Here is a 144,179-nt window from a genome sequence, read left to right as displayed (position 1 = left end):
AATTGACATCATGATCGCAGAAAACTGGCATTGTTACAACGGGCACTCCATGAAAAACAGTTTCGAACATGCTAAGCAGGCCTCCATGAGTGACAAATGCACGGAGCTTTGGGTGGCCAAGAATATCCTGCTGTGGTAGCCATCTTGAAAGCTTTACATTTGAAGTAAGATCCTGCATATCTGCGGCGCTGCCCTCATACTTCCATAATATATGGTACGGCAACCTCGCAAAAGTTTTAATTAACATTTGACGAAGGGACACCGGCATGTTCGCCGCTTTTACCGAGGATCCCATAGATACATAAATAAATCCAGAGGCACCAGAGGCTCCAATAAATTCCTCCAAGTCCCAGGGAAGATTCTTAGGTGGTTTACAATGAATACATGCAACTTCAGCCACATTCGGATTGAAAGCTCTTGGATAGGATACCACAGCGTGTCCATTTTGAAGAATAAAGCTAACATTTCGGGAAATTTCATAAGGATGTGGTATATGGGAGCCGAGGTGGTGCCGCAATACCAGATGTGTTCGTCGCATAACGTACTGGGAACAAAAATATATTTGAACTTTTGGTAGTCCACACGCTAAAAACATTTCTTACCATGTGCATTAGACTTTGTCCGATCTGCATCCCAGTATTTATAGCCCGCTCGTATAGGCTCATAGTATCCGTAAACCGGGAATAAAAGTTTGGGGTTATGGCATAACTTCCAGGGTTTCCTGCAACCGAGAGACTGCCCGTGTAAAAACCTACGGTGTTTATGTACATGAATGGAATCTTGTATTGGTGCACTAAACCTAAAAGGCATTCTGGAAAGGCTCCATCTAATATGACCAGATCAAAACTACGGTTCATTAGCTCTTTAGTCTCTGCATCTCCAAGCATAGCATCACACGACTGTAAATAAAAAGGAAATTTTTTGTTTCAGAAGTTACCACATATGTACGTATATTTTTCCTGAAATTCTACATACTACCGTTATCATATGCAAAAACATTTATTCAATCAAGGGTGCCACACAAACACATTCACTCAAAATTTAGCTTCAATTTCACTTTAGAGTGCACAAGAGTGTGTCAATTTTAAATAGATAAATCCAGTTATGATTTATTAAGAAATGAAGTTCCTCTAATTAGTTCCTCTAATCATAATTTCCACTTCTCAATAACCTTTAGGCTACACTGAACCGAAGTCCAGAAAAACATAGGTTCCATCACACACAGTTTCCACGGTACACCTAGTAGAATAAATGAACCAAATTTTTAAAATGTATGTATGCCACCTCAAATGCTTTATGCTTTTATGATTTGTCTTTCTACGGAAGAATTTTTCTTATTGAAATCAGGGTGTCGTACATGTTTTATTTTTGGATTTAAGGAAAAGCTCGAAATAATTTTATTGAATATATTATAGTTAGTTAAACAACATTTTCTTCGATTAAATTGGAGTTCTAAATATATATATATTTTTTTAATATCATGGCTACCTTAAGGGGGGACATCTGAGTAGAGTTTTGAAAAAATCGAAATTTTTCCATTCTGCGGCGGTGCCTCACAGGTATATCCCAAAGTACTTAAAACTTTAAACGCGTTTATCTCGAAACCACTTTTTTTGAGACGGCCGGAAACATAACTTGAACACATCTTAACCGATCTATTTTGAATATGCAGAATTTGAATTTGAATTTGACAGTATATTTAAAATACATTTATCTATCGGTACACGTAGGATTTTTTTTTATACTGCTTACTTTTTTTTATCAACAATTTTGTAACTTTTTTTTTTGTGAAAATCTTAATTTTTTTTTTAATTTCTTACCATTTTGCAAAAAATCAATAAATTGCAAAAATCCTTCGTGTGTCGGTGTTGATGTATAGAAACTAACAAAAGTTGATTTTTTGTTCTACATCAAAAATTAAGGACGTTAGCTTTCCGGCCATGTACCCCCTTTAAAATAATAGGGCTTACAAAGAAATGCTGAAGAATTGGCCGAAAAAAATTCCAGAAAATCCGGTTTTTTCCCCAGTTACTCAGATGTCCCCCCTTAAGCCCTGAGCTAAGATAAAGCTAATAAAGCTACTAAGCTTTGTTTATATTTTATTCCAAAGTTGTGGACGGATTTTAGGTAGCCATGACCTACTTATTGTCTGGACTTTGGTTCAGGGGAGCGTAAAGGTTATGGATCAGATGAAATTATGCGTGGAGATTTTTTGCTGTGTTATTAGTTTTGACATTACAATGATGGGTAATTAAACGTACAGTCATTGTTGAGAAGATTTTCGAAAATAAAAAAAAAGATTCAAATAAAAAAAAGAACTTCGGGTGGAGCCGAAGTTGATATAGTTGTCCAATCTTTATGAGAATTTCATAATATGACCAATTTATTCCAATAAAAAACAAAAATAAGGTCCCAAGCTTTTATCTTCGAAAAACCAAAGTTCGTATTTTTACCAAATGTTATTTCCGATTGTTCAGTTATATGTCAGCTATACGATATAGACAGCCGATCCTTATGACTCTAAAACAGAGGTCGGCACGGCCCTATCTCGGGGGCATAGGAAATTTCTCTGCCCGAGCTCTGACACACACACACAGTATAAATGTGTGAAACGTCATGCTCACAGCCTACTTTCTGCTATTCGGTACTAACACTAATACGGTTAAATCATATCAATGTATTGGGGTGCCGACCACTGCTCTAAAAACACCAAAGTTATACCATTTCCGATCAATTAGTTATATGGCAGCTATAGGATATAGTCGGCCTATCCCGGCCGTTCCGACTTATATACTGCGTACAAAGGAAAGGGTTTGTGAAGAAAAAGGAAACAAGACAACTTAGAAGGTGATCCTGATCAAGAATATATATACTTTTTAGGTTCGGAGATGTCTCCTTCACTGCGTTGCACACTTTTGGACAAAATTATAATACCCTCTGCAAGGGTATAAAAAGTCTATAACTCCTCTAAAAATGATCCGATTTGGCTGCTTTTGTGCTTGATTTGTAGGTGTAGATTATCCATTTAAACAGTTTGGTATCAAAACATTTTCCAACTACATTAACCAACTGTCGCTACAAGTAGATTTCTGTTTTGGGGGAAGGAGTGGGTGTGGCAAAAATTTGACATAAACTAGAAATTTGTTTTTCAGGACGTTCATACGGACAGACAGACAAAAGGACATGCTTATATCAACTCAGAAGGTGATCCTGGTCAAGAATATATATAATTTATAGGAGATGTCTTATCGGATAGGAGATTTATCGGAGATGTCTCCTTCAATGCGTTCAACACTTTTGACCAAATTTATAATACCTTCAGCAAGGGTATAAATATGTAAGCAATCTAAAGAGGCACTTATTGGATTGCCATACAGAGCAGTATGAATCGGAACCACAAAACACCGAGCCTTATAAGGTTATATGCAGTTGCGAGTCTATAAAAAATCTGCATCTTTAAAAATTTCCAATGAGAACTTGAGCTGGTTCTTTCAAAGAATAAACAAATGCAGGTAATGAAGGAAGACTTTTAAAATATTCCTTTTTTTTGACAAAATGGCTGAACTTTAAAAAAAAAAATTTTTGGTAAACATTTGTTCATTAAACTGTAAAAAAAAAAAAATATTTTAAATTTTGAAAAAAATTTCTTTACCCGTTATCTGGTGTATATATCCAAGGTTTACAATTTTCGGACCGATAAGCTTATCCATTTTTGAGAAATCGAGATCACCGACTTTAAAAACGTTTTTTTTAAGAAAACGCGTGCATTGTTATCGGGCTCCCTTTAAGATACTCTGACATGCCCACAAAAATTAATGTTTAGCTCGGAAAACATTTATCGTATTTAGTTTAAACTTTAAATGTATGTAAATGTAAATTAGAAAAAAATGAAAAAAAAATTTTTGGATTTTTTGAAAATTTTAACTGTGTAAAACACTTAAAGACCCATTAACCCTCTAAAGTAAGCAAAGCGTCTGCTTAATTTGTGACGCATGAAAGAGTGCCGTTCCAGGTTTTGATTCGGCCCCACTTAAAAAGCTTACCGAGCCAATTATTTACGGGGTAGAGACAAGTCCCATAACATTAAGGACTGTAATGCACCACGTCGGGAAGGCTGAAGGATAAGATGATTTCTATCAAAGTGGACAGAGCTTTTATGTTTACTACTGATTAGTTACTGATTTCTGCAGACAACTTAAAAATAAATTTTAGAAATCTTTTTTTTGTAAAATTAAAAAATCAACTAATTATATATGTATGTATGTATGTGTATTTATTATTGTCAGCATCTTCAACTATCGAGCTTTACTCTCACATTTTATCTCATCGCATACGCCTTCGTACTTGCTGTTATTTTACGAATTATTAACTGTTATTGTACGAATTAGTTCGAGAATAATTGCAAGTAACGAACTGGAATCCTTAGTATGCGCAAGTTGATATGAGCATGTCCGTCTATCTGTTTCTACGCAAACAAGTCTCTTAGTTTTAAAGCAAAATAAAATTACGTACTTTTTATACTTTTTATCTAAAATTGTTTTCTAAAAATTGTTTATCTAAAAAAAATTTCTTTTTATCTAAAACTCTCTACGGAGAAGCGAATATCAATAGCAATCTGTTTTTGTGTGCTTGTGACCAGCAGAATTTGGTGAGCTTCACAAGAAAACGGTAATTATAGAAAAATGACAAAAAAAAAAATTTGAAAATTTTTCCTAAGTCTTCACCAACACCTCAATCTAAGGAAAGGAGAGCAAAATAAAACACCATAAACGTTGGGTGAGGCATAGTGGGCTGAACTTGTGGTCACCACTGTATACTTTATAGGGAAGGAGATGTCTCATTCACTGCGTTGCACACTTTTGACAAAAATTATAATACCCTCTGCAAGGGTATAACAAGAAAGGAAAGCTTACTTCGGGCGGAACCGAAGTTGATATACCCTTGCATTTTAGATCGGATATGTATCGCAAATATCGGTTATAGTTGCCCGATTCTTATGGCCCAACCTCCTATTTCAAAAATACCAAAATTTAATCATTTCCGATCTAGGATATAGTGTATAGGATGATTATAGTCGGCCGATCCTTAGGAACTTCCGTAGGTCAGAGCAATTGCCCAATAGAATCTGTAAGAAATTCCAACTTATCATGTCTAAAAACACGAAAGTTGTGTGGTTTCCGATCTTTTAGTTATATGTATGTAAAAGTCAGATGGAAAGTCAGATGTTTTAGCTAAAGATAGAACTCTTAAAACACCAAAGTTATGGCATTTCCGATCTATTATTTATTTGGCAGCTAAAGGATATAGTCGGACGTCCCGACTTATAGACTGCTTACAAGGAAAGAGGGGTTTGTTGAAAGTTTCAATTCTATAGCTTCAAAATAGAGAGACTAGTTTGCGTAGAAAGAGATAGACATACAGTCATGCAGACGGCCAGACGAACTTGCTTAAATAGACTTAAGAGGTGATCCCGATCAAGAATATGAATAGTTAATATGGTCGGAGATGTTTCCTCCACTGCGTTGTACACTTTTGACCAAAATTATAATACCCTCTGCAGCGGTATAATAATGGTATTTACAAACATATTTATAAACATATAGTTACCATGAAAATAAACTTACTTCAAAGGCATATCGCAGTCCATCCCAAGGTTTAATGGGCATCTCTCCAGCCATTCGTGAGCCCAATAAGTCCCAATTCGTATAATTTTGAATATATTCAACGAGGCCGGCAGGTGTTACCTCGTGAAGGCCTTCAACATGAAAATCTGCCGGAAATCCATTTAGAAAAGTAATATTGTGACCTCTGCAATGTCGAAAAAATTTAATTTATTCATTTAAATTTCTTAATTATAAAGTAGTGAATATTTTTGAGCATAGCCTCTTAACTTTTTTTTTTTGGAATAATACATTATATTTATTATATAATAATATATATTATATAATATATTTACTGCCTACCTGCTTAAAGCTAACATAAAAATAAAATTGCACCGGTTGACAAAATAAAATTAACATTTTTTAAACGCTTCGAATAATTTGTAAATAATTGTTTCATAACCACTAGCATCTACCGAACAAAGAAATGTAATTATGTAAATGCTACTTTTCAACGCGTCACACATAAGACCCGAGCACAGCATGAAACATCAACAAATCACCAAATCTATACAAAACAAGAAAGGAAAGCTAACTTCGGGCGGAACCGAAGTTTATATACCCTTGCAGTTAAAACCGGATATATATCGCAAACATCGGATATAGTTGGCCGATCCTTATGGGAATATGAATATATAATCCAATTTATTACAATACAAAATCTAAAAAAAGTCTCAAGCTTCTATCTTCAAAAATACCAAAGTTGGTATTTCAACCAAAAACCATTTCCGATCGTTCAGTTATATGGCAGCTATAAGATATAGTCGGCCGATCGGTATGAAATTTGGTAGGTCGGATTAACTGACCAAGAATATAATGGAACTGGAACTGTACCAAGTTCCAGCTTTCTATCTTCAAAAACACGAAAGTTGGGTCATTTCCGATCGTTCCGTTATATGGCAGCTATAGGATATAGGCGGCCGATCCTTACGAAATTTGGCATGTCGTATTATTTTGCCAAAAATTGCGCTCGTGTAACTCTCTAACTCTAAAAACACCAAAGTTATACCATTTCCGATCAATCAGTTATATGGCAGCTATAGGATATAGTCGGCCGATTCCGGTCGTTCCGACTTATATATTGCGTGCAGAGGAAAGAAGGGTGTGTGCAAAGTTTCAAGTCGATAGCTTTAAAACTGAGAGACTAGTTCGCGTAGAAACAGACAGACAGACGGACCGACGGACAGACAGACAGACGGACAGACGGACAGACGGACATGCTCATATCAACTCAGGAGGTGATCCTGATCAAGAATATATATACTTTATAGGGTCGGAGATGTCTCCTTCACTGCGTTGCACACTTTTGACCAAAATTATAATACCCTCTGCAAGGGTATAAAAATGTTTTGGTGCGTTTTGAACTGATTCTATTCTCTGATTATGATAGAATAGAGTCTGAGCAGACTCTATTTGTTTCTAGATTATACCATTTAAGTTCTCGTTCACATAGTGAAATTGTACAATATTGTATATCTACTTGTATAATATTTTGTCATACGAACCTAGATATAAGTCCTTTAGCCAGCTCCCAAAATGGTATTTTGTGTGACTTTGTTCCACCTGAAAACATAGTTGCTTAAATTTTCTCGCTTGTTATTTTTTTAAATTCACTTACCTTGAGTAGCCATTAATATGTCAGCTGCTAGCGCATAGCAGGTACAGATAATTAGTACAAATACTACTATTTGACGCATGATGCTGCAAAAACGTTTTAAATACAATTCAGTGCATTGTCTTCGTTAACCAACAAATATAGCTGTATACAATTTCTAAACCTCTTTCTTCTACTTCAGATCAGTAATTGAAACATATCTACGTAGCCACACGAATTTATTTATTTTTTTTTATTTTTAAACTCCATGCGCGAGGTATTTAAGCCGTTTAATGGACCGTTTAGTTTGTGACCCGAAATGAAATAATGTATTTATAATTATTTTGTTTGTCACTACCTAAAGAATTTTAAATGTACGCACAGTGTCAGGGAAAAGTCAGTGGGCAGTAAAGTTAAAGTGACCTTGCCTTTTAGCGTAGGTCCGTGAGCGACTTACAAAATAAATGCCCTTTATATACCTACAAAGCTTTACTAATACAATTAGTTTTACTTGACGTTTTCGAAGAACTTGCCGCTAGTTATATGTTTAGAAATTTAAACTAGCTAATTTGAAAAATATAGTGACGTATCCGTAACCTAAGTGAATAGTCCAGTGAGGTATCAAAAACACTTTATTTTTATACCCTTGCAGAGGGTATTATAATTTTGGTCAAAAGTGTGCAACGCAGTGAAGGAGACATCTCCGACCCTATAAAGTATATATATTCTTGATCAGGATCACCTCCTGAGTTGATATGAGCATGTCCGTCTGTCCGTCTGTCTGTCCGTCTGTCTGTTTCTACGCGAACTAGTCTCTCAGTTTTAAAGCTATCGTCTTGAAACTTTGCACACACCCTTCTTTCCTTTGCACGCAGTATATAAGTCGGAACGGCCCGGATCGGCCGACTATATCCTATAGCTGCCATATAACTGATTGATCGGAAATGGTATAACTTTGGTGTTTTTAGAGCTAGAGAGTTCAAATTTGACATGAGAGTTATTTTCGGCCGACTATATCCTATAGCTGCCATATAACTGAACGATCGGAAATGACCCAACTTTCGTGTTTTTGAAGATAGAAAGCTGGAACTTAGTACAGATTTAATTCTTGGTCAGTTGATCCAACCTACCAAATTTCATTAGGATCGGCCGAATATATCCCATAGCTGCCATATAACTGAACGATCGGAAATGGTATTTGGTAGAAATATCAACTTTCGTATTTTTGAAGATAGAAGTTTGGGACTGTTTTTAGATTTTGTATTGTAATAAATTGGATTATATATTCCTATTCCCATAAGGATCGGCCAACTATATCCGATGTTTGCGATACATATCCGGTTTTAACTGCAAGGGTATATAAACTTCGGGTCCGCCCGAAGTTAGCTTTCCTTTCTTGTTTTTTAATCAAAATAAAAAAAGAACGCTTTAATCGATTTTCCCGACTATATGATACCCATTTCAACCTTTAACACCCACACTTTAACTAGCCCATAGAAAAAGAAATAAATTTGTAAATTTATTATACCCTTGCAGAGGGTATTATAATTTTGTCCAAAAGTGTGCAACGCAGTGAAGGAGACATCTCCGACCCTATAAAGTATATATATTCTTGATCACCTATATATATTCTTGATTATTCAGGATCACCTCCTGAGTTGATATGAACATGTCCGTCTGTCCGTCTGTCTGTCCGTTTCTACGCGAACTAGTCTCTCAGTTTTGAAGCTATCGTCTTGAAACTTTGCACACACCCTTCTTTCCTTTGCACGCAGTATATAAGTCGCAACGGCCCGGATCGGCCAACTATATCCTATAGCTGCCATATAACTGATTGATCGGAAATGGTATAACTTTGGTGTTTTTAGAGTTAGAGAGTTCAAATTTGACACGAGAGCTATTTTTGGCAAATTATCACGACATGCCAAATTTCATAAGGATCGGCCGACTATATCTTATAGCTGCCATATAACTGAACGATCGGAAATGACCTTACTTTCGTGTTTTTGAAGATAGAAAGCTGAAACTTAATACAGATTCTATTATTGGCCAGTTGATCCGACCTACCAAATTTAATTAGGATCGGCCGACTATATCCTATAGCTGCCATATAACTGAACGATCGGAAATGGTACTTGGTAGAAATATCAACTTTCGTATTTTTGAAGATAGAAGTTTGCGACTTTTTTTAGATTTTGTATTTTAGTAAATTGGTTTTATTATAATGTAATCATAAGGATCGACCAACTATATCCGATGTTTGCGATATATATCCGGTTTTAACTGCAAGGGTATATAAACTTCGGCTCCGCCCGAAGTTAGCTTTCCTTTCTTGTTTAATTTTATTTAAGATGTATTAAGTATTATCTAAATCTATAAATTTAGAAATATGTTTTGTAAATAACAACTCAAACAAACCCGTAAGATAGAAAGCTAAGACTTAGAAAAAGATTATATTTTTGGTCAGTTGATCCAACCTACCAAATTTCATAAGGAACTGCCAGATAACTGAACGATCGGAAATGGTATTTGGTAAAAATACCAACTTTTGTATTTTTGAAGATAGTACTTTACTTTACTTTGGTACTTTGTTTTAGCTTTATTTTTTATAAATTGGTTATATTATGATCGGAAGGATCGTACAAATATATCCGATGTTTGCGATATATATATGGTTTTAACTGCAAGGGTATATCAACTTCGGCTCCGCCCGAAGTTAGCTTTCCTTTCTTGTTTTTACATCATCTATACAAAGTTTTAAAATAGTTTTTTAATAGTGATTTAAATAAATCACGCTTAATAAAAAATATATCACTATCAAAAAATATCATATCGTGTTAAAAAAAAAACCAAATTATTAACCACAAAGTTTCCTCTAGTCAAAACGAATGTTTTGGGAATCGTTACGTTATCACAGATATTAATTCTTACCCTATTCCGCGACGCTTTTGGTTAAAGTAACGTTTTCTCATTTCTATATATATAATATGTTATTCAAAAGAAAAAAAATAAGCCTATATGCCCATATCCATATATACAGTTATTTTCTATCTTCTCTATTCAATACGGACTTTCCCGACAGAACCCAAGCTGTATGCAGAGATAAAGTGCAGAGGTCATGGACACAGCTTGGAGTTGACAGAGCGTAAACGAGAGTCAAGAATAGTCAAGAATAAATGTACCGTACACATATACTTTATAGTGTCGAAGATATCTCTCACATATGGACATTTTTACGTTCTATCGCCTACTTTCAGGCTTCTTTAATAATAAGTTATCTATTTAAAGAGAATGTAATGAATATTATTGTATTACTTAAATTATTCAAATTTTGGAATCTATCGGAAAAGAAAACTATTCAAATAGGGGATTAATATACGGGGTCCAAATATATAATATGATATTTTTGCTGTAACTCTTTTAATCTCGGAAAACTTGGGCCTGTTTATTGGCCCATAGGATACTTTAGTATCAAATAAATAACCTGTCAAAATTTCAAATAATAAACAGTCGACTACTAGGGCAATAGGGCATGTAGAAAACCGTACTTTGATCGCGGGTTTCTCGAAACCAAATTTTTTAAAGTTGACAGATAAGACTATTTTGTTGAGAGAATCCAATTTCCCCACGAGCCCCCATTCAGTGAATTTCATATTTTCATTCGATTTTTCAAAGATTTGACCAAAAGTGTGCAACTCAGTGAAGGAGACATCTCCGACCCGACCCTGTATATATATTCTTGATCAGGATCGCCTCCTGAGTTGATATAAGCATGTCCGTCTGTCTGTTTCTACGCAAGCTAGTCTCTCAAATTTAAAGCTATCGACTTGAAACTTTGCGCACACCCTTCTTTCTTTTGCATGCAGTATATAAGTCGGAACGGGATAGGCGATCCTATAGCTGCTATATACATATCTGATTGATCGGAAATGCTATAACTTCAGTGTTTTTAGAGTTAGTGAATTCGTATAAATGAATTTTGTATAAATGCTGTTTTTGGCAAAATAATACGACATGCCAAATTTCTTAAGGATCGACCGGCTTTATCCTATAACTGCCATATAACTGAACTATCGGAAATGACCCGCCTTTCGTGTTTTTGAAGATAGAAAATTATATCTTCGTATAGATTATATTTTTGGTCAGTTGATTCAACCTATCTAAATAGTATTTGGTGTTTAGTAAAAATACCAACTTTGGTTTTTTTGAAGATAGAAGTTTGGGATTTTTTTTTTAATTTTTGGTTTTTGTAATAAATTGGTTGTTTTATGATATTCTCATAATGATCGGCCAACTATATCCGATTTTCGCCAATTACAATTGATATAAACAATTGTCGATCGTTTTTATCGTTTTTTTCCATAATGATGCCATTTTTTTAAAATTGAAAACTTAAATTGAAAACAAAATCGAACCTCCGTAGCTAATATTATACTAAATCGAAAATGTTTTAATTCATGACCCAAACTTTCGAATTGGAGGTGAAACCTTACTGGCCATTGGGGGCTATTAGAAAAAGACGTCAATGAAAAAAATTAAGGATAAATTAATTAAGATAATTAATTAATTGTTTTGAAAAAATTAAGGGATAATTTAAATTTCTTAAAGTTTACACGATTATCTACTTTTACTTTTTATGATACTGATTACTTTAAACGGCAGTACACAAAGGGGCGAACCACAAGCCTAGCGTGCGCGTCAACAACACTATAGTTGCAGAATTAAACATTTTTTGTGTGCGTCTGAATGAACCATATACCAATCGGAGGGTGTTCTAATTAGTCTATCAGTTTGGAAGAAATTTGCGAAAATGTAAAATTCACTGAATTGGGACTAGATGGAAAATTGGTGTCTCTCGACAAAATAATTTTATTGAACTACAATCTAATTTTGAACAAGCGTCGATTGACACCTCAACCGACTTGTTTAGAAGTTAATCAAGACAACTCAATTGTTCTTTTACTTCCGAAATTAAATCTAGTGTGTCTCCTCTTTGTCTGTTTGCTCAATCCATAAAAAGTTTGATATATTAAGTTTTAAAATATGACCAACACTTGTTCTACAATTTTATTAAATACTTTTAAATACTTATTATACCCTTGCAGAGGGTATTATAATTTTATCCAAAAGTGTGCAAAGCTGTGAAAAAGACATTTCCGACCCTATAAAGTTTATATATTCTTGATCAGAAATACCTGCTGAGTTAATATGAGCATATCCGTCTGTGTTTCTACGCAAACTAGTCTATCGGTTTTAAAGCTATCGACTTGAAACTTTATAAGTCGGAAAGGCAATATTTAATAGCTGCCATACAACTGCTGGATCAGAAATGCTAAAACTTTGGTGTTTTTAGAGTTAGAGAGTTCGGATTTTGTACGAATTCTATTTTTGGATAGAAAGTTGGAACTTCGCAAAGATTCTATTTTTGGTCAGTTGATCCGAACCAAATTTCATAACAATCGGCCGACTATGTCATACAGCTGCCATATAACTGAACGATCGGAAATGGTATTTGGTAAAAAGTCCAACTTTAGTGTCCTTGAAGATAGAAGTTTGGTACATTTTTTTAGATTTTGTATTGTAATAAATTGGTTATACTATGATATTGTCATAAGGATCTATGATTTGTCAACTATATCAACTTCGGCTCCGCCCGAAGTTAGCTTTCCTGTCTTGTTATACCCTTGCCTAAGGAGACATCTCCGACCCTATAAAATATATATATTCTTGATCAGGATCATCTCCTGAGTTGATATGAGCATGTCCGTCTGTCCGTCTGTCCGTCTGTCTGTTTCTACGCAAACTAGTCTCTCAGTTTTAAAGCTATCGACTTTAAACTTTGCAGTGAAGGAGAAATCTCCTTCTCCTTATAGGAGAATAAATTATTTTGCTAAAAACGAAGTGATTGCTAAATTTGAACTCTCTAGTTTTAAAAACACCAAAGTTATACCATTTCCGATCAATCAGTCATATAGCAGCTATAGGATATACTCGGCCGATCCCGGCCGTTCCGACTTACATATATACTGCATGCAAAGGAAAGAAGGGTGTGGGCAAAGTTTCAAGTCTATAGCTTTAAAACTGAGAGACTATTTTGCGTAGAAACAGACAGGCGGCCAGACGGACATGATCATATCAACTCAGGAGGTGATCCTGATTAAGTATGTATGTATATATGTATATACATTATAGGGTCGGAGATTTCTCCTTCACTGCTTTGCATAATTTTGACCAAATTTATAATACCCTCTGCAAAGGTATAAAAACCTGTGGACGAGGTAAACTAACGGTGACAAAACCGCAAGGCACACCCAAAATAACTAAAATTCTATTGTGTGACGAAAAAATTTAATAAAGGTAATACATATATGTAACTACTTATTAAAAACTATTCTTATCCGGCCGTGTAAGAATAGCTTTTTTTGTGTAATTTTATATAAATAGCTTCAATTAACGAATTTTCTTTAAATTAATTCCACTATCATCTCGTAGATCATGGTAATAATGCTTGCGCATTAGAAAAAGCTGGTTTAGTAACTTTAATATTATGACTGCTGCTACCGCAAGCAGCATTATTATTACGATAACACGTGTGTATGTAACAGTGTATGTAAGTTTAATGCGTCCGAAATGAAAATGAAAGTGCATGCTTTATACAGCTTTCAAAAAAGCTACATATGTACATACATACATATATCACACTAAAAGCATCGACGCAACAACTCGCTTAGCCAAAAACTGTAAGGAGGGCAAGCATTGGACAAAGCCGACGTTAACATACTCTTGGGAATTATTCTCAACTATCGTTTTAAATTCCCAGCTTTTCCAAAGTGAAATAACCCCACATAAAATGCGTTATCATTTGAAACTAACTTAAACAATTTTACTTTTACACGCTAACATAGACATAATTCATTACAGATAGATTGACATGCTAACTTATCGAAAAGAGAAGACAACAGTGTTCCGCAAACTATCCTACAGCACAAATTTGTCTGAAGAACAGTTGACCCTGTGTACATACACACATACATACATAAATGTAAGTGAAAGCAGGCTTTAAGCATCAAAGGTGTGAGTCAACCGAACCCATCTATTTCGTGTAAAACCATTTTTTTTATTTTTAAATCCCCCAAAAAAGGGTTGGAAGTTTATGTTTACATGACAACATATGTTTAAGTATTAAATATTTGGGTATCTCGTTTAACTTAACTTTTGGGTTTCTCATTTAAATCATTTAATCTTATTAAACTATTTTACAGTTTCTTAAGATTTAGAGCTGCGAAATTGTTGATTTTCCTGTTCGCCTGCTGGTAAGAGCAGTACCCAGCCTCACATTTTTTGGAAGGCCCTTATATTAAAAGAAGGCAACGAAAATTTTTTCATTAAATTTTTAAAGTATCTTAAATATTTTTCATTAAACACCTGATGTATGCACATATTATACATACGTATTTATAAATTTATACTTATTTAAAATTTACTTAAATTGGCGAAGCCGCCGAAATCTTTATTGTGGCGAAACCCGCAAGATTTTCCGGTATTAAACGAACACTAAAGTAAGAAACATATAAACATGCATGTGTATGACTATGCATAATCGCATAGTTTACGATACTATTATTGGTATAATCAAAAAACCAAGATTCATTAAGCTGTCAATCAAAAATTAGGTACTATATATAGTAATATATATTACTATATACCATATATTAGGTACTTTATACATATTTTTAGTAAAAAAAATACTTTTTAATTTTTTAAGTAAAAACTTTTAACATATTGGAATACATATATAAATTACACAAAATCTGTTTGAGCTCACATATTGTCAATAGAAAACCGCACTTGAAAAATTTTAGATGAAAATTACTGAATAGAATACATCTTATGTTGAGTCATTTTTAAAATTAAATTATCTTATAGTATTTTTACGGCGCGAACGCGTACGTACCTTAAGTCTTTTGTTCAAGCTTCCTTTCAAGCTTTTTTGTTTACTTTGTAGTAATTGTATTTTTGTTGATTTGACCTTGCTGCAAGTTGGGCGTTTCTGTTTTCAATTTACAATCATATTACCCACAAGGTAAAATTAAAAGCCGCATACATTTCTTCGATTGTTAGCTTATTATCTATGGTTTGAAAAAATTTTTTTTAGTGGACATCTCCGACCCTATAAAGTATATATGTATGTTCATGATTTGGATCATCGCCTGAGTTGACAAGAGCATGTCCTCAGTTTTAAGCTCTATATCTCAGTTTTAAAGCTATCCACTTGAAACTTTGCACACACCCTTCTTTCCTTTTCACGCAATATATACATACATAAGTCGAAACGGCCGGGATCCTATAGCTGCGTTCGTGTGTAACTTTGGTTTTTTTAGAGTTAAAGAATGTTATTTTGTACGAATGATATGAAATAATAGGACGTAGCAAATTTCATAAGGATCCGCTATATCCTATTGCTTCCATATAACTCAAAAATGGGAAATGACCCAACTTTCGTAAAGATTTTTGGTCAGTTGATCCGATCAACCAAATTTTATAACGATCGGCCGAATATATCTTATAGCTGCCATATGACTGAACGATCGGGAATGGTATTTTTTATTTGGTAAAAATATTATTGGTATTTTTGAAAATAGAAACTTGGGACGTTTTTTTTTAGATTTGCTATTGTAATAAATTGGTTTTATTATGATGCGATTTTTTTACCTATACCTCAAGCGACAAATCTATAGGCAAACGATTATTATTATATTTACAAGTTATTCAAATTTAAAGATCTACCCAAAGTTTTTCATTATTTTTTTGTACCTATAGTACTGAACTTAAAGGCCTCTATGCATATGCATAGAATTTAACTTGCTTTACAGGCAAGCACTTTATAGTAAAGTTGTTGAGGTGATATTTTCAACTTGCTCGTTGGGCATATGTATGCAAAGATGTTAACACACTTTCACCAATGCAGACGTATTATTTAATATCAAATTTCGGTGTGGTGATATAAAATCCGAGACATTTTTAATCGAAACACGTTATATTCGCTGATCAGCACGCTTTGTAGGTAAAATTTTAAACTTTATATGACAATTACTTGTCCTTTTTTTAATTTTGAAAAGTATGTGATAAGAAAATGTGGTCCTATGAAACTGTTTCAACTATCCGCGAGAGTCAAAAACCTGCCAAAAAAACACGACTTTTCACTTTTCTTTGCAGCTTTAACGATGCATAGACGAAGTTTCTCCACGGTTTAACGTTTGGCTCGCTTGGCGTTGCTTAACGGAGTGTGTGTTGTATGCACCTCGCTTTCGATTGGTTTCGGTTACGTTTAAGTTTCGGTTACGCGATCTAAACACTATCTCGGTAATAATTGTCCGGACGTCCAACACTAATGTAAATAAAGAACAAATACTTACAAATCACCAAAATATTTTACATAGTATACTTATAATTATACTTATACATTTTATAATATTCTCTGCGTTTCCCCACGACTCAAAACGGCGACTACAGTTACAACCAGTGATGCCAACTTGTCCTCTTTCCATGAAGATTTTTTTCGATTCTGAATTTATCCAGTTTTCTTTAAAATTACTTATTAAAATAATATTAAAATATTGTTTTAAATAAGAGTGTTTTCCACTTATTTTATTTATTTATTTATTAAAATTTTTCGTTCTCTTATCTTAAAAAATGTGTGGCATCACTCTGTTGTGCATTATCAATAATTTTGACAAAACGTGTTGCCAGAAATATATCGGGTTCTTATCGAAAAGCTTAGTACTGAGATCGAAAAACATGTTTGACGAGTAAAAACGTTTATTGAATAAACTTTATTCTTTCCAGTGTGAACGCGCATTTTTAAATTACGCTAACTTCGGATTTCTCCAAGTTTTCCCGAAGAATTTTCGGATCCCTTCGAAAATTAATTTGAATTTAAACATTTTTGAACCTATAGAACATTCAAAGAACCTACACAAAAGGTTCTTTAAGCCTTTTTAAGCCTCTTTAAAGGTTCTTTTGTTCTCAGATCGCCAAAAACTTTTTTCCAGCTATACTCCCATTGTTCCAAGAAGAATTGAGCGAGAAGCAAATAGGTGGAAAACTGTTTTTGACAGGGTTTTTACATCACCCCGTACTCAGATCGAAAAAAAATACCAGAAATTTACATGGGCATGCCAAACCGCACCAAAAAACGTTTTACAGGTCGCGAGTACTAAGCTTTAAAATTTAAATAAATTATCCTGTTTGACAGAGTCAGTGATACTTGCAAGAAATTTTTCGGCAAAAACTGTTTGTTCGAAAAATAGAAACACATCAAAACATTATAATATTGACTGTACAACATAAATTCGAATAAAACAAAAATAATCAATAATATTCAAAATAAAATAATTTTTAGAAATTATCCACCAAAAAAGTATTTGATAAAATAAAAAATACCTCTTGACCTGTCTTGAAAAACACGGAGGAAAAATACCTGTGACAAGCCAAAAATAAGTAGTATGAATGTTGATGTTAAAAAATGTTATACATGTTATAAATGTTATACATGTTATAAATGTTATACATTATAATTACATTCTGCATTAAAATGATTCTTACACAATAAAGCCTAGTACTCTGACGACGAAAATCCACGTGTGTCACACGTGTGACAGCGGCCAAACTCCAAATAAAAAATACGGTGTGAAAAAAGGAAGAAGAAGAAATTTTTGGCTCCTAGATTTTGCCGGTACTCTGACGACGAAAATTACACAGTGCGACAGTGATTTGGAACTTTTGAAGAGACCTAGTAGGAATGGTTCATTAGGTCGAGTATAGTATAAAACCGTGTTTGAAATTTTTCTAACACCCTCAAAATCTTGATTTATTTAGAAAAAACGGGTTTTCGGGACTTTTTTGCTCATAAAAATTCCTAAGCGCATAATTTTAAACCGATTTTAAAATTTTAGACGTTTTTTAATAGTTAAATGTTGTAGCTTTTAAAAAAAATAGATCTTTAATTTATTTCAACAAAAAGGATAAAATATGTACGCAGGAAACTGACATTTTTGAATTTTTGTTGTGTTTTTCAGATTTTGACGCCATTTTTTCGGTACATCTTCCAAGAAAAGGTATCATTATTATACATATCAATATTGTCTCGTTAATTCTGAATAATACGACACCAATTTCATTACAAAATTGAGAAAACTATTGAAGTTATAACGCTTTTCCCAAAACAAGTCAGTCCAATCTTGCTAGCGTTTCGGAGTAATAGTGTGCCGTTCCATTTCGCTTATTCCTTTCTTTTATACACTTTTACTCCGGAGCGCTAGTAAAATTGCACTGACTTGTTTTGGAAAAGCGTTATAACTTCAACAATATAATTCATAATTTCCTAATGAAATTGGTCTTGTTCAAATCAGAATTAACGAGAAAATATTGATTTGTGTCAAAAATGATATCATTTCTTAAAAATGGTACCGAGAAAATGGCGTCAAAGTCTGAAAAACACAACAAAAATTCAAAAATTTTAGTTTCTTGCGTAAAAATTGTATCCTTTTTGTTGAAATAAATTAAAGATATATTTTTTTTTCAAAAGCTACAACATTTAACTATTGAAAAACGTCTAAAATTTTAGAATCGGTTTAAAATTACGCGCTTAGGAATTTTTAGGAGCAAAAAAGTCCCGAAAAACCTTTTTTTCTAAATAAATCAAGATTTTGAGGGTGAGGGTGTTTGATTCAATCGTTTTGAATTCATTTTTGCCTATTTTTTTTTGTTTACAAACAAAAGTTGTTCAGTATTACCCTTTTCCTTAATTTTTTTGGTCACACTAGCTCGGTAGCCAAATAAAGAGCGATTTTACTAGCAAACGTGTGACACCGGATTTTCGTCGTCAGAGTACTAGGCTTTAAGTGTTAAGCCTAGTACTGAGTTGACGAAAATCCGCTGTCGAAAATCCGCTAGAGAAATCGCACTTTATTCAGCTACCGAGCTAGTGTTACCAAAAAAATTAAGAAAAAGGGTAATACTGAAAAGCTGTTGTTTGTAAACAAATAAGCAAAAATGAATTCAAAACGATTGGATGTTGGTGTTTTGCTTATGTATTTCGCCGCTAAGGAGCTGATTAAGAAAAAGAAAACTGGGTCAAAATCAAAATCAATCAAAAATCAATTCCTTGCCATTTTATGGCATTTAAATGCCCCTTGTGGGTCAAATCCCATATAATGGGCTGCGCCTTGACCGCACTAATTAATTTCAATTTATCCTCGCGCGCCGAAAATTTTTCGGGCCGACTATTTTTTTCTTTCATCAATTTTCCCTCCATGTTTCAGCTATCAAAATAAATAAAATTAATTCTTTCAACACCCCAAAATCAGCTGTTTATCTTTTTTGATCCGGCAACGCCATTCAATTCGATAACAAAAATTTTCGTCAACTCAGTACCCGCAAAATCTAGGAGGCAAAAATTTCTTCTTCTTCATTTTTTTACACCGTTTTTTTTTATATTGAGTTTGACAGCTGTCACTCGTCGACAGCGGATTTTCGTCAACTCAGTACTAGGCTTTAAATTGAAAAGAAAATATGTATAAAAATATATGAATTAAAATTATAAATTTGTCAAAAAAGTTAAAAGCAAAATAATTAAAAGTGAGTGAGAGTAAAATAAGGGGGGAAGTGAAAACGTAAAACAAAAAAATGTTATTATAATTCAGATCCGCGGAAAGATAAATTTAGGGAAGGTCATCCGGTATTGATCCGAAGATAAGTTTGGCCCAAGAAAGGGTGGGCCTCAACTGGACCCGATACCACGGTGTCCAATCGTCTGTGTGCTGTGTTGTGTTTTGTGAATTATTATTTTGTGATTAGAAAGATACGCAGACCCTTAAAAATACCTTTTAAGATCGAAGGATTCTCGGAAGCTGGACCCGTGGCATCCGACGAAAATCTGCGAAGATAAGGCTTTTAATTACATTCTTGTTTAGTAAAGTAAAGTAAAATACGCATCTGAGTAGAGTGGGAATCCTTTTGAGTGTGTTTTTTATAGTCCATCAGCTCGAGGATGTGGTCTGAGTATGATAAATGTGATGAAGTATATTCGGCAAGGAATCAAGCCCAATCGGTGGAGCAATCTCGGGGGTCAAGCTAGGACCTCCAGAAGCATGGCAGTCTCCGAGTTTGTGCTCCGACCAAAGAAGTGACAGAGGTCTTATCGCATGCCGCGAAGCGAGGTGCTGAGGGAATTCCATGGGTTAGTGGAGAATGGTATCGGATTTATATACGTTCCAACTAGAGGACGGACTGGCCATATCTGCGGTACGCGCTCTAACAGCAATTTGTAGAGCGTAGAAAATTATATCCAGATTATGTTAACGTTGCATGAAAGATATATTTCATTACCAAGCTTAGAGGCCCAGACGACCGAAGCGCGCTCGTGAAACGAGTTATGAACTTAACAGAAAAGAGTAGATAACTACTTAGAAAATTTAAAACACATGTTTTTAAGTTTGATGGACATAAAAGTAGGATGATAGCGTAGAGACCATTGTAGTGCGAACATGAGACGCAAAGAGGGTCGTGTTGTACATATGTGGAACTACAATGGCTAGGGAATAGAGGACTTAAGTTTCTAGTCCTTCTATTAGGAGGAATATAGAAATTTAAGCGTGATAGTAAATACTACCTATCTACCACCCTGCATTGTTAGCCACCCAGCATTGTTAGCTAACCACCATTGTTCTACGATTAGTTAGGGTTGGTAAGTATATTAGTCAGAGTCTTCTACGATACGAAAGAAGCTGAAGATTTGCATCCCAGTTAAGACCTCTAAACGCAAATGTTAAGAAATTCCTTTGTACGGATTCTATGCGGTCTTTCTGTACTCCATATTGGGGACTCCAGACACATGAACCGTACTCCAGTGTTGGACGGACCAAAGAAATAAATAAACTTTCAGTATTATAGGGGTCATTTAATTCTTTTGACCACCTTTTCATAAAACCAATGACACCATTAGCCTTATACATTATTGTGGAAATATGGACGGAAAAATTTAAGATTAGATTTTAGATTAGAAAGATTAGATTAGAAATTTAGATGTTTAAGTCTAATAGGACACCTAGCTCATTAACATAAGTTAATTTTTTAAAGGCAATCCCATAGAGAAATTACGTAGCCTGGAGAGGAAGAGAACGACAAAAAGAAATAAGTTTGCATTTTGATCCATTAAGTGTTAAATCATTCGCTAAATACCCATTTTGAAAATTTTTGGAAAAAATCGGACTGAAGTTTGCTTTGGGCAGAAGCTGATTTGTATTTAAGACAAAGCTTAACATTGTCTGCATACATAATTACTCGTTATGGGCACTCGGGGCAAGTCGTTTATAAAAAGAGTAAACAGTAGAGGGCTTTTTGCGAACTCCAGATGTAGCACGAAGCAAGAGGGAATGAACATTTTTAAATAGGGCTCCATGTGTTCATCTATGCCATAGAATGTAGAACAAAGGACAATAAATTATTGGTGGTGGAGCGACGCTAATGAAGCCATACTGACATACCATAATTGGCGGCATCGGACTTTTTCCTTTTTTTATGTAAGGGAATTATAAAAGATTACTTTCACTTAGGGGGAAACATCGAGGTTTCCTAAGATAAGTTGAAAAGTCTATGTAGAGGTTGTCACAGAGAACTGGCTGAGTATTTTAGCACGCAGACTGGTACTCCATCCGGGCCTGGCGAATAAACGGGTTTAGCCCTTAGAAGATCTGAAAATTAGCTATTTTCGGAGAAAGACGGACAGAAAATAAGATTTGCTGATTGAGTGTTATATGCGTCAGACAGATCTGTCACTGTAGGCGGAAAGTAAGTCGTTTGAAAAAATTTTGCGAATAGATCGGCAAATTCCTATAACATTCAGCGTTATGCACGGTAAAATTCGTTCGAGCTAGTAGATATCTCGAAAATCTATACTACTGCAGGTTTTTTTTTATTTAAAAAAGAGACTGTTTGTAGTATTTTTTAAGGTCGTAAGGCACCTTGTAAACCAAGGAGGATTTATTGAAGTGGACGGATATTTTCAAGGCAAACATAACTCAAAAAACGTTTTTAATGTATGGTACAATTTTTCTAAAGAGGCATTTATATCGGTGCATTACAGAATATCGGACCAATCTTATTTCCCACCAATTGTGAATCTTATTTCCCACGAAAGGAAACGTCTGCTCCATACCAGAAATGGTTTCATTTGAAACCTCAAGCGTGTGGTGAAATGGATCCTCTGGGATTGAAAGGGGCAAAGCTCTGGAAAGCGTGGTACCATCAGGAACATATACAAGATATAAGTCTAATAGCCGACCTAGGCACATGTCTAAAGTGTAAAGGCACATGTCAAACATGCCCGCGGTGGTGCGTGATAAGTGGTAAAAATGGTGAGTTGTTGACATTAGACCACTTTAGTTCTGGGATATTAAAGTCTTGTGATTTTACCATTTCAGAAGCTAGATGGGAGTCTACCGAAATGAGGACTCCTCCCCCTTCACTGAGGTCGATCACGTCTAAATAAAGTGTACTGATTTAAAAAATCTTCGGAGCTAAAAATCTCCGGCTTTAGCCACGTTTCTGTAAAGCAATGGCGAGCAAACTCTCATTTTACATAGCACTGACAGTATGAACACTCTCAAATTTTTTTAGAAGCTCTCTCATTTGCTCTCATTTGATAGCCCAAACTAAAAATCAAAATGTTTCACCGAGAAAAATTTTCTTAGAAATTGGCTTGGAAAAAGTTTTCTCCATAGAAAATATAGATAGAGAAGCGTAGCTTTTTATTTTTTTAAGAACTCTTGCTAGCAAAGCTTTCTTTAAAATAAAATACACTACACTAGTTGAGAGTCCAACAGCTTTTTTTTTGGAAATATCTTAATAATACTATTTGGAATATGTTTTGTTTGTTCTTTTGTGAGTACCCCCTTCTTATTTTTGTTGTTTCAGAATATTACTAATTTTTTTTTATATTATTAATTTTATTTATGGACGCTTGGACGCTTCTTGGGGCATGAATTCTGGTGGGCAAGCGGTGGCCTCTCTGACGCCGGGCATATCCATGATCCCATCGCCCACGGCTCCTGCTCCTTGCGTTCTATCCTTGGGCGTGGGGTTGGCGGTACCACGGGCCACGGTGTTACCCGCCGCACTCTTCCTCCGTCGTCCGCCTTCTTCTTGGCCGCCGCTGCTCCAACCTCCATCTTTATCGCCCGTTCGCTGACCTTCCTACTTCTCTCCCAACTTTGTGTGGCATTCTGCCCTGGCCAGGTCCACGGCTGCCTTCATCAACAATCTTAACAATCTTAAGGATACCTCCTCCATCAACTATACCAGTCGCGACACGGGAGTAGCCGTCACCCAGAGTCTCATTACTAACAAGAAAGGAAATTTAGTGCCCATTCCAACTTTTGATTTAATGAAAAATTAAATAAAAAACTACGTTTTTTCGCTCAGTGAATGCTTTGCTCTCATTGTTTTTCTCTGCTACGCATACACTCAAATTTTAAACATGTGTGCGTGTTGTACTGCTGTAAAGGCTATAATATGGGATGCAAAGAGAGAACTATCAGAATATAAATGAGGGAGATTGCTACGTAGACCTTGCTTGCTATTACTTCATTTTGAATTTGCGGACGAAGAAGCGGTGGAAGGATGGTAAGTGGTTCTAACATGTGGAAATTTCACACCTAATGGTTTTAAAACCTTTTTTCTTTACGGTACCCGGATGACATTCTTGGACGAAAATGTTCTCTGGTGAAAAATTGGGTAAACAAATCGTCTTGATCATCAGCTCAGGTACAAGGACAAACACACCGCATGCCGATCCTGCTTTAATCCGGCCTCCTGCCTGCCCCCCTGCTTGAAGCAGAAACTACAGGGTGGGCCATTTAAAGTTGACCCACTTGACTCTTAAAACAAAAACAAAAAAAGTGGATAATTTTTTTTTATTCCAAAAATCATTTATTTTGGTCCAAGGAGATTTTTTACAAATTATTATTAAAAATTATGTCACGTAAATGGGCACCTTTAGCTCTGACAGCCGAATCCAGCCTCGGCTGGTATTTTGGTCCAAGGAGATTTTTTACAAATTATTATTAAAAATTATGTCACGTAAATGGGCACCTTTAGCTCTGACAGCCGCTTTCTAACTTTTACTAATAGTAGGACAATGCGGGGTGTAGTTTTTCCACATAACCTCATCAACGGTGAAGTAGACAGCCAGCATTTACTAACACGCTTAAGGGACATCTGAGTAACAGGCCAACAAAATGCGGATTTTCTGGAATTTTTTTTGGCCAAATCAAAACAGCTAATCGAAAATTTGTAAATGAGGTTTTATTATATTATATTTAAAGTACACAATAAAATTTTTTTTTAATAAATCGAAAACAAAATGGCGGCCTTGCAGCCCTTATTCGTAGGCCCTATTTTTTTAAAGGGGGTCCATGGCTGAACACCTAACGTCCTTAATTTTTGAACAAAATCTAGAACAAAAATCAAGTTTGGTTAGTTTCTGTATCTCAACGGCTATCGACACACGTAGGATTTTTTCGATGTATTAATTTTTTGCAAAATAGTCAGTGATTGAACAAAATTTTCAATTTTCACGAACAAAAAACGTCACAAAATTGTTGATAAAAAAAAAAGTAAGCAAAATACAAAAAAAAAATCATTTATATAGATGAAAATCAGTTTACATATATGGAAGTTTTTTTTATGCGGTCCTGGGGCTTTAATTCAAAGTTTTAAAAATTGACCAACAAAAGTGGTGAAGTAGATGATCTGAATTCATTCGTTACTACTTTTAGGCCCTTAAGATTTATGACCCAAAAAATATTATATTGTGGAACAACGAATCACTATTAAATTAATGTATTAAATAAAAGTAATTATTGGATTATAATGGGAATAAAATCGATGCAAGCGTGTCCGCACAATGCCATGTAACACCAAATACATTTAATGAATTGTTAAATAAACAAAAAGGCATTTTTTTTACCTAAGATGAACATTTAATACGGACTCAGTCCCGTACATGATAAGCCTTGATAAGAATGTTTGAATTATGTTTACATATTGTTTCCCGTGGCACATCCTGAGTGCTTAAAAAAGCCAGCTAATCCTAATCATTAATTTTAAATAATATAAAATACGTAAAAATTTCTCAGAAACATATATGTATTAATGAGATTTTATCATTTTGAAAAACAATCACAACTTTAACCATTCCAAATTTTTTAAATCTAACTTCAGTTTCTCGTAATCAGCGACCCCAAAAACAGTACGATGCCTACTTAAAGTTTTAAAAATAATTTTAATTTGTTTTCGAGATATTAGTTTTTAGATACTATTCTATTCCTGTCCTAATCGGGACATTTCGTTCGTTTATAGTGAGTGTGTGCGGCAGAGCTGGGGCAGAGAAATTTCCTATGCCCCTGGAATGGTGCCCTGCCGACCATTGCGCCTTATTTTATGAACAATATTATTTTATACTGTTTATGTTATGCAAATTATGTTCTTTTACATGCCAATGGCAGCCAAATGGCGAAGCCGATGCACAGTGGTTAATTCCATAGGCCAAAAATAAAAAAGGTCATAGCAAAAAAAATTTACGAAAAGTAAAAAAATCGTTACTAAAATGTCCAAGCTTCTTCATTGTATACCAGATTTTTCTGGAAATCTAACGGTTCTTTCTAAAAATAGAATTAAAGCTGTGAACACGTGTCCTTTTGTAAAGCGCAGCTGCACGCATCACGAATATTTCACAACAAAAGTATACTTCAAAGTGTTCAGTTAACTAATTACGCTGCTCAATTTATATTATATAAAATGGATTTTGAAGTTAAAGATATTATTTTTCAGTTTCAATATTTATAAACGCTAACTTGTGTTGTAGTTAATAAATTAATTATTCACTTTGTTATATTTTTAGTATCTTTTGTATTCGTCTTTTTTATGTTTACGTAAAGTTTTCATTGTGATCCCCCGAAATCCCCCGATTCATTTTTTATTCAGTGTATTTGTTAATATATTAAGGTATAAAAAAAAGGTAAAGCTAGCTGCCGATATTTGCGGATGTGTGCGTAATCAACAATATTCTAACATCATCTCTTATTTTCTTCAAGGTCGATGCAGCTGTTTTGCATTGTAGTTGTGCTGTCTTTGTGTTCGTCTTTCGCGTTTTATGTTCTTATTAGCCTTAAATTTTAATTTTAATTTCGTTTTTTTTTATTAATTTAATTTTGGTAGCTGACTCTTCTCAATGTGTCCTCACTCGGTTGTACATATTCAATTATTGGTGTACAGCAATCGGCATCAATGCAGAAAAATTACGGAAGGTCATCGATCACGTAAACAGCAGTATTGAAGACATTGGCTACGTGTCCGAGATGGGCGTGCTAACGAAATGTAGTGGATACATTTGCAAAAAAATTGATTTTTTTTTGGAAACAATATAACAATATAAATATATAACAAAAAGGAACCAGTTCTTAAGTTCCAATCTAATTGGCTTAACGAAAAGGAAACAATTTTAATGAATCGCCCTTCTAGTAAGCCTCAAGAAATGATCAAAACTACTCAACGTGGACGTCCAAAATTAAGTCTAGCAGTGTGCTCAGAAAGAACGAAGCGGCGACGGATAGCAGATATATCAGAGGTCAATCAGTCCGCTGCGGATGACATACGTTGGGTTTGCAGGCAACCGAATCCTTCGACTTTTCCAGCAAAGGAATGTGAAGTAGTAGCTCTTATAACTGAAGCTAATTTGACAAAACGAATTGTTTTTGCTTTTGTTTAATAATGTTCTTTAGATGCAATAAAAATCTAAAACAAAGTCTCAAGCCTCTATCTTCAAAAACACCAAAGTTTGTATTTATACCAAATACCATTTTCGATCGTTCAGTTATATGGCAGCTATAAGATATAGTCGTCCGATCCTTATGAAATTTGGAAGGTTCGATCAACTGACCATAATTAGAATCTGCTCGAAGTTTTAACTTTTTATCTAAAAAAGCACGAAAGTTGGGTCATTTCCGATCATTTTCAGTTATATGGCAGCTATAGGATTTAGTCGGCCTTATAAAATTGGATATGTCGTATAACTTTGCCAAGAATAGCATATACACAAAATTGGAACTCTCTAACTCTAGTAACACCCAAGTTATAGCATTTCCGATCAATCAGTTATATGGCAGCTATAGAATATAGTCGGCTGATCCTTATGAAATTTTTGTCAAATATAGCATTCGTACAAAAACTGAACTCTCAAACTGTAAAAACACCAAAGTTAGAGCTATCCCGATCAATCAGTTTAATGGCAGCTATATGATATAGTGTCCCGATCTGGCTGATTTTAACATATTATCTTAGAATAAAAATAAAAATATTTTGTGCCAAGTTTCAAGTCCCTCTTTTGACTAGAAGTGTTTTTTGCCGCTCTTTTCATACCAGCCGGACCACTGTGCGATTGTGCATTAAATTCGCCGTGTTTATGTTAAATTAGCCTAAGTCGAAACGGTCATATTGCGTTGTAAATAGTGCGTCGTAAATTGGTTATTAATAGAGATGGCAACAAACGATTGATTTTATCGATGTTTTTGCGGAAAAAACCTCCATACTATCGATTTTTCATTCAAAAATTACATTTTGTTTCATTATCTTAATATTTATTATTATTTTAAATGTAAAAAATCTTATTTATCTGTATTGTATGTAACTAAAGGTTTTTATTAAAGAAATTACATATCAGTTCAGTACATATCATATCAGAAAACACTATTTTTAATATGTAATAAATAATTCAATATTATAAAATAATCAAATGTTTGTAACAAAAAATCACATTTCTCTTTGTAATACTCTATCATATGAGATCAAATTTATATATGTATATTTGTAACAAATGTTATTTTTATTAATTGTCGAGAAGCCAATTATTCCTGCTTATGAAAATGATTTCAGCTGCAGTCGGCGGTTTAAGTCATGATACAATTATACAAAACATATATTATACAATCATGTATAATTGTATCATGGTTTAAGTGACGACCTTTTGTGACTGATTTTTCAGAAAGATGGAAAAATGCTTCAAAACATTGATAGTGCAAAAAATTGATGCTTTGAAAAATGGTTCCCACAATTAATAGTATCGATAGTGCCAGCTAAAGTTACTGTTAACCTTAAATATTTCTCGAATGAAATTCTCAAAAGAATTGGCCAACTATATACATACGTTATTTGCGATATATATCCAATCATAGCTGCAAGAGTACATCAACTATGGCTCTTCTCCAAGTAAGGATTCTTTCTTCGGGAATGTGGTTCTTTCTGCAGAAAATTCAAAGCAAATGTTGGTCAAAAATTGGATTTAGAAACAAGGTCCAGTCCATAAATTTATGGGATTATGTAAACTCGAAGTTGACAAAATGTGCAGTTCCTTCAATGAAATGATGGAGCTATTCCCTCTGAATTAGTGAAACGTTATACCCGCAGAAGATAGAGCGTTGAATTCGTGTTACAGCTTTTCGTGTTTCATACTAAAGTATTAAAGCTAATGTACTAAAGTAAAGTATTATAAAGTAAATAGTGCCTTTAGTAAAGTAAACTAAAGTGATTATTATGCTAAAGTACAATCAACAATCAACTTAAAGTAAATAAGAAAGGAAATCCAAATATTTTCCGGTACCCGCCTTGTAATACAAAAAGAGAGCGAAAGATTGGAGTGAACCCAACACTTTCTTTTCATCATCTTTATTGACTCTAACACTCGTCTTCGAAGACTCTAAATGAAACAAATTTATATATATTAATCCTTGGCTTAACTAATAGTTTTATTTTTCTTTTAAAAATCTGGAGTAAAATGGATGAAAATAAATTCGACTCTAGGAGATGCTCAATTATTCCGTCGTGATTGTCGCAAGCTCTTCTCGATTTCAAACTGACGCAAATCTGTTCTCTGCAAAAAGTCTTGGCGTTCCAAATATCTAAATCAAAAGTTTAATTACTTATCTTAATTGGTAATATTTAAAGAGTTTAAATCAACTTACCCTTCCTTGCCCTTATTGTGAGTACGTAATTCTTCATCTATACCTTCGTCGCTTTTAAAGGTATTCCAATCCATTTGCGATTTTTCCAAAACAGACATTTTCTTTTTTTTACCCAATGTATTTATGAGAGAACTGACACCTACTACACGTGACGGTCGCTTAATAGCACCTTTAGAATGAATTCCATTTTTTTCAAGGTTTGTACCTCCTTTCTCTATCTTCCTTTGACAAGACAGTCCCTTTGCTGCAATGTCTACATTTTTCGGCGATCCGCACGACATTGTTTCCACAGGTATTTTTTTCTCATGATTTTCACTTGAAGACCCAACGTCACTAAGAAAGTCGGCCCAAAGAGCATCAGATCGGGATTTATCGGCCTCTTCGTCTGATGGCAGCTCATCTTTCTCAATTTTGAATTTATTTTTCGAGCTGTTTGACTGTCTGGTCTTCAGAAAGGTCAGGCAGGAAACATTTTTGTTTTTGTGGTTCATGTCGGATCCATTGGACGATTCGTCGGAGCTGGTGTCACTATCTTCGCTACTTTTGATATCGCCCTCAACACAATAATCTTCATCGCTGTCCACTGCTTTTGTGTCGTTACCACTCATACTCCTTTAGTCTTATATATATAAAAGCTACTTTAATTATTTTTCGATTTGAAGTAAATATCCCTAACTCAACAACGCAGTGTAACCAAGTGTTTAAAATACCATCTGATCAAACGTCACTTTTGTGAATGAATGTATTGAAATACACTACTTGACTACACCAATGTATTGAAAATACTAAAAAATACTAAATACAGAAACACAAAAATTTGTTCCCAGTATCGTTACATGTTTGCGTGACGCAAATGACTTGAAGCTCCTTCAACGTAACCAGTAACTAATGTGGAGTGATTAATATATATAAAATGAGAGATTTGCAAAATCTTTTGCTATTAACGTTGTCTACTCTTCAAGCTTTTGAACCCTTTTAAATAAAATAAGCATATATATACTTGTAGCGGGTAAAATGTCTATGGAAATGTTTTTTATTGTTACAAAATTTAGCTCCTTTTTTTTTAAAACACACGTTTTAAAGTTATTTTTTTAATAAGGATCTACATTTTGTAACAATAATTAACATATTGTTTATTATTATATTAACAAATATAACATATAAGAGTATATTATATTACATATGTATAGATTCATAATTTTTTTTAAATATTAAAAGTTACTAAATACTAAAGTTTCAGAATTAGGGGGTTAGGATTACAAAAATAAAATAAAACATTCATTAAACTATATAAACTAATAAAATACACTGAAGTATAGCTTTAGATTCTAAATTTCATAAGGATTGCTTTAAATTTTAGATTTTAAAAGCGAAATATTGCTGTTTGAGATGTGATAGTATAAGAATACAGAACAAAGTCCTGGAGCATGCGCGCAATAAAACAGAATATCTTCTCTTTGAAACAAAATTTTAATATTCCCGTCTCAATACATTTGTTAACAAATATTACATAAAATGATTTATTCATTTTTTGCTTCTAAAGTATATGATTTTCAGATATAAAAATAAAAAAATGAAACATAAAACAATATTCGTAATAAAAGATAACTTTTATTGTATATGTATGTACATACATGTTATTTTTTGTTAATAAACTGCATTGCCCGCCACAAAAATTTATAAACAATAAATGAACAAAATAATAACCCACAAATCAATAAAAGTGTTAAAGATCAGATTTTAAATCACAAATATGTATTTGGAATACTCTTTAATATTTACATACAAAAATGAATTACGTAGATAATCTGAGAAAAATTGAATCGGATTTAAACGGTAAGCATTACCTATTAGCTATTTTTCGATAAGAAACTTTTTTAAGATAAAAAACTAGTTACGCTCAATGGATTAGAGTAAATAATTTATTATATTATTAGTAAATAAAATTTATTAAACCATTGATTGTATTTTATGGTTTTACCCGACACCTGCAAAGTGCAAAGCAATATTGTATTCATGCAAATGTACATATGTACATATGTATGTACGTATATATGAATGCAAAAGATAAAAGATTGTCCCTCCCTTCAGTACTTAACTTCTTGGCGGGAATCCTTCCCAAAGCAAAAACAATTAAATGGAATCCAACGAATTCTGCCGACCCTCTGCTGCTGTGAATGTTTGAAAGTATGTACATATTTGATTTTGCTTTCGACTTAGTTCGGTGACGAACGCGTAAAATGATAAAAACATCGGAGATCAGAAAGAGAGGGAAATGTTTGGGACGAGCCTGATAAATACTCTTTTAATATTGTGGTTGGTATCACTGTGGACTGCAGTGTGGATGGTGACGAACCGCATGCCTTAGCTTAAAAATTTTCTGTGTGCGTGCAATCTAAATAAATGATATACATATATACTTACAAGTTAAAAATTATTGGTTTAATTCAGTGCACCATAGGAATTTTTTTGAAAGTTACAAAATTTAAATTTTAACTGCATATCATACTGCACTGCCCAATAGTGCGAAGAAATCAAATGTAAAAAACATCTGTTGATGGTAATGCTTACATGAGCAAATTTGCAAATTTATATTTTTAGTGCTATGAAATGTCCAAAAAACTTGCGTTGTCCTATTAATAGAGTGAAAGTGTAAGTGTAAGCTCTGCTGCCTACACACAGTATAAAATGTATGAAACGTCATGCTCTCAGCCTATTTCCTGCTATTCGTTACTCATACTAATCATTAAAATTAATACTAATCATCATTAAAGTCATTGTCATCATTGGGCATAGTAAATTTCTCTGCCCGAGCTCTGTCGGACACACAGTATAAACGTATGAAACGTCATGCTCCCAGCCTACTTTCTACTATTCGTTACTAATACTAATGCATTAAATTCATATCATTGTATTGAGTCCCAACCACAAGACAGGAAATGTGACCACTTTTTCTGGCCAAAATTAATATCTCAAGAACGCAACAAGATATTTTAGTTCTGATTTTTGTTTTGAGTTCACATGGTCAATAGATAAACATTGTGGGCGTGACAGCGCCCATTATTTAAGAGACACATTCTAACTCAAAAACTTTTTTTTTTTTTTTTTTTTTATTATCAATCAATCAATAGTTATATTTAAAATCTGTCCGGAGATATGGACAATAATTAAATTTTATAATGGGACCTTAACTTAATGAAATATTGAGTAGTACAATGTTTGCTTATCCTAGGAAACTAATTTTAACAGTAAACCTTAGCGATAGAATTCAAGTTATTTCGCCCGAGTGGCAGAGGTCCAATGGGTGGGTCCGTTTCAGCCTCCTTGTGGTGTAGCTGTTGTCCAAAAGATTGATGGCCTCAGGATTAGGATGTCGGTCCAGCCTTTCCACGTACCTATTGGCGAATCGCTGAACTTCTTCGCTCACATATGGGACTCTCAGTTGGGCGTGGATTATCGCATTGTCGTGGAACGGATGAGCTCCAGTTAAAGTTCTTAGGGCCTTGTTTTGGGCGATCTGGATGATCCTTCGGTTGCTTAGACACGCCGTCCCCCATAGCTGGATACCATAGGTCCAGACTGGCTTTACAATGGCCTTATATATAAGGAGCTTGACTCTTTGCTTCAGTCTGGACCTCCTTCCAATGAGCCAGTTGAGCTGACGTAGCTTGATCCGGATTTGCGTCCGTTTGCGCTGCAAGTGAGTTTTCCAGGTGAGCCTTCTATCCAGGGTCATACCCAGATATTTGGGTGTAGGGCTGGCTGGAATTGGGGTGCCTCCGAGACTGATTCCAGGACAGTCGCCTCTCCTCATTGTAAACGTCGTTTGGCCTGACTTCTCATGGTTGACGGCGATGTTCCACCTTCGAAGCCACGGGTCGAGGATGTCCAGCTGGCGTTGGAGTCTTGCAGAAGCCTCCTCTGGCAAGATTGAAGAGGCCAAAAATGCCGTGTCGTCGGCATAAGTAGCCACTAGAAGGCCCTCCTCTTCAGCGACAGGCATGTCGGCTGTGTACATGGTGTACAGGATGGGACCAAGTACACTGCCCTGCGGAACTCCAGCTTCAATGGGCCTGTACTCCGATGTCGCATTTCCGCTTCTGACCCTAAACTTCCTGTCGGTCAAGTACGAGTTAAGGAAATCGTAATACTGTTGTGGCAGGTTCCTCTTGAGCTTCGCTTTTAGACCAGGGTGCCAGACCCTGTCAAACGCCTGCTTGACATCCAGGAAAACAGCACAGCAGTAATGTTTTCTTTCGAGGCTGTCCAGGATTTTTGCCACGATCCTGTGACATTGCTCGGGGGTGGAGTGGGAGCGCCTGAAACCAAACTGGTGATCTGGGATCAAACCAGCATCGTCCAGTACTGTCTGCAATCTGCGCAAAAATACTCTGTTCTGTTTCCAGCAAGTGGGGAAGTGTCCACTTTCTAGGCACGCATTATAGATCCTTGTGAGCCTCCTTATTCCTGAAGGTGGGAGAAGCTTGACCGCGAGTGCCTCTATCCCATCTGCACCCGGAGATTTTTTGGCGTTGAGGCCTGACACCTCCTCCTTGACCTCTTCCTCCGATACGGGCTCCATCTGGCTAAGGTTCGTGGGTGGTAGGGCCAGTACAAACTCCGTTTCTGCTCTGTCCTCTTCCGTGCACATGTTGAATGGCTTGAAGGCTGCTTCGAGGTGAGCAGCAAAAGCATCGGCCCTTTCCTGATCCGAACGACACCATCCACCGTCGGATTTTCGTATTTGGGCGACCCTTTGCTTGGGACGCTTTAAATGGCGGGTTAAGTTCCACAAATTATGTTGGGGGTCCCCAGGCTCGACCTGGCGCAGGTACCCTTCGAATGCGCAAGTCCGCAACCTCTGCAGCAACTTCTTGAGTTTTTTGGTTGCACGATTGAAAGCTGTTTTATCGCTGGGGTACCTGGTTTGGAACCAAATCCTTCTCCGTCGTCTCTTCTCATTGAGGAGTGCAGCCACTTCAGGAGACCACAGGTGTAAATGCCTTTGCAACTTCCTATTGTTGCATGGAGCCCTAGGAGTTGCAATTAAGGCAGCGTTGTGCATCTCTTGAGTGAGATTCTCAACAGCCTGATCGATACCAGCACCCGTGCTAAGGTCTGGCTGCGCACTCTCTAGGGCGTTCTCCATCCACTCAGAGTAGCTCTCTATGCTGGTGCGAGGTCTGATCATTCTGAGTCGGGCGACTTTCTTCTCTACAGGGGTGTTAATGTAGAGTTCCACCGCACTGTGATCAGAGAAGAGATCTTTATTTGCCGAGCAGGCTATGGAGTCCGGATGGATTCCATGGGAGATGGCGAAGTCGAGAAGGTCCGGCAGTCGTTGGGGGTCTGTGGGCCAATATATCGAAATATTACCACTGAAGGAGGTATCCAAATCTAATTTCTTGCCTCTGAAAATGAATTTCGACACTACCCAGATTTGACTTGACATCGAACGCTGAAGGAAGTAAACTACGTCACAAATGAGAGGGAGCCTATGGCATGAGAAAAAAGAGACTATCAGTCGCTCACATTTGCTAAACGCTGAAACGTGCGCATACGGAGCAACAGGGCTCACAAAACAGCCCAGGAAAATGTAAAGCAGGTTTTGCTCGACTATTACTTTCCAAAAATGGGCAAGATACTATCCGAAATGCCAAGCGGGTAGGTGAGATGTTTCACAGCGATATATTCTCAACGGCCGAGAATTTTTTTTTTAAATTCTCATTGGTACAGCCTGTAGCCTCGCGCACTATTAAAACTCCCACGTTTCATATGGACAATGTTTTTTCCAGCTGTTACGTCGAATGCTTTTAAGTTTTTGTTGTTCTGCAAGAGGCGTTTTAAGTGACTCCGACTGAAATATACTCTGACACTTTCTCAGTATATTGATTTTTAATGATTCGTAAAAATATATATACAGAAAACATTTTACTACTAACACTTAATCTTATTCCTAAATAAATTAAAAACGTATGCTGAAATAATAAAAAAAATAATATAATTTCTTTCGTCATTTCATCAAATACGAATACCCGAATTTTGTTAGGGTAGCAAGCCTGAAAAGTAAGAAAAATCCAAATTTTGTGCGCTGGCTTCGAAACGAAATCGCACGCACACATACACCCATGTATGTGAATGTGTGACACGCATACATACGAAGATCAACCGAAGCGCAGGCCAACCTTCTTCATCGCGCTCCGTTTAGAGACTGAGAAACAGAAAACATTTAATGCGAGAATGAGCGTAAGATGAACGAACGATGAGCGTAAGAGAGCGTAAGAAATCCGCTCTGGGGCCTGCTGGGGCCTGTCGCAAGAAATTTTCGCGTCCATTTTCGTTGTATGAAATGGGTTGTCTATATGCTGTATGGTTAGTGACATTGGGCAGTGGTCGGCACCCCAATACATTGATTTAATTTTAACGCATTAGTATTAGTAACGAATCTAACGAATGTTCATTTCCCAAATTTTAGCCGTTGGACAAGTATCGGCCAAATTTTACTGGATTAATCGAAAAAACCAGTTTTAGAATTAGAGAGGTGGGATTTTATGGATTTTTTTTTGCCATATAATTTGTTTCTTAACTTTTGTTCGACTTTACCCTATAGCTGCCATATAACTGATGTTCTTTTAGAGTTGCGTGTTTTTAGAGATAGAGAGTAGGGATTCATACTTGATTTTATATTTGGCAAAATGATACGACGTACCCAATTTCATAAGGCTCGGTCGGCATTATCCTATAGCTGCCATATAAATGAACGATCGGAATTGGTATTTGGTACACATATTTACCATAAATTTTTACGATCGGCCAACTATAACCGATATTTGTAATTTTTATCCGATCATATATGCAACGGTACATCAACTTTGGCTCCGTTATATCAAGTTAGCCTACCATTCTTGTTTTAAATCAAATTACTTAATCAACACAAAAAAATACTGAAGCCTTGCTTTTATTAATTATATTTGATTTTGTTCAAACGAATCGTATTAATTATTATGAATTGGTTAACAACGTCACAAAAAATGTTTTCATAAATGGCACAATAGATGTTTACATTTAAATTTTTACATTTTTTTTACCACAAGAAAGGTTTAAATTTTTTGAGTTATTAAATATGTTTTTTTATATATATTATTCCTTTATTTATATATATAGCCATATCACATATGGCAAATTCGAATTAAAAATTGAGCAACGGTGGCCCGATTTCGAAAAATGACATAATAATAATACTGAATGATTTAGCTTAAGATTTTTAGCCAAAATGCAATATGTCACCACTGAGTAAAATTTAGAATTTTTCCAGCGGAAGTGATTTCACGGAATAAATTGAAGTTAATAAAATGTGAATATACATATTTATCAGATACGGAAGCCAAAGGAAACCAATTGCTAACTGATCAAAAAACAGCTGAAATAAATGTGATAAAATACCAAAAAAAAAAATGTATTTTCGATATATATGAAAAATGCATATGATTAAATATCAATTATCTTATTACAACTCTACTTATAAAGTAAAGAAGGCATAACATTAAAAAATTAAAAAATCACAGATGTAGGAGTATAAGAAATTTACATTATTCATAAATAAGCAGTCTGTAAAAATTTGTATATATCTAGTAAAAAACAAAGAAAAGTTTTAACAATGAGGTTACTCATTTCAGGTACGGACGTAAAGTCATTCGGCGAATCCCAAATAAAATTCTGTCGGGCGATTCTGGACGATTCTTCAGTTTTAGAAAGCAGCGACACTCCCATTCAGGATACTTTTATTGTATCCTCTTTAAATTCACCATCACATTATGTCTCAATTAATTTAAAACCCAATTTAGAAAATGCATTAGCAATCAATGCCAATGATCAACTACCAACAGAAGCATTCAAAAATCTTACAGCAATTATTACTCCCACATCTGCAATGAGCGGCGATGGTGTATTAAATATATCGGATGTTGCTGACTTATTGCATTCACAGTATGTTATTATAACTGGTGGGCGATCGATCGATGGCTGCCCTTTGATTGTATTCCCGGATAACAACAATTTTAATTTATTGGAAGAAGAAGATTATCAAAAGTTGATTTTGTATATAACATCAGTTCCATCGTAAGTAAAAATTTAATCAAATGTTTAATTATTTATTCGCACTAACTTAAATATACATATAGGTTACAGGATGCTGATCTGGGGTTCCATTTGATTGTGGATCGGCGAAAAGACAGATGGACTTCCGTAAAGACAGTTTTGCAGAGAATATCGGTAGTATTATGGATTTTTATTGTTGACTTAATTGATTTTTTTTTTATTATTGTTCCGTATTACATAGTGCCACTAACCATACAGCTTTTTTCAAAAGCTACAACATTTAACATTTAACTATTCTCTAAAATTACGCGTTAACGAATTTTTAAGAGCAAAAAAGTCCCGAAAAACGGTTTTTCTATATAAATCAGTGGTCGGCACCCCAATACATTAATATGATTTTACCGCATTAGTGTTAGTAACGAAAAGCAGAAAGTAGGCTGTGAGAATGACGTTTCACACATGTATACTGTGTGTGTGTGGCAGAGCTCGGGCAGAGAAATTTCCTATGCACCCGAGATAGGGCAGTGCCGACCTCTGATATAAATCAAGATTTTGAGGGTGTTGGAAATATTCCAAACACTGTCTTGTACTATGTATATTCGACCTAATAAACAATTCCTACTAGGTCTCTTCAAGAGTTCTGAATCACTGTCGCACTGTGTTATTGATTTAATCATAGATACTCTCATTTAAAATGTTTAATATGCACAGGATTCCAAGCTAATGATTTCTATACAATTTCTTGCGTAAGAGAAATCCAGCAGCAACCAAAAAGCAAGAAAATACAAAACAAAATTGTAGAGAAAAACTTTTACCCAGTAGCAAGCGAGGCTTAAGTTTATGAGCCAACGTTGTTAAATTTGCCAACTACAACTACACTTTTGTAGCTAAAATGACCAATGAAACATTTTTAACCGCCGTACGACGATGCAAGAAATTGGTATATTGCGTGAATGCGTTTCTTATTTCGAGAAAGTCGTTTAATGAAAAGTTAAAAAAAGGATAAAAATATTGATTATAATAGTTGAAAGGGAAGGGAACTTCCCTTCTTCGTTTGCACAAATATTATATGAAGTGTATATAAAGTAATTATAATGGCTGCCAATTAACGAGGTACAAACCGCTAGCTTATGAGTGCGCGCGTCGAATATATAGTCGAATAATTAAAAATTGATCTGGTGTCTTTATTAAGTTGATTTAGTGTCTGATCTGAACCAATGCACAAATATTATTGATTTTTGTCAGATAATTTTCTAGATATAATATAATTTAAGAAGATAAGAAGATAGAAAAGATAATTTTTGTCAAAACATTGCCATGTAGGTAAATTGACATCTCCAGCCAAATGTCTATTCTAAATGTCTTTTAAAGACTTTTAAAATTAAATTTTTAAAATTTCTTTAACAGTTCTTAAACAAATAAAAAACTACGCCTCTCTTTTTATATTTACTGAAAAGTTAGGGTTGTCAAGAGAGTCAAATTGAGAGCAAAGGAGAGAGCTTCTAAACAAATAAAATAAAACATAAATATAAAATATAATCAATTTTAAAAGTTCTTAAAAAGTTATTTCTATACCTAAAAAAAATAAAATTTTTTTTTTAAATAATAAATAATTTTATAATTTTTTAAAAACAAAAATTATTTATTTAAGATTTTAGTAAAATAATGACCGCAATATAAAATATAAATATAATATGAAAATATGATTCTCGCAATATGAAAATGAGACATGAAATTTATCTCGTTTGATATGAGAATTGGTCGGTTATACTTTTTTCAACATAATTACACAGTGCGACAAAAATAAAAAAATTGGAGGAACTTTTTAAGAGACCTAGTAGGAATTGTTCATTAGGTCGAATATAGTATAAAACCGTGTATGAAATTTTTCTAACACCCTCTAAATCTTGATTTATTTAGAAAAAACGGTTTTTCGGGACTTTTTTGCTCTTAAAAATTCCTAAGCGCGTAATTTTAACCCGATTTTAAAATTGTTGACGTTTTTTAATAGTTAAATGTTGTAGCTTTTGAAAAAAATAGATCTTTAATTTATTTCAACAAAAAGGATAAAATATGTACGCAGGAAACTGACATTTTTGAATTTTTGTCGTGTTTTTCGGACTTTGACGCCATTTTTTCGGTGCAACTTTCAAAAAATGGTATCATTTTTGACACATATCAATATTGTCTCGTTAATTCTGAATAAAACAAGACCAATTTCATTTGGAAATTATGAAAATTGGTGAAGTTATAACGATTTTCCCAAAACAAGTCAGTCCAATCTTGCTAGCGTTCTAAATAAATCAAGATTTTGAGGGTGTTAGAAAAATTTCAAACACGGTTTTATACTATATTCGACCTAACGAACAATTCCTACTAGGTCTCTTCAAAAGTTCCAAATCACTGTCGCACTGTGTTATTTGTAAAACCTTAATTTGTTTTTTGAAGGTTCCCTATTCCACAGAATGGTAGAAAAATTACACTCTGACAATCACGATTCAAAAAACTATTATTTTACATATTACAGTAAGCTTTTAAAATTTTAAACATTGAACAATGCTCACCCTTTTGCACAATATGTAACAACAGTGGCGCCTCTATAAAAATTTATGTTTATGATTCTCGCATCAATTTCTCGTATCAATTTATTTCCAATTTCCAAGGTTAAACAAATTTCTTTTGCCAAAAAATTTATTGTCTGAGCAAAGATTATACAGTACATAGATGGGACATCTCATACAAAGAAAAATTTTCTATGGCGGGTTCCAGCAGTGGAACCCGCTGGAACGAGCGGGTTCCATTGCGCGACAAGTTAAGTTTGAGAAATTTTTCGCGCGACAAAGAATGAGGAATAGCCCAGTGGTAGAGTGCTTGGCTGGTGTACAAAGTAAAACGAGTTCAAACCTGGCTCGGGAAGTCAATTTTTTTTTTAATTTTAAATCTATTTATATTATTGTTTTATTATTTTAATGTGTTTTCCTAAATTTATAATCCAATAAAAAAAAATACAAAATTATAAAATCATTTTAACATTGCCTCAGTTCGTAGTGGAACCCGCTGTAAAAATGTCTATAAGTGCGGGTTCTACGGCATTTTGGCAGGCCGCGTCGTGGAACCCGCTCTCAAATGTTTTCATTTTTTCCGTCGTGGAACCCGCTGTAATAATGAAAACATTTGAGAGCGGGTTCCACGACAAACGGCTGGCAGATGAGATAGGGAGAGAGAGAATTCTATTTTTAGATCGTAACATCTTTGGAACGATGAAAGTTTGAAACGTTGTAATGGAACCAATGTAAGAGTAAAGAGATCAGAAATATCTTTTACTATCCTTACTCGTCAGCTCTGTTTTTGCTATAGATTCTAGCGCCTCCTTTAACACCAATTTTAAGTATCACAAAATCAACTTCGAGGGTAGCCTTGATGGATAATGCGTGGTCCTTATTCATGGGGTCCTGGGTTCGATTTCATTAGCGGGCGGTTGTTTCAATTTTGATCAAGTTTTAGTTTTATGATTATTTTTAGATTTACTTTTTTTTATTATTTTTTTTTTATTAATTGCATTCTACTACAGTTGTAAAAATAAGTGACGGACGTGTCGGATGACGAAATACCGGAAGGACTCCCTTGAAATTTTATTAGCATTTTATTAGCGGGACATAATGAAGAATTAAACAATTTTACAATTGTAAAATTAAAGAAAAATATAACAATTAAAAAAAAAATAATAATAATAATTATAAAAGAAAGAAAATGTTCAAAGTCCTAACGAGGATTTGAACACAGAAAAATTACACATAGAGTAACTACTCTATGCATTACGCTACCATCCTGTCTTGAACTGCATTGATCAAAAATACAATTTTTTCCACCAACTACCACATCGGCGAATCGAAAACAGAAACGCGAAATTGAAATTGAAGTTTGGAAGCCAAAACATTTTTACTCCGTCGTGCGAGCATTCACACATACACACATAGGTTCACATTTTTGTTGACGGATACATGTAAAGAGTTCTAAAAATAGAATCGTATGCATGTGCGTTCCCCCCTCACCAACAAGCTCGACGCAAAAAGTTGACCCTTTTGGGCCCTGATGTCCCATCTATGTACTTTATAATCTTTGGTCTGAGGCATAATGCACTGACACTGTGCCTTCAGCGCTGCTGCAGAATTTCTTAACACTGAAAATGAGAGCTTGCCCACCCCTGGTCTAAATTTTTTTCATTTATTAATTTTTATACCCTTGCAGAGGGTATTATAATTTTGTCCAAAAGTGTGCAACGCAGTGAAGGCCCTATAAAGTATATATATTCTTGATCAGGATCACCTCCTGAGTTGATATGAGCATGTCCGTCTGTCTGTCTGTCTGTTTCTACGCGAACTAGTCTCTCAGTTTTAAAGCTATCGACTTGAAACTTTGCACACACCCTTCTTTCCTTTGCACGCAGTATATAAGTCGGAACGGCCGGGATCGGCCGACTATATCCTATAGCTGCCATATAACTGATTGATCGGAAATGGTTGTTAGGAAAAACACAGGAAATGGGGTTTTTTGAGTTAGGAAGTTCAAATTTTACATGAGAGCTATTTTTGGCAAAATAATACGACATGCCAAATTTCATAAGGATCAGCCGACTATGTCCTCTAGCTGCGATATAACTGAACAATCGAAAATAACCCACATTTGAAGATAGAAAGCTGGAACTTGGTACAGATTATATTTTTGGTCAGTTAATCCGATCTACCAAACTTCATAAGGATCGGCCAACTATATCCTATAGCTGCCACATAGCTGAACGATCGGAAATGACCCAACTTTCGTGTTTTTGAAGATAGAAAGCTGGAACTTGGTACAGATTATATTTTTGGTCAGTTAATCCGACCTATAAAAATATTATAACGATCGTCTGACAATATCTTAAAGCTGCGATATAACTGAACGATCGGAAATGGTTTTGGTAGAAATACCAACATTGGTATTTTTGAAGATAGAAGGTTGGGACCTTTTTAAGATTTTATATTATAATAAATTGGGTTATATTATCATCATATCATAAGGATCGACCAACTATATCCGATGATTGCGATATATATCCGGGTTTAACTGCAAGGGTATTTCAACTTCGGCTCCGCCCGAAGTTAGCTTTCCTTTCTTGTTTTTTTATAACTTTGTTTTTATTTATTGAATCTTTTTTTTATTTTGAGAATCTTTATTTTTTTACGAATCTTGACATTAAAATTTAACTAACAGTATAGTAAGATTGCAATCTGGTTGCGCGTCCCTGAAGTCGGTCGCTGGGTGGATAAGTCCTTACGATAAAGACGTGATTGGTTGCTCAACCTTGTCAACCTCCCGCCAGGTGGTTAGGGTGCAACAGTAGCCTGGTAAAGCACTTTTCCTGCGATAATTTCTTTGACTTGTAGAATGTTTAAGTCTCGATGTTGCCCCGGTGCCCTGGAGATTGTTCTCAAGATCTTCGACTGATGCTAAGGCGTGGCCGATTGTTGATATGCTAATGAAGGCTTCTGGCTTTTAGCTTTGGGTGTGTTCTTTTGGCTTCAATTTTCCTAACTCGTTCCGAATTTCTGATGTTATCCGGTTGATGTGACGGGATTCCTTCCTGGATTCTTAGGTGTGTGTTTATCCGAGTCAATACGCATTTTTTTCAGAGTTTAGTTAAGTATGAAAGTAGGCTTAAAGGTCTATACGACGTATGGATTGTGTGGTCCTTTTCTGGCTTTACTATCATTAGTATAATTGACGTTTTCCATCTCACTGGAATGTGCTTAAGTTTTGCGATTGCATTGAAAATGCATTGGGTTATAGAGCAGACTGCGCAATATGGAAGCTCAATGATCCTTTTGGGATTTAAAAGGTCGCAGACCGGGGCTTTTTTTGGACTCAATTGATTTTTGATTATGTTAACAATTTCGTTTGGGCAAAACTCAATTGGTTGAAGCTATGGTAAAGTCGCCAAATTAAACGCACTAGTGGCAGAATTTGGTTGGTAGACATTTTTAAGGTGGTGGGCAAACTGGCTGGCTCTGTCTGCATCGCTGCGCACCCAGCGGTCAGTGGGATTTCTTATAGGCATCACTGTTTCTTTCGGGGAGTTCCGCGTTGGGTAAGCTCTCCATAGTGAGGGTTTTGTACTAGAAGTTGACAATTGCTCTAAGCTTTGCTTATTGCTAATTGCCACTCTCGACGTAAGCGTCGCTATTCGAGGACGAGCTGATTTGTAGATTTGTCTTCTATTGGTTGTCATTGTGTATTTATATTGAGAGGTGTTGAAGATTAAGCTGCAGAGACGAGTACAGACTCCAGTGATTAAACAAAGCGGTTCACATTGGGTTTATAGTTGAGATGAAGACTTAGCTCATGGTGTACGAGAAAATAATTTCTGTACTTAACCGAATTGGTTTTCTGTGAAGTTAATTTAAATGGTTCCAATTTTCCTGGATATCGGAGTAGAATATACAGGACAGGCGAGTGATCAGATGAAAATTTCAAAAGGTATTCGGCGCTTATCAAATTTTTAGGAATGTTTTTGTTAATCGAAAAGTCTATTAAATCGGTAAGTTTTTTTGGGTCTACCGGCCAGAAGAAACATAGTCAAGCTTGTTCTTGGCTTTAATAATTCCATTATATAGCTCCTTTCCTTTTTACGAAAGGAGGAGTCACGAGACGAGATCCCCTGTGTATGTGTTTGGCATTGTAGTTTTTTGCAAATTTGTTATGATAGTGGTGCTTATACGGATTCTGATTAAAATTCCACCATGCCCCACCATGTGCTTAACAATCTGGATGATTTGTTCCGTAGAATGAACATCCTTGTACTTGAAAATTTTATTTGTTTGTAAGATGTGTTTCGGAAAGCAGCATTACGTCGATATGACTGACGAGTAGGAATTGAGCTAACTCATGTTTATGCTGTGAAACCCCGTTTCACGTAGATAGCCTGAACGATAGAAAAGTCATTATTTGGATTATTGCGAATCCAGCATTTGAATCAATAGATTTTAGTTACGCATTAAATCTTGCACTCATGCGCATAAACGAAATAAATTCCGTAAGGCTTTGTTTAAGGCTGCATATTATAGCTCCAAAGTTGATTTTTGGTTGCTTTGGCTATTTATGCTAGAGATGATTGCAGAAATAAACTTTTTGAAGCAGGGGTGGATCGTCCTGATTTTAAAGCGCTTCCGTAAGTCACATTTTTGTCAGAGTTTATGGGTCCTAGTGAGGACCTGGCTGCAGTCGAGAAGAAGGCTTCAGGGTTTGGGTGTCAACTGTTTATTTTGGGTGCGGGCAGTAATTTCTCTCTGGTGGATGGGACTTTTAAGATTCTTCAAACTGCACACAACGGGCGCAGTTTAAGGTATGACCTTGTATGGCCTTATTCCTGGTAGTTCGCACATAACTGTAATTCTGCGGTTCAGAATCAGAAGGTTGAATATAGGATACATTTCGTAATTTTTTCAGGGGCTTATTTTCGAAAGCTTAACTCGAGCTTAACTCGAGTTCGAGCTTAACTTTAAAAAGTGGCTCCGGCTTTCCCTGTTATCCCGCCTTATGCCCTTATGTACGCAGCTTTTTAGCTGATATTTCGATAATACTCTGTAGTTATCTTCAGACTTCACTTAAACGTTTGTTTCCTGAATGTGGCCCTTTAAAAGGGACTTTATATGAAAGTTATTGGAACTTTTTTCTCGTATATAAATAGGCGAAGGCTTTGGCTTTCTCGCCTTTCTCGACTTCAGTTGTCTCAACCTCATAGGCGTCTTCCAAGATTTTAAATCGGTTTGAGTTCATGGGCTTTTCTATTGAAGCAAGCATCGCATTGCCATTGGCGTTAAGAATTTAGGGGAGTCAGCTTCCTTTTGATTTGAATGCGATTAGAGGTCTGCATAAATAGCTAAAAAACGACATTCAAATGGACAACCTTGAACATGAATTGAGTGAGATAGAAGTGACACGAAAATTAATGAATGAATGAGTGCGACTGTGTAGGTCTCACTCACAAAACATTCGGGTAATGAAAACCGAATTGAATAAGTTAAAGTTACAGATCGCATTCGAATTCTTCCAAATGCATTCTAGAATGTATTTTTAGACGCTGATAATAAAATATTTCAAAAGTGGAAGCAAGTCATTGTTTTTTTTTCGAAATATTCATTACACAGTGCGACAAAAAAAACAAGAAAGGAAAGCTAACTTTGAGCGGAGCCGAAGTTGATATACCCTTGCAGTTAAAACCGGATATATATCGCAAACATCGGATATAGTTGGCCGATCCTTATGAGAATATGATAATATATCCCAATTTATTATAATACAAAATCTAAAAAAACTTCCAAACTTCTATCTTCAAAAATACTTCAAGTACTATCTTCAAAGTTGGTATTTCTACCAAAAACCATTTCCGATCGTTTAGTTATATGGCAGCTATAAGATATAGTCAGCCGATCGTTGTGAAATTTGGAAGGTCGGATTAACTGGATTAACCAAAAATATAATATGTACTAAGTTTCAACTTTCTATCTTCAAAAACACGAAAGTTTGGTCATTTTCGATCGTTCAGTTATGTGGCAGCTATAGGGGATAGCCGGCCGATCACTTTAAAATTTGGCATGTCGTATTATTTTGCCAAAAATGGATCTCATGTAAAATTTGAACTCTCTAACTCTAAAAAGACCGAAGTAATACCATTTCCGATCAATCAGTTATATGGCAGCCATAGGATATAGTCAGCCGATCCGGGCCCTTCCGACTTATATACTGCGTGCAAAGGAAAGAAGGGTGTGTGCAAAGTTTCAAGTCGATAGCTTTAAAACTGAGAAACTAGTTTGCGTAGAAACAGACCGACGGACAGACAGACGGACAGACGGACATGCTCATATCAAATCAGGAGGTGATCCTGATCAAGAATATATCTGCTTTATAGAGTCGGAGATATCTCCTTCACTGCGTTTGGGCAAAATTATAATACCCCCTGAAAGGATATAAATATTGGAGGAACTTTTGAATTGACCTAGTAGGACTTGTTTAGTAGGGCGAATATAGTACAAAACCGTGTTTGAAATATTTCTGTATGTTGACTTATTTAGAAAAAACAGTTCTTGGGACTTTTTTGCTCTTCCATATTCCTAAACGCGTAATTTTAAGCCGATTTTTAAATTTCCGACGTTTTTCAATAGTTAAACGTTGTAACTTTTGAACTTTGACGCAATTTTTTCGGTACTACTTACAACTTACCTAATAAACAATTCCTACTTGGTCTCTTCAAAAGTTCCAAATCACTGTCGCACTTTTTTTGTTTTGTATAATATTTTTTACGTATTTTACTTACAAAAATGTAAAAATATTTGTAATATTTTTCCAACACAATTTTGCCGCTACAAAATTTGTTTTAAATAATTTAATTTGAAAAATCTCACAAGAAAACTAAACAAAAAATACTAAGAAAATAATAAAAACGGTTTAATTTAATTTACCTTTCGGTCAACTCCCTCATTATTCAAGAAGTATTAAAAAAGTCGTTTTGCTCTACAGAAGAAAATAAATGAATGCATAGAGTGTGTTAATGTTAATTAATAAATATTAATATAATTTTTTTTAAATTAATCAAGGTAACCATTCGCGATTTCATCACAGAAAGTGTCTTTTCGCGTTATTGTAGATTTATTAGACCAGTCACTGCAGTTTTATGATTTTATTAAATACTTTTTCCCATAGCACATTAAGTTCATGTCTGCATGCGACTAGTAATGAATTGGTTCTCTAAAAATTAAAAATATCAATTAATAGATTTTGTTAACCGTTCCAATAGCCGCCGGCGCCAAAGTACTAAAGACACCCCCGCACACAGCACAGACCCCGCGGAACCACTGCAAAGTGGAGATAGGTTGTCTAATCTAGGATTTCTTTTTAAAGCCTTAATTTTTAAGTCTTTTAAGACGCCTTGTGGCTTACACAGGGCCTTCAACTGCTAACGCAGTACCATTGCTCCTCTGAGCTACACATAAAATTTATAAGCTGCTCCGGAGCTAGTAGTGATCCAACTCTGGCATGATACCTCCTACAGTTGTAGAGGATGTGCTCTGTGTCCTCGTCTGATCCTAAGCAGTTCATCTGATCCTGGGCTTTTATCATGTCCGAATCTGTGGAGGTATTTTCTGCACCGTCCAATGAAACTGGGTAAGTTGGTAGCGTACCTGGCCGTTGTTTCTTCCGATCCACTACTTGATGTTGGGGCTTAGTCTGTGCGTCCACCGGCCTTTGGTCGTTGAGTTACGCCGTTGAATTTTAGGGCCCTCTTAGGTGCCTTGAACTCCTTCGTTCTGGTGGTCAGTGCCTCTGTGCCTCTTGGCCTTTCTTGTCCAAGCGTCTTCTTCAACCAAGCAGGCAGTCTTTAATCGCTGGATGTCCTGGTTTCCTTAGAATACTGATGATCCTCTTTTGCTGGGTTGTCTCCTAGGCATGGCGCTGTTGCAGGCATCTACTATTGATCCTGAAAATTCATTCGCTGCTCCTTCCGGGGAGGATTATGGGGCCCAGTCAAACCTCTAAAGAGTTACCGTGAGTGATTCTCGATCCAAACCATTTTGGTCCTGTCACCTTGGAAATCCGTTCCTACTTACCCCTCCAAGGGTGAAGTATATGGCATGGTGGTTGCTGAAATTAAAAGCATGACTGACCTCCCAGTCCTACTTTCTTATTAATGCGTTATTGACGATGGTGATATCGATGATCGAACCACTTCCTGCATTTCTATACTTCAGCTTTTGACCTTGATTGGGCAAGACCATGTCTAGAGCCGCAAAGTTTCAGGAGGCTGGTGTCCCTCTCGTTCGATGCTCGGCTTCTCCACTCCGGAGACCAGGCGTTGAATTCTCCTCCAATGACCACCGCCGACCTGCCTTTTGCGTCCTCAACCAAAGTCCTTAGCATCCTTAGGTAGAGGTATATGTCCTATAAAATGTAAAAATGTTAAAAATGTCCCAGCTGTAAAATGTTAAGCCCTTAATTTCAGCCGGGGTGAAGCCTTCGCTGGATGTCCTAATGCCCTGAGCCAGCTTGCCAGCCATCCCTTGGGATACTCCTATACGGTTCCGATATGAGGACTACCTGTGTCAGCTCGTCTGTGACCATCTCTGGGGGCATTTAATCTGTTTTTTCTTTGTGAAAGGGCACTCCCGAATATCGGATATTTCCCACTTTCAGCTACTTATCTCGCTTTCTTTCGGCGTTGCTGCAGAACGCACACTTCTAGCCATATGGTCGTTCTTGCCTCATTTCCGGCACATACGTCAGCGATCGGCGACGCTCTGGCATTGCTTCGTCATGTGACCAAACTCAAGGCATCTGAAGCACTTGATGACACGGATCCTTTCCCTGAGTCTGCAGGGCATCCAGCGTATCTTTAGCCATATTAAATTTAGTGCTTTCCGAGCACACTCTGCAGGCTGGCTATTTATGGCTAAATATAGTTCCAAATCGGATAGTTCTATATATCTTTTATAATCTGAATAATCTGAAGCTAACTTTTGTTTTCTAGATGTAAATTAGCTATTGAAATAATTTGAAATTTTGAAAAAGTTTTTGATGCTGAAAAAGTTTTTCAAAATTTCTGAGGTGCCGCTACAGAAACATGCAACTATTGGGCGGTAGGGAGCGTTTTTTTTAGGGGGCAAACATTAAAATAAACTTGACTTGCGCTTCTATCATAAGAGTCTTATAACTCTATCTCTTTTGGTCTTAGAGATCGACGAGCTCAGACGGACATGGCTATATCGGCTGGGGTGTTGATGCTGATAAAGAAATTATATACTTTTCGGGGTCGGAAATAATTGTTTCTTTATGTTACTTACATAGAGAAAGGTGTGCACCGTGCAAGTCCGTCTTTCGACTCTTCTTCGAAATTTCCCTTCATGGAAAAAAAAATCCTTTATTATTTCTCTACATAAAAAAGGGATGCAACATCTTTGGAGCTAACTTCTCTTTTTATGGATGGATTCCGTAGAGCTTATAAACAGATGTCATTTAGACTGACTTTAGTAAAGAATTTGACTAATCCCGTCTTCCTTTTAAGTAAACTTTTTTGGGTTTCTCAACTCAGTTTTTTGCGTTTTCCAACTGATCTCCCTAATTGGATTTCGAGCGTGTTAACTTTAAAGAACTTGTCTCTTTAAATGACGTTTCTTTGCACCTAGATCGTGTTACATGTGGAGTTCCTCAAGGAAGGCATCTTGGACCCTGAGTTTTCGCCCTGTTCATTAACGATTTACCCGTTGCCTTCGTTAATTCGCTGGTACTGATGTAGGCTAATGACGTTAAGATCTACTAACAAACCATAGAATGATGCTGGGGATCATTTTCTTACACGTACTTATTCATGGTGATGTAGATAACCCGCATCGTCTAACACGCTTAAAGTTTATCGCCTCCAGTCGATGGACTAAAAACTTTTCACTTCTCTAGCCTTTGTAGCCACATAAATTCGCTTTGCTCTACTTCTAACTTTAAAACTTCTATTCTTAACGCTTTTTCTAAACAACACTTTTCCTGGTAATCTTCTACACCTTTCTTTACTTTCGGATCTATCCACGCGATGCTCCCAGCCGTACGTCATGCGTCCCTCAGTCGCAAAGTTTGAGTTTGCAAAATTGGGAGCTTGCGAAGTTTGAAGTTGGTCAAGAAATTGATGAATGAATTTGGTGAATAAAAAGTGTTTGCATTTAGATTTATTAAGCTTTAAGAGACACAAGGTGTAACACGAACTAGTTGCGAGAAAACAGCATTAAGAGCATTGGATTTTTCTAGTTGTTGGAGGGGGGCGTTGCTGCCGCAAAAGATTTTGGAAAAAATGAAATAAGAAATCGGGGGCGTCGTGAGGTTATACACATTCAGCTTTATTCGCTGCTTACATGGGACTAAATTTAACTTAGAAAAAGTTTAAACGGACGATCGACGACGGCCGACTAAAGAGCGAGAGTGTATAAAGGGGCGTGCGCGGATGCGCTCTTCACCGCGGGTGCGCTCTTAACGGCACAACGGCCCCTCACTTAAACATCCCGCCGCCTTGCAATCGCTCGGGTTGCAACAGATCCCTTGTCGCTAGCGATGCGTCACTGCAGCTCGAGGGCGTACACGGTTCGATGAAGGCCCCCGTGTCGAAGATCCGGGTCCCGGTGTTGACGCTGTTCCGCTTCAGCAGCGACGATAGGGTGGGCGCAGCGACCGCGTCCTGCCGGGGCCCTCGAGGAGAGGCGGAAAATTGCCTAGGCGCGGCCACACGTCTTACAGCCGTCCCCACGCCGACAGGATCCGTCGGAGTGCTCGTAGGGCAGGCAGCTCGAGCAATACCGGTTCACGAGAACCGCTTGGAGCCGCTTCTCGGCACTAAGGCGTAGGAAGCGCCGACACTACTTCAATGCGTTGCGTGGGCGTGGCGACATCGTGCGTGGCGTCAGCTCCTAATAACACATCGACTTGGGAGCTCTCAAAGAATTTGGGGTCCGCCAGGGGAATGTGGGGCAGCCCCTTGAGACGACCTTGCGAAATCGGATATGATAGCAGATTTCCTGCCAACTGCGGAAGAACGTAAGCCGCAGTCCTTAATTGTAGCCCGGGTCTAGACGGCGACCGAATGGAGAAATGGCACAATTTAGTAGACTGCGCGGAAATGGTCTGATCGCTGCTGGTGCCCTCGGGAAAAATAGTTTAAACCAGTGGTCGGCACCCCAATACATTGATATGATTTTACCGCATTAGTGTTAGTAACGAATAGCAGAAAGTAGGCTGTGAGCATGACGTTTCACACATGTATACTGTGTGTGTGTGGCAGAGCTCGGGCAGAGAAATTTCCTATGCCCCCGAGATAGGGCCGTGCCGACCTCTGGTTTAAACATAACTGCTTCCTCTTAATGTAGTCAGAGCGCCCATTTACATCCATTTCTAGGAAACGCGGACATAAGCGAATGGGGTATGTGCTCCCTCGAACATAGATTGCAGCCCTTTTGGCACGGAACCACTCGAGTCTCGTATGAAGTGAGTCTCCGAGCAGGGGCAGTAGGAAGTCCCGACCTTGGTGGGAATTGCACGGAGCCACTAGACCTGACGATTTGGTTAAAATACCCGAAAATGAGCGTCACAAGGTTTATGGACGGCCCCTTAAAACTACTTTTCAACGCACTGCACGCTGACCTGCTATGCGACCCTTTCTCAAGTGGGATAAGCGCTCCACTTATGTATGTATTTGTGTTAGACTGCAGGGGATCGGTTAAAGACCATGCTGTAATGTAAATCCGGCAGCGGCGGATATAACTCTTACACCATTCCGCGTTAAAATAGATGTCTTGTAAACAAGGCTGAATCTTTGAAACAATCGAATATTTCCATGGCACGCAGGAGTTAAAGAATAAATTTAGTATAAATAAAGTGTAATACAATTTTATATCGGCTTTTGTTTTGGCACAGATGTAAGCCGAGATATCCATCTCCCTAGTATCAGGGAATCATCTGTAGAGGCTTAGATGTCGTAAGTGCAAACTACGTAGTAGGATGTCGTAGGTTTCTTTCAATTATATTTGTGGTATCACTTGAAGTGACATATCGGACAATTGCTCATTGATAGTGAGATATTCGGAAGCGGAATTTTCTTAGTTTCAGCCAATGGGGTAGCTGATAATATGACTGTTAGAGCAATTGTCGGCTGAGCAGGATGAAACAGATCACTAATAGCGTATTTCTTACTAAATGCATAGATTTCTTCTTTAATTGTAACAAAGTCTAAATCGTCCCCAAAATTATATTTGTTTAAAAGTCAACTAATTGTTTTAATTAACTGGCGCCCGAACAGGGATCTACCTGAAGGATCCGAAAGATTCACGGAATTTCCTAAAAACCCATAAAAACGTGAACAGTTGTCGCGAATAAGAGTGCCACAATAGCCACCAATCCGATAAGAGGTTCAAGTCCTCTTCATAGTGAAAACCGTGTCATGTCATCTTTATCCTGGATAGGTTAAAAACTTTTATCGTCGACGTCCTATAGTGCCCGTACGTAACACACCACGCATTAAGTGTACCCAAGGAGCCCAATTCACCATGCCGGAAAGTACCCCATCGCTACTTAACGCGCAACAAACAGGATTCCTCCGAACGTCCAACACGGAGGCTCGCAGAAAATAATGATAGTATCGTAGTAAATAAGTAAAAACGAAACATCCATAAGAAAAAAAAAGAATTCGTAAAAAAAATGAATTAACTGAAGAAAATATTAATTTAAAATTATTCGAGTTAAGAATAAAAATTAATTAAGAAAATTTATCGAACAAACGAAAGATATGCAACACCATTTATAATTTAATTAAATAAATTTTTTTTGGATCAGTAATCAGCATTGAGATACAAATTTTTAATCAAGGCAGTCAATTCGGATGAACGATGTTCGATGTGCCGATGAGGAAAAATACAAAGTACCATTTGTTTAGTTAATTTTTTGAAGGTAAAACAATGTTCGGCAGCTCTTCAAGAAAACTCTTGAGAGGGTCCTTGCTCTTTACGAAGGAGAAGAGGGCACCCATAGATACTAACAAGATTATCGCAGAGAAGCTTAAGAGAAGCAGTGCTAAATTCATATAACACCCCCCAAATTGGAAAGCAATTTCCAAATGTCTTACAACCCACTTGGCTAAAAAAAGGGATTTAAAAACTCTCGACTATCAGATGTTTTCATTGACGCAAGGCCGTTTGACTACAAATGAGAATTACAGACTAGTGTATCATCAATCTATCTCTTAGACTCAATCAAATTCATGCACAATAAGGTTTCCTGAAGTAATTAGAACTTTGTTCAACACATATAAAGCGCTATACGGTGAACGGTGATATAAGCCGTCAAAGAGCCAAGAGATCTCTGCCCTATATATATGCAGCCTAGTAGAAAACCACGAGCCCCGAATTTCTTTCGCTCCTAAGCCACGGAAAATGCCGCTCCCATTACCATTTAGACAAATCCAGGCACAATATAACCTCAAGCCACAGTCCAAGGTTACCAAACCAAGTTCCGAATGCCTTAAGATTTGACCCAAATCTGTATTATGCTCCAATCATCTATATCACTTTGGCCAAAACCGCCCTCTCAACCAAGTCCCTACGTACCATTCCCGTACGCCCCGACAACACAGCAGCGAGCATCCTACACACCAAACGTCCCACCACTTTCGCGCTCCTTTGCCCCTAAACCGGATTGAAGGACATTGCCGATGAAGATATATTCATATATTCGAGCTACACGAACGCGAATTGCAAACGTGCCCAAACGCCAGCCGGTACAGGATGGTACTTTTAAGACCAAATGTAAGAACATCCTAATGAAAATGAAGAAAATACCTATTTCGAGAAAGTAAGGCTAGGAGTTCAAGAATGGAACAAAAAACAGCTAAAATCATAGGAACAACGACGACGCTTTACGATGCAGCAGACGTTTATTGTTTAGAATTCGCTACCATATATCCAATATATAATGTGGAACATGGTCCACCCACAATTGCATACAACCTCACCCACCTCACCACCGCAAACTCCGTTACGCAAACATTCCGATTTTTAATTTTGCCGGCATTAAAAATAGGGATAAAAGGGAACGACACTTTAAAACAATTGGACGCCGTAGTTGACTTTTAAACAAATACCTTAATTATAAGCGGAGGTAGAAGAATTAAAACACATCAAGTTAAAATATAAGCAGTTTACAATTTTTATATTATTAACCATATGACATATCCTAAAAACAAGCAATGGCCAGACTTACAGAAACATACCCAGAACTTTGCACCCAGGAGAAACTGATCTACACTACAAGAGTCGTAGCCGAAATCCGAACAAATTCTTACACGATACAGCAAACACTACCCGTACCCCGCTTCACTACGAACAGAAGTAAAAACTCAAATATAAGAATTGGTACTGGATGGAATAATTTGATTTTCACAGTCGCTGTACAATGCACCTGTTTGGGTAGGGCCCAAAAAATTGGACTCATCTGGCAGTAAGAATAGTTATTGACTAATCCGGAAAAAGACGAAATAATCGCTCAATCAGTCATAGATCTAAAACAGTGGGGGGCAAAACGCACACATGTTTAAAATTTGAGTGTATGCGTAGCAGAGAAAAAAAATAAGAGCGAAAAAAACGTAGTTTTTATACCCTTGCAGAGGGTATTATAATTTTGGTCAAAAGTGTGCAACGCAGTGAAGGAGACATCTCCGACCCTATAAAGTATATATTATTCTTGATCAGGATCGCCTCCTGATTTGATATGAGCATGTCCTTCTGTCCATCTGTCTGTTTCTACGCAAACTTGTCTCTCAGTTTTAAAGCTATCGACTTGAGACTTTGCACACACCCTTCTTTCCTTTGCACGCAGTATATAAGTCGGAACGGCCCGGATCGGCCGACTATATCCTATAGCTGCCATATAACTGATTGATCGGAAATGGTATAACTTCGGTGTTTTTAGAGTGAGAGAGTTCAAATTTTACATGAGCGCTATTTTTGGCAAAATAATACGACATGCCAAATTTCGTAAGGATCGGCCGACTATATCCTATAGCTGCCATATAACTGAACGATCGGAAATGACCCAACTTTCGTGTTTTTGAAGATATAAAGCTGGAACTTGGTACAGATTATATTTTTGGTCAGTTGATCCGACCTACCAAATTTCATAACGATCGGCCGACTATATCTTATCCCCATATAACTGAACCATCGGAAATGGTTTTTGGTAGAAATACCAACTTTGGTATGTTTTAAGATAGAAGTTTGGGACTTTTTTTAGATTTTTTATTTTAGGTAATTGGTTTTATTATGATATTTTCATAAGGATCGGCCAACTGAATCCGATGTTTGCGATATATATCCGGTTTTAACTGCAAGGGTATATCAACTTCGGCTCCGCCCGAAGTTAGCTTTCCTTTCTTGTTTATTTTATTTTTCGTTAATTCAAAAGTTGGAATGGGCACTAAAATAGTGTATCTTATTTTAAAGAAAGCTTTGTTAGCAACAGTTCTTTAGCAAATAAAAAACTATGCTTCCCCAAAAAATGCTAACAAAATTTGAAGGTGCTCACAATGGCAGTATGCCGATAGCGCTGTGGCAGAATTTCCTACCCTATGCACGCGTGGAAAATGGAAAATGAGAGTTTACCCCCCACTGATCAAAAAAGAGGTTTATATCAAATTCCCTTGTCCGAAAAAGTACCCTTTGTCCTAAAAAATTCACCGCCAATACATCATCGCGCCCTTGATGACATATTACAACATATGACATACAAATAAAATGTGCTACGTATATCGACGATATAATCGTGTTCAGCCAAACTGAATCCGATAATGCCAGATCTAGAAAAAGCCTTCACGACTTAACAAGACCCGAAAATGAAGATTCAACTCGACAAGTGCGAGTTCTTTAAAGACGAAGTTAAATTTTTGGACTTCACCATTTCGGCAGATGGGATCTAAACCAGTGTTGATAAGGTGACGGCCATATGAGATTTCTCTAAACCACAAACATTAAAAGACGTTAGATATTTTTTGGCATTATCTGGATCTTACAGAAGATTTATTCGAAATTAGGAAAAAAAGTCAAACCACTGACAATACTTTAAGGGGTGAAAACGGTAAACTTTTCAAAAATGTTTCAGGAAAAATTAAAGTAACATTGGACGATGAAGCTTTTAGTTAAAGCGAAAAAAAGCACTCATCTCAGATGATGTGTTACTAGCCCACCCATACTTGAAAAAAGAAGTCCAACTAACGACCGATGCTTCTCGTTTTGCCATAGGAGCGGTATTGGAACTGGATGGCAAACTCATTGCCCTTACTTCCCGTCTCTTACCCTATGCAACCAATGTAAAGGGAACATTAGCTACGACAGAGCAAAAGTTACAATCTTTAGTGACGATTACCCCTTAACTTATGCCCTTAGTAATAAGAATCACAACGTGAAACTTAAGAGATGGAAAGAATAAATCAAAGAGCTGATCCATGACATGGTCCATAGGGATGAGAGTTCTTCTTACAATTTATAAGGTGTAGAAACTCCAATAAATGTTTTTAAAAACCAACTTTACATATTAACCTCTTTTAAGACTCTTTCAAATTTGAGTTACCATTATCCAAATATTTGCCCTTTCTTCTTTTTTTCTTTTATTCAGTCGTTTTCTGTATTGTGTGAACGACTTAATAAAAAAGAGATTATATCCCAGAAGATTAAATGGACTTTTTACTTTTGAAAACATATTGAGTCGTATTCAAAATATATATGGTAACCATTTTTATAAATATAAAAAAGGTATACTTACATAGGTAAAAGTAACAGATGTCTCCTCAGAAACAGAGCAGAACGATTATTCTAACCTTTTTAAATACGAAAGGCACCCGCAACAAGGAGAAATATAAACCGTTTCTATCCCCAAATATTCCGCTAAAATAATTCATATAGATCTGTACCATACACAACCCAAAAAACGTTGTACTTACAGCTATAGGCCAATTTTTCAAATACGTACAGGTGAAGATAGTAAAAGCAAGAGAAGCCGAAGATTTAAAACACCCTTTACACGAAATTATGATATCGCCTAGTTATCATGGATAATGAAAAATCCATGAATGCAGCATCAATAAAATTTTTACTGAAAGATCAACTCAAAGCAGAAGTTTATACGACACCACCCTATCACTCCACAAATAATAGAAAAGTTGAAAGTTTCTACTCAACTCGTACAGAGATTACACAGTGCGACAGTGATTTGGAACTTTTGAAGTGACCTATTTGGAATTGTTTATTAGGTCGAATATAATATAAAACCGTGTTTGAAATATTTCTAACACCCTCAAAATCTTAACTTATTTAGAAAAAACTGTTTTTCTGGACATTTTTGCTCTTAAAAATTCTTATCGCGTAATTTTAACAATTTCTACTAGGTCTCTTCAAAAGTTCCTCCAATTTTTTTCTTTTTTTTTTGCACTTTAAGAAAAAAAACGTTTAAGAAAGAAAACGATTCAGTCGATTTCCATTGCTTAGTTTTGAAAGCCGCGAGGGAAAATAATAAATCAATTACATTTACTACAAAGAAAAAGACAATCGATGTCTTCTTCGGAACCAGAACAATAACAGACCCACATGAGCTAGAAGAATCCAGAAATCAAATCAGTAAATAAATTGAAAAAAAAAACTGGAAGAAGTCCTTTCTTATCACAATTAAAAAAATAATTCAATAAAAACATATGAGCCAGAGTCAAACTTCCTTCAAAATTTAAAAAGAAATAGTTTCATAAGATGAGAATTTAACAGTAAAAATACAATCAGGGAAAATGGGATATAATAATTATATTAAATCGTAATATATGCTTACAGATTCTTCTTACCGTTATGCCATGGATTGGTCACAATACCAGACTATTCATATTCCCAGTTGATCCCTATTAAGACTAGCATGGCAGCAATAGACTGGTGCATTTAGGGTAATCCATATGCAGCATAAAAATTAAAAGAAGTGCTAGTGCTGCAGTCATCATCCTTAACCATTTCTAGAGTATGAACTACAAAAAATAAAAAACAGATTTGCGTCGACTCAAACCACAAAACAAACGAAAAGATCAAAAGACTTTCTAGTAACAGGATGAAAATTGTTGGCCGGTGCGCCGGACCGAAATACACAATTCACACACGCTTTAGAATGGGCAAAAATAAACACAAATCAAATAAATTATATCCTATTATCAGAAATAAAAGTAAGTAAAATTGAACAAATATTATAAAAAGAAAAAATAATATTTATTAATGTTAAGAACTACTAGAATTTGCCAAAAGGAAATGCTTTACATGATGTTCTACAATCTGTACGCCAAAAAAATAAATGCGAATCGCATAATGATAGAACTATTTCTAGTAGAGATAACATTATTGATATAAGTCACGATACTTGTGTAACACCTTTGTTAAAACACTCTAAACCATATCCTCAACGACTACAATGGCGACTACAAATATACAAAACTAAAGTAGATTTAAATTGAAGCTACCTCATCCAATTTCAAAACTCCACTATAAGAATTGGCGACTATGCATATGAAACTGGCGAAGCAAGATATTCAGTAGCTATTCCACCACTCTTCCAAATGTTCGCTAAAAAACCAAAACCGAAGAAGTACTATCGTTGCAGATGCTGAAGAAAATAAAAATTAACAACAAAAAACAAAACTAGCGATGGGAACGACGGAGCGGTTCAGCCATCAGAGGTCTTTTCATTATAAATTGTATAAAACTTAAAACTTTAACATTTAATTTTTTTAACCAAGTCTTTGTCTTTATTAATTAACTAGTCTTCACTTTGCTTGTTATAATAGAAGTGAAGAAGTAGATAGAGTAGAGAGGTCAGTGCTCAGTGAGAGAAAGTTGCGCTTTCTCTCTCCCACATGACCCATAAATGTGAAAAATAATTACCTTTACGAAACATTGGCATATTTCGGTATATTTGGTCTACGATAAGACCAAAGATTTTTTTATCAGAGATATAAAATAAACAAATGTTGAAAATATTGTAATATTGTATTTCAGATGTATTTTCCGGGAATTATTCATAAGGTTTATATACTGCGACCTATTGGTTTGTTTCAAAAAGCTTTATCAGAAGTCAGCTCAAAATTTTCCAAAGACGAATATAGATTCCATCTTGTTATTTGCTCCGCACTTTCTGATCTTCATGAATATGTCAATGTGAATCAGTTAACGCCAGATATGGGAGGCGATTTAATATATTCCCATAATGAATGGATCCAACAAAGAACTGTAAGTAGCTATCAAAAAAAAAATTTTTGTTTAAATATGTACATATATTAATGAAAATCGTCATTACCCTGATATGTTTATCGCTGCTTGCTAGACGGTCATTTTGTGTCCATAAAACATTATAAATAATCTTATTTTAAAAATACGTAAATTCAAAATTAAGTTCTTATTTAATTAAAAATAAGTATGTACACACATGAAGAGAGTAATTACCTTAAAACTTTTTAATTTGAACGATGAACATTCGTATGCTCAAAAAAATGTACAGACAATATAGTCGTTTTGCCGATAAGCCAGTTAATTTCTTATAGGATTGGATATGTTTTTTTTCGGATTTTTTTTTTTACTAGAACCTTTTTTATAATATTTTTTACATTTCTTCTCTTATCGACAGTCGCTAGAAAAGTTTTCATTCCTTACTCACCAAGTCTCCGCACAACTGGATATATTTATCAAAACTATACATGATACAGAGTTTCCAAACTCTGTTAATGCCACGGAAATTCTTATTGAATCTCAAGGGAACGACTATAGTCGCATGAAGGTGCTTCTGCCATATTGCCAAAAAAAAATTAAATTATATACTTTTTATATGTTTAGGAGGAGATACTTATAGCAGCTAAACATGGTGAATCGCTACTGGATAATATTAAAATGGTCGAGGAGTTTAAAGAATTCTCAGAGCGCACCGGTAACGTTAGTGCCATCCAAAGGTTCGAATATGAAAACATGACACATTAATTAAATTATGTGCTCTCACTGGACCGAAAAATGTATTATTTTGTTTCTTCTTTGTTTCTAAACTAAAAGAAAATATATCATCGGCAAAAGAAAATTGAGTCAAAACCACAATCTTATTCTAAAAATCATAAAACTAAATCCCCATATCTTAGCATATTTAAGACATTGTCCCTAAAAAAATTGTCCGTACTCTGAAATAAGTGATATTAGAATACCCAAAATCCAAAGTCCGACGTGGCGCTATTTCCGACACAATCATCAAATTTTTTTAAAAAACCTATTATAAAAAAATTGAATATCCCTAAAAACGCCAACTGCTATGTGAAGTCGAAAATCACAAATGGTTTACTCTAATTATCATATATTCCTAATGAATATATGTATAACATTGATGGTAAGACTATTCACATTCTTATTACTTCATTAAAAAGACCCACGAATTGCATGCTGGGCATCTGAAAAGTGTGGTCCATTTGAGTAGTAAAATGGTTCATGATAGATGTTGCCTATGATGATAGGTGTTTTTTATACCCTTGCAGAGGGTATTATAATTTTGGTCAAAAGTGTGCAACGCAATGAAGGAGACATGTCTGACCCTATAAAGTATATATATTCTTGATCAGGATCACCTTCTGAGTTGATATGAGCATGTCCGTCTGTCCGTCTGTCTGTCCGTCTGTCTGTTTCTACGCAAACTAGTCTCTCAGTTTTAAAGCTATCGTCTTGAAACTTTGCACACACCCTTCTTTCCTTTGCACGCAGTATATAAGTCCGAACGGCCCGGATCGGCCGACTATATTCTATAGCTGCCATATAACTGATTGATCGGAAATGGTATAACTTCGGTGTTTTTAGAGTGAGAGAGTTCAAATTTTACATGAGAGCTATTTTTGGCAAAATAATACGACATGCCAAATTTCGTAAGGATCGGCCGTTTATATCCTATAGCTGCCATATAACTGAACGATCGGAAATGACCCAACTTTCGTGTTTTTGAAGATAGAAAGCTGTAACTTGGTACAGATTATATATTTGGTCAGTTGATCTACCAAATTTCATTAGGATCGGCCGACTATATCCTATAGCTGCCATATAACTGAACGATCGGAAATGGTATTTGGTAGAAATATCAACTTTCGTATTTTTAAAGATAGAAGTTTGGGACTTTTTTTAGATTTTGTATTGTAATAAATTGGATTATATATTCATATTCCCATAAGGATCGGCCATATCCGATGTTTGCGATATATATCCGGTTTTAACTGCAAGGGTATATAAACTTCGGCTCCGCCCGAAGTTAGCTTTCCTTTCTTGTTTTTTTTTTATTTTCAAATCGCTATAAGCTTTAACTCTAAAAATGTTTTTAACATTATCCATAGTTAAAAATTGTTTCCTTGGAAAAATGTTTGTACATTTTTTTCAGGTGACTCAAAAATAGTTAAAATGGCCCATTCCATGACTTTTTTCGAACAAAACGATTTTTGCAAGAATTCAAAACTCCTGAAATTGGCTTAAGATTTCCTTTACATTTTTCTTGTATTTGTTTTATCTTTTGCATAGGTAATTAAAATATCTTTGAAATTTTGCTTAAAAATTTAATACATTTTTTGCATTGTCCGTTAATTAAAACATCTTAAAATAACTACGTAAATATCCAGTGCAGAGCCGATGATTCATCGTCAACAAATTACTTATTATAAAAAAAAAACATTTAAACAAGCTCAATTTTATGATGATTGTCGCGGTTATCGTAGACTTCTAGTTCAACTGGAAGAAACGGAACGACGATTTGATGAGTTTTGGCTTACTCATCATAGCCGGCTACAGCAATGTTTGAATTTACGTTTGTTTGAGCAAGATTTTCGAGAACTTCAGGTATAAATCTTTCGAATTCCAAAACTGGCAGTTCAAATTTTTTATTTTTACTACAGACTATATTTGATGGGCATTTAAAAACTATTGCCAGCTTAACTGAGGTTGGTGAAAATACAGAGCGTATATCCATACTTATTAAAGAAACTAAAGAATTTCGTGAAGCTACCCGAATTAATATAGAACGAGCAGGTAATATTTTAAGTGTTGGTCAGGAGCTGATTGGATCTCGGAGACTTTATCCTTGGGAGGTTGTTCAACCGAAATGCGACGAGCTTAAGCGAGTTTGCGATTTAATCGAATCGCAACTTAGCAAAAGAATCGATATTCTTTCTAAAAATATGGAGCTTATGGAAAGAGTGGAAAAGGTTAGTTGATTTATAAGTTTACTCTTAACATATTTTTATTGTATTTTTAATAGGCTAATGAATGGTGCGCCAATGGCGTGGAGTTATTAGCGTCACAAAGGATTGAAAAATGTTCGGATTCTACTGATCTAGACAAGCTTCAAGATTTTATTACTTCTGCATCGGAATTTAAATTGTCTAGTCCAAGTGAATTTAAAAAAATAATTTTAGAAAGCACAACCCCGGAGACTAAAGCATTAGTATATCAGGTAATTGTTAACACTAAAAAAATGTCAAATTTTGTTTAAGCCTTTTGAAGGGGTCAAAATACGAAATCAAATATCTACATAAGTTGTTACACAATCTATTTTTTCCTAATATTAAAAGAAACATGTGTTAAAATATTTCAAGTAAAATAATTAAACTTTAATAAAAAATATATTTTTACCGGGAACGGTATAAATACAGTATACCATCGAAAACTTTTAATATTGCCAAGAAGAAAGGTTGAATTTTTTATTAATTTTTTTTTTATTTATTTAAAAAAACTACCATCTAACTAAGCAATATTAAACATAATAGATTTTTTTGATAGAGTCAAAACGGGTATAGCCAAAGGACGCATAGTAATAACCCGATAACGAGAAAATAACAGTCCGATAGGGTTAAAGCCTCATCGGCAAGTGTTTGATTGCAATGGGTTGTCTGTGTTGCATCATCAGATTAAATATGCAGTATTCTACACAATATTTTATGTGAACGATCCTTTTATGTTGTTTTGATCAGGATCACCTCCTAAGTTGATATGAGCATGTCCATCTATCCGTCTGTCTGTTTCTACCCATACTAGTCTCTCAGTTTTTAAGCTATCGGCTTGAAACTTTGCCTTTCTTTGCGCAGTATATAAGTCGGAACGGTCGGGATCGGCCGACTATATCCTTTAGCTGCCATTCAACTGATTGATCGGAAATGGTATAACTTTGGTGTTTTTAGAGTGCGAGAGTTCGAATTTTGCATGAGTGCTATTTTTGGCAAAATAATACGACCCACAATCTTAGGGAGCGGCCGACTATATCTTATTGCTGCCATATAGCGGAACGATCGGAAATTACCCAACTTGGGGGGTTGACTATAGCTGCTATTCTATTCTATGTCTAGAAAAGCAATAAGTGCGTATTTCTTGTAACTAAGTGCTTTTGCGACGAACACGGTGATCTCGTGGAGTGCCGTCTCCGTGGATCGGCCCTATCCAATGCACGTTCTGTGATCTCGAAATGTTTTATCTGGGTTTATGGTAAGATTATAATGGAGGCTGATTAGTCTCTCCATTGTATTGGGGAGGAAGGACGAAAGACTTATATGACTATAGTCCTTAGGGAGCAGTGCGATGGTTTTCCCGCTTCGGGTATGAATTAGAGGTCTGCAGGAATACATTCTTATTGCCTCAGCCATAGAATACATCCGAATGGAATAGAATGAATGAGTGCAAGAGACACAACGAATTGAATGAGAGGGAGTGAGAGAGCATTGTAACTCATGGGAATTCTCTTGCTTTGAAACAGAGTGAATTGACCGAAAGGTGAATTATGATAGAGTGTTTTTTTACTTTGGTTTTTAACTGTTATTATTATTTTCTTAGTGTTTATTGTTTAGTTTTTCCAAATTAAATTATTTTGCAAATTTTTTTAGCGGCAAAATTGTGCTGGAAAATTATTTATTAATAAATATTGAAAAATTTTTTACATTTATATAAGTAAAATATGTAAAATAAAATACACAGCATAATAATGAATATTTCTGGAAAAAAAATCAATGACTTACTTCACTTTTGAATTATTTTATTATCAGCGTCTAAAAATACAGGCAAATATGCATAGTTGTATCGTACATTCTAGAATGCATTTGAAACAATTCGAATGCGAACTGTAACTCTAACTCATTCAATTCGGTTTTCATCCCCCGAATGTTGTGCGAGTGAGACCTACACAGTCGCACTCACTCATTCATTAATTTTCGTCTCAGCATTCTATCTCACTCAATTCATTTTCGAGGCTGTGCATTTGAATGTCGTTTTTTAGCTATTCATGCAGACCTCTAGTATGAATACAACCTTCGTCCGCAACCACGTCGCGGGCACGATGCCTATTCTGAAATAGTAGATCTGCCCGATCTACTTTTGGGGCGGGCTTTTTTATATGCCCTGGCGCACGGCGCCCTTACCGTGCCCACCATGGCGTCCAGGTGTTCCCTGCTGTTAACGTCCCTTGTTGGAGGTTTCCCCAAGGATCTTTCTAATTTTTTTTTATATAACTCCCAGTTTGCTTTTCTCCGGTTGCGCACTGTTAGTCGAGTGAAGTTCTTGAAATTGACCTCTTATTCTATGTATCAATGGTCGGAGAAAGAGTGCTTCTCTAGGACTCCCCATCTAACAATCCTGTCTGCTAGGGAGTCAGAGTAAAGAGTAAGTACTTCCTTTCTGTTCTTTACTTTAAAGGTGAGTTATGTTACCCACCGGAAGATTTGAGCTTAGAATAAAATCGAATATATCACCCCTCTCGTTTGTGTAAGTGCTTCCCCACTAATAATGTCGCAACCTATGATCAGGTCGATCTTTTGCTTCCCGCTTTCATCCACCTGGCGTTTCTTGGTCGTGGCCCATATAAGTCGAGCATACCGTTAGAGGTCCCTTTGGCCACTCTATTGCTGCGGCTACGAAGTTTTCATTGCTTAAATTACGTTGCAAAAATAGGTAAAGATTCTTTTTTGCGAGGATGAAGGCTCACTTCTTACCTGTTGTATAGGCTTTACAGAGCCTGTACTCCAACGCCCCCAACCGAAACCGAACTCCGAAACCTGTGGTGTAGGTTTGTCTGCAAGATTGTCAGAGACATTGTCAGAGACATTCTTGAGATTATCCACCACAGTCATCTCTGCCCTAGCCGCGTCGCTCTCCTCTGAGGTGTACTCTTCCAGGATGTCCTCCTCTTCACCCGACATTCCTTCCGGGTGTCCCTATTCGGTCGGCTCCGGTGGTTGCCCCTCTATAGGGAGCTTCTCCATCGCAGCAACTCCTTGGATTTTAAGGGCCTTTGAGTTTGACGGGTCGTTGATCCCGGGTCGTTAGTTTCCGGACTTTATAAGGAAGTTCCGTTCTCGACTATGTTTTTTGGTTTGATTGGATGTGTTCATATTTTGGACCCAAGAGTAGGCGGGAAGGGGTTCGTCCATCATGACATAGCCCGTTTGTTATAATAAGCCTGGTTAAAAATGGAAGGTCGGCCGGTCCCCCAGAGTCCGCATATTAGCGTCCCCTCGGACACGCATCCTTCGGCATATGCTGTTCCACCTTGGATTGGTGTGATTTAGGGAAGGGAGTGTTGGCTCACGGCCACGTTTAGTGTTAATAAAGTTATAAAACTGGTTCGGATCCTGAGTAAACTAAATACAACGACGTCGAATATAACTCCTAGAACATTCCACGTTATGCACGGTAAATTTACACAGAGCTACTAAGCATCTTGAGCACTTAATTGTACAACCATTTTTTTTATTTATTTAATAGGCTTTTATTTTATTTTATTTTATTTTATTTATTTAGGAGCCTTTTCGGAATTTCTACCTCAGACGTCATGTTTGGAGGCTTCCTCAGAATCCGGGTTGCCCGACCGAATGCACGGAGCTCAGCATCTTTTCCATTTGTAATGGTGTTCATTTTACTGACCATTTTTTTGTGTGCTGTTTTTAGTGTGCATTTTTAGTGTCCCAATGAAGTTTTGGGATGCGGATGGATGAATAATTTGTTTGGTATTGGTCATTCCGTTGTTTCGTCATTTTCTACGTTTGCCAGGCTCGAATTTTATACCTATGGAAAGTAACTTGGGCGTGGGAAAAACTTTATACCGGCTGAGCGAGTGCGCTCTTTCGGGGTAAGTCAAACTGCTGCCAGACGATGCTCTAAGCATAGCACACAACCTACAGCTGCTCGATCGCTACTCCTGCTTTGCTGCTATCATTTGCTACTTGATGATCGCTACTGTTTCGCTATAGTCGGCGTCTGATCTAGGTTGGTCTAGATCTAGGCGTCTGATCTAGTCCGGGAACTGAGCAGCTTTCCTATAGTTCAGGACACACACACGGATTTATGCTTTCGCCACGGGTTCCCCACACCTGCATGCATACGCTCTGTCGGATTCGCGGAATGCCTAAGACTTGACTTCGTGCCTCCTTCACGCTCCATGCGCACGAATCGTCCACCCCTCCCTTTTCAGTATCACGCCTGTACGTTGCGTTGAGAGTAGATAAGGCGTGCGCCTTCTTCCATAGGACGCTCTATTCCTCTCTTTTTCGAATAACATTTCTGAAAGGTGTTTGTAGATGATTCGAGCATTGCACACGATACAAATTCTAAAGATAGAGTTTCAAGGAATCGGACCCATGAAAGTACGAAATAAACAGCATGGTTTAAAACCGATACTTTGCAACCCAAACAAATACACAACTGGTGCGCTTATCGCACTTAAGAAAGGGTCGCATAGCATGTCAGTGTGCAGTGCGTTGATAAGTAGTTTTAAATATTTTTAAGATTAGCATGTATTTTGTCTTTCTAGAATTTGTGAAATAAAAAACAAAAAAAAAATTTTATGAAATAAAAAACAACAGTTTCCAAACGGAACTCATTGGAGTACCACCAGAAATTATCGGGACTCCTCCTAACATTTGGTCCATGACGTTTTCCCACCTGCGCTAAGAAGCTCAGGTTTAAAAAACTGGCACCTACAAGTGGCTGTAGAAAAATAAAAATTCTCAGCTCAGGGTAGCTAAAAAATAAGACTGCAATCTGAGTAAAAAAAAACCAGTTTAAAAATCTTAGAACTCTGTCGTTTTCCCTCAAGAGGTAAGGAACACAAAGATTGAGAATTGCCGTCGAGCAATAAGCGCGTTATTGTTTTGCGCAGGAACTGTGAGTTATTGTTTTGCAAGGCCTAACATTGGAATGTTTATGAAAAATCTTTGGGCTGAAATTCAATCATCAGATCTCCAAAGCGATACGGAGTTAAGGGGTTATATACAGTTGTGATAGATGAAAATATCGATTTTTTTATTGCATATTCTTTAAGTTTATAGTGTTAAAAAAATACTCTCACAAAAATCATAACGATCGGAGCATTAGAACCGAAGTTGTAGCTATTTATAGCGCACTACCTGCACATCGTGCGAAACAAACTTGATCCTTTAAACGCGATTATTTCAGAATCTTCTTTTTTTGAAATTAACTATGCGAGGGACACGATTACTAAAAAACTATTAATCCGATCAACACCAAATTTTAACCACTTATTTATTATAATAATATCTAGTCCTTTTTTTTACTTTTCTTTACCTTCTTTTTAAACTTACTAAAAAGAGCATTAAGCATAGTATTGAGTTGACGAAAATCCGCTGTTGAAATTCTGATAGCGATTTTGCACTTTATTCAACTACCGAGCTAGTGTGACCAAAAAAATGAAGAAATAAGGTTATACTGAACAGCTGTTGTTTGTAAACAAAAAACAAATAAGCAAAAATGAATTCAAAACGATTGGATGTTGGTGTTTTGTTTATGTATTTCGCCGCTAAGGTGCTGATTAAGAAATAGAAAACTGGGTCAAAATCAAAATCAAAATCAATCACAAATCATTTCAATGCCATTTTATGGCATTAAAATGCCCCTTGTGGGTCAAATCCCATATTATGGGCTTCGTCTTGACCGCAGAAATTAATTTTAATTTGTCCTGGCGCGTCGAAAATGTTTCGGGCCGACTATTTTTTTGTTTGGTCAATTGACCCTCCATGTCACACCTATAAAAATAAATTGAAATATTTATTTTAACACCCCGAGAGCAGCTGTTTATTTTTTTTGATCCGGCAACACCATTAAAATCGATAACAAAAATTTTCGTCAACTCAGTACCCGCAAAATCTAGAAGGCAAAAATTTCTTCTTCTTTCCTTTTTTACACCGTTTTTTTATATGGAGTTTGACAGCTGTCACTCGTTGGACAGCGGATTTTCGTCAACTCAGTACTATGCTTAACAATCGAAAATCTTATACCTTAAAAAAGTACATTTTTTGTTAAAAGCGTCGCCATTTTTTTCAAATCAAAATTTTTACAAATCCATCGTCCAGGGACTAGGCAATACAATATACTAACCAAATTTTAATGAATTTTTGATTTCTGATGAACCGTTCTCGGGATATGATTTCCACCGCAAATCTCCATCGAAAAAAGACGATCTTGGAATTCGGCCATAACATTTTTATTATTTAATATTTTTTTATGAAAAAATTTTAACAAGTGCCCAGAAAAATGTACTAAACAACGCCGGCAAAACATTTTTCATAAATATTTGTTATGGTGTCAAAAAAAATCGATAAAATTTGGTTTTTTTTGCGCTTTACAACTGTATATAACCCCTTAAAAACAAAACTTCTGCAGGGAAAGATTCTGATCTCAGTTGTGGGAAATCCAAAACAGTTAAACAGTGATGTTAAAAAAAAATTTTCCGGAACAACACCGGAAATACATAAATATTAGAATAATATTCTGCGAGTTGAAGGCCAATAAAAAAAAATTTTGGGTTCCGGGGAATAACGACAGCCAAAGTCTTTGGAATTTCATACGGCGGAACCAACGTCTGCGGCAGGACCACCGGCTAGTAGAACAACGTCAGCGGCAGAAAAAATAAGTAATAAGTATAAAGTGAGTAATCGAATAAGTAATAAGTACAAAAAAATTAAAAATTATAAATCTTTGAATTACCAAATTTTTTTGATTGGCCCTTTGCAGAATATTCATTTGAATATTCATTTGATTGAACATGGTATTTAAATTTAAAAAACGAAAAAAAAAGAGTTTCGTTCCACTTTGCCGTATCCGGACGAGTTTCTTTGATCGCTCTCGCCAGATATTGTATCTTCAATCTTAGAACTAAAGTTTTCTACTTTCATTTTCAAAATATATTTGACTTAATAAGTTCATTAAACTTTTTATTTCTAATATATACATCGTTTACAGTCATTTAGGCTGCGCTTTAGCTATATTTTCCAACAAAAACTCTATTCTTTTGTCAATATAAAACGTAAATCAAATCTTTTTCCTCCTTCCGTATTAGAAAAAAATATGTCAGATTCTTCTGAGCAAGGTATTCCTAATCTTTTTGCGTCATTTTTTCAAACAATTTATTTGCCCGATTTATTTAACCTCAATTCTTCTTATCCCTATAAATTACCACACATACAGGCATGCTCCGGTTTCACTTTCGGGTTGCCATTGGTGCTCCCGATTTCACTTTCACAAGATTTTTTCGAATTCAAAAACGAGAAAATTTTTCTTGCCTAAATTTTCGTAAATTTAGGCAAATGCATTTTCTATATTGCGTAAATGCCTTTTTCTATATTAAATCGGATCTTATTTGCAAAAGGAAAAAAAGTAGTAGTTGACTTATTGGTTTATTGTCGTTCTTTTTAGACCTCTAGAAGATCAATTAGGCTTGTAATTATTTTTAAAACGAGTAATTTCTGACCCCACCTCAAATTTGGATATCAAATTTTGCCGTCGGCAACAACAATTTTCGTTTTGGTGAGCGACCGATAAGTCCGACACCATGAGTTATCGCCTAAGCTGCCATACTTTTGATAGAATGAAAAAGCAAAGTAAAAATACTTGTAAAATCAAACGCATGGCGATAAATTTGTTGAAATTGGGTAAAATATGTTTTTTAAAAATTAATTAATTGAATTTAATTAGTTATGTGCTAAATGTGTATAAAAAAAATTGTTGAAAACACCGGAATGAAATGAAAAATAAATCCATTGAAAAGGTGGCATCCCCTTAACTTGGCTTTTCTGGCTTTTTCCCTTAATTCGTTTGGCTTCGAAAGATGCAATTGAATATAGATGCAAAAGATGCAATTTTTTCGTGTTGTTTGCTGCTGACCAAGCCTCAAATCAGCTGTTTTGGCTATAAGAAATTATGAGAAATGAAACGTTTCGATAGCAAAACGATAACTAAAAACTTGTAAAAACCGGAGCACCTAAAAACGAAAATCTCGGTTTTGGTCCCAAAACGAAAACGAAAATCGAAAGTGAAAACCGGAGCATGCCTGATAAAAAAACTTTATTTGTCAAAATTTTAATTTCAGTATGTATTCAGTATTTACAGCTCTCTCAACAATATATATCTTATTCTCTGCTGGCCCTTATAATGTCTCTAACTGTGTTCTATGGCACTGCTCTGATATTCTTTGCTATCCTTTTACTATCTACTTAATTTATCCTCGAAGCTTGCATGTCTTCCCAAGCGATGGGATGAATCATTTATTATTCCACTTCATAAGAAAGGCGGAGTTGCTAGATATCTGCGAATCCCTGCTGGAGAAACTGCTGAAGAAACTGGTTAAATCCAACCTGCAACATTTTTATAAAAGCATTATTTCCACTTCTCAGCATGGTTTTGTCAACCATCGCTCTACTACAACCAACATACTTAAATTTACTTCGATCATCCGCATGCATACTGTGCGGTATACACTGATTTCAGAAAAGCATTCGATTTTGTGAACAATCATCTTCTCCTTAATAAGCTGTATAAGCCGGTTTAAGCTGGTTTAATAAGCTGGTTTCCTCCAAAAATTATACAGTGGTTGACATCCTATCAATCTTACTGCACGCATCGTGTTTTGTTTAAAAACATTACATCACAGATTATAAACGTTACATCTGGTGTCCCACAAGGTAGTCACTTCAAATCTCTTCTGTTTAGTTTTTTTTATTAAGGATTTACCTAGTATTGTCAACTATGCTACTACATTTATGTATGCTAATGATGTCAAGTTATGTTTTTCTTTCTCAGACCATTTCCTTCATAGACACCTGCAATTAAACTTTAACGAAGTCTTCTTGTTGAGTTCATACAACTCCTCTTACTGAACGGCTTAAAGTGTAAGGTTATGACGTTTACTTGCAGTGTGCCTTACATCGGCTCGAACTCACTTGGGAATAACGTCTTAGATCGTGTTTTCTTAATTAACGATCTTGGAGTCCGTTTTGACAATAATCTGTCGTTCAATGAACAAATATCATTGACAGTAAATAAAGCCAGGGGTGTGTTTGCTTTTATCAAACCTTAATAAAAAAAATTTACTTGTGATCCTTTCACAACTAAAACTAAGAGTCCGCAATAATTTGCTCATTAAAAAACGATTGAATCTGTCCAAAATCAGTTTGGACGAACATGCTCGCCTACTTGAATTTCATTTTCCCCACTAACTAGAGCCAACATTCGTGCGAACATCATTTTTCAACAAATTTTCTAACTGTCAACATGTCAACGGACAACGACAGCGGCACTGTAATTGCACTTATGGCAATAAGTATTTGCCATAAATAATATTGCAAAATAATATTGCACTTTTTATTCATTTTTCTCTACCAAAACGTTTTTTCAAACTGACGTTCGTGCCAACATTGCCATCCATTTACGAACATGTTGTTGCCAACGTTGTCAAAATAGAACGATTTCAATTCCATTCGAACATTTTGACGAACACAAAATTTGACAACAAACACTACCATCCACAGGAAAAATTTCGTCGAGCACAACATGTTCGTCGAACATGCTCGCCTGTGGATGGGCCCCTTAAGGATTTACCTAGTATTGTCAACTATGCTACTACATTTATGTATGCTAATGATGTCAAGTTATGTTTTTCTTTCTCAGACCATTTCCTTCATAGACACCTGCAATTAAACTTTAACGAAGTCTTCTTGTTGAGTTCATACAACTCCTCTTACTGAACGGCTTAAAGTGTAAGGTTATGACGTTTACTTGCAGTGTGCCTTACATCGGCTCGAACTCACTTGGGAATAACGTCTTAGATCGTGTTTTCTTAATTAACGATCTTGGAGTCCGTTTTGACAATAATCTGTCGTTCAATGAACAAATATCATTGACAGTAAATAAAGCCAGGGGTGTGTTTGCTTTTATCAAACCTTAATAAAAAAAATTTACTTGTGATCCTTTCACAACTAAAACTAAGAGTCCGCAATAATTTGCTCATTAAAAAACGATTGAATCTGTCCAAAATCAGTTTGTGTTTTATGCAAATAAAATTTGTAAACTGGGATACTGTATCTAGCCTTCCGTCGGATCGTTGCCGGTCAAAACTATTAAACCTACCTCCATTACAAGAGCTCCGTACTTGTGCTTGGGTTATGCTATTTCATGTGTTTATTCTTGGACAGGTGACCCAAAATTACTTCTAGAAAAATTAATGTTTTCAGTTCCTAATGGAGTAACTAATGTAATTAAATCTAAAATTATGGAAACTATTTTAGTTTAATTTATCTTTACTGTTAGTTATTATAATCTAGAATAACAGATCATTGTTAATAAATAAATAAGAAGCTGCTTAGACCGATACGCTAATGATCATAACTAGGTATAAATAGACGTATGTGCATATCTAAAGTCGAGGCGTGGCGAGCTACTCGCTTGCAGTTGTCATTTAATTAGGTAACTAATTTATTTTCAACCTAAATTTGATGGCAAAGATTTTAAATTAATATTATAACTATTTTTGATTTTGGAACGCACCAATCCAAAAAAATATTCTAAGCTTCCATAATTTTTTAACTTTAATATTAAACAATTCGAAAAAGAGAAAAATTGTTAAATTTCTTATTTTATTTCGGAAGGCAATTCTTTGATATTGGTGAAAACATTAAAAAAATGAAAAAATATAGTATATAATTATCGAAAATGGTTGTTTCTTTTTTTTTTCGTTAGAATTCATGCGCAAGAAATTTTTATCAGTGTAACATAGATATGTACTTTAATTTCAAACCGCATGGTTCTATTTCACTGTTAGGAAATATTATTTTTCATATAAAGCGGGGTGCCTACACCACTTGCTCTCGTTGCTCCTTTGTTGTTGGAATTTCTCTTTCATATAGGAAGTGCAAAGCGATATACGTGTGTTGCTCTCAGCATAGGCAAAAGCCAAATACAAAAACAATTTTTCGTTTATTCCTACTCTCTTTGCAACAACAATTGCAGTCTCTCAGTTTGTCGTACTAATACGAAGGCACTTCGTTTTTGTGTTGCCGAAAACTTTTCACGGCAAAAACCACGTATCATTTTTTTTTAATATATTTTATTTCTAAGTTTTAATTTTTTTTTCATTAATATTTCTTTTAATATTGATAATTTTTTCAGTATACCGACATGACTTGCAAAAAAAATTATCGCTCTATTGTATTGGTTATTTTTTGCATTAGTGTTCGAGTTTGCTATGCCCTTTGCTGAGCTTACTCTGTGAGCAAAAAGTAAGGTGAATTTTCAATTTAAAATATGCGGGCTTAAGGTGGCGGACTAAATTTTTTATACCCCTGCAGAGGGTGTTATAATTTTGTCCAAAAGTGTGCAACGCAGTGAAGGAGACATCTCCGGCCATAAAAAGTACATATATATATACTTGATCAGGATCACCTCCTGAGTTGATATGAGCATGTTAAATGTTAAATCTGTTAAATGTATTTCTGTTTCTACGCGAACTAGTCTCTCAGCTATCGACTTAAAACTTTGCACATACTCTTCTTTCCTTTGCACGCAGTATATAAGTCGGAACGGCCCGGATCGGCCGACTATATCCTATAGCTGCCATATAACTAATTGATCGGAAATGGTATAACTTTGGTGTTTTTAGTTTACCAAACGAGCAAGAGTGCATTTGTCGATTTTTACAATGTCTGATTTAATTGAGCAGAGAAGTGCCATCAAATTTTGTTTGCAGAATGAAATTTCGGCTGCGGATGTTGCGGAAGCGGTTTGGTGGTTCTACCATGTCCCAGAAAAATGTGGTACATAAGTTATAAGTGGTACAAAGACTTCAAAGAGGGTCGGGAACGAGTTGTTGACTTCGTTCCAAAATCAAGGTTTTGATGACAGTTTTTTTTTCGATTTTCACTATGAATTGGTGCACTATGAATTCCTTCCACTTGGCCAATTTATTAATAAGGAATATTATTTGAGCGTTATGCGTTGTTTCCGTGAAGAACTTCGTAGAAAAAGACCAGAATTATAGACCAAGACCTCTTGGTTTTTGCATCAAGATAATGCACCGTCGCACTCGTTCTTCGTGACCATTTAGCCACGAATTCGACACATCATCCCGCAACCACCGTATTGCGGTGGTCACACGTCCCGTATTCTCCTGATTTGGCTCCGTGTGACTTCTGGCTATTTCTATAACTCAAGGGACCACTCCGGGGAACGCGTTTCTAGTCGATTGAGGAGATAAAAGCTAAATCGACGAGGGCGCTCATGGCTATACCGGAAAGGGACTATTTGGCCTGTTTCGAAGATTGGAAAAAACGTTGGCCTAAGTGTATTTTATCGGGAGATCTTTTGCCGGTTTAAGCCATGAATCTATAATTTTGGGGAATTAAAAGTTATTCATACATTTTTATATATTTACCAAAACGAACTACACAGTGCTACAAAGATTTGGAACTTTTCAAGAGACACAGAAGGAATTGATTATTAGGTCGAATGAAAGATTTTGATACGAACAAATATTTTCTATGGCGGGTTCTAGCGCTTCCATCCGAGTGGTAGAGTGCTTGGCGGATATGCAAACGAAACGAGTGAAACGAGTTCAAATCAGGCACGAGACATCCACTTTTTTTTTATTTTAAATTTTTTTTGTATTCTATTTTAATTGTTTTAAAGTGTTTTCCAAAATTTATAACCCAATCAAAAAAAAAAAATCTAAAATTATGAAATCACTTTTTGGCAGGCTGCGTCGTGGAACCCGCTGTAAAAATGAAAACATTTGAGAGCAGGTTCCACGACAAACGCCTGGCAGATGAGAGAGGAAAAGGGAGAATTTTATTATTAGAACGTAACATCTTTGGAACGATGAAAGTTTGAAACGTTAACATCGAACCAGTGTGAGACCAAAGAGATCAGAAATATTGATTCTCGCTTTTACTTCACTACCAGCTTTAAATATCGTTAGATCAACTTGAGGGTAGCCTAGATGAAAAGCGCGAAAGCTCCTTACCCTTTTAAGGTGCAGGGTTCGATTTTTTGGGTAATGGTTTAATATTTTAATTTCTATATTTTTTGTTTCTTTATTATTTGTATTATAATATTTGTTGAAAATGTTTGTATATGCACCACTGTATATCTTATTCCTCTTATGTTATACACTAAAGTAACGAGTAACGAATTATCATTCCTCTTTAAGTTCTGGTTCTGCACGCGTGCAGCATTTTTTAGTCTCTAATAAATCGTCAAACCGAATAGGTTATGGGCCCAGACCAGCAAGAAAACTACTGCGTAATAGTCGAAAAGATTATAAAATAATTAGAGATTCGGTGGTGTTTAATGAACAAGATAAACAAGATGAGTTCGCAATACTCAATAGTAAAACTTGATAGTGACAATTATAGTTCGTGGGCAGTGCAAATGAAAAGTCTACTGGTACACTCAGAACTTTGGTCAATTGTGTGTGGTCGTGAAATTAAAAACGAAAGTGGAACGGTTGCAGAGCAGGCAAATTTTGATAACAAGGATGAAAAAGCCCTCGCGAGTATTTTGTTGTGTATAAAGCCGTCCCAGATTAACTATGTTAAACACTGCAAATCATCGATGGAAGCTTGGAAAAAGCTGGCGAGTGTTCACATGACTAGTGGACCAGCGCGTAAAATACAGTTGTTTAAACAGTTGCTATATATGAAGATGTCAGAGTCAGACAGTGTCACAGTGCATTTGAGTAATTTCAATGACGTCATCGAGAAATTACAAGAGATCGATCAACCAGTCCCAGAAGAAATGCTTGTAATAATTTTGTTGTCCAGCCTATCGGATTCGTACGAAAATTTCGTAATTGCTATGGAGACGCGTGATTCTTTGCCTTCCTTAATCTCTCTAAAAATTAAGTTGCTGGAAGAGGGAGAACGACGAAAAGTGGGAGACAAAATGGACAATAAAGCGGAACAGAAAATCTACTCGTCGCGTGCCGAAAAGGAAAAGCCCAAGCATAAGAAAGACATGAAAAATGTGGAATGTTGGAACTGCGGTCGTTACGGACATGTTTCGGCAAAGTGCTACTCAAAACAGAAAAACGCAAGATCAGAAAAGGATAACAATAGTGTGAGCAAACGCGAGGAGAACAAAAAGTCGTTCTCGGTTTTCGCAGCCGCAGCGAGCCAAAGTGGACTAACGAAGAATATTTGGTGCATTGACAGTGGGGCAACAGCCCATTTATGTGCAAACAAATCGTTATTTGTTTCAATTCGTGAGCATAAGGAAAAAATAATTCTGGTTGGAGAAAATTACATTGAGGCTGAAGGCATTGGAACTGTAAAACTGTTTTGGCAAGAAAACATTATTGAATTGGTTGATGTATTGTTCGTACAAAACCTTCAGTGTAATTTTATTTCGGTGTCGAGAGCAACTAATAAAGGGTTCGAAATAAGTTTTTCGAAAAATAGTGCTAGTGTCAATAATAAGAACGGCGAAACGGTATTAAAAGCAAACAAAAAGAATGACTTGTTTATTTTCGAAAATAAAAACAAAACGGCTTTTGCTGCAAAAGGAAAAACAAATCAAGTAATAACGTGGCACAATAGATTCGGATATTTAAATTTCGAAAGTTTAAAATCCATGATTCGAAAAGAACTAGTGTATGGTCTACGCGGAGTAACCGGTAGCACGAATGACTTTGTTTGCGAGACTTGTGCGAAAAGCAAGATATGCGTGAAACAATTTCCAAAAGTGGCGGAAAATCGTTCGAACAAAGTGTTGGGGCTGATCCATACGGACGTGTGCGGTCCTATGAGTACAGTTTCCAAAGGTGGAGCGCGTTATTTTGCTACATTCATAGACGACAAGACGCGTTATGTATCGGTGTATATGCTTAAAACAAAAGACAAAGTTTTTGAGAAGTTCAAAGAATTTATGTTGTTGGCTGAGAAGCAAACTGGGCAGCAGACTACATAAATGGAGCATTCGAAAACTTCCTGGTAAGCAATGGGATTAAGAGGCAGCTCACCGTTCCCCATACTCCACAGCAAAACTGCGCGGCTGAGCGTGCCAATCGGACGCTAGTGGAAATGGCAAGGAGCATGATGGTTCACGCTAATGCGAACGAGTACCTGTGGGGGGAAGCGATAATGACTGCGATGTATTTGAGGAACCGAACAGAAACGTCTACATTGCCAGACATGACTCCATACGAAGCATGGTTTGGGAAAAAGCCCAGCGGATCCCATCTTAAGGTGTTTGGTACAAAGGCAATTGTGCTAGACAAGACAATGAAAAGAAAATTTTCTCAGAAAGGAATAGAGCATATCCTAGTTGGGTATTCAGAAACTGCCAAACCGTATAGACTCTTCAATCCTGATACGCAAACTATCAAGGAAGCCAGAGATGTGGTGTTCCTTGAGCACGATATAACAAAAACCGAGGATATATCGACCGTAGAATTGGCAGAAAACGGGAGCGTTTTTGGTGAGGAGATAAATCGCGGACACGATGAAAATGACGGAGATCATGCAAGGGACGGTGATTCGGGAACCGAAGATGGTGAAGACGAGTTGGTTGATAGCGTCGAACGAGTTCAGCAAGGCCCGTGTAGGCCTAAGATAATTCGTACTGGAAGGCCAGGACGACCACATAAGGATTACAATATGCTTAACGCTATTGGAGTTGCCGACGTCCAAGTACCAAGTGGAGTCAAGGAGGCTTTGAGCTCGACACAGGCTGAAGAATGGAAGGTTGCGATGCAGAAGGAGTATTCTCAACTACAGTCCACCAATACATGGAGTCTTGTAAATCTTCCTCCTGGCGAGAGAACTATTGGATGCAAATGGGTGTTTGCGGTTAAAGGAGACTAGTACGGCAACGTGGAACGGTTCAAGGCTCGCTTAGTTGCAAAAGGTTGTGGACAGGAGTACGGCATAAACTACACAGAAACATTTTCCCCAGTGGCTCGGTATTCTTCTATCCGATTGCTGATCGCACTGGCTGTCGAGAACAAAATATTTATGCATCAAATGGACGTCTCAGCTGCGTATCTAAATAGCGACCTACAAGATGTAGTCTACATGCGGCAACCGGAAGGGTTCGTGGACACAGCGTATCCAAAAAGGGTGTTGAAGTTACACAAGTCTTTATACGGTCTGAAGCAGAGTGGGCGTGAATGGAACCAGAAATTGGACAGTACTCTAACCAGCGTATTGGTTTTGTACAAAGTCCCAGTGAGCCATGCATTTACACCAAGAACAACGGCGAAAAATTTAACATAATTGTTGTATATGTCGATGATCTAATTATTGCCTGTTCCAGAAAAGAAGACCTTGTCGACATAAAACTTCAAATCGCACGGGAATTCGAAGTAGTAGATGGCGGAGAGCTGAAACATTTTTTAGGCATGGAGATCGAGCGGGATGGAGAGACGGGCAGTGTGGCAATTGGCCACAAGCAGTATATTGACGGGCTGTTACGAGATTATGGCATAGAAGACTGTAAGCCGAATGAAACGCCTTTGGAGGTTGGTTATCAGAACCTATGTGTTTTTGAAGACTGTCCACGAGCCAACCAGTAGCAGTATCAATCGCTTATTGGATCACTGCTGTACCTAGCAATGACTACGAGGCCGGACATTGTTCATTGTGTGGCAAAGTTGGCTCAGAAGTGCTGTGACCCCCATAAGGAACATGAGGTGGCCGCTAAACGCGTCCTTCGTTACCTAAGAGGAACTTCGAGCTTGAAGCTGCACTTTGATCGAACTGGTGTGCCTGTTCACTGCTTTGTGGATGCAGACTGGGCAGGTGACTGTTCTGACCGCAAATCGTTCAGTGGTTGGGCGTTCTTTTTTGGCTGGAGCAGCGTTTTCGTGGGAGTCGAAGAAGCAGAGCATCATAGCACTCAGTAGCACGGAGGCTGAGTATGTGGCGCTTTCAACAGCAGCTAAGGAGGCAGCTTACGTGCTGAAGCTGATATCTGAGATGGGTTTCGAGACGGCGCCAACATTGATGATCTACAGTGACAACCAGAGCGCCCAATGTTTAGCGAAGAATGCGAGTTTTCATGCTAGAAGTAAACATATAGATATCAAGTATCATTTCATAAGAGATTTATATAAGAAGAAAGTTATTGATATTGAATATGTTCCAACCGAAGATATGATTTCAGATGTTCTAACTAAAGCTCTATGTAAAGTTAAGCACACAAAATGTATTACTTCACTAGGGTTCATCTAAAAAAGAATCTTTTGAATTAGATATACCGCGGTAAGAAGGAGTGTTGAAAATATTTGTATATGCACCACTGTATATCTTATTCCTCTTATGTTATACACTAAAGTAACGAGTAACGAATTATCATTCCTCTTTAAGTTCTGGTTCTTCCTGCGTGCAGCATTTTTTAGTCTCTAATAAATCGTCAAACCGAATAATTTTTTTTTATATTTTTCTTTTACATTGCAGTCAGTGCAATCTTGCTAGTGTTCCGGAGCAAGAGTGTGCCCTTCCATTACGCTTATTTTTTTCATTTACACACTGTTACTCCCAAGCGCTAGTAAAATTGCACTGACTTGTTTAGGGAAAAGCGTTATAACTTCACCAATTTTCGTAATAAACAAATTAAAATTGATCTCGTTTTATTCAGGATTAATGAGACAATATTGATATGTGTTTCTTTTGTTACATTTTTACATTTTTGTTTCTTTTGTTACATTCCTTTTTGTTTAAAAAAATTGAAGATGTATTTTTTATACCCTTGCAGAGGGTATTATAATTTTGTCCAAAAGTGTGCAACGCAGTGAAGGAGACATCTCCGACCCTATAAAGTATATATATTCTTGATCAGGATCACCTCATGAGTTGATATGAGCATGACCGTCTGTCCGTCTGTCCGTTTCTACGCGAACTAGTCTCTCAGTTTTAAAGCTATCGACTTGAAACTTTGCACACACCCTTCTTTCTTTTGCACGTAGTATATAAGTCGGAACGACCGGGATCGGTCGACTATATCCTATAGCTGCCATATAACTGATTGATCGGAAATGGTATAACTTTGGTGTTTTTAGAGTTAGAAAGTTCTAATTTAACATGAGAGCTATTTTTAACATGAGAGCAAAACAATACGACGTGCCAAATTTCATAAGGATCGGCCGACTATATCCTATAGCTGCCATATAACTGAAAGATGGGAATTGACCCAACTTTTGTGTTTTTGAAGATAGAAAGCTGGAACTTGGTACAGATTCTATTTTTGGTCAGTTCATCCAACCTACCAAATTTCATAAGGATCGGCCAACTAAATCCGATGTTTGCGATATATATCCGGTTTTAACTGCAAGGGTATATCAACTTCGGCTCCGCCCGAAGTTAGCTTTCCTTTCTTGTTTTTAAGCTACAACATTTATATATTGATAAACGTCGGAAATTTTAAAATCGGTTCGAAATTACACGTTTAGGAATTTTTAAGCGCAAAAGAGTCCCGGAAACGTTTTTTTCTAAATAAATCAAAATTTTGAGTGTGTTACAAAAATTTCAAACACGGTTTTCGATTCGTTATTCGTTATTCGGTTATTCGACCTAATAAACAATTTTTCCATTTTATTTGTCGCAGCATGTTTTTTTAGCCAAAAAATTAATTTTTATCATTTAACATAATTAAATTAAAAAAAATAATTTGGGAAACTGGGAAAATTATTTTATTTAAAATTTCCAGAAACTAACATTTGGGCAGGCGTAAGTGTCCCGGGGTTATTGGTGACGTCATTGGCATGGTGGAAAGAACTCAGGTGCATATTCTTGCCAAAGGAGACTTTTATTAAATGAAACCGCCTGGTTGGTAGGTCCTTTCCCGTTCCACCTTCGCCATTTGCCAGTCCGTTGTGAGAAGGTGTGGATTGAGCAATCATAGACCTCGCCAAAATCCCCTACCGCATTTATATAGTTCGCCACGTATCGCTTATCATCCATATGTCGCTTACCTTAATACTACACTGGAACAACCCTACGACCTTACATACTGTGACTGGGCCTGGTTCCCTGACCAGGACCTCGAATCTGCTAAGAGTATGCGGCTTTTTGCCATCTCTGCAGAGGACCTTTTCGGTTGAGTGCGCAGCCGCTTTGCCGTAGGTCCTTCTATGACCTCTTGGGAGCGTTCTCGTTAGGGTCACCCCTTTTTGGGAGCCATAGGCAGCAAGAACGCTTCTTCCGCCTCTTCACCCACTGAGCTTTTACAGGTTTTGGCTCTGTATTTTATAAGCGCTTCTTTCTCCGTATAGGTTAATTTCTGTTGGCAGCCTTTGCTAGCCACAAGAGGCTCGACTTTCCTAACCTCACCTGAAGGTGCTATGATGGCACTAGGACCGGGAGATGATACCATGATGGCAGTTTTGAATGGCTTGCTTCCAGCCATTTCCGATTTTGGGGAAGGCTGTCCTACTTTCCTGTATTGGCCTGACAGGTGCGCTCGCTCGCTCGTCATAGCCTTAGGCCCCTGGGCAGACTCGCTCGTCCTTGCCAGTTTGTTGTGTATTTTTTTAGAGATCCCGGCACCTTATTAAAATTTCTATTCTTTAAAATATACATAATTCCCCTTCACCCCTCTTCTTAGTTCCTGAACTAAGAATATATCGGCTCAATCTATCTATGAGGCCATTTCCTCTTCCTCTCACGACGGCGCCTGGTATAATGAGTCCTCCGTTAGAGGCTGGGGAGATAATTCTTTTTTGTTTTTTTTGGGATAGGAAGAGTGTAGGTTATATCAAAGATTACAAAGTACATAGATGGGACATCTCATACAAAGAAAAATTTTTATGGCGGGTTCCAGCGCGACAATTAAAGTTTAAGAAATTTTTCGCGCGGCAACGAATGAGGGATAGCCGAGTGCTTGGCTGATGTGCAAAGTAAAACAAGTTCAAACCAGGCTCGGGACACCCATTTTTTTTTTAATTTTAAATCTATTTATATTATATTTTTATTCTTTTAATGTGTTTTTCTAAATTTATAATCCAATTAAAAAAAAAAAAAAAATTTTAAAATCACCTTTACATTGTCTTAGTGCAATTCGCTGTAAAAATGTCTATAAGTGCGGATTCTATGAAAAATGTTTTAATTTTTTCCGCCGTGGAAAACATTTGAGAGCGGGTTACACGACAAACGGATGACAGATAAGAGAGGGAATGAGAGATTTAGATCGGAACGATGAAAGTTTGAAACATTCAAATCGAACCAATGTGAGAGCAAAGAGATCAGAAATATGTTCTACTATCCTTACTCTTCAGCTCTGTTTTTGGAAATGACCCAACTTTGGAAATGAAATGACCCGTGTTTTTGAAGATAGAAACTTAGTACAGAGTACATTTTTGGTCAGTTAATCCGTCCTACCAAATTTCATAACGATCGGTCGACTATATCTTATAGCTGCCATATAACTGAACGATCGGAAATGGTATTTGGAAGAAATACCAACTTTGGTATTTTTGAAGATAGAAACTTGCTACTTTGTTTTAGCTTTTTATACCCTTCCAGAGGGTATTATAATTTTGGTCAAAAGTGTGCAACGCAGTGAGGGAGACATCTCCGAACCTATAAAGCATATATATTCTTGATCAGGATCACCTCCTGAGTTGCTATAAGCACGTCCGTCTGTCTGTCCATCTGTCTGTCCGTCTGTCTGTCTGTTTCTACGCACACTAGTCTCTCAGTTTTAAAGCTATCGACTTGAAACTTTGCACACACCCTTCATTCCTTTGCACGCAGTATATAAGTCGAAACGACCGCGATCGGCCGACTATATCCTATAGCTGCCATATAACTGATTGATCGGAAATGGTATACCTTCGGTGTTTTTAGAGTTATAGAGTTCTAGTTAGAGAGAGAAGATCGGCAAACTATATCCGATGCTTGCGATATATATTCGGTTTTAACTGCAAGGTTATATCAACTTCGGCTCCGCCTGAGGTTAGCTTTCTTTTCTTGTTCTGTATATCTGTAGTTATATATTTTTCCCGAAGAAAGCATTTATTTAATTGTAAATTTATACATTTTTTAAAAATATTTTAGGTTTTGCAGCGTATTGACGACGTTTCATTAATGTGTGATAAACGCATCGCCAGTTTAAAACAATTGACTTTAAAACCACAAAGACCTGTTCAACAAGTTACTCCGAAACCAGCTGTACCTTTACAACCCCAGGGGGGAGCTCCTAGTTTCGTGCGCCGTAAATCCCACAAGGTAAATAAAAAAAGGTCACTGTGAAAAAAAAATTTTTTTATTCCATGTTTAAAATATAAAAGATCGAACATGTGGGAAATTTATTGAAATGCATAAACTAAGAAATATAATGTTTTTAGCAATTATTACGTTTACCCTACTTTAACCACGCTAGACTATGCCAGGTGACTCTAGGTCACGCGAACCACGTATGAAAAAATCAAATGTACATAACATCATCATCATACATCAAATGCGTATGTTTTAAATTTTCCTAGGTGTGTACCAAATAAAATTTTAAAATTGCTTTTAACAGGTATTATATCATTGAAATCTTTTTAATACCCATTTTAACCTTTCATATTGCTTCAAATGCCAATCTGGCGCAGAGAGAGAATAAGGTAAAAAAAGTTAGGTGCCACCAGGATCAGATACAAAACATAAGTCTAATAGCCTAATGAATTTTGAAACATGGTAAATTTGACCTAGTGACATGTCAAACATGCCTGCGGTGAAGTCTTGGGGCGTTATTAAGTCACCCAGAGCTACAAGCTGTTCACAATCGGACATAAGATTAGAAACGGAGTGAATAGTGGACAAATGATGCCAAATGATGCAATGAGGCAGTTTGGACGAAGGAGGTATATATGAAAAAGATTTACTGGACAAAATAATTTAAACACAAATAAATTCTTTATCACCAAACTCTTGTGATATAACCTTTTTAGAAGCAGGATTGAAGTCTGCCAAAATAAGGACTCCTCCCCCCTTCGCAGAGACCTAAAGATCTCCCGCTTTGACCAAGTTTCTGTAAAGGCTATAATGTGGGATTCAAGGAAAGAACTATCCAAAAATAGTTAAGGTAGTTTGCTACGTAGTCCCCTAGAATTATAAAAGGTCAGTGTTAGTTTTTTTTTTTTTTTTTTTTTTAACGTTGCTTTTTTTTCTTGAATCTTTTCTTTGCGAGACTAACAAGAGGTATATCAAATCAAATTTCGTCTTTCACTGCGAGGATGCCCAGATCCCGGTGGATGTTTTCGTTGCGAACATACCAAGGTGCCCCTGTGATAGTTCTCAAGATTTATGATTGTGCGCGCTGTATGATGTCTATGTTGCTGCTGCTCGCGTTCCCCCATAGTTGGAAGCCATACGTCCAGATTGGCTTTAGGACTGAATTGTACAGTAGTAACTTGTAGTCCAGGCACAGTGGCGATCGTGAGTTTATGATCCAGTGGAGGCTGCTGGCTTTCAGTTTTAGGTGCATCTTTTTGCATTCGATGTGCTTGCGCCAGGTAAGTCGTCTATCAAGGTGAACGCCAAGGTACGTTACGTCGTTAGCTTGAGGGATCGGCGTACCGTAAAAGCGGAGGGCTGTATTCTCGCTGTTCGAAGGCTGAGCGTATTTCGGATGTTAATCTGTTCACTTGTTCGATGGTTCCATGGTTTCTTTAAAAGCCAAATTGGTGTGCCGGCATAATATTGCAAGCTTCCAGATGTGGTATTATGCGAGTTAACAAGCATTTTTCAAACAATTTAGACAAACAAGATAGAAGGCTTATTGGTCTGTATGATGACGGAATTGTGTGGTCTTTTCCAGGCTTCGGTATCATTATAATGATGGATTTCTTCCAATTTTTTGGGAAATAGCTAAGATTAATGATTCCATTAAATAGTTTGCAGACGACCTCTATAGTGCATTTTGGAAGTTCGATCAGCATCTTTGGGGTCAATAGGCCACCACCGGGAGCCTTTTTTGGTTTTAGCCCTCTTATGACTTTTTCGATTTCGTTCGGCCGGAATGAAGGTGCGGCTGGCTGAGGGGAGGACTCTGGCTGAATTTCTGGCAGGGCGAATGTTTCAGCTCGGTCTTCGTCGCTGCGAGCCCAGCACCCCGAAGAGTTTCTCATCGGGGTGGTCGTTTCAATTGGGGCGCTAAGATTTGGGTGGGACCTCCACAGAGGGTACTTTGTGCTTGTTGGCGAGAGATTCTGGATGTCCCTCAGCTGTGCATTTTCTTCCTGTTGGTGAAGAGACTGGTCGAGTGATCGGGTTGCTTCCTTAAGGCGTGATCTGCTGTTTTGAAGCTGGTGATCTGCTGTTTTGCCAATCACGACTCGTGCGCCTCTTTTTTCGCACGAGCTGTTCGATTTGCTGATTAGATTTGAAGTGTTTGGTCTACATCTTTCCTATGAGGAGTAGAGATTTTAGCTGCCGCAACGAGTACTTCTTCCAGGGCGCTCGTAGTGTAGTCGATGTCCGATTCCATGTTAAATTCCGGGGCGAGTTCTATGTGGGCACTCACGTACTTCTTGTATTTTAGCCAGTTCGTTTTTGGCGTCGTCAGGCTGAAGGGGTGTTCGGTTATTTCTGGGCTTTAAAGAAGCGTTAGAAGCACAGGCGAGTGGTCTGATGATAAGTCCGAGACTGCTTTGGCACTTATTAGATTGCGAGTCTGTTGGCCAGTATGTGGGACTTCCAGGGGAAACGTAGTCCAGTTTATTTTTCACATTTATAATTGCATTGTACAATTGTCTTCCTTTGGGAGTCACTAGACCTGATCCCCAGTGCGTATGTTTCGCGTTGTAGTCTCCTGCGGCTATAAATCGATCCCCAAGTGAATTGTAGAAGTCCATAAATTGTCCTTCCGAGATTGAGAAACGAGAAGGGCAGAAACGGCAGCGATTGAAAGGATTCCGTTGCTTGACTGAATTTGTATCGATGTGGCCTGCAAGAAGTTTGTTGCAAACCTTTTGTGAAAGTGGTGTTTAATGCGTTCTCTGATTAGAACTCCAGTTCCGCCGTGGGCTTTCCCATCTGGATGATCTGTGCGGTAGATTGGGTAGCCTCTTGTATGAAAGTTGTATTTGCTTGTAAGATGCGTTTCCACCAGTAGCATAACGTCGATATGGTTTTCGGTTAAGAATTGTGATAATTCTAGTTTATGCCGTGAGACACCATTGGCGTTCCACATTGATATTCGTAGCGCCTGCATAGATTATTTAGACTGTTGTGCTACGAGCAGCTGTATCACCATGTTCTGGTTTTGAACAAGCGTTTGCATGGTCGTTTTCATGAATGACATAAGCTCCATCATGCTTTGTTGGAGGGCAAGCATCATAGTTTCCATTTTGCTGTGTGGCTGTTCTGGGGCCTGTTGAGCGCTTTGAGAGTTAGGCTGAATTGGAATTTCCCTTCCAGATCGTAGAGCATCGGCGTAGGAGAAGCCGTTGGTGGTGTTTAGTAGACCGAATGAGGATCTCGCAGCTTTGGCGAGGAAGACGTCTGGCGTAGTTTTTGACGGAATGTACGCATTCTGTGGATTTTGGTTGCGCGTTGCGGTCGCTTGACGCATGCGACTCTTTAACTCCTTATACACCATACATCCTCTATAGTTTGCCGTATGGTTGCCTTCGCAGTTTCCACATTTCTTCACGGTACTGTCCTTGTTCGTAGTGCAGCAAGCGGACTTGTGGGCGTCCCCGCAGACTACACAGACAGCCCGAAGTGTGCAGTAAGACCTTGTGTGTCCATACTCTTGACAGTTAGTGCATTGCACTGGACCGTTGCGTTTATGTGGCTCTTCAACAGTGATTTTCCGATGCAAAAGATATTGCAGGTTGTAGATTGGGTGGACTTCGTTCTTCTTCAGCGACCTGCTTTCTGGCTCAAGCTCGACCTTGAAGAGGGGTTTTGGCTTTTTATCTTTATTTAGAATGTTAATAAAATTCTTGGCGGCGAAGCCCTTTTCTTTAAGGGCGGTTTTTATTTCCTCGGCGGTAACATCAGGTTCTATTCCCTTTACTACCACTTGTGGGCCCTTACTGCTTTTCAGCTGGTATGTGTAATAGTTTTTCTGTACAGTGTCCAGATATTTGGACACGATTCGGAAGTGCTCTTCAGTCTTGGTTTACACCTTTGTTTCATGGATGTTCCCTTTGATAAGTGGAACAACATAAAGTTGTCACCGTTTCCGATCAACGACGCAATTTTGTTGACCAGGGCACTCGAGCTTTTTTCCCTAATATAGATTGGAGGGGGCTTGGTTTTTTTTGCGGTGTCTTGGGCTGGTTGGTTTTCCTCAACCTCCGCCAGTAGGGCAAATCTGTTAGTAGTGGATCTGTCTGGTTCTTTATCGATATTCAGGACACGGTTAATTTTTGTTTTGTTGCCTGTCGGATTACTCTGCGGGCTAAGCTTGCTCTTAATTTGGATGTAGCGATCCATTCCAGTCTGTGTGGCCGTTACCGCTATGCCAGTTTCCGAGTTTGTTGTTCTTGTACTCGCTGTTGTCGTTGACGTCGCGGTACTTTGAGTTGCAGAGGTTTTCGCTGTTGTAGCAGAAGTTATAGCGCTGCTAGTTGTTGGTGCGAAATTTGTTTCCGATATTGGAGGGGGGGTTTTACACTGCGAACTCCATGACGCGGGAGTCGGAGTGAGCAGAGCGGGTGAGCAAGACGTGCCCTTTGGGTTTCAACGGTCAGTAAAGCCGGGTTGCTTATAATCGCCGATTTTTCCACTTCGGTATCGCGGGTTGAAAAGTAAGAGTAGAAGCCGTTTCTTTGGTTCACTGAACTTCTACGCTCGTTCTTTTGATCGTTGCTCAATGAGCTCATTGCGTGGCTCTTAATTTTTTTTTAACAATGCACTAGTTTTGGTTTAGCACATCACAACTGTTATAAAAATCTTGTCTGTCGCTTTTAGTAAATTGTAGTTCAGCGTCTTTTCGCTTATATTGGGTTACCCCAGTTTTTTTTTGATTAGCTGTATTATGGTGCAGTTTTCCCGGAGCTCGGACAAAGCACGTCCGCTCAGTTCGGTAGTTCGTAAACCTTTTGGTCAGTGTTAGTAAGGAAATTATTTTTTTGAAGTTTTTTTTTTTTTTTTTTTTTTTTTGTTTTTTTGTTTTTTTCGCGGTCTTTCAGAATTTGGAAATGGCTTGTGCATCAATAAGAGCATCAGCTAGCATTCCTGTATTCATCATAAAGCTTAGAGGCCCAGACGACCGAGGGGCGCTCAAGAAACGATTTGTTAGAGTATATTAAGTTATTTGTTAATTATTAAGCTAAGAGGAGTTAGTAAGGAAATTTAAAATTCTATATTTTAAATTAGAGGGACAGGAAAGAGATGTAATAGAGTAGAGACCATTGTAGTTCGAACATAATACCCTAAAAGGGTCATGCAGTGCATATGTCGAACTACAACGGCTAAGGAACAGAGGACTAAAGTTTCGAGTCCTTCTATTAGGAATGTTAAAATTTAAGCGTGTTAGTAAATGCTGGCTATCTACATCCCCGTTGATAAGGTTTTGCAGAAAAACTACACCGAGCATTGTCCTACGATTTGTTAAGCTAGGTAAGTTAATAAGTAAAAGTCTGCTACTGTAGGATGGAAGCTGAAGATTTGCATCCCAGTATAGACCTCTAAGTGCAAATATTAAAAAGTTCTTTTGTACGGATTCTATGCGGTCCTTATGTACTCCATATTGGGGACTCCAGACACATGAACCGTACTCTAGTATCGGACGGACCAAAGAAATGAATAAAGTTTTGGTTATATAGGGGTCATTAAATTCTTTTGACCACCTTTTAATAAAACCAAGGACTCCTTTAGCCTTATTAACCATTAAGGAAATATGGTCGGCAAATTTAAGTTTTATGTCTAATAGGATGCCGAGATCATTAACCTGGGTTAATTTTTCTAAGGCAATCCCATTAATGGAATACGTAGCTTGCAGAGGGCAAGAACGATAAAAAGACATATGCTTGCATTTTGATCCATTAAGTATTAAATCATTAGCCAAACACCATTTTTGAAAGTTATCAAGGTCAGACTGAAGACTGCATTGGGCAGAGATGGATTTATACTGAAGACAAAGCTTTACATCATCTGCATACATAAGAACTAGAGAGTTCGTTAAAGCAGGGGGCAAGTCGTTTATAAAAAGCGTAAATAATAACGGGCCAAGATGACTTCCTTGAGGGACGCCGGATGTAGCACGGACCAGACGGGACTGTATGTTTTTAAATAAGACTCTTTGTGTCCTTCCATCTAGGTAGCTGGAGATCCACGTTAAGAGGTCTTTAGGAAAACCCAGCATATTCAGTTTACTCAACAAAAGTGAGTGATTAACTGAATCAAATGCTTTGCTGAAGTCTGTGTAAATTACATCGGTTTGATATCCCTTACAAAAGCCGTCTATGACAAAGGATGTCAACTCCAATAAGTTTGTGGTGGTGGAGCGACGCTTAATAAAGCCATGCTGACAAGGAGTGATGATCGAAGAGCAAAGGTGTTGCAAATGAGGGGTAATTAATTTTTCAAATAACTTTGGAATTGCCGACAACTTAGAGATGCCTCTGTAGTTGGCAGCCTCGGACTTTTTCCCCTTTTTATGTAGGGGAATTATAAATGATTCCTTCCACTTAAGGGGAAAAATCGAGGTTTCCAAAGATAAGTTGAAAAGTCTTAGAAGAGGTTTGCACAGAGCCCTGGCGCAGTATTTTAGCACACAGCCTGGTACTCCGTCGGGGCCTGGCGAATAAATGGGTTTTACCCTTAAAAGACCAGATAATAAGTTGCTCTCAGAAAAAGACGGACAGAAAATAAGGTTTGCTGCTTGAATGTTATATGCATAAGGCTGATCAGTCAATTTAGGAGGAGAATAAGTTGTTTGAAAAAATTCTGCGAATAGATCGGCAATGGCCTGATCCGAAGTCGCAGAGGAATTTTCAAACATAAGCAGAGGTGAAAAAGATACGTGTTTACGCTTAGTGTTTACAAAATTATAAAACTGCTTTGGATCCTGAGTAAATTGAATCCGGCAGCGGTCAATATAATTCCTATAACATTCAGCGTTATGCACGGTAAAATTCGACCGAGCTAGTAGGTATCTTGAGAAATCAACACTACTGCAGGTTTTTTTATATTTAAGTAAAAGCTTATTTTTTTTATTTTTTAGGTTAGTGAGGGACCTTGTATACCAAGGAGGATTTGTTGAAGCGGACGGATGTTTCCAAGGCACACATGAGTCAAAAAATGTATTTAAAGTAAAATAAAATTTTTCCAAAGTGACATTAAGATCAGTGCACGCCAGAATATCAGACCAGTCAAATGTATCGATAAGGCTATTAAGTTTTTGAAAATCAGCTTTACGGAAACAGCGAATCTTATTTACCACGCTCGGAGACATCTGATCGATACCAGGAGTGGTTTCGATTGAGACCTCCAGCGTGGGGTGATATGGATCCTCTGGGGCTGAAAGGGGAAAAGCTCTGGAGAGAGCGGTACCATCTGGATCAGATACAAAACATAAGTCTAAGAGCCGACCTAGCGAATTTCTGACATGATTGATCTGACCTAGGGACATGTCAAACATGCCCGCGGTGAAGTCATGGTAAGTTATAAGTGACAAAGATGGTGAGTTATCGACGTTGGACCACTTTAATTCTGGGATATTAAAGTCGCCCACCGCTACGAGTTGGTCACGATCCGTCATAAGATTAGAGACGTATCGAATAGCGGACAAATGCTGCCAATATGTGGGCGGTTCAGACATAGGCGGTATATATGAACATGTAATGTATAAAGCTTTCACGGACATAGTGATTTTAACGCAAATAAATTCTATGTCACCAAACTCTTGGGATTTCACCTCTTCAGAAGCAAAAGTAGAGTCTACCGAAATGAGGACTCCACCTCCTCTTCGCTGAGATCGATCCCGTCTAAAAGTGGTGTACTTACTTGGAAAAACTTCGGAGCTAAAGATCTCCGGATTTAACCAAGTTTCTGTAAATGCTATTATATGGGATGCAAAGAAAGAACTATCAGAATATAGCTTGGGGAGTTTGCTACGTAGCCCCCTAGTATTCTGATAGGTAAGAGTTAGTGAGGAAATTAGTTTTTTGGGTTAGAGGCCAAAGAAGAGGTGGAGGGTTGGTCAGTGGTTCCGATATTGGGAAGTCTCACTCCCACTGGTTTATTAACTTTTTTTTTAACGGAACTAGGCTGATGTTCTTGGACGAAAAGATTCTCTGGCCAAAAACTGGGAGAACAAATCGTCTTGAACATCAGCGCGGGCACACGAATCTTGAAAGAAGACGTGCGCCTTGTATAATTGTATTTAAATTTTTGTATGTCCTCCACCTTTATATCGGCTTTAGTTTTAGCTTTGATATAAGCCGAGATATCAATCTCTGAAGTATCAGGGGCAAGCCGAGAAACAAATATATGTTTCGATGGAGGAATCACCTGTAAGGGTTTTGGTGTCGCAGGTACAAGAACTGCAGCATCAGTCGGTGCCGGTGGTCCGGACTGTGGAATACCCTTTTGGGTGACCCTAATGGGGGTTTCGTTCCCTAGGACCTGTGGCATCACTTGAAGGGATGCCATGGCGGACATATCGGACAATTGCTCATTATCCCTGAGAAATTCTGACGAATTTTTCTCAGTTAAGGCCCTTGGGGTGGCCAGAGTTATGAGCGGCTGCATTAATGTCGGCTGAGCTGGCTGAGGCGGATCAGAAACAGCGGATTTCTTACGCTTAGGGGACTCATTTAGCAGCTGAAGGCCACTAAATTGAGTGTCAAGCGCACAGAGCTGGTCATTGATTTTACGAAAACCAGTGATCAGCTCTTTAAATCCATTTTTGGTCTGTCTCATGAACGACCTCATTTCGCCTTGCACAGCACGACAATTTTCGCAACAATAATGTATCCCAGACCTACGGGAAATGGCATCCGAAACTGATGCAGTGAAACCGGCACACTTGGCGTGCACGACGTTTTCACATAACCAGCAATGGATACTAGGCTGGGATGTGGAAATCGTCTTGTTGCAAGACTTAATGGCACAGACCAGTTTAAATTCCATTTTGTTTATTATTATTATTTTTTTTTTTTTAATTTAATAAGACAAAAATTAATATTTAAAAAGTTAAAAAACACAATACCTTGAACCACTGTGCCAAACAAGAAGCCGAAGCGGGAGCTTTGAAAGAGTGCACAAGAGAAATGCAGAAAATATAGATAAGCCGGGGAAGAAGCAGAGCTGAGCTATGCTTGGAATAGAATTTAGACAAATTATTAATTCGATTCCAAATATACCAAAGCACTCGCGAAGCGATACGGTTTAGGCTTTAAGATTGTTATGATTCACAAGATTAATTCACAAAGTATGTAAACACCGGTTTACCAATATTTATCAAAAACGCAGTGCGCACAAAAAAACACGACCGTTCGCTTGAAAGAAAGAGAGGGAAGAAGTTGAGGATGAAGAAGAGGTGGAACGTTAGTCAGTGGTTCTAGCATATGGAAGTTTCACCCCTTCTGTTTTTATTTGGCCGTAAGCCGAGAAGTCAATCTCTTTGGTATCAAGGGCAAGCCGAAAATAAATATATGCATGTTTCGATAGACATGGGTTTGGAAGGGTTTTGGTGTCGCAGCCCTTTTAGATTCTAACAGTAGATTCCAACTACTAACAGTCGATTTCTTACGCTTTGAGGACTCATCATAAACTGAGAGTAAACAAGGAGGAATCAACTCTTTAAATCCGAACTTATTCAGTCTTATGGACGATTTCATTTCGTACTGGACAGCAACACACTAGACCTACGGGAAATAGCATCCCCAACTGAGGCAGTGAACCCGGACGTCATTAAGCAGACCAGTTTAAATAAATTATAATAATAAAAATATTAAACAATTAATTTATTTGCCTGCGAATATATCACAGCACACGCGAAGTGATACGCTTTAGGTTGTAATTGAGTGAAGTTTATTTAAATTGAAATCTTAAGATGGTAAACAAGATTTTTTACAGCAAGATTTTTTATAATAAGAAAGAAAGCTAACTGAGGCATAGTTGATATACCCTTGCAGTTAAAAACGGATATATATTGCAAACATCGAATATTCTAAGAAAAACAATTTATTACAATACAAAATAGAAAAAAAGTCACAAGTTTCTATCTTCTAAAATACCAAAGTTGACATTTCTACCAAATACCATTTTCGATCTATAGTCGGCCAATCCTTATGACATTTAGTGGGTCGTATTTTTTTTGCCAGAAATAGCTATCATGTAAAAGCTGAAGTCTCTAACTCTAAAAACACCAAAGTTATACCATTTCCAATCGATCAGTTATATGACAGCTATAGGATATAGTCGGCCGATCCCGGTCGTTCCTACTTTGCGTGCAAAGGAAAGACCCTTGTACTCTAAGAGTACTGGGTATAATTAATAGCAGATAAATAAACTCGATTAGTTATGAAAAACAAGGATTAAATAAGTATTTAAAGAAACATTTAATGATAAAAATGGGTACAAATAAATTCGAAATTTAGTCAATACATTTTTTTTAAACCTTGAACAGAATGAATAAAATTAAGTAATGCATCAGTAAAAAAAAAATCAGCTTAAAAACTCTGAAGTTATTTGGACTATTGTAAAAAAGACAAGTAATAACACCAGTGTTTTACAAAAATTTTAATTTCACCTATTAAGTCCACTGGATGTAGTATTTTTTTAACGCAGCTCTATTAAAAATTTAACACTCCTTATGGTTTAATCAAACTTGTTACATAAAAGTGAAGTTTTATTATTGCTGTAAGACAGTATTCATTATAGAAATAGGATGCAGGTCTTCTGGATAAACTGTACTTATACAGACCTCTGGAAACTCTAAAATGAATTCTAGCATACTCTTGGGCCTTCATAACTATTGTTTCGGGCTCTAGTTCCGCATCCTAAATTCTTTTCGTCACATCAGTCGTGAAGATTACGCGTTAGCTGACACCCTGTATAACCACGGATTCGTCGAAAGATTTCTAATCGTACAATTTTAAGAATAAATTATTTTGAAGAATTCTTTTATTAATTTTTGAGGGTTCTTTGTTTATATGCTTGGGAGTATATTCAATCTTAATCGAAAATCAAAAAATTTATGTATATTTTAGAGAAAACCTCTGCAGCAAAGACAGCTGCTGCCATAACTGAACCTAACACCCAAACGAGCATGATACCAGCAAAGTTTGACATACCCAAAGTAACCGGACCAATATCATCCAGACTGCGGGTCATTGCGCTTTCAATCTTTTGTTGTATCTGCATATTTAGGTTTGTCGCTACCACTCGATACTCCCAATACTTATCTAATCCAGAGGAGTGCCAATTGTATATGTGTGTGTTGAAGGCATCAAGGAGAGGCCATAGCCTGGGAACAAATGCAACTGTATATTGGTAATATAGATCGTCCTGCATGATTAATAATTGATCAATAGCCTTTGGCACCAAATAACTTCCAATCGCGAAGTGACCTGCAAAATAATTTATGTATGCATAGATTAATTCGTAAGATATATTTTCCGAACCAAACGGTAAACGCTCTACTGTAAATCCTATGCGAACCGGCTTTTCTTGGGCGAAGTTTAACAGCTGGTTATCGTTGTAAATGTGAAAATTTTTTAACAGGTCCTGTACCAATTCCTTTAGAGATAAACTTTTATAAATAGTTATTTTTTCACATAAAATAAACCTACCTCATTTGATCCACGAATTGATGATACCCATGCTTCCGAGTTTGCCGCCCAAGGTAATTTATGCGTGCGCAAACGCTGTACGGTGTCGGCAGCTTCATCCATACTGGGTATCGTTAATATACTGGCAAGACCGCCACCATATATACTCGTAATAATTAAATCATTAAGAAAACATGCAAAGAGTAGCACTCGAACCGTAAATGAAATGGCATTGCTGTTTCCTGATTGCGATATAAACAGCTTGAAAGTCGTAGATGATCCGAATTTGAAACAATTCCACCAATTTTTACCATAACTGCTTGTCTGGTATATTTTTTGCTCGCTTTTATATGCTAAAACCAATGCAACGGTTTCAATAGTGAGGCATACGAGAACTGCAGCCCATAGAGTTCCTTGAAATGGCTCCAGTGGAAGATACCAACTTGCAAGACGTAAAGGTACAGGAACAAGGCATGTTATTCCGGATCGGGCAAGGTACATAGAAAGATCCAAAAGTGTGTAATCTTCATACCATGAATACATTGCGCCAATACAAATATCGGCTTTATGTTTGATCACCATGCCTAAAGATCCGCTTCCAGACATATTTGGATATACTGTTCCCCAGTCATCTGCATCAGCTGTGAATATGCGTCAGGTTAAATGTAATGTTGTACTATTTGTTATTAATAACTCGCTTTTATTAATACCATAATATAGATACAAAAAAAAATAAATTTAAATAAATATTGACTATCAAAAGGCTGAAACTTTTTCCTTTATTATTATTCGAAACCTTGACTAGTATTATTCGAAAATAGTGTGATTCAGAAGTTATCAGGAAGAGCAAGAAAAACACTGGTGATTTGGTTTTTTAAATTTTAAATTTTAAACCACTGACAAATATTTGCCGTGCCCCAGTATTCCGAGTAATTGGACATAGAAAGAAGAGAGGATTGCTATACTCATCTCTTCCACCCACAATTGAACTAACCTTTAAAGTTTAAATTTTAGCTGTATGTATTGTCAGCGACAGATTTTTGTTCCTTACTTTTGCGGGTGGGCAAAAAAAAAACAACTGCAGTCACCCTACAGTCCACCTACAGTCAATAAGTCAATCAAAAAGTCAATAGCTCCTCTAAAAATTATCCGATTTGGCTGCTTTTTAATTTGTAGGTGCAGATTAACCATTGAAAAGTTTGGCATCAAAACATTTTTCAAAAACATTAACGAACTGGCGCCTACATCAGATTTTTGTTTTGGGGAGTCGAAAATTTTAACTGAAACTTGATCTTCACGGATACCATACAAGTTCAAAATTGTATTTCTTTTGTATTAGAAATTATATATAGTATATGGGTATATCTCCTTTAAAAATCGTCCTTTTCGAATGAAATTTTATAGAAATAGTTTGGCATTTTATGTTTTTTTTACTAAATGTATATTTTTTTTATAACCTAAAGAATTTCATACGCAGCGCACGCTGCAATTCGCTTAGTTCAGCAGCTCTCACCAATACATTGTCACTTGTGCTTTGCGCGCTTCTTGCTTATTACTGCATTAAAATCATATCAATGTATTAAGTGCCGATCATTGTTTGGTCACGGAATTTGTCGCATTTATTTAATATAATAAAAATGAATACTTACAAGTGTTAATTTGAACCGTACAGTTAAATTTTTCACAAAAACTTAGAACAACGCGAGTTTCTGTACCATCAATGTAAACTTTATGCAAGTCTGACTTGGCCGGAACTCCTATATCATGGGCATTAGAATGTTTGTTCTGTAGATTAAAAGTTAATATAAATTATAATCAATAAAATTTAGAATTGCGATAATTATTTCAGCAATTGTGCCAGTGTTAGTGAAAACGATTAATTTGCGATAATGATTTCAGCAATTGCGCCAGTGCAGTGAGAACGACTAAATTCTTCATAATACTCTGTTTTTAATTTTGAAATTTTACATATGTCAAACAAGGACGGCTATAATTGAGTCTCCCGACTATGTGATACCCCCAACTTATCTCTACCGATCACACTTGTATGTTGCCGACAAAAATGGGTTTCTGAGAATCCATACCGTTAAAGTTTCTACTAAACTTTAAAGGTTAGTTAAATTGTGGGTGGAAGAGATTAGTACCGGGTATTATATAGTGGGGAAACTCGACTATAGCCATCTTTTCTTGTTAAGAAATGTACCATGAGTTTTTTAAACTTGATGAAAGAAAAAACTTACATGTTTTATAATTGTATAAGGTGGGTAGTCAAAACCGGCAACAATCATTTCACGACCTTCCAAATTGGATAGTTTGTTTGGGAAAAGCGACTTTTCATTTTGAAAACGTTGAAGAGCGGGGAAAAAACGATTCAATTTGTAAAGCGTTCCTGGGTTTTGCGCTTTTGGCCCTGTATATTTATTGGTCCTTATCTCGAAAACCTCAGTGCTAGGATGTGTAATAAATAGGATGTTTGGTTGATCTGAACATGTTAAAATTTAGTATTATATACTACGTTTAACAATATTTGTCTCAAAATTAACCTTGAAAAAATGAATTTTTATACCACTCCTTCTGAAAATCATTGATATGTAGGACAAAAATAAATTTGATGTGTAATGATCTCCATATCGAGTAAACCGAAGCCTTTTGAAATGAGTTCACGAATTGTATTGTTTCGTTGCCAAAAACAATAAAAGCCTAAATAGAAACAACAAAATTTGAAAATACCTGGTACAATACTGTCTCGCAAAAATTTACCTCGCAGTGAGTCTTTTCAATTGCTAACGTAATTATGAGGCATAAGTCATCGCAAGTCAAATTATTTTTTATAAGCCATCTGTTCTTCTCTGCTAACCCAGCGTTATCTCGTTTTAAACTAGTCTTTAATAAATTTATATTGACGCTCACGAAACTAGTATAATCTTCTGTATATTGCGGCCGAAAATCAAAATGTTCATTCCAAAAGATGCACAAGGTACTGTTGTTAAGGTACGTGTTTACTAAAAAACAAAAAAAAATCAATCCATTTTGGTTAAAACCATATAAATTTATTACTTATCGTATTTAGGACAACCGACAAACTTAAATTCATTTTGGACTTTTCGGTATAGTCTTTACGATGTTCATTTAAAAACGGTCATATCCAATGGCCCTACGAACAAGTTTTTGACAAACAACTACTCTAAATTCTTATTGGTAAACCAAATAAGCACTTAGGAATTCGACATGCAAGCAATAATTACATCTAATACTGAATTAAAAGCAATTTAACCTAATAGGTGGCTATTAAATTACATTTCTGAAGATAATTTAACTGATTCCATTTATATTTTTCGAGACGGTATCAAAAGCTTTGTTACCTTACAGTTAATTTTTTTTGATAAATAAATCACAAATATTTACTGATTTTTTTATGCAATAATAATTGTTGAACCATTTTTGTGTTCAACTTTGTTTAATAAATAATCAAATATTATTTTTCATAAATAAATTATTTTTTCTAAATAAACCAGTTTAGGATTAAAAAAAAAAAAACAATAACAATGTAGAAATTTTCTACTAGAAAATTACTAGATATCTTATTGATATTTTTAAGTTACAGAGTTTTGGTTTTTGGTTAGCTGCAATTAATGATAAGAATTTTGAAGAGGTGCCAAAGCTTACGACAGCTTTAAAAAATGCATCTGTATTGTACCAAAGAAAACAGTAATCACTATTTTTTTACCTATTCCTAGAAAATCACTATTAAAAAAAATATGAAATTTTATATTATTCTTTTATAACTTCAAATCAAAGAGATTAGTTCGCGTAGACACAGACTGATTAAAATTTTTTTTTTCTTATTTTAGACCATCACATTACAAATAAATTTTCAAAAAAAAATTTGAATGCCTAGCAAATTTCTTTACAAAACATTTTCTAAGCAAATTTTAAAAATTATATTTTTTCTGGAAAGTTATCCCAAACAATTTGACCATAATATTAAAAGTAATTGCAACAGAAATGATTTTCGACTTTCTGCCACAAATGTAATTAGTGATAACAAACATTTGGTACGCGATAGTTTCTCTTGTCTCCTTTTGTTACCTGGTTCATTTAATGAAAATTTGAGTTTTCTCAGCCCATTGTTTTTTTGAGTTTCACTTTCTTTTGAACTTTCGACCTACTACTGTAAACTTTGGTAAAAAACTTTGGAAATGTATACGATTAAAAAATATGTATTTAAACAACATTAATCTTTAATGGCCGCTCGCAAGCTTTAACTTATTTATTATATACATAAATGCGTATGTAGAAACATTTGTCAATCTTAGAATGAATTTATTTTTATGTAGTGTCCATTTTTTGGACAACAAGAAGAGACAATAAAACAGAACCAATTAGGCACAGAATAAGAGCAACACAGATAACATCTAAAAGGAGAAAGCGGAAACCAAAGAGATTACGGTCAAAAAACGGTTAACTGAGGCATCGAACTCGCTTAAAACACACACATACATCAATAAAGCAAACCTGTTGAATAAAAGTAGTGGAACTGTTAAGACTGATCTTTCTTCTTCCAGACATCTCTTCAAATCGGAAACGAAAACGAGTATTTATTTAATTTTTATGAGTTAATAGTTAAGAAAACCTGTTAAGACGTTCTAAAAACGTTTTTGGAATCCGGTGAAACATCTTCGCTACAAGCCGGTACCATAAGCTACCAACTCTGCATTTGGCAACCTGCAACATGTTGCAGCAACACAAGCACAACCTCTCGCTCCTCTACCGAACTTACTTCCAACTCCCTAGTTGATATGGGGTGTGTGGTGGAGGAATTGAACCTGCCTACCGGTGGCAAGTAGCTAAAAAAATTTAAAAAAACTGGTTTTAACTACTTCTCACCTCCTTCTCTTTCTGGGTCTTTCTTCTTTTTTCTCTCTCTGCCTATGCATTAAGATGCGCAACGTCTCAGTATGTTTGAAACTAACGAAGCCAGCAGAAGCACTTTTAAATTAGAAAGCTACTAGACTTTTTCAGTCTGTTTTATCTTTAAAATCGAGGAAAAACCATAAATCTAAACGGTCAATGTTAAATGCATAACAGTAAAAGAATGAAACAAAATATTTTTATTAAAAAAAACAAAGTCCAAGTGAAAACGTGTTAAACAAAAACTCTTTTATTAAGTGTATCTATTTAGAGGAGGTAGAACCTCAAAACTTTTACCTCTATCACGTGTTAAAAATAAAAAAATATGGGGACCAAAACTAAAACCAAAAACTAAATCTTGTAACTAACTAAACTTTTACCTCTATCACGTGTTAAAAATAAAAAAATATGGGGACCAAAACTAAAACCAAAAACTAAATCTTAAATTCGTCGATCATGCCTCATAGCAAACTAACAGCCAATTTAGTTAATTCACAAGAACCTTTAATAAGTGGGATATCCAGAAATAAACACATAAATGATTCTCAACTTTCCATCAATAATGTTTCTAATATACCCCAAATGGAACTTTTAAAGGTTAATTACGTCCACCAGTGTAAAGAAGCTATTATGCATAAGTCAAGAAACTGCCTATTGGCGCCCCGTCGTCTTGATGAATATCGCCGACCACCATATGAATTAAAAAGCTTGAAGGAAATCAACCTAACAAGACGCCCGGTGGTATCCAGGTTGTTAAAAGAAAAATACGAGAATCCACCAACTGTTCAATCTTGGGAGTTACTTTTGCAGACGGTTAAAAAAAACAGCTCAATACAAAAAATTTCGCCTCATGAACATACTTTTACTAGCAACTGTTCCTGTAATGTGGCTGACTATGGTGCAGATTCTAGCGAAGCCAGATCATCATTTACTGACTTTAAGAAATCACGAAATGGAGAACGCCAACAAAGTATTTTTTGTACAAATACAGGCATTAAATCTCGTGCAGACCGAATTGCGCGCATTGAGAGCTTTTCATGTTTAAAGACCCAGTTACAGTCACGAATTCCAATACCTATATCTCATTGTAAATCTCATCAAGTAATACATAACAGGGAGCACACACCAAAATGGATGTTTCAAAATTCAAAAAGTGTCGGTGACGCCCAATACAATAGTTCATATGCCCCTCATTGGCAGTTGCCACGCTATCAACAGAAACCTAAACTGGATCGTATTCGTATTAGAAAAAAAAGGAAGTCTCTACTGATTATAAATAGTTTGGTAGACGAAGAAGAGTGGCCAAACAAACAATATCAGAATCTAAAGTATGGTTCTCATACTAGGTGTAAAAACCTGTCAGATTTTGTATACGAATGTGAGACTGATAAGAATGCAGATTTAAAAGATAGTTCAGCTTCTCGATTTTTTTCTCCTAAGAACTGCACAATAAATGAACAAAAAAATACGAAGCAAGATAATTTAATAAATATTCATTTTATGAGAGATAAAGATAAATTCGAAAGTTTAAATATTTCTTCTCAAATGAAGTCACATGCAGATCCCAACGACTTGCAAAACTTTTATAAAGAGGATTTAAGAAAAGTAACAACGAATGAATTAATTAAAGCTGTTACTCAAAAAACAAAAGAATGTAACATCGATATAGAGAAAAAACTAAATGATATAAAAGTGAGAGAAGAGGAAACGTATTCTTCCAGCAGTTGGATTAATGAGTCTTTATTAGATGACAATGACCAGCTTCTTAAGAATATTGATACATTCACATCAATTTCAAAACACACTTATGAAGATTCCAATGATTTAAATTGCGTTAACTATTCCAAACCAACTTCCCCTGACCAATTATCAGAGGCTTCTCTGTGTACATCATCTTCTAATATATCTAATTACGACAATATTTCAATTTGCGGCTCTGAAAGCAGTTGCTGGCAATGTACAAAAAAATATTATGCTCAATTCGGCGATTTAAGTTCAAAAAATCCTATCAACGAAAATTGCAATGCCGTCGAAGGCGTTTTTTGGAATAACTCCTATAATGAATTTCCTACAGAAATTTCTTCAACCACTTGTTGCAGTATGTCAAGCTGTGACGATGATAATTATTCATGCTGCAATATAACCATGGGGGACACCATAAAATCCATACCTATACAGCAATCCAAAGCTGCAAAATCAGGAGAGATACACCAAAATGAAACAAGGAAGTACATTAATTCGAAAAAGTCAAAGGTAGGAACTGCATACTCAATTCTCAATTTACACATTTATACTAACCATCTGCTTGACACTACACAAAACGAATGAGGGAATTTAGATGGGAAATAGTTTTGTTTAGAATAAGTAAGTGCACAAACGTCTGTCTCAATCGCACAAGATTGAACAACGAAACTAGAAGTTAATGAATTTAGAAGAAAATGAATAAAGGCATTTAAAACAAGAGCTAAATTCCAAAAAAAAATCGATCATGTTGGAATATTTTGGGAATAGGGGATCAAAAAAAATTTAAATATGTTTAAAAACTGTTCTGCTCAAACAAAACATATCTTTCTTCCGAAAAATCTCTTTATGTCCTTGTAAGGGGTATTATAATTTTGGTTAAAAGTGTGAAACACAATGAAGGAGACATTTCCGACACTTTAAAGTATACATGATATATACTTGAGTATATATAAGTATACTTGATAAGGATCACCTCTTGAGTTGACATAAGCATGTCCGTCTGTTTGTGTGTTTCTACGCGAACTTGTCTCTCAGTTTTAAAGCAATCGACTTGAAACTATAAATTAAATTAGGACAAATAGGTCCTAAAAAACAGGGTTTTTTTAAATAAATTAAGTTTTTAAAGGTGTTAAAATATTTCAAACATTGTTCCACCAGATTTAACCAGATAATCAATTCCTACTGTCACTTTACAAGTTTATATATGTACCCTTGCAGAGGGTATTATAATTTTGTCCAAAAGTGTGCAACGCAGTGAAGGAGACATCTCCGACCCTATAAAGTATATATATTCTTGATCAGGATCACCTCCTGAGTTGATATGAGCATGTCCGTCTGTCCGTCTGTCTGTCTGTTTATACGCGAACTAGTCTCTCAGTTTTAAAGCTATCGACTTGAAACTTTGCACCCTGTTTTCCTTTGCACGCAGTATATAAGTCGGAACGACCGGGATCGGTCGACTATATCCTATAGTTGACATATAACTGATTGATCGGAAATGGTATAACTTTGGTGTTTTTAGAGTTAGAGAGTTTAGAGTCAAATTTGACATGAGAGCTATTTTTGGCAAAATATTACGACATGATCAATTTCATAAGGATCGGCCGACTATATCCTATAGCTGCTATAGAACGATCGGAAATGACCCAACTTTCGTGTTTTTGACGATAAATAGCTAGAACTTAGTACAGATTATATTTTTGGTCAGTTTCAGTTATAGCTGCCATATTATGCCTTATAGCTGCCATAACTGAACGATCGGAAATGGTATTTGGTAGAAATACCAACTTTGGTATTTTTGAAGATAGACGCTTCGAACTTTTTTTAAATATTTTATTGTAATTAATTGGTTATATTATGATATTATCATAGGGATCGGCAAACAATATCCGGTGATTGCGATATATATCCGGTTTTAACTGCAAGGGTATATCAACTTCGGCTCCGCCCGAAGTTAGCTTTCCTTTCTTGTTTCTAGGTAAATTTTTCTTTAATCTGTACAAACCTCTTCATAGACTTTTTAACATATCTTTGGAAACCTAGATTTTTCCTATTAAGTGAAGGGAATCTTTCATAATTCTCCTACATAAAAAAGGGAAAAAGTCTGATGCTGCCAACTACAGAGGCATCTCTAAGTTGTCAATTTCAAAGTTATTTGAAAAATTTATTACTCCTTATTTGCAACGCGAACCTTTGCTCTTCGATTATCTCTCCCTGTCAGCATGGCTTTGTTAGGCGTCGCTCCACCACCACAAATTTACTGGAGTTGACATCCTTTGCCATAGATGGCTTGTGTAAGGGATATCAAACCGATGTAATTTACACCGACTTTAACAAAGCTTTTGATGCGGTCTCACTCTTGTTGAGTAAACTGAATATGCTGGGATTTCCTACAGACGTGGATCTCCAGCTACTTAGATGGAAAAACACAAAGAGTCTGAAGGAAGTCATCTTTGCCCTTTAACATTTTCTCTTTTCATGAATGACCTGCTTTAACAAACTCTGTAGTTCTGATGTATGCTGATGATGTTCATTTTTTTCTTCAGTACAAATCCATATATGCCCAATACAATCTTCAAGACGATCTCGCACATTTTCAAAAATGGTGTTTAGCAAATGATTATAGCTCCAAAAGCAAGCCAGGTGTACCGGTATGAAATGAGCATTTTTTTTTTGAACAAAAACACAAAATATTAATCGGAAAGTAAAAAACATTTTATTCAAAGTATTGGCCATTGTTTTCTATACATTTTGACCACCTTTCTGGCATTTTGTGGATACCACGCCAATAAAATTGTTCATCTTTTAAAGCAAACCAACCAGACACCACATTTTCGACCTCCTCGTCCTGCTCAGGACTGCTGCTCAGCCAATGCGTGTCCCATCGTTGAAAAAAAATGGTAGTTGGAAGGAGCCAAGTCTGGTGAAAACGGCGGGTGGGGTACCAGCTTCCAGCCAAGTGTTTTGATTGAATCCTGAACCAGTTTTGCTTTGTGGGCAGGTGGATTGTCATGGAGCGAAACTAACTTGCCGTGTCTTCTGGCCAATTCTGGTCATTTCTTGATCAATGCGTGGTTCAAATTGATCACTTGTTGTCAGTAGCGATCTTTATTAACGGTTTCATCAGCATTAAGGAGCTCGTAGTACACCACACCTTTCTGGTCCCAGCAAACACACAACATTGTCTTCTTGCCGAATCGATCTGGTTTTGCAGTCGATGTTGATGGCTGCCCGGATTAACCCATGATTTTTTCCGTTTAGGTTTCTTAAAATAAATCCAATTTTCATCGACAGTAACAATCCGATGCAAAATCGATTTTCTTTAGTGTCTTTGAGATAAAAACTTAATGCTTTCCGCAAATCATCACTTTCTGGTACAAAACTCGACATTTTTAACATGATGAAAAAATATAATGTTGTCTGTTCAATGACTTGACTTGTATACTAAATATGTTTCAGAGATGTCATAGCAAACAAACAAAAAAAAAGTAAAGGCTCGTTCACAACAAACGTTTCCAATCGAGACCTCTGTATCTTGACGATCACATCATACCGGTACACCTGGTATGTCTTTTTATCGTTCTTGCCCTCTCGAGGCTACGTATTCTCTCTAAGGGATTGCCTTAGAGAATCTCGGCTTCCTATTAGACTCTAAACTTAAATTTGCTAACCATATTTCCACAATGGCTAAAAAGGCTAAAGGACTCCTTGATTTCATTAAAAGGTGATCAGAAGAATTTAACGACCCCTAAATTACTAAAAGCTAATTTATTTCTTCGGTCCGTCCGATACTGGAGTACGGTTCATGTGTCTGGAGTCCCTAATATGGAGTACACAAGGATCACATAGAATCCGTAAAAAAAATTTCTTTACATTTTCACTTAGAGGTCTCAACTGGGATGCAAATCTTCATCTTTCATCTTATAGTAGTAGACTCCTATCAATAAACTTACCAAGCTTAACTAATCGTAGGACAATGCTGGGTGTAGCTTTTCTACATAACCCTATCAATGTGCATTTACTAACACGCTTGAATTTTAACATTCCCAACAGAAGGATTAGAAATTTTAGTCCTCTATACTTTAGCCATTGTAGTTCGACATATGCACAGTACGACTCTTTTAGGGTCTTATGTTCGAACTACAATAGTCTCTAGTCTATTTCCTGTCCTTCAAATTTAAAATCTAGTATTTTAAATTTCCTTACTAACTCCCCTTAGTTTAATATCAAGCAAATAGCTTAATAAATACTAATAAATCGTTTCTCGAGCGCCCCTTGGTCGTCGGTGCCTCTAAGCTTTATGATGATTACAGGAATGAATACAGGAATAATTTCTCTTTTTTTTTTTTTTGTTGTTTTTTGCGATCAAACAAAAGCTTTTCTTTTCGTTATTTCCCCTCACTGGAACATCTAAAACCGAAAATTCCAACGGGATTAGAAAGAGTAAAATAAACAAAATGACGGACTTTTGTAATTTTTTTTAAACTGCCTTTTTTTTCAGCCACAAATCAAGTTGAAAAGTAAAGAAGATCTTCAACGATTTGATTTATCCTAGTTCACACAAGAGCTATATATGTGTAGAATAACGTATTAAAATTTGGAACCGATGGGATTAATTTGAGTTTTTGAGTAACCTGCGCCAATCGTAAAAACACTGTTTCGAGAAAAACGCGTTTAAAGTTTTTGACACGCCTCTCGCCGTCGCCTGACGCTTCACCATAAATCGGCTATAAATTAAAAAAATCGGAATAAAATTTTAAAAAAAAAATCGATTTTTTGAAACCGAGAATGGGGGGGAGTCCCCTTTAAGCACCCCAATCAATTGGGTCGGCACCCCAATAAATTGATATGATTTTGACGTATTAGTATTAGTAACATGAAGTTTCACACGTTTATACTGTATGTGTGTGGCATAGCTCGGGCAGAGAAATTTCCTATGCCCTCGGGATAGGGCCGTGCCGACCGCTGCCATAAAGCGTTGGGGCCTTTAAAAAATAATATTGACATATTTTTTTTTTATTTCAGGTTAATGAAAACTCAAAAACTACACCTAGATCTACCGAGGGTGAAGACATTGTTGCAATTTTACCTAACTTAAACCATGCAGAAATGCAAATAAAAAATAAACAGGTAAAATAAATACCAAACAAAGAAATTTTTAACTTAAACGCAGCGGATGATGAGTTTTTTAAACTGAAATTAAATTTTAAAGGTCACCATTATGTCAATGTCACCACAATTAATGTCAATACATTATATGTGTTTATTTTATTTTGTATTTCTATTAAAATTTCTGTCCGTATTGCTTGGATATTAGATTAATTTCATTTGACTCATTTGATTCCTATGACTTGACCTGCGCAAGTTATTTCAAAATTTTTCAACGCCCCTCCCTCTATTAAATATTGAACATTTCAGTAGCGCTAGTAAAGAAAGGTATTTTGACTTTTCGATGTTTTATTCTGCATTTCCACTGGATTTCTTCAGCTGTTATTTCTAAAGCACAAAAACATGCACATGGGTCTGGTTGTGAACTATTGCTTATTTATTCGGTTTTGTCTCATATTGTCATCTTTATATTTTCTATATTCATTAGACCTAAGATCCAAACAATGTGTACACACTAGGAATAAGCACCACCTGTGACAGCATTACCAATTTTCTTAAGTACTAATTTGTCATCGAAACAATCAAGAACAATAAGAAAAATAAAATATACAGACAACTGCAAAAAGGCTCTACGCATTTAGGATCAGGGTCGATGAGATGAGTGCCGCGTATCAATTGAGAACATCGTCTATAGGAATCTTCTCTTGTTTATTAACTATGTAAATATGTAACTAATTCTGTTGATTTTGTCTGGAAACTTCAATGTCCCTACTAGTTTAAATTTAGTAAATCCAAACCCGTTTACTTTTACCCAAATTTATCCGAAACTTTTGGAAACATTTTTAGAACAAAAATGATATAATTAAATCAATACCTTTTGATTGGTATATCACTCATTCAAACCAAAAGCAAATAGAAAATTTTCAATTCTTTCACTTTGAAGTGATAGGAGCGTCGAGATCTCAACGACTATAAGAGATAAAGCTAAAGAATTAGCTCAATGCTACTGCATTGGTTTTATACCCTTGCAGAGGGTATTATCTGGGACATCTGGGACACTATATAGTATATGCTTTATATTCTTGATCAGGATCACCTCTTGATTTGATATGAGCATGTCCATCTGTCTGTTTCTACGCGAACTAGTCTCTTAGTTTTAAAGCTATCGACTTGAAACTTTGCACACACCCTTCTTTCCTTTGCATGCAGTATAGCCCATATCCTATAGCTGCCTATAACTGATTGATCGGAAATGGTAAACTTTTGGTGTTTTTAGAGTTAGAGAGTTCAAATTTTACACGAAATTTGTTTGGCAAAATAATACGACTTGAAAAATTTCATAAAGATCGGCCGACAATATCCTATAGCTGCCATATAACTGATTAATCGGAAACGCTATAAATTTGGTTTTTTTAACACCGGCAAAGTTCGGAAAAGATCGGAAAAGTTGCAGAGTTCAGATTTCGTAGGAATGCTTTTTTGGCAAAATAATACGACAAAAATAACGATCGGCCGAATAAATCTTATAGTTAAACGATCGAAAATGGTATTTGGTAAAAATACCAACTTCGGTGTTCTTAAAGATACATGGTGACATGGGGACCCGTCCTGTTGAAATTTAGACCCTTTTGTCGCATTTCCGGGCACAAAATGCGCACCAGCATCCACCAATATCGCTTGCTGTCGACTGTTTCGCTTTGTCGCTCTCTCGTACTGTAATGGTTTCTCATGACGTGAAATTTTCAGTGCCTCTGATGCGATGCGTTCATTTTATTGACATCAAAAACAGCGTGAAATCAAAATCAAAATTGTATCCCAAAAATTTCAGGTGTTGGCTTTTACATGTCGTCGAGCGTTAAGCTATCTATACGAGGGGTGTTCAAAGAGTAAGGTGCCTTTGTATTTTCAAGAAAAACTATTAATTAATTTATCAATATTTATGTTGTCCCCTTCAAAGTAATCCCTCCAGTTACAATACACTTATGCCAACTGTTTTTCCAATCCTCAAAGCACTTCCCATAAGCACTTTTCGGTATAGCATTGAGCTCTTCTAGCGATGCAGGGTTTATCTCTTCAATCGCTGCTAATCTCCGTCCTGTCAAAGGTCTCTTTAGTTTTGGGAACAAGAAAAACTCACATGGGGCCAAATTCGGTGAATATGGTGGCAGGGGCATTGTCGTGTTGTCCAAAAAATTTTTCACAGGCAAAGATGAGTGAGCAGGGGCATTATAGCGATGCAAAAGCCAAGAATTCTTTTGCCACAATTCTGGACGTTTCTTTCGTATTGCTTCTAGCAAACGGCGCATAACTTTCAGATAATACTGTTTATTGACCGTACGACCATATGGTAAGAACTCCTGATGCACCACACCATGGTATTCGAAAAAAAACAGTGATCAAAACTTTGACATTGGATCGAATTTGGCGTGCTTTTTTCGGGCCCTCATCTGGCGTCTTCCATTGGGACGATTGGGCTTTGGTTTCGATATCATACCATATACCAGTGGTCGGCACGGCCCTATCCCGAGCGCTTAGGAAATATCTCTGCCCGAGCTCTGCCACACCCACACAGTATAAATGTGTGAAACGTCATGCTCACAGCCTACTTTCTGCTATTCGTTACTAACACTAATGCGGTAAAATCATATAAATGTATTGGGGTGCCGACCACTGCCATATACCCATGATTCATCACCAGCTATGACCCTTCTGAGTAAATCTCATGCGACGGTTCTTTTGGTCAAAATTCAGCAATTTCGGAACAAACTTCGCTGACACACGACTATTGTCCAAAACTTTTGAAAAAATTTCATGGCAAGAGCCAAGCGATATACCGACATCTTCAGCAATCTCTCTGATAGTGATTCGAAGATTTTTCAAAACAATTTTCTTCACGGCTCGAACGCTTTCATTAGTTGTTGACGTGCTTGGGCGTCCAGAGCAAGGCTCCTCATTGGCATCTTCCCGGCCATCTTGGAAGCGTTTGTACGCCTATTTATACACGAAAAAATGTTCCAATGTTCTTGCCAAGAAAATCATTGGGCTTATTGGGAAGGATAACTTCCACAGAATATCCTTCGTAAAGGGCAACATTGAGGAATCAAAAGTTCAAATGAAGTCTAAAGATAACTACAAAGTATCATCGAAATATCTTACCGAGAATAAAAATAAGGTTTACACGTATCAGATAAAAAGCAGCAGGCCTGCAAAATCGTACTTAAGGGAATAAAGTCCGACCTAACGCCTGCAGTGATAACAAAGACGCTACAAGAGACGGGTTATAGCGCTAAGACAGTCTTCAATATCTTTAATAGAGATAAAAGCCGCAGCCACTCTTTAAAGTTGAGCTCGAATCAGAAAATAAGCCCCTAAAGAAATACGAAGTGCACCCTATATACAGTCTTTAGCCAAGAATATGGCCATACAAGGTCGTACTGTATACTGCACCCGATATGTATGGTTTGTAAAGAGCTCCATGACTCGGCACACTGCCCAGCGGGCAAAGCTGACTGAAACTCGAAAAAGCGCGGCAACTAAGTTGGCAATTACAGTGTTAACTATAGATATAGATTAACTTTCCCAGTTTATAAGGAGCTGAAAAGTCTCATCCACCAGAGAGGATGTCCGCACCCAGTTTTTCACTAGGAGGCCACCTTTTAACAGCAAGAGACCGCAATGCCAAGCACACACTCTGCAATCATCAAAGCCAAGAACATGCTCGACTATGTTTCTTCGGGCACACCTACATACTGGCCGGCAGACACAAAGAACCTACCTGATATAACAAACTTTGCAATTAGCAAAAATATTCTTAAAAACCTGATAGTCGAATCGATTCGATTCGATAGTCGATTTCGAATCTTTTATCTCATCACTCACCTGTCTCGTTTTGTTCAGTTCCGACCAGTGTTGCCATTTTAGCTTTTATTGCTAGATCTAGCTAATTTGAAACTGCGAAAGCTATAAGATTTTGTGAAATGCTATTAGCTAGAAATCTAGCATTCTTTTTGGTTACTTTTGGCACTTTTAAAATAGTACCGATAGATATAGGTAAATAGGAACCGATACCGGAGCAGTCAATACAGTCTTCCTTGGTCGAACGCAGAGGTAGAACTCGTAATTATCCAAGTGCAGATAGTCAAAAATAAAATGAGAAATAGAATGCATTAGAAAACTTTAAATGCTATTTTAGCCATAAGGTAGGCTACATTAATAACTAAAATTCTTAGAAAATGAATGTTCATTTACATATATGGACTCAAAAGAATGTGTTGTTTTAACTACACATTACCAACAAAATATTTAAAAATTGTATCAGAATCTAATAAATATAAATATTTGGTCGAGGACGCCATTGATATTGATAAAAATTCTGCATTATTTTAATAAAAACAATTTAAAAATAACACAAAAATTGCTATAACTTAGCAATTTTTTTTTTGCATTTTTTGTTTTAGCTATTTCTAGCATATTTTTATACCCTTGCAGAGTGTATTATAATTTTGTCCAAAAGTGTGCAACGCAGTGAAGGAGACATGTCCGACCCTATAAAGTATATATATTCTTGATCAGGATCACCTCCTGAGTTGATATGAGCATGTCCGTCTGTCCGTCTGTCTGTCTGTCCGTTTCTACGCGAACTAGTCTCTCAGTTTTTAACTATCGTCTTGAAACTTTGCACACACCCTTCTTTCCTTTGCACGCAGTATATAAGTCGGAACGGCTGGGATCGACCGACTATATCCTATAGCTGCAATATAACTGAACGATCGGAAATGACCCAACTTTTGTGTTTTTGAAGATAGTAAGCTGGAACTTGGTACAGATTCTATTTTTGGTCAGTTGATCCAACCTACCAAATTTCTTAAGGATCGGCTAACTATATCCGATGTTTGCGATATATATCTGGTTTTAGCTGCAAGGGTATATAAACTTCGGCTTCGCCTGAAGTTAGCTTTCCTTTCTTGTTTTGTATAATTTTAGCTATTTGAGTCCATGAAATTCTGGCAACACTGGTTCCGACATTCAGGAACATTGGAACAATTATTAAAATTGACCTCACAGAAAACCAATTGGGTTAAGTAGAGAAAGGAACCACCGAGCGAGAGGTCTAAAAAAGTTGAGCAACCAATCACATCTTTGTCGCAATGACTTACACACCCAGCGACCGACTTGAGGGTCGCGCAACCAGAATGCAGTCTTAGTATACTGTTAATTGAATTTTAATGTTAAGATTCGTAAACTTATTGTAAGTCTCAAAATTAAGTGAAGAATCAATAAATAAGAGAAAAGCTTATAAAAAAAAATGTATAGTTAGATAGATTTATACATACAGACGTTTGCGAGACTAACAAGTTTTGTATCAAATCTTACATTTTTAACTAACAGTCATATTGACTAATACAAAGTTAGACGGCCCTAAAAATCGATTGCTGGGAGGTCGTTGCGTCGCAGACGGGATCCGCTGGAAACCCGAGTTAATCCCTGAGCGAGAAAATTTGGGTGCGAAGACAGTTTTTCTTTGTAGGACACTTTTTGCTTCTGGATTATATTTTTTACAGCGAGGTTCCCCAGTGATAGTTCTTAAAATTTTTCATTTCATGTTTACTTTGCTGCAGCTTGCATTCCCTTACTGTTGGAAGCCATAAGTCCATATTGGCCTTAGGCCTGAGTTGTAGGGTAGTGCCTTGTAGTCCATGGGAGGCTGCTAGCTTTTAGTTTTACGTGTATCTTCTTGCATTTGATGTGCTTACGCCAGGTTAGGTGGACGCCAAGGCACATTACTTCGTTAGCATGAAAGATCCCGTTTAGTGAAAGCGAGGGCATATTTGCCTATTAAGAATAAACATTACATGTCTACACTTTTGTTCGTTTATCTTAATGCGCCAGTCGGACAGCCACCTTTCCAATACTGTAAGATTATCAGCGAGTTGGTTTGTTCATCTCAAGCGACTAAGGATAGAGGTATCGTCGGCGAACTTTTACGTTTTTAGTTGTTTGTTCGTAGCAATATTCGCAGTAAGAAAAAAATATAGACAAGTCTCGAGTGAGCTTTCTTGTGGAACTCCAGCTTCGATGATCTAGTCGCCCGAAGTAGTTACGTTGCATCTCACTGAAAATACCCTATTGTAGAGGACCCTATGATTCCAGTAGCTTGTGTGTGTATGTTGGCAATAAATTTTAATTTTGTGCATGAGTCCATTAAACCAAAATAGCGCTGCAGTATTCTCTCCGTTCGAAGGTAGCGTATTTCGTATATTAATCTGTTAACTTGTTCGATGGTTCCGTGGTTTCTTCGGAAGCCAAATTGGGGTGCTGAGCTTCCAGATATGGTATTATGCGAGTTAAGAAGCGTTTTTCAAACAATTTGGACAAACAAGATTGAAGACTTATTGGTCTATACGATGTCGGAATTGTGTGGTCTTTTCCAAGCTTCGGTATCATTATGATGATGGATTTCTTCCACTTTTATGGAAGTGGAGTTCGTTGAGTTAGTAGCAGGAGGAATAAATTCGAGGCAGGGTTTGGCTGAAAGGGTTTTAGCGAAAGTTTCAGCTCTGTCTTCGTCGCTGCGAGCCCAGCACCCCAAAGAGTTTCTTATCGGGGTGATCGTTTCACTTGGGGCGCTAAAATTTGGGTGAGCTCTCTACAGGTGATGCTTTTTACTTGTTAGCAAAAGATTCTGGATGTACCTCAGTTGTGCTTTTTCGTCCTGTTGGTGAAGAGCCTGGTCGAGTGATCGTGTTGCTTCCTTAAGGAGTTTCTGTGAAGCTAGTGATCTGCTGTTTTGCCAATCACAACGCGTGGGCGTAGCACGTGCTGTTGACTTGCTGATTGGATTTATTGGGTATACTTCGTTTCCTTGCGAGGTAGAAATTTTAGATGGCCCAGGGCGCTCGTAAAGTAGTCGATGTCCGATTCCGGTTCGATTTGGCGTCGTCAGGCTGAAGGGGTGTTCGGGTATTTCTGGGCTTTAAAGAAGCGTCAGAAGCACAGCCGAGTGGTCTTATGATAAGTTCGAGACTGCTTTGGCACTTTTTAGATTGCGAGGTATGTTTTTGCAATGTGTATTGGTATGTGTGGAAGCTTGCATAGATCTGTTAGCCAGTATGTGGGACTTTCATTGGAAACGTAGTCCAGTTTTTTTCTCAAATTCAAAATTGCATTGTTAAATTTCCTTCTTTTGGGAGTCACTAGACGTGACCCCCATATGTATGTATGTTTGGCATTTTAAGGCTTTAAGACGATCCCCAAGTGAATTGTAGAAGTCCATAAATTGTCCTTCCGAGATTGAAAAACGAGGAGGGCAGTAAACGGCAGCGATTGAAAGCCGTCCGTTACTTGAGCGAATTTGTTTCGATGTGGCCTGCAAGAAGTTTATTGCAAACCTTTTGTGAAAATGGTGTTTGATGCGTTCTCTGATTAGGTCTCCGGTCCTCTCGACTTCAACGGACCTATATTTAGAGAGCTTTACCATCAGAATATCAAATTGGGCCGCAACCTCTGTACGTACATATGTTAGTGCACTAGCACCATAAACTGGTCTGTCGTAAGATCATCTAGTTTCATCTAAACTTTTTTTAGATGTTCGTTCGTTTTTCCGTCTGTCCGTATGAACGCATGGATCTCAGAGACTATAAGTGATTGAGCTACTATAAGATTTTGCATGGAGACTCCTATAATGCCCACGCAGTTCAAGTTTATTTAAAATTGTTGCAACGCTGCTTCCTGCTCTGATAAATCGCATATTCTACTAGAGCCAGTACAGGAAGGTTTTTTGAAAAAATGTGGATGCCCACCTAAGCTAAATTCTAAGCTAAATTTATATCTGAAAAACATCATCCAAATTTTTAGAGGAGATATACCCTTATATATACCTATATATATATATTATATATATATACCATTTACTATACAAACATACAAAAATGTTCCCCAAACTCTTTTATTTGTAATATCCTGTTGGGCACATTCTAGTGCTGATCGTTTTTATTTTTTATTTTTTTAGCTGCATTTCTAGATTTATCCACGCCCACTAAAGGGTTCACCATAAAATTCTAATTGAAACGTCAAGGCTTAAACAAAAATTAAAGTTAAAAGTAGTTCGTAGGACAAGCAAAAATCATATTTGTACATTATAACATATTACTCAATATTCCATTAAGCTAAGGTATCATTAAAAAATTTAATTATTGTTCATAATTCCGGACAGATTTTAAATGTAACTTTTGAATGATTGATAATAAAAATTGTTTGTATATTGCTTACTTTATTTATTTTTTGCAGAGGGTATTATAATTTTTGTCAAAAGTGTGCAACGCAGTGAAGGAGATATCTCTGACCCTATAAAGTATATATATTCTTGATCAGGATCACCTCCTGAGTTGATATGAGCATGTCCGTCTGTCTGTTTCTACGCAGACTAGTTTTGAAGCTATCCACTATCAACACATCCTTTTTTTTTGCACGCAGTATATACATAAGTCGGAACGGCCGGGATCGGCCGACTATGTCCTATAGCTGCCATATAACTGAACAATCGGAAATGACCCAACTTTCGTATTTTGAAAGATAACAACTTTGTACAGATTATATTTTTGGTCGGTTGATCCGACCTGCCAAATTTTATAACGATCGGCCAACTATATCTTACAGCTGCCATATAACTGAACGATCGGAAATGGTATTTGGTAAAAATACCAACTTTGGTGTTCGGGAAGTTCGGGATTCGAAGTTCGGGATTTTTTTTAGACTTTGTATCGTAATGAATTGGTTATATTATGATATCCTCATAAGAACCGGCCAACTATATCCGATTTTAGCGAAATGTATCCGGTTTTAACTGCAAGGGTATATCAAATACGGCTCCGCCCGAAGTTAGCTTTCCTTTCTAGCTAAATTAAAAAATGCCACAAACTAGATCCAAAGTTGATATACCCTTGTAGTTAAGATCGGATATAAATTGCAAATATCTGATATGGTTGGCCAATCCTTTTGAGACTTTAATACTAAATTACCAATTTTTTTAACCACAAACATTTTAAAAAAGTTCCATTTTATCTTCAAAACAAAAAAAATTAGGTAATTTTTTATCAAAACAAAAATTAAAAAAACAAAATTTAAAAAAAAAACAGTCATGTGGGAGCTTCAGGATATAGACGGCCGATCCTTATGAAATTTGGATTGTCGGATTAATGGACATTGCTGAAAATAAATATGAACAAAGTTCCAACCGTCTATCGTCTTGAAAAACACGAAAACTTTTTACGTCTAAAGCTTTAAAAAACAAAGTCAAGTTTGAGTAAAAATAAGATAGAAGGAAATGCCTATATCAAGGCAGAATAATATAATAATAATATATTTAATAATATAGAATAGAATATAGATAATATAGAAATATAGAATAGTATAAGTTTGGAGATTTGTCCCTCACTAGGTTGCACACTTTTGACCAAAATGATTATACCATGTATAAAGGTATAAGAAACGTTTCTGGAAGAATCTTTATATTTTTCTGGTTCAGAGATCATTTTCAAATATTTGGTTGGCAATGTGGAGTTAAAACTACATGTCCCACTTCTTTTGAATTCATACCTGTAATTCCGTGGTCGGCACTTAATACAATGATATGGTTTTAAGGTATTAGTATTAATGACGAATAGCAGAAATTAGGCTAAGAGCGTGATGTTTTATACGTTTACAGACTCTGTAATACAGAGCTCGCGAAAATAAATTTCCTATGCCCCTGGAATAGGGTCATTCCAGACCCTATTCCAGGCGCATTTATTTCATTGGTATAAAGTTTATAGTATAAACCTTAGAATTGTGTTTTAATAGCATTTAGAGTTTCAAATGCATTCTATTTCTGAGTTTACTTTAACTAGCTGCACTTGGCTATATACGCGTCCGACCACTGCGAATGTGTTGATTCAAAAACTTCAGCCCAAAACTTTAGTGTTTTTTTTTCCATTGTACAAAATAAGAAAATTTTCTCATAACAGAGTTTGTTTTCACTTTTCTTGAGGAAACCTTAAAATAGAAAAACCATCTTAGAAGAGCTGTTTCGGTACTATTTAAAAAGTGCCAGCAGTAGACGAATCATTAAAAAAAAATACTAGATTTCTAGTTAAAAGTTTTTCACAAAATCTTGTATCTATCGCAGTTTCAAAAGAGCTAGACCTAGAAATAAAATAGCTAAAATGGCAACAATGCTTCGGGCGGAGCCGATGTACCCTTGCAGTTAAAACCGGATATTCATATATCTCAGAAATCGGATATAGATGGCCGACCCTTATGAGAATATCATAATATAACCAATTCATTACGATATAAAATCTAAAAAAAAACCCAGAAAACTTCTATTTTCAAGAACACCAAAGTTGGTATTTTTATTCCCTTGCAGAGGGTATTATAATTTTGTCCAAAAGTGTGCAACGCAGTGATGGAGACATCTCCGACCCTATAAAGTATATATATTCTTGATCAGGATCACCTCCTGAGTTGATATGAGCATGTCCGTCTGTCCGTCTGTCTGTTTCAACGCAAACTAGTCTCTCAGTTTTAAAGGTATCGTCCTGAAACTTTGCACACACCCTTCTTTCCTTTGCACGCAGTATATAAGTCGGAACGGCCGGGATCGGCCGACTATATCCTACAGCTGCCATATAACTGTTTGATCGGAAATGGTATAACTGCGGTGTTTTTAGAGTTAGAGTTCAAATTTTACATGAGAGCTATTTTTGGCAAAAGAATATGACATGCAAAATTTTGTAAGAACCGGCCGACTATATCCTATAGCTGCCATATAACTGAACGATCGGAAATGACCCAACTTTCGTGTTTTTGAAGATAGAAAGCTGGAACTTGGTACAGATTCAATTTTTGGTCAGTTAATCCGACCTACCAAATTTTATAACGACCGGCTGACTATATCTTATAGCTGCCATATAACTGAACCATCGGAAATGGTTTTTGGTAGAAATAGCAACTTTGGCATGTTTGAAGATAGAAGTTTGGGACTGTATTTAGATTTTGTATTGTAATAAATTGGATTATATATTCATATTCCCATAAGGATCGGCCAACTATATCCGATGTTTGCGATATATATCCGGGTTTACCTGCAAGGGTATATCAACTTCGGCTCCGCCCGAAGTTAGCTTTCCTTTCTTGTTTACAAAAATTTCATTTCCGATCGTTCAGTTATATGGCAGCTGTAAGATATAGTCGGCCGATCGTTATGAAATTCGGCAGGTCAACTGACCAAAAATATAATCTGTACAAAGTTTCTATCTTTAAAAATACGAAAGTATCTGCAAGGGTATAAAAATTGTTTATACATATTATTAAAAACACTTAACTAGCATACACATTTTTTATTAAATTTCAGGATTATGAGGCACGTTGTCTTAAGCGCGGACACGTATTAACTGAGCTTCTAGAGACGGAGAAGATCTATGTGAATGAAATTAGTTCAATCTTGACGGTAATACAGCTAAGTTGTTTTTGTTTAACTGTACATTTACATTTTTTTACGAAAGTAGGGTAAGTCAATTCGTCCTATTCCTCTCAATCTGTGTGTCTTTATTTTGATGCATATTCTCTGCTCTGTGCAGAGCTTGCAAATGACTGTTTCAAAATAATGATTATTTAATGTTCTTTATTTTGGTCGCTTAAAAAAAATCTTTTTTTTACTGAAAATATAACATACATAATCAATATATGGGTTTATTTTAATTTATAAAAAAAAACTTTAAGTTTAGGATTCTGGGCTATTTATAAAATTATTTCAAATAAATTTATTTCTTAGCTTTGGCCGCTTTGACCCTAATGACCGCTTTAAATGAATGAATGAATGATAAAATGTTTCTATTACATAACAAGTTTTGCTCTAAAATTTTTTTTACGTCCCGTTTTTTAAAGTTTCTGTTGGACACTGATAAAAAGCTTTTTAAAGCTCTGCTTATAAGTGACAATGTGTTTTTACTAGCTTATCATTGTTCTAGGGATATTGCGACCAGCTGAAATCTGAAGAGTTCATGCATCTTGCACCTGTAAGCCTTTTTGGAAAAGAAGACATACTTTTTGGAAATTTAAATGAATTGTATTCATTTCACAACGAAGTTTTTTTAAAGGACCTTGAAAATTGCATTTCAACCACTGAACTGGTAGCACTTTGTTTTGTTCAAAGAGTAAGGCATAAAAGTCATGAAAAATTTATCAAATATTATTGCAATATAATTCTTTTTCAGCGGGACACATTTTACCGACTCTACTCATATTATTGTCAAAACATTCCGAAATCAGAACGCTTACGTGAAACTCTGGTGGACACGCATCTTTTTTTTCAAGGATGCCAAAAACGGCTAGGTCACAAGCTTCCCCTCGCTGCATATTTACTTAAGCCTGTACAAAGGATTACCAAATACCAACTACTTTTAAAGGACTTACTTCGCTATAGTGACAGTGGTAGTTGTACTAAGGAACTTCAAAAAGCACTTGACTGTATGTTAATAGTTTTAAAGTGTGTTAATGACTCTATGCATCAAATAGCAATAACAGGATTTCCGGTAAGTCAAGTTAAAATTGTTGCATTACTAAGTATTGAATGTATTATTCCAGACCAATTTGGCGGAACAAGGGGAACTCTTAATGCAAGACTCGTTTCAAGTGTGGACAGAGTCAAAAAAAGACATTCGCATTCGGATCAAGCCGCGACAGCGACATATTTTTCTTTACCAAAAGTCGTTACTTTTTTGTAAACAATTAACAAAACCGGGTCACAACAAAAGTACCTACCAATTTAAACATCATATTAAGGTTAGTAAAGTCTCAATCCACTTAAAAAGATTTATATAATGGTGTATCATTATTTTGAGTAGATGTCAGAAGTTGGCTTGACAGAGTCTGTACGGGGCGATACGAAACGTTTTGAAGTTTGGCTTCAAGGACGTCAAGAAGTACACGTATTACAAGCGCCTTCGATCGATGTTAAAATGAAATGGGTTTCAGAAATCAAACGGGTCTTGCTCAATCAACTCGAAGAACTTAAAGGGGAAAAAATTAAGCAATACAATTTTAGTCATCGGGGTCTAATGCAAACCACATCTTGGGACACCTCCAGTTTTGGCCCAATAAATCACATAGGCTTAGACGAATGCTTAGAGTTGCCCAACCGAAAATCAAATTGCAGCGTTGACAATGAAAAAGTTGGAAATACCTGTAAAAATGGAAAGGATAATCTCGAAAAAGGAGGATGGAGTTCGGACTACTCAAATAGTGACGACGAATATTCATTTGATGAAGGTAACTCATTGGTGAGTAACACTTTTGTAACATTGGTAGCTACAATATATATTTATATAACCAACCAGAAAAATGATTAAATCAGGCAGAGCAAACTCCCATACCATTGGTGCGAGAATATTTTTGTGCAGCTCATGTAGGTGCATTGAAAAATAGAGGCTAAAAGAGGTTAAAATTAATATTATTATAATGATATACAACAACAAAATGCATTTGGATTAGCACGATTAAGAAGAGAACGAAAAACACAAAAAATTGGTATTGTAATTGCCCTTTGCCAATGCTGCGAGTCACGTACATATAACTTGCATTTCCCATATGAAAGAGCATTTTTAACAACAAAGGAGCAACGACAGCAATGGGCACCCCTGGATTAAATGAAACTAAGAGTTGCCGGCAAGGTGATACTTTTGGTTTCGCGGCAAGGTGATACTTTGGTTTTTTTATATAAATGAAACCATTTTTTAACTTGCAGCCGATGCATCACACTAAATTAAGCCAAATGATATTCTTTTTGACTCAATTTACACTCGTTGTACACATGGGGAAGTAAACACAACACAGACATTATCTGTTAAATATCGTGCCGGTCATGAACTAATTAATTGAAAATACAAAGAAAAAGCTTATTCTTAAAAAAAAACTAGGAAAAACTAACTTAAGATAACTTTATGGACTCGCAATCGCGGAGCGAAAACAAAGAGCACTTGGATGCTGTGTACGGTGACTCTTCGCGACCGTCAAAAATTGGTTCAATGCGTTTCAACGCACGTCAGTTTTTGTTGAAAAAAGGTGCCCCAGGTGCCCCGAAAACGGCTACCACGGAAGATAACGTGGATGGGAGAGTAGGCATCTTAAAAGACCGCGTGGGTCATATCCTAGATGAAATTTTGGAAATGAGAAAGTTGTCGGCGGGATGGGTGCCGCGTTTGTCCACTCCGGACAACAAACGCAATCGTGAGACCACTTTAAAGCAGTGTTTGACGATGTTTAAGCGCAATCCAAAGGAGTTTCTGCGTTAAGAGACCAAAAAACAATCGAAACAGTGGACTTCACCCGGCGAATCTGCTCCGAAGAAGGCGAAGACTGTCTTATCGGCCGGAAAGGGTATGGCCACCGTTTTTGGAATTTACAAGGTGTGATCTTTATCGACTACCTGAAGAATGACTATGCGAAATTATTGCGGGAAAAAATGTATGTAGTATATACGTCGGAACGTGATCGGGCGACTTTACAGGTATAATATACCTGTATATGGACCAAATGTTAAGAGGAGCCCCAATAATAAGCTGGTGTTACTCCAAAGAGTTCCGTTTTGAGGTTCTATGTGGTGGCGAATGTTAAAGCGCTTGAAGGACCACTTTATTTATTTATTTATTTTTTATTTCGCCAACGGATAAATCCTTATATGGCTACATAACAACAACTTACAAAATAACAAATAATACTACAATACTAATAAAAACTTAATAAGTGCCTGACGTATGTTATCGTTTAAACACAACCTTATCAGAGCCCCACTCAATTCGGAGGCTAGGCGGCAAAGAATTAAAATAAGAAAGAGCTTGCTCAATCGGCTCATTTAAAAGGTAGTTGGCCCTGTGACACTTGATCCGAAAGAGGGCAAACGTACGAAGATCCCTTTGAGGAACATTAAAATTAATGAGTCCCAATAAAAATGGACAATCAATGTTACAGCGACTACATTGTTGAGAAAAATTAAGGCTGCCAGTTTACGCCTATCCTCCAACGTGCAAAAATTGAGAAGAAGGCAGCGGCTTTGGTATGAAGGTAGAGGATCCTGAAACCTTAGAGGCAGAAGAGCAAATTTTAAAAATTTTTTCTGGAGTCGCTCAATTCTGTTGGAACGAACTTTACAATCCGGATTCCAAATGATTGAGGCATATTCCAGCTTCGACCAAATAAATGCAGCGTAGACGCTGAGGCTAGAGTATGGACTGTTGAATTGGTTTACGGTCCTCTTAACAAAGCCCAGCATAGCATACGCTTTAGACAGAATATAGTCTAAGTGACCAGAAAATTTAAATTTTCTGTCGAATAAGACACCAAGGTCTAACACCTCCTTTTTAGCTGGCAAATTATAATTACTGATGGAATAACCCGTGCAGATTTCAAGAGACCGCTTACTGTAACGGGTAAACATACACTTAGATAAGTTTCATGGAAGAAGATTACGAGAACCATGTGTAAACTCTGGATATATCCTCCTGTAACAAGTAACTGTCACTAATGCAGCTAATGGCTTTATAGATTTTATGGTCATCCGCATACATTAAGAAGTAGGAATGACGAAAGCATGACGAGATGTCATTAATGAAAATAATGAATAGAAGAGGTCCAAGAGAGCTGCCTTGTGGAAGACCAGAGGAGGTCACAAATGGACTTGAGATAGCGTCACCAATAGAAACGTGGCAAGGTCGGTCAGCCAGATAAGACTCGAACCAACTTAATAGGCAGGAATGTATACCTAATTTATATAATTTGGCCAGAAGGGCAGCATGACACACTTTGTCGAAGGATTTGGAGAAGTCAGTGTAAATGGCATCCAACTGAAATCGGTTTTCAAAAGCTTCAAAGGAGTGCTTAGAGAAGACCGCTAAATTAGTTGTAGAGGACCTCCCAGGCAAAAAACCATGCTGGTTGGGGGATATAAAATTACGAGCCAGAAAAGTCAATTTTTTAGTTACTTTGCAAAGCCAACATTTTTTAGCCAAAATTTGCAACGTCGCTAAGATACTGGAGCGGATTCCAGGGTCCATGTTCCAGGACATGGGTCGATAGTTGGTAACATCAGACCTACTGCCACCTTTGTGAATAGGCGTTGTAGAAGTAATCTTCCACCGGTAGGGGAATCTACCAGAAGAGAGCGACAGGGAAAACAGCAGTTGAAGGGGAGTAGAAAGCGAAGATATTTTTTTTTTCTCTCTTCCTCTTAAGCGAACGGTCGTATTTATTTTGTGCGCACTGCGGTATTGGTATTGGTAAACCGGTGTTTACTTACTTGTGAATCTATTGGGAATCTTAAGTTTTGAGAATCTTAACCTAAACCGTATCGCTTTGCGAGTGCTGTGGTATATTTGGAGGAGAATTAATAATTTCTCTAAATTCAATTCCAAGCATAGCTCAGCTCTGCTTCTTCCCCGTCTTATCTATATTTCTGCACTTTTCCTTTGCACTCTCCAAAGCTCCCGCTTCGTTTTCCTATTTGGCAGAGTGGTTTAAGGTATAGTGTTTTTAAACTTTTTATACCCCTGCAGAGGGTATAATAATTTTTTCCAAAAGTGTGCAACGCAGTGAAGGAGACATCTCCGACCCTATAAAGTATATATATTCTTTATCAGGATCACTTCCTGAGTTGATATAAGCATGTCCGTCTGTCCGTCCGTCTTTCCGTCTGTCTGTTTCTACGCAAACTAGTCTCTCAGTTTTAAAGCTATCGACTTGAAACTTTGCACCCACCCTTCTTTCCTTTGCAGGCAGTATGTTAGTCGGAGCGGCCGGGATCGGCCGACTATATCCTATAGCTGCCATATAACTGATTGATCGGAAACGGTATAACTTTGGTGTTTTTAGAGTAAAAGAGTTCAAATTTGACACGAGAGCTATTTTCATAAGGGTCGGCCGACTATATCTTTTAGCTGCCATATAACTGAACGATCGGAAATGGTTTATGGTAGAAATACCAACTTTGGTATTTTTGAAGATAGAAGCTTGGAATTTTTTTTTAGATTTTTTATTGTAATTAATTGGTTTTATTATGATATTCTTATAAGGATCGGCCAACTATATCCGATGTTTGCGATAAATATCCGGTTTTAACTGAAAGGGTATATAAACTTCGGCCCCGCCCAAAGTTAGCTTTCCTTCCTTGTTATTTATTAATTTTTTTGTTATTAATTAAAAATATGGAATTTGAACTTGTCTGTGCTATGAAGTCTTGTAACAAGACAATTTCCTCATCCCAGCCTACCAACCATTGCTGGCTATGTGACAACGTCATACACGCCAAGTGTGCTGGGTTCACTGCCTCAGTCTCGGATGCCATTTCCCGTAGGTCTGGTATTCATTATTGCTGTAAAAATTGTCGTGCTGTCCAAGGCGAAATGAGATCGTTCATGAGACAGACCAAGAATGGATTTAAGGATGTAGTCTCATGTGTGAGGTTGAAAAAATCAATTTTTTTTTTATATTTTGATAGTATTGTTTATTATGAATGTACTGTTAAAGTTTCAAATAAAAATATCAAATAATGACAGAGATACAGCCCATAATCGAGAGCGCGCCTACACCGAAAAGTATGAGTTTCTCGGTAGCGTCTAAACTTTAAACGCGCTTTTCTCGAAACGACATTTTTGTGTGCGGCGCAGGTGATTCACAAAATTCTATGGTACCGATCTAGCTGAAATTTGGATATGTTGTTCTAAAAAGTAACACCTCTGTCCCGTACTAGAATCATTTATTTTTAATGATTAGTTTTTTTTTTATCATTAATTTAAGATCAATTTTTGTTTTGTGAGTTCGCCATTTTGTTGTTTATTGATGAAAATATTTCATTCTAGTACGGGACAGAGCCATTAGCTTACAAAACAATAATCTATTCTAATTTTTTGTTTCGGATGACTCTAGCAGTCGAAATCACCTGCGCCAGGGACCTATCTTTTTTTTTTTATATGCATACTTTGGCATGCTATAAAGTGTATTAAACTACACAAGAATAAATTAAACAAAATATTTTCAAATAGTTTATGATGCTTATAAAAACATATTTGAAAATTGAAACGATCGCATTATTTTTTATTACAAAAAAATTTTTTTGAAATAACCTCTAAAAAGTAGGCCGGCACATGAGACTACATCCTTAAAGAGCTGATCACTGGTTTTCGTAAAATCAATGACCAGCTCTGTGCTCTTGACACTGCGTTTAGTGCCCTTAAGCTGCTAAATGAGTCCCCTAAGCGTAAAAAATCCGCTGTTTCTGATCCGCCTCAGCCTGCTCAGCCGACATTAATGCAGCCGCTCATATCTCTGGCCACCCCAAGGGCTAGAACTGAGAACAATTCGTCCGAATTTCTCAAGGAAAATGAGCAATTATCCGATATGTCCGCCATGGCATCCATCCCACAGGTCCTAGTGAACGAAACCCCCCTTAGAGTCACCCAAAGGGTATTCCACAGTCCGGACCACCGGTACCGACTGATGCTGCAGTTCTCGTACCTGCGACACTAAAACCCTTACAGGTGATTCCTCCATCGAAACATATATTTGTTTCTCGGCTTGCCCCTGATACCTCAGAGATTGATATCTCGGCGTATCTCAAAGCCAAAACAAAAGCCGATATAAAGGTGGAGGACATAGCTAAATTGAAATATAATTATATACGGCGCACGTCTTCTTTCAAGATTCGTGTGGCCGCGTTGATGTTCAAGACGATTTGTTCACCCAGTTTTTGGCCAGAGAATATTTTCGTCCAAGAACATCAGCCTAGTTCCGTGAAGAAAAAAGTTTTAAAACCAGTGGGAGTTAAACTACCCGATATCATTTGCCGACCATATTTCCTTAATGGTTAATAAGGCTAAAGGTGTCCTTGGTTTTATCAAAAGGTGGTCAAAAGAATTTATTGACCCCTATATAACCAAAACATTATTTATTTCTTTGGTCCGTCCTATACTAGAGTACGGTTCATGTGTCTGGAGTCCCCAATATGAATCCGCATAGAATCCGTACAAAAGAACTTTTTAATATTTGCACTTAGAGGTGCAAATCTTCAGCTTCCATCCTACAGTAGCAGACTTTTACTTATAAACTTACCTAGCTTAACAAATCGTAGGACAATGCTCGGTGTAGTTTTTCTGCATAACCTTATTAACGGGGATGTAGATAGCCAGCATTTACTAACACGTTTAAAATTTAACATTTCTAATAGAAGGACTCGAAACTTTAGTCCTCTGTTCCTTAGCCATTGTAGTTCGACATATGCACTGCATGACCCTTTTAGGGTATTATGTTCGAACTACAATGGTCCTTACTCTATAACATCTCTTTCCTGTCCCTTTAATTTAAAATATAGAATTTTACATTTTCTTACTAACTCCTCCTAGCTTAACAAATTACAAATAGCTTAATACGTACTAACAAATCGTTTCTCGAGCGCCCCTCGGTCGTCTGGGCCTCTAAGCTTTATGATACTTTTACTTTTATGATACTTTTAAGCCATACTTTTGGCAAAGTATTTTGCAAAAGATCAGAAACGCCCTGATCCTACTCGGCTGCTAAATTACCATAACAATGGATGAAGGCATGTCCGATTTTGACTTTTGCTGCTAACAAACCGCCAAAAAGCTTTAGGATTGGATCGAAGGCTAGCTTCGACATCGGATATATACTGATTGTAGAGGAACTTATCAAGGAAATCAAATTCCCGCCTAAATTGCCGGTACAGCTCTCCTGCTCGAGACTCCCCTGTCATTATAAATCGTTTGTAATGCTTATCCCTTCTATTCTTTAAGTTTTAAAAGTTTTTAAAAAGGTTAAACCTTTTGTATACCAGGGAAGCCTATAGGATCTTCGTACCCTCACAGGGGCATAAGTATCAATAATATTAAAAAGTAAAACCAAGAACTTAGTATTACAATCATCGATTGAACCATCCGAAAAAAGTGGAAACCCAATCAAAGGCTGAAATAGAGGCATTAATAAGTGACAAGTTAGTATCATTGAGATGATAATATGGAATGGGTGAAGCAGAAGGCAAAAAACTATAAAACTCAATATGAATTACTAATGGCTTGTAGTGCACACGGACTAAATGGTAAATTGCATAATTCTACTTTACTATTAACCACATTATTTAAAAAACTAAGATCAAGAGTTTTGGATAAATCATTAAAAATATTATTTACTTAGGAGAGGCCCAAACTAAAAATATCATCTAAAACTACAACTTCATGACTCTGGTGAACGTTGTTAGGTAACATGCAGGGAGATTCTGGGTCCCAAGACCAGACAATGGAGCTTAGGTTGAAATCGCCAGCTACCATCAAAGCGTTAGGGTCCGATGTATGATGAGGCGGCAATGATGACGAACAGGCCTTGGGCGCCCTGGATTGAAACGGCAAGCTGATCCAGTAGAGGGTCGGTCACCGGAAGGCGCAGTGGTGTAGCTTGAAGAGATCGACAGATAGCGATGATCACACAACCACCTCGCCCACACTGAGTACTGAATGCATCTCGGTCTTTTCGAAATACATGGTACAAGTTAGGCTCGAAGGACTCAGAGTAGCTAAATTTGTCATTGAGCCACGTTTCCACAAGAATGATTACATAAAAAACGCAGGCAGAAGAATTGAGGAATACAATCCGGGACTTGGTTCCCGATATATTTTGGAATAGAACTTTAAGGCTTTTCTTGCGGTCCGAGGACGACGAGTAGCTACAGTCCAAACTGGAAATTGGACGGCACGGCGGCAATGATGAAAGTGCACTCCTGGTACTGGTGCATGTGGAGGCATATCCAATACGCAAAGCTCGCAAAATAGCCGACGAGGACACATAGAAATTTCCATTAGACTCATCAGTAGACCTGCGAGAGTCCAGTTGCAAGGCAAATCCAGTGCCAGTTGAAAACATTAAGCGTTCATAGTCAGGCACATCCAAACGCAGCAAAGATCCACCCACACGACCAAAACGTAAATAAACATCTTCCTTTGGCGAAAAAAAAGGACCAGCGAGTGGCCCGGCGAAAAGAGATAAGATGAGCAGCGATGCGCTGCCAACGTCTCGATTACCAACGTCTTGTTGTTGCTGGGCATCCACAAGTGAAGATAAGAAGTAAACAACTCGCCTAGAAAAAAAATTGTTGTTGTTGAAGAATATCGATCAGCAAACGAAGCAAATTATTGGAGGAATTGAAGACGCCCATTAACGCCCACGCCGTTCGTTGTTGGTAGTGCAGCAGAGAGCAGTCGGGGGACAAACTAATGCTTGAGAAGAATAAGAAGTAACGGCGCCAGCGGCGCCGCTTACTGAGGGTTTTTTGAAGATTGCGATTGCGGTAAAGGTACAACCGCCAGGAGGTCAATAACCTTAGCAGGCTCTTTACGGACAAACCGGCTGACTTTTACCGACATAGGCCAAAAATCATCATTGAAGACTAGGGAAATGTTGCTCCGGAACTCCCAATTTAAAGTTGACGAACTTGAGGGCGTTGATGTCAGCATCTTTTTTGATCATTCTAGCACAGGCTACATAACTCGGCTCCACGTTCAGCTTATCTGCGACAAACTTGCACAGTGCATCTGGTTGGGTAGACGTCGCGAATTTACCAACATGAAGATATTTTAAGGTGGGAAGCACTTGAAGCTGAGCGCAACTGGGTGCTTGTCCCACAATGCGCCTATTAGGGTTGATCCGCTTCTTCCTCCGCTTCTTCTTCCAATGACGCAGCTATCACATTGCCACATTAAGTTTAGAATGTTTATAAGTAGTTTTATAGCCATCGAGGGCAAATGCACACAAGCGGTGTGGTAGGCACGCCGGCAAATCGACGCGCACCGAACGGTCTCACACCCACGAAGTTGGGTAGCAGTAACTTCTGCACTGCACTCGGTGCAAAAGAGAGGCGACATGAGGGAAAAAGTAAACGTCCGAACTCAAAGAAAGCTAGATGCAGACTGATCTTCGTCAATTTTGAGAAGTGAAGTCTTCTTACCTACTCTTAAATAAAGGCTATCCGAGTTTGACCATTGTATATGTAAGACGGACACCGATCTCGCCCCCGCCTTTTTGAAATGTATGTCTTTTGCCCTCTCGCTTTGAATTGCTATACGTAAGACGTACAATTAATATCTGGGTTTTTGCTGCGCGAATTCAACTTATAACAAATTAAACTACTAAGGGTGCCACACAAGATACTTCCACTGAAATTAAACTTTAATTTTACTTTGCAACACATTCCTTTTTAAAGTGATTCAAAAAAAAAATTACAACCTTACCTTTTTTTTTTAATCAGTAATGAAACATAACTTTTTTGTAAAATGTTCGATTGATCAATAAGAGAGATAAAACTGCGTTAAAAAAATAATACATTCCGAGTAGTTAATTGGTTAAAAATTCCTTGCCTGTATAAGTTTTTATTTTTAAAAACCTCTTGTGTGGATTCTACAACAATTTTTTATTAATCAATTATTTCACACAATCCCGTCAAGGTTAGTGCTTAGTGCTGATGATGACAACACAGTGCGACAGTGATTTTGAACTTTTAAAGAGACCTAGTAGGAATTGTTTATTAGGTCGAATATAGCACAAAACCAGGTTTGAATTATTCGTAAAACCCTTAATATCTTGAATTAATCGAAAAAAAAACGTTTTTCGGGACATTTTTTCGCTTAAAAATTCCAAAACGCGTAATTGTAAACCGATTTAAAAATTTTCGACAATAGTTAAATGTTTTAGCTTCTGAAAAAAATACATATTCATTTTTTTTTAATCAATAAGGATAAAATTTGTCTACAAGAAACTAACATTTGTTGACAGTTGATCCGAACTACCATCGGCCGACTATATCTTATAGCGGCAATATAACTGAATGATCGGAAATGGTATTTGGTAAAAATAACAACATTGGTATTTTTGAAGACAGAAGCTTTGGACTTTTTTTGTAGATTTTTTTATTGTAATAAATTGGTTATATTATGATATTCTCACAAGGATCGGCAAACTATATCCGAGGTTTGCGATATATATAAGGTTTTAACTGCAAGAGTATATTAACTTCGGCTCCGCCCGAAGTTAGCTTTCCGTTTTTGTTGATATTCCAGAGCGGGAGCAGAGCCGTAGCAGAAAAAAGAAAATTGTCTGCTCTGCTCTGCTCCGAGCGAGAGATATTGATATATGAGATATATGATATTCTCTCATATCGCAAACCTCGGATATAGTTGCCCAATCCTTATGGGAATATGAATATATAATCCAATTTATTACAATACAAAATCTAAAAACAGTCCCAAACTTCTATCTTCAAACATGCCAAAGTTGCTATTTCTACCAAAAACCATTTCCGATCGTTCAGTTGTATGGCAGCTATAAGATATAGTCAGCCGGTCGTTATAAAATTTGGTAGGTCGGATTAACTGACCAAAAATTGAATCTGTACCAAGTTCCAGCTTTCTATCTTCAAAAACACGAAAGTTGGGTCATTTCCGATCGTTCAGTTATATGGCAGCTATAGGATATAGTCGGCCGATCCTTATGAAATTTGGCATGTCGTAATGTTTTGTCTCATGTCAAATTTGAACTCTCTTACTCTAAAAACACCAAAGTTATACCATTTCCGATCAATCAGTTATATGGCAGCTATAGGATATAGTCGGCCGATCCGGGCCGTTCCGACTTATATACTGCGTGCAAAGGAAAGAAGGATGTGTGCAAAGTTTCAAGTCCATAGCTTTAAAACTGAGAGACTAGTTCGCGTAGAAACGGACAGACAGACGGACAGACGGACAGACGGACATGCTCATATCAACTCAGGAGGTGATCCTGATCATGAATATATATACTTTGTTGGGTCGGAGATGTCTCCTTCACTGCGTTGCACACTTTTGGACAAAATTATAATACCCTCTGCAAGGGTATAAAAATGTGGCAAATATGTTTCTACTATTAAATAATTTTGTTATTTATTACTGCAACATAAATAAATTTACATTTTTTTTATAAAACAGGGAGGTAAATTTATTTCTCTCGCCGATTATTCCGCTGCGGGACATTCTGAAGTTTCGATGCATGAAGGTGATACAATAGAACTTTTAAAAATCGGATGCGCTGGCTGGTGGTATGTGAGAGTTTTAGGTAAATATACAACACATTTCATATGTATATACTTTTAATAATTTTCATATGTTTTTTTCTCAAAAGGAAATGCAGAAGGCTGGGTCCCGGCTGCTTATCTGGAATCTGTAAATCGAAAATCGTCTAAGCCGTTGAGTGGAATCTAGCAGCGAGTAATTTAATATTAAAAAGTTTAAAAAACGCCTCTTGTGGCATGCACAATTTCATTTATTGAAATATATATGTATAAAAGGAATTTAATTTTATAGCCGTGTCAAACTAAAATGTATATTTTAGTTATATATGAAATTGAAATTGCGCAATTTACTACACTTCGTGCTAGACGGGTAACGCCTTGGCGTATTAGCGTATGGCGTATATATTATTATATTATTAGTTGTATTATAAAATAATAATTTTAACTAGAGGAGTAGCATGCCAAAAATGTATCGACTTACCGTATTAATAAGTAAAATAAAATGACCCCAATAAATTCATGTTTTATTAAGAGGAGTAGGGTGAAACGAAACGAAACCCATATTAAGAGAAATTTAATAATAATGACAAGAATACAAAAAATGCAACCGAGACATTTTGGAGGGTTCCAAGCAGGGTTTGCATTTACTACTCCGTGGCAGCGAGATGCACAGAAATATTGCTCTGCTCTTGCTACAGCTCTCACTTTTCCAGAGCGGGAGCAGAGCCGTAGCAGAAAAAAGAAAATTGTCTGCTCTGCTCCGAGCTACGAAAAGTTCAAAGCAGAGGAGCTGCTGGAAAAAGGATGCGTCGAGCCTTCGAATAGCGCCTACAGTTCACCCATTGTGATGGTGAAAAAGAAGACGGGTCAATGGAGGATGTGCGTAGACTTTCGACAGATCAACGCAAAATCAATAAAGGATGCGTACCCAATGCCACGAATAAATTTCATATTGGAGCAACTAAGGGAGGCCAGATTCTTCAGCAGCCTCGACTTGAAGGACGAGTATTGGCAGATCCCTCTAGAGAAAGGACCCGGCATGGACCCGGGAAAGGTCGCCGCGATTACAGAGCTAAAAACCCCGACAAACGTCAAAGGAGTACGGCAGTTCATCGGGATGGCGTCATGGTATCGGCGGTTCGTCCCAGATTTCGCAGGAATCGCGAAGCCCTTGAACGATCTGCTACGAAAGGGGACGAAATGGGAATGGACCCCCAAGCACCAGGAGGCGTTCGAGGCCCTAAAGGCACGGCTGGCGGAAGATCCAGTACTGGCGTGCCCAGACTTTGAGAAAAGGTTCGTGCTGCAAACGGACGCAAGCGACTACGGCGTCGGAGCGGTCCTGACCCAGGACACCGAGGAGGGCGAACGAGTGGCGTATCCAATCGCATACGCCAGTTGAACGCTGATTGGAGCTGAAAAAAATTACTCGGCAACGGAGAAAGAATGCCTAGCCATAGTATGGGCGATCAGGCAGATGAGACCCTATCTGGAGGGGTACCAGTTCGACGTAATCATGGACCATATGGCGCTGAAGTGGCTCAACAACATAGAGAGCCCGCTGGGAAGAATAGCGAGATGGGTGTTCGAGCTGCAACAATATGACTACGTCATCAGCTACCGGAAGGGGAAACTCAACGTAGTCGCCGACGCGCTATCCCGCCAGCCAGTATTGGAGAAACTAAAAAGTACCACGGAGGCGGAGATCAAAGAATGCGTGTGGATAAGCGCGTTGAAAAAGAAAATGAAGACAAGTCCGCAGAAGTTCCCGGATTACGTCGAAGAGGGCGGTTTAATCTACCGCCTCTACCGCATAGAGCAGGAAGCGAGGAAGTGGCGTCATGGAAGTTGTGTGTGCCGACGGAGACAAGGCAGCAGGTCCTCAAAGAGAATCATGACGCACCAACAGCAGGACACTTAGGCTTGAGGAAAACAATAGCCAGAGTGGCCGCCAGATAGTTTTGGCCAGGGATGCAGAGAGGATCCGGAAATATGTCAGGAGATGCGAAACTTGCCTAAAATACAAACCATGCCAGATGCAAGCAGCAGGACAAATGCTGATGCAGGTCCCGGAGGAACCATGGGCAACTGTATGCGCGGACTTTGTGGGTCCATTGCCCAGGTCGAAGCATGGAAACACAATGGTCCTGGTGATGATAAATCGGTTCTCGAAGTGGACGGAGATAGTGCCACTGCGAAAAGCAACAACCGAGGCGCTACAAAAAGCGATCCGAGAAAGGATTGTCGCTCGGTATGGAGTACGAAAGATAATGGTGACAGACAATGGCGTACAGTTCACCAGCCGTAGCTTTAAAAAGTTAAAGCTACACACCGCAGGAGAATCCCACGAAAAGAGCTAATAGGACGGTCAAAACGATGATCGCCCAGTTTACTCCTTAAGGATCAAAGGGCGTGGGACGAGCACTGGCCAGAGCTAATGCTGGCAGTAAACTCGGCAGTGTCGGAGTTCACGGGGTATTCACCAGGGCAGGGAGCCAAGGATGCCGCAAGCCCTGTTCGACGAAAATGCTTTAGGCACAGGAGGGGGGCAAGGCACGCCAACCGAGAATGCGACAAAGCTAAAAGAAGTCTTTGAGATAGTGCGGAGGAACATGGAGCGAGCGGCCCAGGACCAGGCCCGGCACTATAATTTAAGGAGGCGGAAGTGGAGTCCAAAGGTCGGGGAGACAGTGTGGGCAAAGGAGCACCATTTGTCAAAGGCGGCAGAAGGATTCACGGCGAAATTAGCGCCACGGTATGACGGACCCTACACGGTCGTGGATTTCGTGTCGCCGGTGATTGCCATTTTACGACACGGAGGCACGAACAAAGAGAAGAGGGCACACGTGAGTGAACTAAAGTGCCGAGATGTAGAGGACGCGAAGGCTTAAGAGACACAATATAGAGAAATAAATTAGAAGAAAGCACCAAGTGCGTATACACCATGAAGCACAGGTGCATCACGGTATTTAGATGGATATATGTACGCATGTATGTAAGTTATCCAACCCCTAAATAAAGGCCACATATGGCTTTTATAAACAATATTTTCAATCTCTGCATTTGCCTTTGGCTTGATCTTTGGCTCAATTATCCAACCCATAAATCCAGGCCACTTATGGCTTTCCACTTATGAATTTTATAAACAATATTTTCAAACTCTGCATTTGCCTTCGGCTTTGTCTTTGGCTCTGAGGCGCGATCTCGGTTCCCCATAAACAAATCCTTTGCCTTTGGCTTGATCTTTGGCTCAATTATCCAACCCATAAATCCAGGCCACTTATGGCTTTCCACTTATGAATTTTATAAACAATATTTTCAAACTCTGCATTTGCCTTCGGCTTTGTCTTTGGCTCTGAGGCGCGATCTCGGTTCCCCATAAACAAATCAAAATCAAAAGTAAACATCAGCTTCCCTCCGAAGCCCAATCAATTACGCCTTTTGCGTTTCAAGTACCCACCAAATTGCATCGATCAGCTTAATCGAATTTCACAATAAGATGCGACAGTTTCATCTTAAGCCTCTAATCTAAACACAACTGATGGCCGAGGTTCTTTGGATCAGATTTAGAATTAAGAAGTCAGTCCTATTTTGACCGAGACCGCGAACGGTTGACAAAAGTATTTAAGAAAAAACCAAAAGTGTCTTGTAATTTTTGCGTTTAATAAATAAAGGTTTAACACCAAGTTGTGAAATCAAAAAATAAAATTTTCATTTTTTTAATTCACCGAACTACAAACAATTTAACTGGCGCCCAACTCAAGGGGCCGCGTCACATAAAGCTCCAAAAAATAGTTTAATGAAAAATAAGTTAAACATAAACGGAACTCGCGCGGTCAACAACTCAACATTTTTAGTGGAAAAATTAAAACATCCACCAAACGACACTACCAAGTGACAGTGATCGTTAACAATAAAGTAAATGGAAATTAATTAATGTAATAATCCATAAAGAGTGAATTAAAACAAAGGTGGACCGAAATTTTAAACCAAACAATTACAAGAACACAAAAACTAAAAAAAAATCAACGCACAACAAAAAAAACAAACAAGAACAACAAAAACAAATAAAACGACAACTCCAACAAGAAAAACCAGGAAAGGAAGGCAGGACATTCTCAAATAAAAACGACAACTCGCTCCAACAAAAAAACCCAAGGAAGGAAGACAGGACATTCTCTATCAACCACCAACCACACAGAAGGAAGACCCCAACGGGACAATATCGTGAGGAATTAATTTAAAATAAAAAAATTAAAGACTAAAATTTAAGACCTGTAAATTCGAGAAAAATAATATAAGATTTATATATTGCAAAAAGTAAGATTCGCGATTTAACAAAAAAATATAAAGAATAATTCTGGAAGATTTGATAAATAGCTTTTGTGAACTAAATCTAACAATGGCAACCGGAGGTTCAGCACCAAATTTTTCTGCAGGCAGTGTAGCCACAGCCGGCAGTTTAACAGTAGAATTGATAAACAGATTAATAAACGCTCAATTGAATGAAGTTAGCAGGAAAGTAGAATGTTAAGAAGGAAGGCTAGCCACAGATGCAAACACTGTGGAAGATTATAAAGTACAAACAATTGACCCAGCTATAAAATGCGATACAACACTTGAAGTGGTAAAATCCTTACCAAATTTCACAGGGGAAGCAACACAATATGTAGGTTGGAGGGAAGCTGCAGAAACTGCAATGAGTCTCTATAAAATTGAAAGTGAACAATATTTTATCGCCCTAACAATTTTACGAAATAAAATTATGGGAGCTGCCCATGATGCTCTTACCAATCATGGCACAGTTTTAAACTTTAAAGCAATCTTATCCCGATTGGACTTTATATATAGTGACAAACGACCAATACATGTTCTCGAGTCAGAACTAAGTATCCTCAGGCAAGGACGAATGACAATTACTGAGTACTATAACGAAGTCAATAAAAAAATGACCTTACTAATAAACAAAACCATAATGATATACGGAAAGGACAGTGTAATTACCAAAGAAACAAACAATTCAATAAGGGGAAATGCTCTACGAGTATTTATATCCGGACTTAGTGGATCTATTTCAGAAACTCTTTTCTCATTAAATCCACCAGATTTGCCCAATGCTTTGGCAAAGGTCCAAGAATTAGAATCAAACAACTTCCGTGCTCAATTCGCTAATAGGTTTAATGGATTTAAAAATGAAAGTAAATATCGGGGAAACAACTTACGATTTGATCAAATACGGCAAAATAATAATACCACTAAAATGGGAAATAATTTTAATCATAACCAAAATTACAATTGGCCACAAAAGGGAAATTTTTGGCAAAATAATAATCAAAATAGTAATCATAAGCAACAAGCTATCGAGCCAATGGATCTAATAAATCTAATAACAATCGGCAGCCGAGCCAAAATTGGCAGCCAAATAATAACCAGGGAAGATATAATAATTGGCAGGCAAACGATAATCAAGGTAGATATAATAATAATTATCATCAAAATAAAAATCGTTCAAATTTTTATAACACAAATCAAAATAGAGAGCAAACTCAAGCTCAAAAAAGGGAATCAGATGGAACAGAAAGTCAGCCAGCTAATAAAGTAACCAGATTAAATAATATTAATGAAGACCATTTTTTAGACCAGACCCCTACAGAGGAATGCCTTATTTAAATAGGATAGATCGAAAAACCAAGAAGCAGCTAAAAGTTTTAATAGATACAGGAGCCACTGCTTGCTACATAAAAAGGGGAATTTTTGAAAATAAAAACGAGCTACCAATATACAAAAAGGTAACAACAGTTCATGGCTACTCAATTATTAGGTATTACCATATTATAAATATATTTGAAACAAAACAATTATTTTATGAAATCGAAGGTTTAGAATCTGATATTCTAATTGGATTCAATCTATTAAGAAAAATTGGAGCTATAATAAATATAGATAAGGGAATCTTGGAATATAATGGGAAACAGGAGAAGTTAAAATATTATGATAATGAGGAGAAAAACGAAATACGTTTAATTGAAGAAAATAATATTCTTCCGTTAAAAGAACTTATTATAAAAAAGTATTTTGATGATAATGGTAGCAAAAACCCAGATTCATTATTTGTTGAAAATAGTGAGAAAAGCTTGGGAATTAAAAATCCTGAGAACGCCGACGTAGAAATATCCGTCAATAAAAATAAAAATATCTCGGGAATTAAAAATCCTGAGAGTGCCGACGAAGTAAATACCGTCAAAAATCAAATAAATAATATAGGTACCGACCAATTAGGCGGACTGAGGGAAAAGATAGTTCATTATATTGAAAAGTAGCATTCAAAGATAAATATGCAAATTCCTTTTAGAACAGACATAAAGGGGGAAATAAATCTAATCCATGATAGGCCAATATACGGGAAGCAATATCCGTATGCTCTATCTGTCAACGATTTCGTGAATAGCGAAATCAAAAGAATGTTATCAGAAAAAATAATAAGGCCTAGCAGAAGCCCTTACAATTCACCACTTCTGGTAGTCCCAAAGAAAGGAGAGAATCAAGACGGAAGCCGTAAATTAAGACTCGTCATTGATTACAAAAAATTGAATGAAAGTACTATACCTGACAGGTACCCAATGCAAGACCCATCAGTAATTCTATCAAATTTGGGAAAAGCAAGATATTTTTCAACAATAGATTTAGAGTCAGGATTTCATCAGATACTAATGAAAGAATCTGATGTCGAAAAAACAGCCTTTTCGATAAATAATGGAAAATACGAATTTTTAAGAATGCCATTCGGATTAACAAATGCACCAAGAATCTTTCAGAGAGCAATGGACGATATTCTAAGAGAACAAATAGGGAAAACGTGTCATGTCTATATGGACGACATTATAATATTCTCAAACTCAATCGAACAACACTATACAGATTTAAACAAAATTATAAATATATTATTGAGGGCAAACATGAAAATCTCTTTAGAAAAATCTAAGTTTTTCAAACGCGAAACCCGTTTTCTAGGATACATGGTATCCTATAACGTCATCAAGACAGACCCAGAGAAAATTGAAACCATTAGAAAATATCCGCTTCCAGAAAATATTCGGGAACTAAGAAGTTTCCTAGGTTTTACGGGCTATTATAGAAAATTTGTTTCAAACTACGCCTACATAGCCAAACCTCTAACAAAATATCTTGGAGGTCATAATGGCAAAATCTCGAAAAGAATGTCAACAAAACTATTGATTCAGCTGGATGAACCAGCAATTAAAGCTTTTAACGAGCTAAAAGAAAATCTCATTGCTCAGGTAGAACTAGTTCAACCGGACTATAATAAAAAATTTACCTTGACCACCGACGCTTCAGACGTCGCAATTGGTGCAGTTTTATCTCAAGAAGGAAAACCAATTACTTTTATTTCAAAAACCTTGTCTAAAACAGAACAAGCTTATGCGACTAATAAGAAGGAACTTTTAGCGATAGTATGGGCTCTTAAAAATCTAAGAAATTACTTATACGGAGTAATTGGAATTGAAATTCAAACCGACCATCAAACTTTATCTTACACAATTTCGGATAAAAATCCCAATGTAGATATGAAAGGATGGTATTCTTTCATTCAAAGTTTTACACCGAAAATAACATTTAAGCCCGGTACAACAAATGTAGTTGCAGACGCATTATCTCGAATTCAGATAAATAATATTACAGACAGCGATATAGAACAAACAGACCAGTCAGACTCAGATCAGAACACACAGCATTCAGCTGAAAGTAGTTTTGAAAATGTAATACAAGAGACCCGTAAACCGTTAAATCAATTTAAACAACAACTGTTATTAACAACGGGGAGGTATACAATACATGAGTCACTGAAAATTTTTGACAGGACACGACATTTAATTGAATATGACACACCAGAAAATTTAATAACTATATTAAGAGAGTATCTTCCACCTAACATTACGGTAGGAATTCATTGTACCTTAGAGGACTTATTTAAAATTCAATTACCTTTAAAAAATAATTTCACAAACACATTCCTTTTTACAAGAATCTTTCTACAAGACGTGGAAAACGAGGAAGATAAAGCTATAATAATAGAAGAAACGCACAGCCGTGCTCATAGGGGGCTAGAAGAGAATTACAAACAGATCAGTAAATTATATTATTGGCCAAACTGTTTTAAAAAATTAAAAGAGTATATTAAAAATTGCGTGATTTGTAACGAAAATAAATATAACAGGCACCCAATAAAAATTCCAATTGGGGAAGCCCCAATTCCAAGTAAAGAAGGAGAAAATTTACACATTGATATATATTACGCGCAAGGTCTTACTTTCATAACTTGTATTGACGCTTACTCAAAATTTCTAGTAGTAAAAGAAATCCAAAATAAATTAAATATCGAAAATAAAGTAATGGAACTTCTTCAGCATTTTCCACAAGCAAAAGTAATAATGACCGATAATGAACCGAGCTTTACCTCGGCCCAATTTAAATCTTTCGCACAAAGGTGCAATTTAACTTTACATTACGCAGATCCGAGGCACAGCACGTCAAACGGACAGGTTGAAAGGGCACATTCTACATTAACAGAATTAGCTCGATGCATTAAAGAAGAATTTAATTTAACTGACTTTTCCGAAATAATAATAAGAGCCGCTCAAGAATATAATCAGAGCATTCATTCTACAACGAACCAAAAACCTTTTGACGTATTATATAATAAAATAGAGCACGATAACATTCCTCAACTTTTGAAAAATACTCAAGAGAAAATGTTGGAAACACATAATGAAAACAGAAAAGAAAAAGAATATCATGTAGGACAGGTAGTCTATGAAAAGAAACACGGGGAAAGAAATAAACTTAAAACCAGATATAAAAAACAAATAGTTAAGGAAAATTTACCCAACAAAATAATAATCAACAATAGAAATAGAATTATTCACAAAAATAATATAAAATTCTAAGTATTTATATATTATCCTTTTTTCTTTCCTTTCCCAGAAAATGTTTTATCAGGTGCTCATACTACACCTTATTTTATTAACAAAATCAGAAATAATTGACTATACAAGTCACGAATATCTTCTATTTAAGGACAATAAAGACGTATTGACGTACGATTCATACGCAGATTTATTCCATGTAACTAACTTAAGCTTTTATAAAGAAATAATAAATTTGGAATCAGATAATATTAAAAGGGATACTAATAAAAGGTCACAATGGGAAATTAAATATGACATAAAAGTAATCGAACTAATTTTATCGCAATTAGTATCAACTAGATCAAAAAGAGGGATAAATGAGTTAGGCACCGTGTGGAAATGGTTAGCTGGAACTCCGGACCATGATGATTTTATTACAGTTCAGAATAAAATTAATGAATTAATTGAAAACAATAATAAGCAGTCTATTATCAATTCCCGATTATTCAAAGAAATAGAATCTCTTTCCGATGATTTTAAAAAAGTATTTATTGATCAAGATCTACCACTTCGAAAACATCGCTTGCGATTATTAACATTTGATCTGCAAAATTTAATTGACACAATCACTCTAGCAAAAATAGACGTTTTTAATACCAAAATTTTAAACAATGATGACATCTTGGAAATATTAAAACATGAACAAAAACCAGTAATTATAGCTGATTTAATGGACATCTCTTCTTTTAAAATCGCATTGCATAAAGAACTTTTAATAATTTATATAAAATACCCAATAATAAAAAACAGATGTGAAATATATCACGCTAGAGCGATTTCCCAAATCTATGGAAAACTAGTATTAAGCGATCAAGTCGCAAAATGCGAAAATATTTTTTACGAAATGTCTAATTTTAAGAACGAACTTTTTAATAATTATTGCACTCTAAGTAACCAAAAAACGTGTTTTACCCGATTATTAAATGGTGAGAAATCAACCTGTAAAAAAATAAGAGAAAAAAATAAAAAAATAGACATCATACAAGATGGTGCCATCCTTATAAATGGGAACAATATTGTTAACAACTCCCATTTAAACGGTTCGTTTTTAATAACATTTAATGGTACAACTAAAATTAATAATATCTCATATACCAATTTGCAAAATAAAATTCTTGAATACGTAACTACGAACCACTTTAAAAATTATGAAATATCCGATTACATATTATCAAATAACTCTGATCTTTCTTTAGATAATATAAACATTTTAAACCCATTCGTTAAAATTAAGAATACTAAAATATCACTTACCTTTATATTATTAATTTTAATCATTATATTTTTGATTCTTTCACTTATTATAAAATACAAAAATGCTATATTATTTGTAACCAAAAAACATCGGCCTGAACCAGAAAAATCTATTAACCAAGAAATTTTTTTAACAGAATTAAGAGATCATTTAAACGAGTTTCATATTGAATCGGGACGATCCATTTTAGAAGGGGGAGAGTTATCCAACCCCTAAATACAGGCCACATATGGCTTTTATAAACAATATTTTCAATCTCTGCATTTGCCTTTGGCTTGATCTTTGGCTCAATTATCCAACCCATAAATCCAGGCCACTTATGGCTTTCCACTTATGAATTTTATAAACAATATTTTCAAACTCTGCATTTGCCTTCGGCTTTGTCTTTGGCTCTGAGGCGCGATCTCGGTTCCCCATAAACAAATCAAAATCAAAAGTAAACATCAGCTTCCCTCCGAAGCCCAATCAATTACGCCTTTTGCGTTTCAAGTACCCACCAAATTGCATCGATCAGCTTAATCGAATTTCACAATAAGATGCGACAGTTTCATCTTAAGCCTCTAATCTAAACACAACTGATGGCCGAGGTTCTTTGGATCAGATTTAGAATTAAGAAGTCAGTCCTATTTTGACCGAGACCGCGAACGGTTGACAAAAGTATTTAAGAAAAAACCAAAAGTGTCTTGTAATTTTTGCGTTTAATAAATAAAGGTTTAGCACCAAGTTGTGAAATCAAAAAATAAAATTTTCATTTTTTTAATTCACCGAACTACAAACAATTTAACTTGTATATGGAAAAAAAAAAAAACACCTAAGTGGAGGCAAGCGAAACCCTGAGCCCCAACGGGACAATTTCAATAACGGGAGCAGGGTTTGCTATAAAAGTGGAGCCGTGGGAGAAGCAAGGTCCATTAAACCATCAGCATGTCAACCGCAACTGTAGTGATCTCGTCGGACGAAAGCGACTTGAAAGTGGTCGGCGACCCCACATTTTTTTTTTTTTTTTTTTTTTGTAATAGCAGGGTAATGTTTATTTAAAACTGTCCATTAGGGACAACCATTAAATTTTATCACGTAAACTTCACGAATAGATATTTTTAAATATTAATATGGTAGAAAAAAAAATTAGAGTAGTAAGGGGAGGTCCAGCGGGTGTGTCCTTTTAAGTCTTCTGGGTTGCTCGCTGCTGTCCAGCAGGGAGCTGGCCAACCGGTTCGGGTGATTATGAAGCCTCTGCATGTAACGTGCGCTGCTTCTTTGTATCTCGTCCTTGACCCAAGGGAAATTGAGAACCTCGTGGATGGTGCGATTGTCATGATAGACGTGGGCCCCAGTGGCGATTCGAAGGACTCTATTTTCGAAAGCTTGCATAGTTCGGACATTCGTCTTGCTCGCAGTTCCCCAGAGCTGTATGCCGTACGTCCAGATAGGGCGTATTATTGCCTTGTAAACGAGGAGTTTAGTGGAAGTTCTCAGCTTCGATCTCCTACCCATAAGCCAGTTGAAGGATCGAAGTCTTTGAATAGCCTGTTTCCTCTTCTTAATCAGATGGGGCTTCCAGGTGAGCCTTCTGTCTAGGGTGAATCCCAGGTACCTGGGATTGTCTACCTGTGGGATTGGAGAGCCGTTAAGGTTAACTGGAGGGCAGTTGCCTTTGCAGAGAGAAAATGTGGAGGCAGTGGACTTCTCATTATTGACGGCAATGTTCCATCGCTTTTGCCAGTCGCTGAGCAAGTCAAGCTGCAATTGCATCGTATCGGCTGCCCCCAATGCGCTATCGGCGGTGGTAAGGAAGGCGGTGTCGTCTGCATAGGTTGCTGCGAGCAGGTCAGGCCTCTGAAGAACAGGGAGGTCGGCCGTGTAAGCATTGTACATCAACGGGCCAAGAACGCTGCCTTGGGGTACACCAGCGTGAGCTTCTCTAATACCGGAGATGGCCTCGCCACATCTAACAGCAAATTTACGGTCTTCCAAGAACGACTTTAGGAACTGGAAGTATGGTCGGGGTAGGCCAGTCTTTAATTTATATAGAAGACCGGGATGCCAGACTCGGTCAAACGCCTGCTTCACGTCCAGCATGACGGCCATGCAGTACTTCTTGGTTACAAACGCGTCCAGGATGCACTGCACTACCCGATGGCACTGCTCTGGCGTACCGTGTCGCCGCCTGAAGCCAAACTGGTGGTCAGGGATCAGTCCAGCCTCGTCAAATACTGGCAGTGCTCTGCTTAAAAACACTCGTTCAAGTATTTTGGAGAGCGTTGGTAACAAACTTATTGGTCGGTAGGACGAAAGGTTTGCTTCGGGTTTCCCGGGCTTAGGTATCATAGTTACCTGGGCACGTTTCCATGTGGACGGGAAGTACCCTATCTCCAAGCATCTATTATAGATCCTCGTAATTAGCTGAATGCTTGGAGGTGGTAACATTTTTAATGCAATTGCATTGATACCATCATCGCCCGGGGCCTTGTTGTTGCTCATGATGGTTATAAGCTCAGCTGTTTCCTCCTCAGTCACTGGTGGTATTGGATCGGCGTCCCTAGAAGGCTCGGCTAGCAGACGGGCAGTTTCAGCAGCATCCTCCGGTGAGCAGCGATCGAAAGGCGTAAAGACACCTTCGAGGTGTTCGGCGAAAGCGTTGGCCCTGTCCATCTCCGATCTGCACCAGCTGCCGTCGGTTCTTTGTACAGGTGGGATCCTTTTCAGCGGCTGTCTGATAGATTTGGTGACTCGCCATAAGTTATGTTGAGGGTCGCCTGGCTCAAGTTGTTCGACGAACCCGTCAAAGGCCTGCTTCCTTAGTCTTGCCAGAGTTTCTGTCAGACATTTGGTCGCTCTATTGAAGGCGGTTTTGTCCAAAGGATTCCTTGAGAGCATCCACACTCTTCGGAGTCGTCGCTTTTCAAGTTTGAGTTCTTCGACTTCTGGGCTCCAAAAATGGATGTCCCTGTCAGTGGCTCTTGGGCGGTTGGAGGGCCTTGGTGCTGCTTCAGAAGCTGCCGCCTGAA

The 144,179-nt window shown here is 36.9% G+C and overlaps 4 protein-coding genes and 1 long non-coding RNA gene across 29 annotated transcripts in view; 2 read left to right on the top strand and 3 right to left on the bottom strand.

Annotated features, from left to right (window-relative positions):
- Window positions 1-15,307, bottom strand: part of Ugt50B3 (UDP-glycosyltransferase family 50 member B3) — a 16,073-nt gene extending 766 nt beyond the window's left edge. Inside the window, exons 1-6 of one of the 4 annotated variants that reach the window (XM_017248638.3) lie at window positions 15,209-15,307; window positions 7,279-7,361; window positions 7,166-7,223; window positions 5,625-5,808; window positions 603-899; window positions 1-544 (exon numbers count right to left, since the gene is read on the bottom strand). The exon at window positions 1-544 is cut by the window's left edge and continues 244 nt beyond it. In XM_017248638.3, the coding sequence (XP_017104127.2) occupies window positions 1-544; window positions 603-899; window positions 5,625-5,808; window positions 7,166-7,223; window positions 7,279-7,357 (1,162 nt within the window). In that variant the 5' untranslated portion in view covers window positions 7,358-7,361; window positions 15,209-15,307. Of the gene's footprint in view, window positions 545-602; window positions 900-5,624; window positions 5,809-7,165; window positions 7,224-7,278; window positions 7,362-7,612; window positions 7,701-15,208 lie in introns of those variants that run through there. The other 3 variants (XM_070277934.1, XM_070277935.1, XM_017248641.3) reach the window with 3 other exon arrangements.
- Window positions 7,779-24,399, top strand: LOC108130257 (uncharacterized). Of its 4 annotated transcripts, none has more exons than XR_011442254.1 (6): window positions 7,779-7,872; window positions 14,176-14,296; window positions 22,400-22,670; window positions 22,737-22,906; window positions 22,962-23,937; window positions 24,074-24,399. It is a non-coding gene; the product is annotated as an uncharacterized lncRNA (long non-coding RNA). The 4 variants fall into 4 exon arrangements; XR_011442255.1 differs by adding an exon at window positions 14,517-14,567 and having other exon boundaries at window positions 22,737-23,937; XR_011442253.1 differs by having other exon boundaries at window positions 22,737-23,937.
- A 4,601-nt stretch (window positions 24,400-29,000) lies between these two features.
- On the bottom strand, window positions 29,001-30,053 carry Yeti (yeti). The gene is made up of 2 exons (XM_017248610.3): window positions 29,331-30,053; window positions 29,001-29,267 (listed from the first exon to the last, which is right to left on the bottom strand). The coding sequence occupies exons 1-2, from the start codon at window positions 29,936-29,938 to the stop codon at window positions 29,177-29,179; spliced, it is 699 nt and encodes a 232-aa protein (XP_017104099.2). The 5' UTR covers window positions 29,939-30,053; the 3' UTR covers window positions 29,001-29,176.
- A 717-nt stretch (window positions 30,054-30,770) lies between these two features.
- Window positions 30,771-131,445, top strand: LOC108130236 (guanine nucleotide exchange factor DBS). 16 transcript variants are annotated; one of them, XR_011442512.1, is made up of 19 exons: window positions 30,777-31,166; window positions 37,007-37,448; window positions 37,511-37,601; window positions 59,054-59,284; window positions 59,679-59,828; window positions 59,885-59,997; window positions 61,684-61,900; window positions 61,957-62,265; window positions 62,319-62,513; window positions 83,377-83,547; window positions 100,548-102,203; window positions 106,719-106,823; window positions 118,192-118,287; window positions 118,808-118,993; window positions 119,054-119,371; window positions 119,424-119,621; window positions 119,684-120,118; window positions 120,176-120,533; window positions 130,847-130,977. XR_011442512.1 is itself a non-coding variant. In XM_070279015.1 (19 exons), the coding sequence occupies exons 1-19, from the start codon at window positions 31,121-31,123 to the stop codon at window positions 131,117-131,119; spliced, it is 5,166 nt and encodes a 1,721-aa protein (XP_070135116.1). In that variant the 5' UTR covers window positions 30,779-31,120; the 3' UTR covers window positions 131,120-131,445. The 16 variants fall into 16 exon arrangements, 15 of the variants coding, with proteins under 15 accessions (XP_070135124.1, XP_070135123.1, XP_070135117.1 ...); XM_070279015.1 differs by lacking the exon at window positions 120,176-120,533 and adding an exon at window positions 131,040-131,445 and having other exon boundaries at window positions 30,779-31,166; window positions 130,847-130,973; XM_043210595.2 differs by lacking the exon at window positions 120,176-120,533 and adding an exon at window positions 131,040-131,445 and having other exon boundaries at window positions 30,780-31,166; window positions 61,780-61,900; window positions 130,847-130,973.
- On the bottom strand, window positions 93,994-97,425 carry Ir41a (Ionotropic receptor 41a). Of its 4 annotated transcripts, none has more exons than XM_070279028.1 (5): window positions 97,280-97,425; window positions 96,689-96,824; window positions 95,351-95,680; window positions 95,061-95,281; window positions 93,994-95,007 (listed from the first exon to the last, which is right to left on the bottom strand). In XM_070279028.1, the coding sequence occupies exons 1-5, from the start codon at window positions 97,325-97,327 to the stop codon at window positions 94,444-94,446; spliced, it is 1,299 nt and encodes a 432-aa protein (XP_070135129.1). In that variant the 5' UTR covers window positions 97,328-97,425; the 3' UTR covers window positions 93,994-94,443. The 4 variants fall into 4 exon arrangements, with proteins under 4 accessions (XP_070135129.1, XP_070135128.1, XP_070135130.1 ...); XM_070279030.1 differs by having other exon boundaries at window positions 94,664-94,838; window positions 94,898-95,007; window positions 95,061-95,680; XM_070279027.1 differs by having other exon boundaries at window positions 95,061-95,680.
- Window positions 131,446-144,179: the final 12,734 nt, after the last annotated feature.

This window comes from Drosophila bipectinata, chromosome 2R (assembly GCF_030179905.1).
Source record: "Drosophila bipectinata strain 14024-0381.07 chromosome 2R, DbipHiC1v2, whole genome shotgun sequence".
In the NCBI taxonomy this organism is placed as follows: Eukaryota; Metazoa; Arthropoda; class Insecta; order Diptera; family Drosophilidae; genus Drosophila; species Drosophila bipectinata.
This window is presented reverse-complemented; position numbering and strand designations above follow the sequence as displayed.

Coding starts and splice junctions, on each gene's coding strand:
- Yeti (XM_017248610.3), bottom strand. CDS start 29,938: ATGAGTGGTAACGACACAAAAGCAGTGGACAGCGATGAAGATTATTGT. Junction 29,268..29,330: donor CACAATAAGGGCAAGGAAGG/GTAAGTTGATTT, acceptor CTTTTGATTTAG/ATATTTGGAACGCCAAGACT.
- Ir41a (XM_070279027.1), bottom strand. CDS start 97,327: ATGATTGTTGCCGGTTTTGACTACCCACCTTATACAATTATAAAACAT. Junction 96,825..97,279: donor CTTATACAATTATAAAACAT/GTAAGTTTTTTC, acceptor TTTAATCTACAG/AACAAACATTCTAATGCCCA. Junction 95,681..96,688: donor TACGGTTCAAATTAACACTT/GTAAGTATTCAT, acceptor GCATATTCACAG/CTGATGCAGATGACTGGGGA.
- LOC108130236 (XM_070279015.1), top strand. CDS start 31,121: ATGAATTACGTAGATAATCTGAGAAAAATTGAATCGGATTTAAACG. Junction 61,901..61,956: donor AAGATTTTCGAGAACTTCAG/GTATAAATCTTT, acceptor TTTTTACTACAG/ACTATATTTGATGGGCATTT. Junction 119,372..119,423: donor TAGCAATAACAGGATTTCCG/GTAAGTCAAGTT, acceptor GTATTATTCCAG/ACCAATTTGGCGGAACAAGG.